Source organism: Schistocerca serialis, chromosome 2 (genome assembly GCF_023864345.2).
Source record: "Schistocerca serialis cubense isolate TAMUIC-IGC-003099 chromosome 2, iqSchSeri2.2, whole genome shotgun sequence".
Classification (NCBI taxonomy): domain Eukaryota; kingdom Metazoa; phylum Arthropoda; class Insecta; order Orthoptera; family Acrididae; genus Schistocerca; species Schistocerca serialis.
Genome location: NC_064639.1, coordinates 493,584,341 through 493,728,519, shown reverse-complemented (window position 1 = coordinate 493,728,519; position 144,179 = coordinate 493,584,341). Strand labels below are relative to the sequence as shown.

General features: G+C 40.7%; 2 protein-coding genes and 1 pseudogene across 2 annotated transcripts in view; all 3 read left to right on the top strand.

The window, feature by feature from the left end:
* Window positions 1-4,257, top strand: part of LOC126456130 (uncharacterized) — a 25,063-nt gene extending 20,806 nt beyond the window's left edge. Inside the window, exons 2-3 of the mRNA XM_050091883.1 lie at window positions 2,510-2,856; window positions 4,122-4,257. Coding sequence (XP_049947840.1) covers window positions 2,510-2,856; window positions 4,122-4,257 — 483 coding nt within the window. The remainder of the gene's footprint in view (window positions 1-2,509; window positions 2,857-4,121) is intronic.
* A 29,894-nt stretch (window positions 4,258-34,151) lies between these two features.
* LOC126457426 (uncharacterized) lies at window positions 34,152-91,924 on the top strand. The gene is made up of 3 exons (XM_050093695.1): window positions 34,152-34,288; window positions 76,555-77,444; window positions 91,252-91,924. The coding sequence occupies exons 2-3, from the start codon at window positions 76,581-76,583 to the stop codon at window positions 91,645-91,647; spliced, it is 1,260 nt and encodes a 419-aa protein (XP_049949652.1). The 5' UTR covers window positions 34,152-34,288; window positions 76,555-76,580; the 3' UTR covers window positions 91,648-91,924.
* A 38,645-nt stretch (window positions 91,925-130,569) lies between these two features.
* On the top strand, window positions 130,570-130,687 carry LOC126459531 (5S ribosomal RNA; annotated as a pseudogene).
* Window positions 130,688-144,179: the final 13,492 nt, after the last annotated feature.

Below are 144,179 nucleotides of genomic sequence, written 5' to 3'. Positions count from 1 at the left end.
GCTACAAAAAAATGGTGATGATTGAATGGGTAAGAAGAGTAATTAGTGAAGGGCTATTGAACGTAAATGGGGAGAAGACTTTATGGCACAACCTGACTAAAAGAAGGTCTAAGTTGTCAGGGTACATCCAGAGTAATCAAAGAATATTTAATTTTGTAATGGAAGGAAGATTGGGACACAAATTGCAGAGGCGGAACAAAGGTTGCCACAGTAAGAGGATTCAAATAATACAGTGATGAAGGGCTTACACAGAATAATCTGGCTTGTAGAGTTACATCAGACCTGCCTGCAGACTGAAAATCGTGGCCAGTACATAGTTCAACACGTCCTCTGAATTTGGATACAATGGACCTATCATTTATACGTGTGCAATTTGAACAGGAATATGTGAAAGTACACGTGGTTTGCATGTAGTAGACATTTGGCTTCAAAAATCTCCAAATTTCCGTTCCCCCTCCCCGCTACCTCTTCCACCAAGACAGAGTGAAAGATCTACACTGAAGTGACAGAAGTCACGGGATAGCGAGTTAGCCGGCCGTTGTGGCCGAGCGGTACTAGGCGCTATAGTCTTGAACCACGTGACCGCTACGGTCGCATGTTCGAATCCTGCCTCGGGCATGGATGTGTGTGATGTCCTTATGTCAGTGAGGTTTAAGCAGTTCTAAGTTCTAGGGGACTGATGACCTCAGATGTTAAGTCCTATAGTGCTCAGAGCCACTTGAACCATTTGATAGCGAGTTGCTCGTATACACATAACGGTAGGATCACGTAAAGAAGGTGCAAAAGGGTAGTGCATTGGCGGAGCTGTCATTTGTGGTCAGGTGATTCATGTACAAAAGCCTTCGGACGTGATTATGGCCGCACGACGGGAACAAACAGACTTTGAACGCGGAATGGTAGTTGGAGCTAGGAGCACGGGACAGTCTATTACTGAAATCATTAGAGAGTTCAATATTCCGCTATCCACAGTGTCAAGGTTGTGCCGAAAATACCAGATTTCAGGTATTGCCTCTTACCACGGACAATGCAGTGGCCGACGGCCTTCACTTAACGACCGAGAGAAGTGGCGTTTGCTGAGAGCTGTCAGTGCTAACAGACAAGCAACACAGCGTGAAATAACAGCAGAGATCAATGTGGTTCGTACCACGAACGTATCCGTTAGGACAGCACAGCGAAATTTGGCATTAATGGGCTGTAGCCGCAGACGACGGACACGAATGCCTTTGCTATAAGAAGCACAACTTCCCTTGCGACGACTCTACTGGGCTCGTGACCATATCAGTTCGACACTAGATGACTGCAAAACCGTGGTCTGGTGACGTGAGTCGTGATTTCAGTTGGTAAGAACCGATGGTAGAATTGGAGTGTGGAGGAGATCCTGTGAAGCCATGAACCCAAATTGTTAACGTGGCACTGTGCTGGCTGGTTGTATCTCCATAATGGCGCGGGCTGTGTTTACATGGAATAAGCTGGATCTTCTGGGTGTTGGGCTACTTGGAGACCATTTGCAGCCATTCATGGACGCCATGTTTCCAAACATCAATGGATTTTTTAAGGGATCCCATTGCGCCATGTCACCGGGTCAAAATTGTTCACGATGAAGAAGATTCTGGACAGTTCGAGCGAATGATTTGGCCACCCTGATCGTCCGACATAAATAAAATCGAACATTTACCGGAGGTAATCGAGAGGTCGGTAAGTGCACACTTTCACAGTTATGGACGGCTATACAGGGTGGTCAGAAAATGTGTGAAATGCTTGTATGGATGTTACAGGGCAGGTTGTACTGAGACATAAATGTTAAGAAAAAAATTCGATACGTTGCGCCGTTTCCGAGTTGTTTAGCATTGAAGTTAGCCAATCAGATCGTCGTGCGCGTAAATTCAAGTTTCAGCTAACCAGACAAAGCACTCGTTGGGCAACACCGCCCCTGGCAGGCCGCTTGAGTGTGAGCGTCCGACGCCCTGATTGGCTGAATTCTACGCTAAATAACTCGGAAACGGAGCAACGTATGGAATTTATTTCTTAACATTTACGTCTCAGTACAACCTGCCCTGTAACATCCCCACAAGAATTTCACACATTTTCTGACCACCCTGGAGAGGTAGCATGGCTCAATGCGTCTGACTTCCAATGACTTTTTGGGTCCACGCCACGTCAAGGTGCTGCACAACGCTAGGCAAAGGTCGTCGACACGACATTAGCAAGTTTCCCATTACTTTTTTTTACCTCATTGTACTCTCCCAACGCACATAATGCGGAGTTACTTAGCATTAGTGTATCAGGAGCGGAATGTGCAAATTCAAATGACTGCAGCCGAAAGTGAGCTCCCTCACCGCACTGTTACTCGTGAACATTCCTCCGGTACATTAGCTGCTCGAAATACGCAGTAGGAAAACTTGCTGATGAATCACCACTCCGTGATCGTTGTCTCCTCGTCATTGAAAATGTCAGCAACCACACCCCTTGCCTGTAACATTTCCTGCGCTCGCTTGTGGCTTTGTTGTAGGCAGCAAACGTGACCAGCCCGGCTACGGACCTGCAGTACTTCCTGTACTCGAACGCCAGTGAGGGGGACCACCTCCACCGTTTGGGCGACCTGTTGCGCCTCTACCACGACATGTTGGTGGGCCTGTTGCGTCGTCTGGGCATTGAGCAGGCCGCGCACGTGTACACCGTGGAGGAACTCCAGCGGGACATGGACCGCTGTTTGGCTGCAGCCGTTGTCCTCAGCGCCACGAGTGGCTTCGTTCTGACTTCGGAGAAGTACAGCGCAGAATACGCACGGGCTTTCAACGACGTAGAAAATTCAGAGCAGGCTCTTGCGAAGACCTTTGATAATCCATATTCTTTGTCGTATATGAAATACCTCTCACCTATTTTCGACAGTAAGGGAATTTTGTAACTGCCCAAATCACTTACATTTCTCTAATAAATGTACTTATTATTCTGTACTTCGTTTATTTATTCCTTCCAACCTGTGGTGATAACAGTGGACTATTAAATATGAAGTAACGTTTTTGCGAACTATTACGGTAATCCTTTTCTTTTGATTTTGAGCTAAAGATATATTGATAGAATGAAGGTTTTGAAGAGTGCATGGCATTGCTGCTGGTCGGCAAGACTTAACGGAAGACCAACACCTCTGAAGTTGTCCATCGCAGTTCTGGACGAAACATTAGGATCAGAAGAGTTTCGTGGACCACCTTAAAATTGAAAATGTGTTTATTGTATTACATTTATTAACTAAACAAATAGATATAGAACAATAAAAATACAGCTGTGATAATTATACATTGAACTAGAGCAGAAAATTCGTCGTCCTGAAAAGTTACAAAAAAGTGACTATCATCATTTTTGCCTTGTGCTCTTCAGTTGTATAGCTACAGCATGAGTGACATTTCTGAAGAAGATGCACGAAATAAGAGACAAAGATTGTTCAATAATGTCTGCCTTGTTGCAACATGGGGTGAATTACAATCACCGAAGAGAAATCTGCTGGGAAATGAGTTACGGCACAGCCAGAGTTAAAATTTCCCACTGAAAAAGTTATCGGATAATTATTCTGTATGCTGGATCTAATTTTAGTGTTGTTTGTGAGGGGAAAACTGGATTTAGATGTAATAAAGGCAGCAGATTCTGACATGAAATTACATTTAGTGTGTGGTTCACTAAAAATTTCTCACCATACCTTACACGGAATTCGGTCATTCTTACCGACAATGCTAGTTATCGTTCGGCTGGTACAGAGAAAACACCACGTAGAAACACCAGGAAAGTGGACATTGTGCTCTGGCTTAAAAATAAAAGTATTGCGCACTGTGTAAGCTAGACCCATGGCCGAACTCCTGCACCTCATTAGTTGAAACAAGTCACAGAACACATGAGGTTGATGTGGTCACACAGTGTGAAAGGTGGCTTTCATTTGTGACGTTCATTCCGCAGATTATTCTGCATGTTTGAAGTAAATAAACCCATATAATGGTTAATTAGTCTTATTAGGTGGATTAGAAAAAGAGACATGTGATGATTAAACACATGTCTGAAATAATACGGGCTTTGGAAATGATAATATTTAGTTGCATGCTGTAGGTGTAAGCAAAGTAAATTTGCCAGTGCAGGCGAGGAGTGGCAGGCACAGCCGGGGAGACGAGGGCCGGCGAGCGCCGGAAGAGCATTGTGCAGGGGCCGGGGGTCCCAGGGGATGGGGCCACTGACCGGCAAGCACCAAAAAGAACACCGCCGGGTGCCAGGTGAGAGAGAGAGGGGAAATTTCGAGCAGACAGAGAGCGTCCAATGTACGCGCTGGCGCCGTCCGGTCGCGCGCTGTTTTAGCAGCAAATGAGCTGAGCTCTGATTGGGCAGTTCATAAGAAAGTGCGGGAAACGCTGAGGGTCAGAGAAATTTTTGGATAGGTGGAGAAATTGTATCACTCCGCGAGGGAGATGTGGGACGCCTTTGCAGCGTCGGGATTGGCTGATTAGAGTTTGGCGGCAAGATTGTCGCAAGAGCATCAGGGAGAGCGAGGCAGAAAGGAGAGCAGCTTGTCCCGTGAAAGCGGACAGTCGCAAAGTTCGGTAACTCTGAGATAGGGACTTGGATTCTGAATACTGTGCTGTGTATGATGTAGAGTCTGCAGCTACAGTAGGACATCAGCATCCACGATAGGCATTGCATTGACTACTAGTGTAATTGCAGTTGATTCTGCCTTATAGACTGGCAGTCACCACTGAACGTAGTCAACCAGTGCAAAGAGCTATCATACTGGTATTGCACGTTAGTACAAGACACACTGGGCTGCACCTTAAAGGTTGTTCAACCAGTCTTGAAAGCGTCGTATACCATTTAGAGCAAATATAGGGCTTGTGGTATTAGTAGTTACTGAGCAGTTCATTCTGATCAAGATATTTGAGAGACTTATCTTAATTCAGCGACTTCGCAGCTCCAGTCTTCGCCCCAGCAGTATCGACGGAGCCAGCACGCTGGTACACGGTATTGTAAAACTTGCAGCAGTGGCAGTAAAGTTCAGAAATAGTTGTTGGATCGTGTTCTCGCCATCCACTGAGCATCAGTGCAGTTTTGCTTGTGATTCGTTCTTGGGTATTGGTCTTTTTGCATGTTGTTTGGTTTGTTTCTTGGTGATGGTGTCCGAAGTGCATATTATTTCAGACACTAAAGAGATTATAGGAATGCAGTCAGATCGCATTTACCATTTGCTTATCCAGGGACATAATTAAATTTAACTTCGCATCAACTTAACATTGGCCAACCGGAGTGGCCGTGCGGTTCTAGGCGCTACAGTCTGGAACCGAGCGACCGCTACGGTCGCTGGTTCGAATCCTGCCTCGGGCATGGATGTGTGTGATGTCCTTGGGTTAGTTAGGTTTAATTAGTTCTAAGTTCTAGGCGACTGATGACCTCACAAATTAAGTCGCATAGTGCTCAGAACCATTTGAACCACCTCAACATTGAGATTATAGGAACGCAGTCAGATCGCATTTACCATTTGCTTATCCAGGGACGTAATTAAATCTAACTTCGCATCAACTTAATATTAAGAGCTGAGAGCCAATCTTACCAGTGTAGTATATCTAAGAACAGTGTACAATTTGTTTTCATTCATGATTTGTTCAATATGATCTAATTTCTATTGTGAGATAATTTACAATAAATACAAGTTATTTACAATATCGCTTTTGATTCAGTAATGGGTGGTAGTTAATCACTGTCACATTAGTATATTTTATTCATGTTTAATGTCGGCCACTTTCCCAATAAGAAGTCCTCCAAGTGAAACGCTTAACATCATACTGCTGCCAGTATAATATCAGGAAATTTAGGCACATGTTTACTACTATGCAGCAGAAAAACATTAAAGACAGCGGACATTGAAACGCTTATACAAGAAGCAATAAAAAAACATCCCTTGAGAGTGAACAGAATGAATGCGGCACGGTGAAGAGGTTCAGGAACACGACTTCATTAGCAAGGCCAAAATGGATATAAACCATGAACGTTGAAAGGTGGCTACTCTGAGCCACAGCGCCAGAGATTGCGCCAAAGAGTATTATTCAGCCTCCTCCACTGGCAGTGCTTGTTGAGATGTGGTAGTGGAGAGTGCTTATTGAGAAGTAGCAGTAGGCAGTGCTTATTGAGATGTAGCAGTGGTGAGTTCTTGTTGAGAAGTCGTAGTAGGCAGTGCTTGTTGAGATGTAGCAGTGGTGAGTCGTTGTTGAGAGGTTCCCATGGAGAGTGCTTGTTGAGATGTTGTCATATTGTTTTGATGGGCTAGGCACCAGATGTTGTTGGATTAGGGATGCTGTAATGTGCTTTTCGTCAATATATCTACATCTACATCTATACTCCGCGAGCCACCTTACGGTGTGTGGCGGAGGGTACTTATTGTACCACTATCTGATCCCCCCCTCCCTGTTCCATTCACGAATTGTGCGTGGGAAGAACGACTGCTTGTAAGTCTCCGTATTTGCTCTAATTTCTCGGATCTTTTCGTTGTGATCATTACGCGAGATATATGTGGGCGGTAGTAATATGTTGCCCATCTCTTCCCGGAATGTGCTCTCTCGTAATTTCGATAATAAACCTCTCCGTATTGCGTAACGCCTTTCTTGAAGTGTCCGCCACTGGAGCTTGTTCAGCATCTCCGTAACGCTCTCGCGCTGACTAAATGTCCCCATGACGAATCGCGCTGCTTTTCGCTGGATCATGTCTATCTCTTCTATTAATCCAACCTGGTAAGGGTCCCATACTGATGGGCAATACTCAAGAATCGGACGAACAAGCGTTTTGTAAGCTACTTCTTTCGTCGATGAGTCACATTTTCTTAGAATTCTTCCTATGAATCTCAACCTGGCGCCTGCTTTTCCCACTATTTGTTTTATGTGATCATTCCACTTCAGATCGCTCCGGATAGTAACTCCTAAGTATTTTACGGTCGTTACCGCTTCCAATGATTTACCACCTATGGCATAATCGTACTGGAATGGATTTCTGCCCCTATGTATGCGCATTATATTACATTTATCTACGTTTAGGGAAAGCTGCCAGCTGTCGCACCATGCATTAATCCTCTGCAGGTCCTCCTGGAGTACGTACGAGTCTTCTGATGTTGCTACTTTCTTGTAGACAACCGTGTCATCTGCAAATAGCCTCACGGAGCTACCGATGTTGTCAACTAAGTCATTTATGTATATTGTAAACAATAAAGGTCCTATCATGCTTCCCTGCGGTACTCCCGAAATTACCTCTACATCTGCAGATTTTGAACCGTTAAGAATGACATGTTGTGTTCTTTCTTCTAGGAAATCCTGAATCCAATCACAAACCTGGTCCGATATTCCGTAAGCTCGTATTTTTTTTCACTAAACGTAAGTGCGGAACCGTATCAAATGCCTTCCTGAAGTCCAGGAATACGGCATCAATCTGCTCGCCAGTGTCTACGGCACTGTGAATTTCTTGGGCAAATAGGGCGAGCTGAGTTTCACATGATCTCTGTTTGCGGAATCCATGTTGGTTATGATGAAGGAGATTTGTATTATCTAAGAACGTCATAATACGAGAACACAAAACATGTTCCATTATTCTACAATAGATTGACGTAAGCGAAATAGGCCTATAATTATTCGCATCTGATTTATGACCCTTCTTGAAAATGGGAACGACCTGCGCTTTCTTCCAGTCGCTAGGTACTTTACGTTCTTCCAGCGATCTACGATAAATTGCTGATAGAAAGGGGGCAAGTTCTTTAGCATAATCACTGTAGAATCTTAAGGGTATCTCGTCTGGTCCGGATGCTTTTCCGCTACTAAGTGATAGCAGTTGTTTTTCAATTCCGATATCGTTTATTTCAATATTTTCCATTTTGGCGTCCGTGCGACGGCTGAAGTCAGGGACCGTGTTACGATTTTCCGCAGTGAAACAGTTTCGGAACACTGAATTCAGTATTTCTGCCTTTCTTCGGTCGTCCTCTGTTTCGGTGCCATCGTGGTCAACGAGTGACTGAATAGGGGATTTAGATCCGCTTACCGATTTTACATATGACCAAAACTTTTTAGGGTTCTTGTTTAGATTGTTTGCCAATGTTTTATGTTCGAATTCGTTGAATGCTTCTCTCATTGCTCTCTTTACGCTCTTTTTCGCTTCGTTCAGTTTTACCTTATCAGCTATGATTCGACTACTCTTAAACCTATGATGAAGCTTTCTTTGTTTCCGTAGTACCTTTCGTACATGATTGTTATACCACGGTGGATCTTTCCCCTCGCTTTGGACCTTAGTCGGTACGAACTTATCTAAGGCGTACTGAACGATGTTTCTGAATTTTTTTACATTTTTGTTCCACATCCTCTTCCTCAGAAATGAACGTTTGATGGTGGTCACTCAGATATTCTGCGATTTGTGCCCTATCACTCTTGTTAAGCAAATATATTTTCCTTCCTTTCTTGGCATTTCTTATTACACTTGTAGTCATTGATGCAACCACTGACTTATGATCACTGATACCCTCTTCTACATTCACGGAGTCGAAAAGTTCCGGTCTATTTGTTGCTATGAGGTCTAAAACGTTAGCTTCACGAGTTGGTTCTCTAACTATCTGCTCGAAGTAATTCTCGGACAAGGCAGTCAGGATAATGTCACAAGAGTCTCTGTCCCTGGCTCCAGTTCTGATTGTGTGACTATCCCATTCTATACCTGGTAGATTGAAGTCTCCCCCTATTACAATAGTATGATCACGAAACTTCTTCACGACGTTCTGCAGGTTCTCTCTGAGGCGCTCAACTACTACGGTTGCTGATGCAGGTGGTCTATAGAAGCATCCGACTATCATATCTGACCCACCTTTGATACTTAACTTAACCCAGATTATTTCACATTCGCATTCGCTAATAACTTCACTGGATATTATTGAATTCTTTACTGCTATAAATACTCCTCCACCATTGGCGTTTATCCTATCCTTGCGGTATATATTCCATTCTGTGTCTAGGATTTCGTTACTGTTCACTTCCGGTTTTAACCAACTTTCCGTTCCTAATACTATATGCGCACTATTTCCTTCAATAAGAGATACTAATTCAGGAACCTTGCCCTGGATACTCCTGCAGTTTACCAATATTACGTTAACTTTTCCTGTTTTTGGTCTCTGAGGACGGACGTTCTTTATCAACGATGATAATGTCCTCTCTGGTAAGCCGTCAGGTATTTTATCGTTTCGCCCAAGGGGGGGTCCCTCTAACCTAAAAAACCCCCGTGTGCACGCCACACGTACTCTGCTACCCTAGTAGCTGCTTCCGGTGTGTAGTGCACGCCTGACCTGTCTAGGGGGGCCCTACAGTTCTCCACCCAATAACGGAGGTCGATGAATTTGCAACCATTATAGTCGCAGAGTCGTCTGAGCCTCTGGTTTAGACCCTCCACACGGCTCCAAACCAGAGGACCGCGATCGACTCTGGGCACTATGCTGCAGATATTAAGCTCAGCTTGCACTCCGCGTGCGATGCTGGTTGTCTTCACCAAATCAGCCAGCCGCCGGAAGGAACCAAGGATGGCCTCAGAACCCAAGCGGCAGGCGTCATTCGTTCCGACATGTGCTACTATCTGCAGCCGGTCACACCCAGTGCGTTCAATAGCTGCCGGAAGGGCCTCCTCCACATTACGGACGAGACCCCCCGGCAAGCACACCGAGTGCACACTGGCATTCTTCCCCGACCTACCCGCTATTTTCCTGAGGGGCTCCATAACCCGCCTAACGTTGGAGCTCCCTATAACTAATAGGCCCGCCCTCTGTGACTGTCGGGACCTTGCCGGAGAATCGGCCACTGGCCCAACAGGCGAGGCATCCTGTGGTGGCTCGGAAACGATGTCATCACCACTAGGAAGCACCCCGTACCTGTTGGAAAGGGGTAAGGCAGCTGCCACGCGGCCAGATCCCACCTTCGCCTTTCGGCCAGGCACGCGCGAGCCCACCACTGTCCGCCATTCACCCTGGAGTGATGGCTGACCGGTAAGATGCTCACTGCCGGAAGACGCAGCGACATCAGGGGTTCCATGTGATTCCAAGGCCTCCGAAGTAGGCATAGGTCTCACCACAGTTGCCCCAACGCCACTACGAGCCGACGCCTGCGCCTCGAGCTCGATGAGCCTAACAGACAAAGCCTCCACCTGCCCCCGAAGAGTGGCCAATTCTCCTTGCGTCCGCTCACAACAACCACAGTCCCTACACATGACTATGTTTACCCTACTCTATACGGTGACAAATTCCCAAGATAATCTTCTCATGAGCTACTCTGATAATCAAGAAACACTCACTGAAATACGAGACGCGAAAACTACGCTAGGTTTTCCCAGAAAAACTATTTAAAAGCTAAGCGCAGCAAATAAGTACAAAAACGCTTTATACAAACAGTACTCGCTGCTGCTGGTGCTCTCGCTCTGGCTGTCACAAGACAACTGCTGATTCAAGTGACTAGTGGCTAACGGCCGCGAAACAAACAAAAGACGGTTTTAGGGCGCTTTCTGTTCTAAACGATCAAGAAAACACTAAGAAATCTAACACGAAAACTACGTAAAGTTTTATCAAGAACTGTTAGTTACTATGCAGAGCAGATAAACACAAATAGAATCCCTTCCTTAGTGGAAGGTCGTAAACAAAATGCAAAATAAACGCTTTATACAAACAGTACTCGCTGCTGCTGGTGCTCTCGCTCTGGCTGTCACAATATGAAGGTAAAAAAATTCCTTTTTTTTGGTATTATTTCAATGTCTTGAACAATGTCTTGAACAATGTCTTGAACAATAATGCCTATTGGTTACAGGTTCAGTCAACAAAGCATCTGGCTCGTGTTCTTGTATTAGACTGTATTTCTGGTTTCTATGTGCAATTATAGTATTTCTGTTTTTTTTTAAATTACTTCAGTATAAATGATGTTTAAAATATCTGGTCTTATTGAGGAAGAACCGTGCCAGATGTGTACATTGAATCACACTTCCACACACAGAACAGCTACACTTGTGTTTTGTTGTTTCGTAGGTTTTATAGTTGCTGGGGACTTAATTAATTATTTGTGTGGACGGAAGTTTTCTCTCATTCTTTGTTGTTATTCTATGCAGTCAGATTGCGTACTAATACTAGTCAGGGCCAACCGTTTACGAGACTTCGTAACCGGACAGACAGCGACAAGAAAAAAAAAAAAAAAAAAAAAAATTAAAAGTATTTGCATTTATTATTTGTATAATTAAGCCCCCATGCACGTGGCGACCGCTGCTTCGGATCGTCCCTTGAATTCTTCTGATAGTAAAAATAGCAGACAGTAGTATTGTTGAAGTAATTTGTAGTTTAGTAGTTGTAGTCTATAATGCATGTGTAGATTTTGTAACAGAACATTGGTAGTTGTCTTGTCATTCTTTTAATGGTATTTTGGCAGAATTTAATTTTTGATGTCTTGTATACGCGTTTGACAATTTTGTGCAATTATGAAGATTTCAATTGTTCGTTAATCGTGTTTGAGGGAAGCATTTCGTGTGAATGATATTTTTGGTGATAAAGTGTCATTGTGTGTAATTTTCGTATAGTGACGAGTTTTGTATATTTTGTAAATGATTACGCGATCGATGAAAAAGGTAAAAATGATAAATAGTGAGAATGACGAAATTGTTAACATGGCGAACTCGCCAACACAGGAGAACAGTATGATGAATAATGAAGTTGAAAACAATTTAATAAATCGGGAAAATAGTCCGGAACCAATTCAAAATTTTTCTCAATCAAAAAATTTTCAGAATCGAGATTAATGACAGAAGACTCTGGAATAGTATCGAACACAGATAGCTTTATGGCTATGCCGAAGGAAGTTAGTTTTGCGGGAAATGTTAGGGGCGAAAAGAATTTCGAACCAGTTAATATGGAGCAGTTGATGGGTGCTATATTAAATTTGGGATCACGAATGGAAACACGTTTAGACTCACAAATACGAACAATTAAAACTGAGATGGGAACAATGGAAACACGATTAGACTCACTGGGATCACAGTTACGATCTGAAATTAAAACAGAGATAGGAATAATTAAAACAGAGATGGAAACATTGGAAATACGGTTAGATTCACGAATAGGGACATGTTTCAAAAACATGAAAGATGAATTAAAGAAAGAAATTAGAGAAGAAGTACAACCGATTTTGAATGCTCACAATAATAGATTAATTTCAATAGAAATCAGACAAAGGGAACAGGATAGAGAACAGGAAGAAAGAGATCGCGTGATAGTACAAAAATTTTCAGAGTTAAATTTACAACGTGCACACGATAAGGAAGAAATATTTGAGAGAATGGAGGAATCCGTACCAAATGACAGAATAAATAACCTAACACAACAATATGAACAGTTAACTACTAAATGTGTCAATACTGAAACCCGAGTGGCGACACTTACATAAGACGTAAATAAACAGAAAGAACAAATAGGTGATTTATCGGAAAGAGTTGAGGAGATTTCAGATAAATTGACAAGTCTTAGTTTAAATGGGGACAGAGATTCGGATGATACAGCACCATTACCATTTGCAGAAACCGAAGAGTACCAGAACATAAATAAGCATGTTGAAAATCAGGGAAAATTTAATGAACGCGTTGAAAGGGAATTTGAGGCATTACAAAAGCAAGTGAAACAAATTGAAGGCGAAATTGTAGGAAAAGACAGTAAAAGAAATTTAGAATCACAGATAGCAGAGGGGTTTGAAGAAAGTAATTTGTTTCATTTACGGGATGCAACAAGAGAGGTCCAGGCGCGCGTACTTGACAATAATCGACACTCGGACTGGGACAGACGCGGTAGGTCTTTGTCGCCACGAGGCGAAAATTTTGAATATAAACACTTTTTGACTGTTCGGAAATTTAAGATCTTTCGCAATTCTAAGAATGACATGCATCCATGTTCATGGTTAGATCAATTTATGTACGCACTTCCACCAAATTGACCACTAAGTCACAAACTGGAATTTATGTGTGGATATTTAGAAAACGAACCGGCGACGCGGATCCGCGCACTTATTAGAGATTGTAATAATTTAAATGATTTTTATCACGCATTTCTATCGGCATATTGGTACGAAAACACGCAAGACAGAGTCAAACACAGTCTTATTATGCAGCGTAATTTTAAACAGTCTGAGTTCCGCACGCCGGCGGAATACTTTGAAGACATGATTCGAAAGAATCAGTTCCTGTCCAACGCTTATAGCCCGACTGAATTAATTCGCATTTGTTTAACTAAGCTGCCACAATCAATAAGACAAATTGCTTTAGCCGGAAGATGTAAAGACGACATTGAGACTTTTGCTACAAGAACTTGAGTATGACAACGACGACGGGACTTCTTGTAATTTTTTCAGTAACAGTAATTACAATAGATTTTCAGAGAAAAGGGATAGTGATCGGAACGGGCGTTATATGGGTAATTTTGAGAATGACAGACGAAACAGACAGGACAATAGATACCAGCCTTATGACAATAACAGACGTTCTAACAGAAATTACACAGACAATTATAATAACGGTAATTCCTAACGGAATGATCAATCACACGGAAACAGTAATCGGTATCATCAAGACAGAAATTATTCATGCAATAATAGAAATTCTTACTACAGAAATAACCAGGGTAGTAGATCTAACAGTAATTTCAGAAGTGACAGTCGAAATTACACAAGAAGTAGTCATGCAGACAGACAGGAAAATAGAAATTTTAATAACAGACACAACCAAGAATTTGCATCTAACAGACAGAAGGGACCTAATTGGCATCCTCCACGTGACAGAACTTCAGAGAGACAAGTGCAAATCGTAGAAATTGATCCGCGAAATGACGCGAATAATCAAAGACGTGACGCAAGCAATCGACAATGACTTGTAGCTTCGGCTTCTGGCAGCAATATAGACGGTTCAGAAAGTAATGACACTACGACTTTAGACTACGTACGCCTGGAAGACATGAGAGACATTTTGCTAGACGAAAAGGAAAATAATGTAGACGCATTTTTACATCCTGTTATTGAAGTATGTGTGGGTAAGAATAAGTTCACTGCGGTTTTAGATTCTGGGAGCCCATTGAATGTTATTAGTGAATCAGTTTTTCGTATATGTGTAAGAACTATTGCTTGTCCTGTGTTACCTGTTTCTAAAACTACAATTCGAGGCGCTATTTCTGAAAAAACTGTGGAAGTCAAACAACAGACCAACTTAAATTTCATTTGTCAAGGTTACGAATTTTCTGCTAATTTTATTATTGTTCCATTACTCAGTACACAAATTATATTAGGTAAGGAGTTTCTTAACACACATAAGGCAATTTTGAACTTTAAAGAAGGCAGTGTAAATTTGACTGTTGCCGGAATGCCGTAATGTTTGAAATTTTTCGAGTGTTTAACAAGATCTGAATCAGATACAAAATGTTTTCGTTGAGCATTGACGACAGTGTGTTTATTCATGACAATGACAACAGATACAGAGACGCGATGGATGATATAATTAATAGCGAAGAATTAATTAATGAAAAGGTTAAGAAAGGTGAAGTGCCAGATGACGTTGCAAGAGAAGAGCTGCACCAAATTTTGAATTCACATGCTACAGTATTTAGTCATCACACAGGAACTATAGAAGGCTTACAATATTTATTTAAAGTAAAAGAACACACACCATTTCGAGGGAAAACGTACGCTGTTCCTTTGGCTTACAGAGACAAGGTTAAGAGTGAACTTCAATACATGTTAGATCAAGGCATTATTGAGCCAGCAGTCCTTATACCAGCCCATTACATGTCGTTCTTAAAAAGGATGGGTCAATTCGTTTGGTTCTGGATTCCAGACAGATAAATAATATCATCATTCCTGAAACTGATCGCCCACAAAATTTAGATGAACTTCTTCAACATTTCCATGGAATTAAAGTTTTATCCACGATTGATATGCGCCCAAGTTTTTGGCAAATAGAACTCCACCCTGATTGTAGAAAATACACTGCCTTTTTAGCCTTTGGTAACTGTTATCAGTTTCGGAAATTACAGTTTGGACTTGCTGTATCTTCTGCAGCATTCATTCGTAGTTTAAACGAAATTTTACCTGTTTATCTTCGTGACAATATTACTTCATATGTTGACGATATTCTTATTGCCAAACGTTCTTGGAGTGAGCATAACAAAATTTTGGATTCATTATTACGTATTTTTGCAAGAGTTGCCTTTACAGTGAACTTGGAAAAATCTGAATTTGGTCGTTCTCAGGTGAAATTTCTTGGTCATATTATTTCTACAGGAGGTATTCTCCCTGATCCAGAGAAGCTAGACGCAATTCGTAATTATGCTGTTTCTACTACATAACGTGATGTTCGTAGTTTCCTTGGTGTCTGTAATTTTCTTAGACGCTTTGTTAAATTGGACGATTTGGCCACACCTCGTTTATGTGAACTATCTGGAAAGAATTCTAATTGGTGTTGGGATGAGGAAGCTCAATCAGAATTTGAACAACTTCGTGATGCTTTAGTTGCTGCTCCACTTCTTTCACACCCGGATTTATCTAAAGATTTTTGTTTGGCGACGGACTCATCATACAAAGGCCTAGGTGCACATTTATTTCAAGAGATAGAAGAAAACGGCGTTGTAATACAGAAAACTATTGCATTTGGAAGTCGTGTTCTCTCTAAATCAGAAAAGAATTATTCGATTACGGAACTTGAAGCCTTGGCTGTTGTATGGGCTTTCACAAAATTTCGCATATTTTTGTATGGCAGACATACTAAGGTTTACACCGATCATCGAGCGCTGGAATTTCTTATGTCAACAAAATTAAAACATGGCAGATTGTCACGATGGGCGCTGTACCTACAGGAATTTGACTTTAGTATTGTTTACATACAGGGTTCTTCAAATATTATTGCTGATGCTTTATCGCGTGCACGTATGGGTTTGAAACAAAGTGCTGAAGAGGACTGCAAAGAAAACAATTATTGTTTGATGTATATTCAAGGTGTTGCGTTTGAGAATTTTATTTCGTCTTCGCTCCAGGACATCGCTAAGGAGCAAAATAAGGATCCAATTGGGAAGGACATTAAGGAGAAGTGGAGGAGAAAGGAAAGCGTAGCGATTAGACAGTATTATTTACTTCACAATGATATTCTTTTTAAACGAAAATCGGTCGACAACTCTGTTTGGTTAGTTTGTATTCCTGATGAGTGGGTTAATAAGTTGATTTGGTATATACATTTCAGTTATGCGCACTTTGGTCCCAGAAAATGTTTTCATAAATTACGAGAAAATTGCTACTTCAGTAATATGGAAAAACGTATTCGATCTGTTCTTGCCAAATGCAAATTATGTCAAAAGGGTAAGCCGCCAACTATTTCTCACAGAGCACCGTTGTTTCCTATCATTCCAGCGAAATTAAAGGAGATGGCTGCAGTCGATTAATTCGGTCCAGTGGTTCGTTCTACTAATGGTTTTGCGTACATTTTCGTAGCAGTGGAACTGACATCAAAATATGTGTGTTTTACACCATTACGCAAAGCTCGTTCAGTATCTAACGCTTTCATCAAACATTTTCTTAAAGAAGTGGGTCATGTTGATAAAGTTATATCAGATAATGGATCACAGTTTCGCTCTAAAATTTGGATTCGTACTCTACGGCGTCGTAAGACTAAACCAATTTTCATTTCACTTTTTCACCCTCAATCTAACGCTTCAGAGAAATGGATGAAGGAAATCAATAAATTGTGTCGACTTTATTGTCATCAGAATCACAGAACGTGTGATCAATATTTTCATATTTTTCAAAACATTCTGAATGAACTCCCTAATGATTCAACTTCTTTACCGCCTATATTGATATTAAAAAATAAAGCACCGACAAATCGCATTTCTGAAATCGTTCCTTTTCCGCCTACACGGAAACTGCGGCATTCTGAAATTGTGAACCTGGCTCTGCAAAATATTGCATCTGCGGCTGCTAGATGAGAGAAATCAGCTAAACGCCCTGGTCGTTTAAAAACCTTGTCAGTTGGTCAAAAGGTGTTAATTAAATCTCATCGTTTGTCTCACAAAAGAAAAGGCTTGTGCTGCAAATTTTTTCTGCTTTGTAACGGTCCATATAGAGTTCGCAAAATTATTCATGATAACACTGTCTAAGTAGAACCTCTTAAATCTCGACGCTCTAAGGGAATACATCATATATCGAACGTTAAAATTTTTGTAGAATGACATACTTTCGAGAAACCAACAGTTATACGTAAACACACGGAGAATGCAAGGATACCGCGCCGTGTTCCGGCGGCGGCACATATTCAAAGCAACAGTCAAGTCTGCGCGGCGCACAAAAGTCTGCGCGGTGCACAAGGCAGTCGTTGACCGCAAACAATTACTTTCTACGTCAGGCGCCTACAGCTGATCGAGCGCTCAGTGCGAATGCACTGACAGCCGTAAACAAATACACAGTCTAATTTCTCCGAATAAATTCAGTATAAAGCTACAGTGACTTGATAAATTATGTTATTAACGTTCAGTATTTTTCAGGATACGGTTGTATAAAATATTTAAAAACTTCAGGTAAATTCTGTGTGTGTCCGACCTTAAGAGGACTTGCTATCGAGAAAATTTCAGGAAGAATGTAATTTCGAAGAAGAAACTAATAAACTAAATAGGTAACGATTAATTGTGTTAATTTTTCAGGTAACATATTTCCACTTAGGTACGTACTTTAGACGAAATATGCTGCTCGCAATTACGTGATTCATACTTTGTGCTAAATTTCATGTTCTATGAATTTACTTGCGAAGCGACGTGCTTGCGTACATTAACTGATTTTGACAATGATTGGTTAATGAACAGGGTTGTTACTTATGGATATTATGCATCGCTTGGCTGCACTGCTTTTTCACTGATGTTATATTTTTTTATTATGTGCCTGATGTGCTCATTTATTTAAATTATAATAGTCACCTTATTAGTTGTGCTGATATGGTTATGTATGTAGGTTTCACTTTGTGATTTATCTGCTTGCGCCTTCATGTTTACTTATTAAGATTACATATGAACATTTATTTGCTTATGCTGATATGATGCTAATGACCTGTTTATTATATAAGATATATATTTGCTGCTTTGCGTATGGATTGCATATTTACACATTTCTGTTTTGTGGTCATAACTACTCTTTAATTTGGTATATAGAAATGCTGATATACTGCGTACAAACACGGAGTTTAGGTCACACTATGGTGTTAATTATATATTGTTCGCTTGGCAGAGCCTCGTTGTAGGGATTGTGCTGCATCCACTTGTTGACATTCTGTTCTCTACTGGTATATTTACTCGCTATTGCATGTTTTGCTTACGCTCAGTGCCTTATATTTTTTTAAGATAAGAAAATGAACTGCTATAATTCGACGAACGACATTAGTACAAGAAACTTCATAGAAGTCACATGAGCTGTAGGTTTTATGAAAGCTGTATAAATTTATGGTAATAGGAAGGAAGCTAGCGACATGACATACCAACACTAGGTTTAGACCATTGACAGTTATTACACTGCATTCTTCGTGAGCAATTGAAATAGGAAGTGACACTTGACACAAGAAATACTTCACATGTTTGCTTCTGTTTTGCCATGATTCTTAAAGTGGTGTACACACTGTGAATTATTACGATCATTCACACTCCGTACTCGTACTTACTTACTGAAAGTTATTCAAACTAAAGGCTGTTAGAGGTCATGTACGCATTTCTTTTATTTAATCATGGACAAGGTAACCAAAATGTATTTTATGATTCATAATGAATAGGAGATATGGGTCAGATGGATTACGCAGAGGTTGTGTGTGGACATTGTGTCTTCGGATTGTATGGGATGATGAATTGAAGTTTGCACAAGGATTTTATCTGTACTTGTTCAAAAAGACTGACTAGAGGAAGGAGTTGTTATGGAAGTGAAAAGATATTGGTAATAAGGTTTATATGTATCGACGTATTGAAGAGGTATTATTGAGGTATTGAGATTGTGTGAAGTTGATGATTATTGGAGTTTTGGTGGACAAGAGGTAAGGTAAATGATATTGATGATAAGGTTTATATGTATTGACGTAAGAGGTATTATTGAAGTATTAAGATTATGTGATGATAATGATTATTGGAGTTTTGGTGGATAAGAGGTAAAGTAAGTGAGGAGCATATTTTTTTTTTTTTGTTGGTTTATATGGAACAAGGAGGATGAAGATAGCAGACTAGAACACTCAAGTGGAAAGATGATTGTCTACACACACACTTTGTTAAATCACTAAGCAGTACATACTTTTTTTGGAGAGAGGAAGTATTTGTATATCTTCGCACAGTGACAGTTGTTCAGCAACTGTACATTTGATTTGGCTTGGCAAACATTGCTCTTGACATGATGACTACGACTTTGACTAACTATTATTGACTGTTATACACTGCTGCCACTACTACTTGATACACATGCCGAACATTAAATCCTTAACAGAATTGCATTTACACAGTTAACACTATTCAATTACACAGTAGTACTTAATGTGGATGAAAGATGAGTGAGTGTGTTTTGTGTGTCTCCCCTTCCTAATCCCAAATAATTGGTACCGATCTATCTCCTAAATATTATTTTACATGCTTGTTGTGGCCTGAACTGACACCCATAAATATTATAGGTTTACTGATATCTGTGTATTGCAATAGTTAATATGACAATTATCTGATATCATTAGTGTGTTTGTTATAATTTGTATGTTTAGTGTAAGAGCATTGATAATGATTTTGTGAAAGCAATTGTGTGTGCATTCCAACTGTTGTTCGTGCTTGCACCTACTCAACATTGCTGGGTGCCACTGATGGAACTGCTACTACTGACATAATGTCACTTGTTGGTGTCTGCACCTGTTCAACAATGCTGGGTGCCACGGATAGAGTGCTTCTACTGAAATGATGTCACTTGTTGGTGTCTGCACCTGCTCAACATTACTGGATGCCACTGATGGACTGCTTTTACTGAAATGATGTCACTTGGTGGTGTCTGCACGTGTTCAACATTAGTGGGTACTACTGATGGACTGCTTCTACTGAAATGATGTCATTTGTTAGTGTCTGCACCTGTTCAACATAACTGGGAGCCATTGATGGACTGCTTCTACTGAAATGATGTCACCTACATTGCTAGGTGCCACTAATGGAACTGCTTCTACTGAAATAATGTCACTTGTTAGTGTCAGCACCTGTTCAACATTGCTGGGTGCCACTGATGGACTGCTTCTACTGAAATAGTGTCACTCATTGGTGTCTGCACCTGTTGACCATTGCTGGGTGCTACTGCTGGAACTGTCAACTACTTGTTTATTGAACTATGGAAAGCATTTTATGTGAATATTTGTATAAACTGATTTTTTTGTGTATTTACTGTTTGCGAAATGTTATGAGACCCTTACCTACACCTATTTGACATTGCTGGTGCCATTGATTGAATGGTACTTGTGTAAACTATTACGTAAAATCATATGTATGAAAGCATTTGTATTCCTTACTCTATTTTATATATTAGGTTATTGAAGGGTCAGTGGAAAGCCAAATTTTATTTAGTTATGTGATATTTATTATTAATATTTTATTTTTTTCTGTATTTTTTTTGGACGAATTTGGTGGTATTTTCACCATCAATGCTGGCAAAAATACCATCAAATTCTAGCCCGTGGAGGAGGGGCATATGAAAGGTGGCTACACTGAGCCACAGCGCCAGAGATTGCGCCAAAGAGTATTATTCAGCCGCCTCCACTGGCAGTGCTTGTTGAGATGTGGTAGTGGAGAGTGCTTATTGAGAAGTAGCAGTAGGCAGTGCTTGTTGAGATGTGGTAGTGGACAGTGCTTATTGAGAAGTAGCAGTAGGCAGTGCTTATTGAGATGTAGCAGTGGTGAGTTCTTGTCGAGAAGTCGTAGTAGGCAGTGCTTGTTGAGATGTAGCCGTGGTGAGTCGTCGTTGAGAGGTTCCCATGGAGAGTGCTTGTTCAGATGTTGTCATATTGTTTTGATGGGCTAGACACCAGATGTTGTTGGATGAGGTATGCTGTAATGTGCTTTTCGTCAATATATATATAAAGGAAAAAAAATCCTTTTTTTTTGTATTATTTCAATGTCTTGAACAATAATCAGCAGAAGCAGTCCATCAGTGGCACCTAGCAATGTTGAACAGGTGCAGATAACAGTCCATAACATTTACTATCACTAATCAGACAGTTCATCAGCAGTAATTAAACATTTCCAAGTGGCACCCATCATGTTGAGCAAGTGCAGGTAACAGTCCATAATATTCAATATCACTAATCAGACAGTTCATCAGCAGTAATTAAACATTTCCAAGTGGCACCCATAAATGATGATAGGTGCAAGCACGAACAACAGTTTGAATGCACACACAATTGCTTTTACAAAATTCGTTGTTGAGAGGTTCCCATGGAGAGAGCTTGTTCAGATGTTGTCATGATGTTGTTTTGATGGGCTAAACACCAGATGTTGTTGGGTTAGGGATGCTGTAATGTGCTTTTCGTCAATATATATATGAAGGTAAAAAAATTCCTTTTGTATTATTTCAATGTCTTGAACAATAATGCCTATTGGTTACAGGTTCAGTCAACAAAGCATCTGGCTCGTGTTCTTGTATTAGACTGTATTTCTGGTTTCTATGTGCAATTATAGTATTTCTGGTTTTTTTAAAATTACTTCAGTATAAATGATGTTTAAAATATCTGGTCTTATTGAGGAAGAACCGTGCCAGATGTGTACGTTGAATCACACTTCCACACACAGAACAGCTACACTTGTGTTTTGTTGTTTCGTAGGTTTTATAGTTGCTGGGGACTTAATTAATTAATTGTGTTAACGGAAGTTTTCTCTCATTCTTTGTTGTTATTCTATGCAGTCAGATTGCGTACTAATACTAATCAGGGCCAACCGTTTACGAGACTTCGTAACCGGACAGTTAGCTGCTAAAAATTAAAAAAATTATTTCGAGAAGTCGTAGTAGGCAGTGTTTCTTGAGATGTGGTAGTGGAGAGTTCTTGTCGAGAAGTCGTCGTGGAGAGAGCTTATTGAGAAGTGGGCAGTACGAGTTCTGATGTAGCCGTGACTAGTTGTGAGGACGTTGTATGCAGTTGTTCTGATGGGCTAGACAGCCGATGCTGTTCGTTTGCGGATGTTGTAATGATCAGAGTGTGTTTTTCGTCAATATATATGAAGGTAAAGAAAATCTTTTATTTTTTATTTCAAATATGCTAAATAACAATGCCTCTTGGTCACAGGTTCAGTCAACAAAGCATCTGGCTTGTGTTCATGTATTAGACTGTAATTCGGGTTTCTATGTGCAATTGTAGTATTTCAGACTTATTTAATAAATTCAATGTAAATGGTATTTAAAATACCTTGCCTTATTGAGGAAGAACCGTGCCAGATGTGTACGTTGAATCACACTTCCACACACAGAACAGTTACATTTGTGTTTTGTTGTTTCGTAGTTTTTATAGTTGCTGGGGACTTAATTAATTAATAGTGTTAACGGAAGTTTCGTTAATCGTGTTTGAGGGAAGCATTTCGTGTGAATGATATTGTTGGTGATAAAGTGTCATTGTGTGTAATTTTCGTATAGTGACGAGTTTTGTATATTTTGTTAATGATTACGTGATCGATGAAAAAGGCAAAAATGATAAATAGTGAGAATGACGAAATTGTTAACATGGCGAACTCGCCAACACAGGAGAACAGTATGATGAATAATGAAGTTGAAAACAATTTAACAAGTCGGGAAAATAGTCCGGAACCAATTCAAAAACAAGGCAGTCGTTGATTGCAAACAATTACTTCCTACGTCACGCGTACCTACAGCTGATCGAGCGCTCAGTGCGAATGCACTAACAGCCGTAAACAAATACACAGTCTAATTTCTCCGATTAAATTCAGTATAAAGCTATAGTGACTTGATAAATTATGTTATTAACGTTCAGTATTTTTCAGGATACGGTTGTATAAAATATTTAAGAACTTCAGGTTAATTCGGTGTGTGTCCGTCGTTAAGAGGACTTGCTATCGGAGTTTAGATCACACTATGGTGTTAATTATAGATTGTTTGCTTGGCAGAGCCACGTTGTAGGGATTGTGCTGCATCCACTTGTTGACATTCTGTTCTCTACAGGTATATTTACTCGCTATTGCATGTTTTGCTTACGCTCAGTGCCATATATTTTTAAGATAAGAAAATGAACTGCTATAATTCTACGAACGACGTTGCTACAAGAAACTTCATTGAAGTCACATGAGCTGTAGGTTTTATGGAAGCTGTATAAATTTATGTTACTAGGAAGGAAGCTAACGACATGACATACCAACACTAGGTTTAGACCATTGACAGTTATTACACTGCATTCTTAGTGAGCAATTGAAATAGCAAGTGACACTTGGCACAAGAAATACTCCACATGTTTGCTTCTGTTTTGCCGTGATTCTTGAAGTGGTGTACACACTGTGAAAAATTATGATCATACACACTCCGTACTCGTACTTACTTACTGAAAGTTATTCAAACTAAAGGCTGTTAGAGGTCATGTATGCATTTCTTTTATTTAATGATGGACGAGGTAACCAAAATGTAGTTTATGATTCATAATGAGTAGAAGATTTGGATCAGATGGATTACACAGAGGTTGTGTGTTGGCATTGTGTCTTCGGATTGTATGGGATGATGAAGTTTGCACTAGGATTTTATCTGTACTTGTTCAAGGAGACTGACTAGAGGAAAGAGTTGTTATGGAAGTGATATGGTATTGGTAATAAGGTTTATATGTATCGACGTATTGAAGAGGTACTATTGAGGTATTGAGATTGTGTGAAGTTGATGATTATTGGAGTTTTGGTGGACAAGAGGTAAGGTAAATGATATTGATGATAAGGTTTATATGTATCGACGTAAGAGGTATTATTGAAGTATTAAGATTATGTGATGCTGATGATTATTGGAGTTTTGGTGGATAAGAGGTAAAGTAAGTGAGGAGCAAATTTTTTTTTTTTTGTTGGTTTATATGGAACAAGGAGGATGAAGATGGCAGACTAGAACACTCGAGTAGAAGGAAGATCGTCTACACACACACTTTGTTAAATCACTAAGCAGTATATACTTTATTTTTGGAGAGAGGAAGTATTTGCATATCTTGGCACACTGACAGTTGTTCAGCAACCGTACATTTGATTTGGCTTGGCAAACATTGGTCTTGACATGATGACTACGACGTTGACTAACTATTATTGACTGTTATACATTGCTGCCAGTGCTACTTGATACACATGTTGAACATAAAATTTTGGACAGAATTGCATTTACACAGTTAACACTATTCAATTACACAGTAGTACTTAATGTGGATGAAAGATGAGTGAGTGTGTTTTGTGTGTTTTCCTTTCCTAATCCCAAATAATTGGTACCGACCTATCTTCTAAATATTATTTTACTTGTTTTTTGTGGCTCGCACTGACGCCCATAAATATTATATTTGTGTGTTTGTTACTATTTGTATGTTGAGTGTAAGAGCATTGATATAATTTTGTAAAAGCAATTGTGTGTACATTCAAACTGTTGTTCGTGCTTGCACCTATTCAACATTGCTGTGTGCCACCTGGAAATGTTTAATTTCTGCTGATAAACTCTGATGAACAGTGTGATTAGTGATAGTGAATATTATGGACTGCTATTTGCACCTGTTGACCATTGCTGGGTGCCACTGTTGGAACTGTTACTACTGACATAATGCCACTTGTTGGTGTCTGCACCTGTTCAACATTACTGGGTGCTACTGATGGACTGCTTCTACTGTGATATTGTCACTTGTTGGTGTCTGCACCTGCTCAACATTACTGTGTGCCACTGATGGACTGCTTCTACTGAAATGATGTCACTTGTTGCTGTCTGCACCTGTTCAACATTGCTAGGTGCCACTAACGGAACTGCTTCTACTGAAATAATGTCACTTGTTGGTGTCTACACCTGCTCAACATTACTGGGTGCCATTGATTGAATAATACTTATGTAAACAATTATGTAAAATCATATGTATGAAAGCATTTGTATTCCTTACTGTATTTTATATATTAGGTTATGGAATGGTCAGTGCAAAGCCAAAATTTATTTAGTTATGTGATATTTACTTATTGATATTACTTTTTAATTTTTGTCTCTAATTTTTGGATGAATTTGGTGGTATTTTCACCACCAATGCTGGCAAAAATACCATCAAATTCTGGCCCGTGGAGGAGGGGCATATTAAAGGTGGCTACAATGAGCCACAGCGCCAGAGATTGCGCCAAAGAGTATTATTCAGCCGCCTCCACTGGCAGTTCTTGTCGAGAAGTCGTGGTGGAGAGTGCTTATCGAGAAGTCGTAGTAGGCAGTGCTTATTGAGAAGTAGCAGGGGGCAGTTCTTGTCGAGAAGTCGTGGTGGAGAGTGCTTACTGTGAAGTAGCAGTAGGCAGTGCTTGTTGAGATGTAGCAGTGGTGAGTCGTTGTTGAGAAGTTGCGATAGTGAGTGTTTGTTCAGAATTTGTAGTATTGTTTTGATGGGCTAGACACCAGATGTTATTGGATTGGGAGAGTGTGCTTTTCGTCAATATATATGAAGGTAAAAAAATTCCTTTTTTTCATTATTTCAATGTCTTAAACAATAATGCCTCTTGGTCACAGGTTCAGTCAACAAAGCATCTGGCACGTGTTTTTGTATTAGACTGTATTTCTGGTTTCTATGTGCAATTATAGTATTTCTGTTAATTTTTTTTATTTACTTCAGTATAAATGGTGTTTAAAATTTCTGGTCTTATTATGGAGAACCGTGCCAGATGTGTACGTTGAATCACACTTCCACACACAGAACAGCTACACTTGTGTTTTGTTGTTTCGTAGGTTTTATAGTTGCTGGGGACTTAATTAATTAATTGTGTTAACGGAAGTTTTCTCTCATCTTTGTTGTTATTCTATGCAGTCAGATTGCGTACTAATACTAATCAGGGCCAACCGTTTACGAGACTTCGTAGCCGGAGATACAGCGACGAAAATTAATAATATTTGCATATTAAAATTTAATTAAGCCCCCTTGCAACGTATCATCCTACATTTATAGCCAGATGGTTCGGATACAGACTGTGACGACGGTATAATGATGTACCATCCGGAACAAAGCAAGGTAATAATACGCTGACGAAGAAAATGAAACACGAAGAAGGAGTAGTACGACATAAACGAAAGTTGTTAGACGTGTCTCCACATCTCAAAGATGCTGTCCCTTAAGATTTCTCGCCAGTCGCATAAGAGTGGCGTTAGAAGCATCACTATGAAGATGCAAATCCAGTTTGCTGTAAATAGTCGCTGTAGAGGTCATGATCGTTAGTTACCTTTGAGAGTGGGGGTTGTCACTTGATCTTAGCCAAGAAGGCCTCTAAGGCGACAAAGACGCTATTATCAGTACTTCACTGAGGTTCAACGAGGTCATGTAATACGGCCATGAGGAGTTGGATCTTTGTTCCACGACATTGCACAAACACTTGGCAGGAATTTAGCCACTGAATACGATTGCTGGCAGCGGTGGTTACGAAATCTACAGTCGAAGGAAGACTGTGCTCCGGACGACCACATGGCACTGCCGACAAGAAAGATCTTCGTGTTCGGCATACGGCCCATGTGCATCGCATTGCATTTGCAGCAGCATTCTGAGCAGCAGCTGACTCCACACTGTCACAAATAACTGTTACAAATTGGTTACTTCTAGGACAGCTTTGAGCTGGATGCCACATAGTGTGCATTCCATTGGCCCCAAACCACCACCATTTGCGATTTCATTGGGGTAAGGCGAGAACTGTCTGCGTGCTAGACACTCTGGACCTTCACATGGAGCTATGGTCTGGAGTGCGATTTCGTTTGACAGCAGAAACACTCTAGCGGCTGTTCTTGCAGCCTGTCTGCAAATTTGTACGTCAAAACTGGTGATTCGACCTGTCGTTCTGCCATTCACGAACAGCACTCCAGGGGGTATTTCCAACAGGATAACGCCAGGCCACATGCCGTTTTTGTAATCCAACATGCTCCACAGAGTGACGACATGTTGTCTTGGCCTTTTCGATCATCACATGTGTCTCCAATAGAACACTCCAGTGTCATCCAAAACCATTATTTACTGTTCTTGTATTCACCGACCAAGTGCAACAGACATGGAACTCCATCCCATAACTAACATTCAGCACCTGTATAACACAATGCATGCAAGTCTGCATGCTTTCATTCTACATTATGGCAGTTACACCGTTTGTTATGGTACCGGAAGTTCACATTTGGAATGACTTACTTCGTGCTTACATTAACATGTAATCTTGCAATGTTAATGACTTAAATATGTTACCTCGCCAATGTATTCACGATGTTTCATTACTCCGCAATAACCATTTTTGGTGTTACGCTTATTTTTCTGTCGGTTTAATTCCTGCTTTTCAAATCCTATAAGACCTCTTTATTTTTTGAAAAATGGTTGATTTCTCTGGGAGGATACACAATTGTGAAGTAGTTTTCGTAAGCCCTTTGTGATACGACAGATTCTAGAACCATTGGCAGTGGGTAGCGTTTTGATTCATAATCAAAACGTCTCCCGTCCCGGGTTCGAATTTCGCCGCTGCTAAAATTTTGATTAATAATTAGCATTGGCGGCTGAAGACTTCCGGCGTAAGAGGTCACCCTCATTCAGCCAACGACCTTGTCGAAGAGGGCGGAGGAGCGGACAGAGATTGAGGGAAAACTCTTGTCCTAGGGGTGGGAAGCTGCCCCTAAGGGTGGAAGAATCAGCAATGATCAACGGCATGAGGATGCAGAACGCAATAGAAACCACTGCATTAAAGACACTTGACGTGTATCCACAGGGCCTTTAATTGAACAACTGTCATGATGAGCTCTCCATTGGCAAAAGATTCCGGACTAGTACCCCATTCGGATCACCGGGAGGGGACTGCCAAGGAGGAGGTTACCATCAGAAAAAGATTGAATAACCAACGAAAGGATAACTTTCTACGAGTCGGGGCATAGAATGTCTGAAACTTGAACGTGGTAGGAAAACTAGAAAATTTGAAAAGGGAAATGCAAATGCTCAATCCAGATAAAGTAAGGGTCAGTGAAGTGAAGTGGAGAGAAGTCGAGGATTTCTGGTCAGATGAGTATAGGGTAATATCAACAGCAGCAGAAAATGGTATAACAGGCGTATGATTCGTTATGAATAGGAAGGTGGGACAGAGAGTATGTGACTGAGAACAGTTCAGTGACAGGGTTGTCCTTATCAGAATCGAAAGTTGACCATCACCGACAACGACAGATCACGTATACATGCCGACGTCGCAAGCTGAAGATAAAGACATAGCGGAAGTGTATGGGGATATTGAAAGAGTGGTACAGTATGTAAAGGGGATGAAACTCTAATAGTGATGGGGGAGTGGAATGCAGTTGTACGGGAAGGAGTAGAAGAAAAGATTACAGGAAAATATGGGCTTGAGACAAGGAATGAGAGAGGAGAAAGTCTAATTGAGTTCTGTAACAAGTTTCAGCTAGTAACTGCGAATACTTTGTTCAAGATTCACAAGAGGAGGAGGTATACTAGGAAAAGGCCGGGTGATACGGGAAGATTTCAGTTACATTACATCATCGTCAGACAGAGATTCCGAAATCAGTTGCTGGATTGTAAAGCGTACCCAGGAGCAGATATAGACTCAGGTCACAATATAGTAGTGATGAAGTTAAGGACATTAGTCAGGAAGAATCAATACGCAAAGAAGTGGGATACGGAAGTACTAAGGAATGACGAGATTCGGTTGAAGTTCTCTAAGCAATTAGGGATAGCTCAGCAGGCAGTAGATTTGAAGAGGAATGGACATCTCTAAAAAGGGCCATCACAGAAGTTGGGAAGAAAAACGTAAATACAAACAAGGTAACTGTGAAGGAACCATGGGTAACAAAAGAAAAACTTCATATGATCGACGAAAGGAGGAAGTACAAAAAAGTTCCGGCAAACTCAGGAATACAAAAATACAAGTGGCTGAGAAATGAAATAAATAGGAAGTGCAGGGAAGCTAAGACGGAATGGCTGCATGAAAAATGTGAAGACACCGAAAGAGAAATGATTGTCGGAAGGACGGACTCAGAATGCAGGAAAGTCAAAACAACCTTCGGTGACATTAAAAGCAACGGTGAAAACATTAAGATTTTAACGTGAATTCCACCGTTAAATGGAGAGGAGGGAGCGGATAGGTGCAAACTATACATTGAAAGCCTCTATGAGGGGAAGATTTGTCTGATGTGATAGAAGAAGAAACAGGTGTCGATTTAGAAGATATAGGGGATACAGTATGATCCTCAGAATTAAAAGAGCTTTGGAGGACTTAAGATCAAATAAAGCGGAAGAGATAGATACCATTCCATCAGAATTTCTAAAGTTAGTGGGGGGAGTGGCAACAAAACGACCATTCACGTTGGTGTGTAGAATGTATTAGTCTGGCCACATACCATCTGACTTTAGGAAAACCATCATCCACACAATTCCGAAGACGGTAAGAAATGACAAGCGCGAGAATTATCGCACAATTAACTTAACAGCTCGTTCATCCAAGATGCTTACAAGAATAATATACAGAAGAATGGAAAATAAAATTGACGATGTGCTAGATAACGATCAGTTTGGCTTTAGGAAAGGTAAAGGCACGAGAGAGGCAATTCTGACGTTGCGGTTAATAATGGAAGCAAGGCTAAAGAAAAATCAGGACACGTTCATAGGATTTGTCGACCAGGAAAAAGCTTTTGACAGTGTAAAATGTAGCAAGATGTTCAAAATTCTGAAAAATGTAGGGGTAAGCTATAGGGAGAGATGGGTCATATACAATACATATGTACAACAGCCAAGAAGGAGTAATAACAGTGGACGACAAAGAACGAAGTGATGGTATTAAAAGGGGTGTAAGACAAGGATGTAGCCTTTCGCCCCTACTGTTCAACTTGCGCATCGAGGAAGCAAGATGGAAATGAAAGAAAGATTCAGGACTGGAATTAAAATTCAAGGTGAAAGGATATCAATGGTACGATTCGCTGATGACATTGCTGCCGGCCGGAGTGGCCAAGCGGTTGTAGGCGCTACAGTCTGGAACCGCGCGACCGCTACGGTCGCAGGTTCGAATCCTGCCTCGGGCATGGACGTGTGTGATGTCCTTAGGTTAGTTAGGTTTAAGTAGTTCTAAGTTCTTGGGGACTGATGGCCACAGCAGTTCAGTCCCATAGTGCTCAGAGCCATTTGAACCATTTTTTTTTTATGACATTGCTATCTTGAGTGAAAGTGAAGAAGATTTACGTCATCCGCTGAACGGAATGAACAGTCTAATGAGTACAGAGTATGGATTCAGAGTAAATCGAAGAAAGACAAAGGTAATGAGAAGTAGTAGAAATGAGAATAGCGAGAAACTTAACATCAGGATTGATGCTTATGAAGTAGATGAAGTTAAGGAATTCTGCTACATGGGTAGTAAAATAACCAATGACGGACGGAGCAAGAAGGACATCAAAAACAGACTAGAAATGGCAAAAACGGCATTCCAGGGCAAGGAAGTCTACTAATATCAAATATCGTCCTTAATTTGAGGAAGAAATTTCTATGAATGTACGTCTGGAGTACAGCATTGTAAGGTAGTGAAACATGGGCTTTGGGAAAACCGGTATAGAAGGGAATCGAAACATTTGAGATGTGGTGCTACAGACGAATGTTGAAAATTAGGTGGGCTGATAAGGTAAGGAATGAGGAGGTTCTACGCAGAATCGGAGAGGAAAGAACTTGTGGAAAACATTGTTAAGGACAAGGGACAGGATGATACTACATCTGTTAAGACAAGAGGGAATGACTTCCATGGTACTAGAGGGAACTGTAGAGTGAAAAAACTGTAGAGGAAGACAGAGATTGGAATACATCCAGCAAGTAATTGAGGACGTAGGTTGCAAGTGCTACTCTGAATTGAAGAGGTTGGCACAGGAGAGGAATTCGTGGCGGGCCACATCAAACCAGTAAGAACACCGACGAAAAAAAAAAAAAGAAGAAGATCAAGCCTATGTCATATTTCAGTATACAACTTCCGTCTGAGGACCTACGACTACGTCATAAGTCAATCCAAAAGGAAATAAAACTTTATTCTAGTAGCGCAGGCCTACCTTACGGTGTACAACTACGCATCCTGGTCCGAGATGCCTACTTGGCAATGTTTGCACCCCAAGTGCCTTTTCGGGCTACCGTGCTCTCGCATTCTAGGAAATTCCTCGAATTCCTTTTGCGACGTTATTCAGGATCAGCATTAACAAACGCTGTATCAGTATAATAGTATTCTCAGCAACTATCGAATGCAGTCATAAAAGTATACACTTCCATTTAAAAAGACCTACGTTCTTCAATATCTCTGTTGATACCAGTGCTGGAAAAGCTAACCAAAAAAAAGAAAAGAATCTCTCGATGCTCTAACATTTGTCTAAAACCGCTTTTCGATATGGGTAACCGTTCACGTACTGAAAGTGGCGTTTCGTCTTACGTGATTCACCCTGAATGTATGTGGTGTCTGTTCTGTCGTACATGTTCGAAAGAATAGAGGCCATTTTGATCCAGCAGCCACTATGAAATAAGAGACAAAGTTATTACAGACATTGGCTGTTGGTGGCCGATGATCTAAATCAACAGGGAAAGTTGAAAATTTTTGCCGGACTGGGATTCGGGCCGAGTGTCCTTACGAGGCAGATGGTCTGACCACTAAGCCATCCGGACATAGCGATCATCGCAGCTGCACCCATAAACCAGTGGGGAAATTTGAAAATTTGTGCCGGACCGCGATTCGATTCAGTTGTGATGCCCACTGTGTCAGGTTGGCTTAGGGGAGAGAACATCTGCCTAGTAAGCAGGAGACACTGGTTCGAATCCTGGTCCGGCACAAGGTTTCAATTTATCCCGCTAATTTAGATCGACATCCACTCGCAGCCAATATCTGTGATTCCTTTTGTGTCTGGTTTCAATGACCTTGTCGTTAGAGAATCATTTTTTTAGAAGAAAGCTGAAGGACGCCTTCACAAAGCTGCGTCATCTACTCTCTCCTTCCGATACGACGCCGACAGTTCCGCAGTTCCGCACTGTCGCCTGATGAACAAAGTAAGAGCCTACGGAATATCAGACCAGCTGTGTGGCTGGATTGAAGAGTTTTTAGCAAACAGAACACAGCGTGTTGTTCTCAATGGAGAGACGTCTACAGACGTTACAGTAACCTCTGGCGTGCCACAGGGGAGTGTTATGGGACCATTGCTTTTCACAATATATATAAATGACCTAGTAGATAGTGTCGGAAGTTCCATGCGGCTTTTCGCGGATGATGCTGTGGTATACAGAGAAGTTGCAGCATCAGAAAATTGCAGCGAAATGCAGTAATGTCTGCAGCGGATGGGCACTTGGTGCAGGGAGTGGCAACTGACCCTTAAGATAGACAAGTGTAATGTATTGCGAATACATAGAAAGAAGGATCCTTTATTGTATGATTATATGATAGCGGAACAAACACTGGTAGCAGTTACTTCTGTAAAATATCTGGGAGTATGTGTACGGAACGATTTGAAGTGGAATGATCATATAAAATTAATTGTTGGTAAGGCGGGTGCCAGGTTGAGATTCATTGGGAGAGTCCTTAGAAAATGTAGTCCATCAACAAAAGATGTGGCTTACAAAACACTCGTTCGGCCTATACTTGAGTATTTCTCATCAGTGTGGGACCCGTGTGGTGTCACCGCCAGACATCACACTTGCTAGGTGGTAGCTTTAAATCGGCTGCGGTCCATTAGTACATGTCGGACCCGCGTGTCGCCACTGTCAGTGATCGCAGACCGAGCGCCACCACAAGGCAGGTCTCGAGATACGGACTAGCACTCGCCCCAGTTGTACGGACGACTTTGCTAGCGACTACACGGACGAAGACTCGCTCATTTGCAGAGCAGCTAGTTAGCATAGCCTTCAGCTAAGTCAATGGCTACGACCTAGCAAGGCGCCATTAGCATTATATTGCATTTATCTAGAGAGAGTCTCACTTGTATCATCAAGAACGCTGTATACAAATAATGGATTAAAGTTAAGTATTCCAGCAGCTACGTACTTTTCTTTATAGCATTCATTACGTATCCTGTTTCAGACCTCACGCCACCCTGCGTGAGTTAGCGCGTGCATCTTGGCCGCCTCTTTCTATTAGTGTACGTAGTGTTGGCAAGTCTGCCGACACTATACATAAACCCGTACCAGGTAGGGTTGACAGAGGAGATAGAGAAGATCCAAAGAAGAGCGGTGTGTTTCCTCACAGGGTTATTTGGTAAGCGTGATAGCGTTACGGAGAGGTTTAGCAAACTCAAGTGGCAGACTCTGCAAGAGAAGCGCTCTGCATCGCGGTGTAGCTTGCTGTCCAGGTTTCGAGAGGGTGCGTTTCTGAATGAGCTATCGAATATATTGCTACCCCTACTTATACCTCCCGAGGAGATCACGAATGTAAAATTAGAGAGATTCGTGCGCGCCCAGAGGCTTTCCGGCAGTCGTTCTTCCTGCGAACCATACGCGACTGGAACAGGAAAGGGAGGTAATGACAGTAGCACGTAAAGTGCCCTCCGCCACACACCGTTGGGTGGCTTGGGGAGTATAAATATAGATGTAGATGTAGATGTACTGCAGTGTAACAGCCGAAGCAGCGTCGTAACTTGTGAAGAAATATTTCTCTGTAGTAGACGAGCAATCGAAATCGATTACAACGTTTGTTATTCTCCTCACATATTTGAACGTATAGGACGATACCCAGTGGCCACATGAGCCTGACAGCCTTCGGCAGCACCACGACAACGACACCACAAGATGACTTGCCTCCTCTCGGCCTCGAACGCTTACGCAAGCCTCATCCCTTCCACAGTTCCCCATCGCTGCCCCACTCCCCCCCCCCCCCCCCCCCCCCCCCCCCTCACCATACAATGCGCTGGAGCTGACGTCCAGTGCCAAGAACACTTGTAAAGTGGAACGTCCTGTATCAGGGCATCAGACTACCACCAGAGTTCTCTAGCACTACATACCTCTTGGAGAAAAAGTTGCGAAAACTCTGAGACTCAAGTGTGATGCTGATATTACATACTTACATATAAAGGTAAGTGCTGTATTATAAAACACTTCTTAATTATGATATACACTGCAATGAAATGCAGCAGTTCGTTATGTGCATTTCATTTCTTACGGACTAGTGCGTGAATAAAGCGCTGGGAAAAAGTCCCATATGTGCTTAGTGAAACAACGTTTCAAAAAATGATTAGTACTTAGCCATAGATTTATCCTTGAACCCTTCGTTGAAATCGCGAGAGGCAAATAATTTTCATGCTGCTAATAATACGAAAATGAGAAGGCACTATGTGGGACAACTTGCGTTGCGCAATCGCTTATTAAGCTTTAACGGTATGTACACCATATCCTACACATTGTTTTAAATTTGTTTTGCAGTACAAGTGATCCACACATCACACACATGTTTTCTGAATTTTGAATGTATTTCTCATATTTAACTGCGACTTAAGCCAACATATTCCTTTTTATAACGCGTATCTCGTTTAAAATATTGAGTTTTAGATGCTTTACCTGCGAAAGTGTTAGAGTAGCATCTTTTCAACCAATGTTAAACTCGAAAATACTCTCGTAAACATGGGCTGGATAACGATTAAACTGTATGTGTTTACTTTTGCAATAAATATTAGAAAAATGAATTACGGGACCGGTGACCTCAGTACTTTGGTCTCTTAAGAATTCACACACATTAAAATGGATTACATTGTAATCATCACAATGTTTCACCAAGTTTTGACAGTTAACTCAGTGAGAAAAGTATTTCACAACAGTAATAAAGTGCTTGCTTTATTTAGCATCACAACTTGATTTACGTGAGCTTATTATGCCTAACAAAGGCACTGAACAGAGCATCTATTGGATTTAACAACTGTGAATGACTCACCGTGAAGGATTTTGGGGATTGGAAGTGTTCCTACATTATTCTCCTCATAGATTTGAACGTATAGAAAGATGTAACGTACCCAAAAGAAGCACTGTTAGGAATACGGATTTCGCTCCCTCATTCCTCCACTCTTACGCAAACCTCATCCCCTCCACGCTCTCCTATCACTCTCCATCTCTGCACGGAGGCACCTTCTAATGCGATAAGCAAGGCTTATACAGTAGAAAGTGCTTTATCTGCACATTGGAATCCCCCTGGCCTCCTCCAGTGGAACAGAGTTCCTGCAGAGCACAATGTACGAGAAATCTGCTGCTAAAGGTTAATAGCGTGCTGCAAAAACTTTCTTGAATATGTTATCCAACACAGTGAAATGTAGCATTTCTTTACGTGCATTTCGTTTGTTCTGGACTGTGACTAATACGACCAGAAAAAGTCCACACAAAGTATCACATTTTTCCACAGGAGGTAGCACTGCTCAAGACCAGGAGAAAACTTTCGGAAAATAAATGCCTAGAAACTAATACACGTTGCATTTTTAGCCAGTCTGTCTTCTCATTCCCTTCCGTCTGTTATGGAGATGTATACACTATAGGCAGTGCTGCGTTTGGTTACTACACATACTGACACATCCTATAGCCCTGCTTCCCAGTGAATCAAGCACTCTTTCAAATACACCTTGCTCCATTCGAATTGCGTCTCATCCATCGGTCACACGCTTCTGTAACGTTTACACGCTATCAATTGACTGGGCATATTCCGATGTCTTTAGATGTCTCGACAGCCGGAAAACCAATGAACTCATGTCTGATGAACGGGAAGGCCACACTACCAATCCATCGTCGTTGTGGAGCGGTACCGTAAAACGATCCATGGAAAATGGGGTGGTGTCCCGTCATAAAAAAACTATAGCCGTGGTCTTTCCACAAAGGTATATTGTTCAATAGCTCTAGTCACTCATCGCACGGATATCGATGATAGACAGCACCCGTTAATCTGCTTGGAAAGGTGTAAGGCCTTAACATTCTGTCATCAACCCTTTTTTCCCAAAAAATGACAATAATGCTTCACTTACATGATTGCTCGACGATTTGCAACTATTCCACACATGCGTAATTTGTAATGTGGTAATTTACTATGCCATTTCTTGTAATTCATGCCTCGTACAATACACTATTCGTCACAAGTAAAATGGCCCATATTTTGAATAAATAATTACCATATATGTAATTCCTTGTAGTAATTCCTTGTAGTTCTGACCAATACCATCTCCTGTAGGAACATGTGAAAAAAACTACTTACTTTTTTTAGCCATAGACTTACCATCGATGATTTCGTTGAAGGCACATTGAGAAAATAGTTTTCGTGCAACTGTTTATGCGTACATGTCCATGAACTTTGTGAGGGAACCTGTATTGTTCAATCGCTTAATAAACTTAAACTTTATCTACACAATATCCTACATGTCATTTTAGTTCTTTGCATTATAGATAAGTTATACATCAGGCACATATTCACTGAATGTGGTATGTATTTATCATATTTCACGAGGTATTAAGTCAACATATATCTTTTTATTACGCATATCTCGTCTAAAACGAATTATTTTTGAGGGCTGCGAAAGATTGCTCAATAACATTAAATATTCTTCATTGATCAAGTGTACAGTAACATCTTAGCTTTCATCGCTACACACGAAAATACGTCTATAAGTCGAACCTAAGCTGGATAATAATTATACTGTATGTATTTACTTTGCAATAAATCTTAGAAAAAATGGATTAGATTATAATGTTTTACGGAAATCTGACAGCGCAGGTAGGCATAAAGGTGCTACGTTATCTTTCTCCATGGAGACGCCAGATAAAAAGTTATCTGTATAATTGTCGTATCAAATTCAGATAAAATCCCAAGCTTCCGATGATTTCCTATTAATAGATACTCGTCAAGTGCTACGTCTGACAGTTGTAACCTGGCGAAACTCCCACGGTTATGCGCAGATGACGGCCTCTTATCGGCTGCATTACGTCACGGAGAGGCGCATATTGAGGTGGCGCCCGCTGCGCCCATTTCTCACGTCTACACATACTGCCCAGCGTCCTTTACAGCCTAGCCGCTTACATGAGGCTGTAAACTATGAGAAGTAATCCTCTGTGCTCTTTCTTTATCAAGTGCAAGCTTCCATGAATTGATAAGTGCATGACCAGTGTGTCTATTAAAGTTCTTCTCAAATAACTGCTTCCCTGATGACAAAGTTCAGATAATTTAATGCGTGATCAAGAATTTGGTTTGTTCAAACATAATCTTGTGATTTTGTGCTTATTTAACAGGCTGTGTTCAGCTACCGCTGATATTCGGCATATACTGAATAAAAAAAAAAAAAAAAATCACTGCTCCTAGTCACGACTACAGAACCTACAGGCACCTGAAACAGCGCCTCCTCTCCTTACTGGTAATTCTCGTCACACTTTATAATATAATCATTCGATCCACCTCTTCCTCAAACCTAACAAACCTACCAGCGACACATCCTCCAAAAATTCCATCAGCTACACCTCTGTCTTAGCAAGGTTTTTGTGCGTCTTATACTAACGCGTACGTAAACACCTACACCAACACCTACCAATTCCTGTCCAACAGTGTGGCTCCTCTGATAACGATCTCGTGTACCTTACTTATCTCCGATCCCACTAAATCAACAACTGCAAATCCGCCATATTTTTCTCTTTTGATCTCGATAAAGCATATGTGAGCCATGCTGCGGCTCGCGTTGGTTCTGTTGGAGGCCAAGATTGTATCCTTTAGTTGGCATGGTTGAGGTTGTTTGTCTTCTTCTCGTCTTGACTGGTGTCATTCGTTTCGAATGCGTTGCCTGTCCACTAGTGGCAGCAGCGGCGGTTATCGATATGTAGTAACTGCTGCCCTATCTTTGGGGCGACGTCGTTGTTTTTCCGTGTCGTGTGAGTGTTCCAGTTCGGCTTGGGACTCAGGAGGAGCCAGGTCTGCACAGTGCCAGAATATGCCAGGATCGGTGGCGGCGGCACGTATGGACTGCCGGATGGAAGGGCTGTGGTCACGAGGGTGCACGACCTCGTCGTAAACTGTATCCAGCAAGCTTAAGATGAGTGCATTGAAACGTCCCCTTTGAACAATTCTACACGAGACTGTGCTTAACCTGACACACAATACTTTGTTAGCGCAACGCAATCTGACTTTCAAAATTCCCTACAAAAGAATGGCCCTGACTAACATTAAACTATACCTTTCACAAATCACTTACCTCACAAAAATCTTCGCTGCTCAAGCTACTGCAATACAGCGAGCGCCACTACTGCCAGCTAAATAAAAGATTCAAACTATGGAAGGCACTAACTACTGATAGGGATAGTTAGCAAATGAAAGATATTAATAGAGAACAAACAATGTATTTACCTTGATATCATCATGTATAAATATAGCAGTTCATGACAAATTACAAATCTCCGCCATCTCTCTCCCCACATCCACCACTGCTGGCGGCTCACCTCCAACTGCGCAACGCTACGCGTTGTTCACAGCCAGCTGCCTAACACTACAATGGCGAGTATTACAACAATGCAAAGCAGCCACAGACTGCACACAGCACAGCCAGTGATTTTCATACAGAGGTGGCGTTGCCAATAAAAAAACCTAAACAGCCTACTTACATAGCCCCCATGCTCCCCACAAAAATTTTTTACAAATTGGTTTGGGCAGTGCCCAATACAGATTTGAAAAAATTTTTCATAATTACAATAACAAAGATATCAAATGCACACACTTATTGATACAACGTTGGTCAAAAGCTAAAATTTTGTCACAGTCCATAAAGACAGTCCTGATCATTCATTACGGTAAAATATAGTGTTTTTCTCAAAGTCTGAGCAGTAAAAGAAAATGCACACAGAAGTAGTGGATATCAATGCAGTCTTGAAGAAGTAGTGTTGTCCTTCCAACGGAAAGACAGTGCTGACTCTTGACATGCAGACAGGTAATGGGCCACAATGGAGCAAACCCAAAGCAGTGTCATTCGAAGTTTTGAAGAATATTGGTAGGTAGGTCATCACAGAGCAGACCCACTGGAGTCCTGGTAGAGATTGTGGTATTGGTGGGCCACCAGAGGTGCAGACCCACTGCAGTCCTTGTAGAAAGTGTGGACAGGCCCACTGTAGTCCTGGTAGAGATGACCAGCAGCCATCTGTTGCGATTGTGCAGGTGCACATTCACCATCGAAGAGTCTTGCGGAGAATATAGCAAGTCCATAAACCACCACTTGTGCACTCACAAAGTTTTTGGAATTGTCCTTAGAACCAGCAATGTTGTTATCCAGTCCCTTGCTGAATTATTAACACACGTGCAAACACTAACAGTCCCTACTTCTCACATATTGTCCATATACTATGACCAACAGAAACGTGTGCAGTGAAATGTAACTAACAAGTTAATAATATCATGAACTGGTGACAATTACAATTTTATAACAGAAGAATACAATAACAGAGGTACAAAATACATCATTAAAAACATAATAATACAGATAACGTTTGTAGTACAGGCTTTACTAAAGAATCGAACTAACATATACATCAGTGGTATTATGACATGAGTACATACATAAAAGATCACAATAACTTTTGAAACATCAACTTTACACATGAGCATTACAACAAAACAGAATTAATAATGTCTAACATCTTTACAAAGTAAATAACATATTATTAACGCAAATTATATTTGAGGATAACAGTATTCCTCATCATAGTTCATGTAGCTGAGTATGACAAAAAGTCTACAACAAAAGTCTGATGAGGTAAACATATAAAGACAGGAAGAACATATATACACAAGGGTACCCATACACATAGTGGGATAACACAAAAGGAAAGGACAGGGTTTGTTTCATTGCAGTATTTTGCAAACAAAACTTTCTTTGCTTCTTGGAGATCTCCCTTCATTCATCATTATTCCCAAAAGTCCTATCTAAGCCTGCCTTCTGTATTTCGTTCACATCCTCTGTCAAAAATAGTTTTTCTCTCTGCTTTCTGTATTCTGTTCACATCCTCTGTCAATAATAGTTTTTCTCCACTGTACAGTATCCTTTTTATTTTGCCAGACCATTTTCTGATAGCTTCTCAATGCATTTCTTATAAATTTATAATAGTTAGTTTCTTATATAGTCTCCTCTTAAGCTAACTTAAATCTACTGAGCTCAGATACTAAACTAAGGGACGAGGCAATGCAGCAGCACATAACAAATTAACACAAACAGCAATGCAAAAAAAAATGGAAAATTGCAAAGCAAGCTACAGTAAATACACTCCTGGAAATGGAAAAAAGAACACATTGACACCGGTGTGTCAGACCCACCATACTTGCTCCGGACAGTGCGAGAGGGCTGTACAAGCAATGATCACACGCACGGCACAGCGGACACACCAGGAACCGCGGTGTTGGCCGTCGAATGGCGCTAGCTGCGCAGCATTTGTGCACCGCCGCCGTCAGTGTCAGCCAGTTTGCCGTGGCATACGGAGCTCCATCGCAGTCTTTAACACTGGTAGCATGCCGCGACAGCGTGGACGTGAACCGTATGTGCAGTTGACGGACTTTGAGCGAGGGCATATAGTGGGCATGCGGGAGGCCGGGTGGACGTACCACCGAATTGCTCAACACGTGGGGCGTGAGGTCTCCACAGTACATCGATGTTGTCGCCAGTGGTCGGCGGAAGGTGCACGTGCCCGTCGACCTGGGACCGGACCGCAGCGACGCACGGATGCACGCCAAGACCGTAGGATCCTACGCAGTGCCGTAGGGGACCGCACCGCCACTTCCCAGCAAATTAGGGACACTGTTGCTCCTGGGGTATCGGCGAGGACCATTCACAACCGTCTCCATGAAGCTGGGCTACGGTCCCGCACACTGTTAGGCCGTCTTCCGCTCGCGCCCCAACATCGTGCAGCCCGCCTCCAGTGGTGTCGCGACAGGCGTGAATGGAGGGACGAATGGAGACGTGTCGTCTTCAGCGATGAGAGTCGCTTCTGCCTTGGTGCCAATGATGGTCGTATGCGTGTTTGGTGCCGTGCAGGTGAGCGCCACAATCAGGACTGCATACGACCGAGGCACACAGGGGCAACACCCGGCATCATGGTGTGGGGAGCGATCTCCTACACTGGCCGTACACCACTGGTGATCGTCGAGGGGACACTGAATAGTGCACGGTACATCCAAACCGTCATCGAACCCATCGTTCTACCATTCCTAGACCGGCAAGGGAACTTGCTGTTCCAACAGGACAATGCACGTCCGCATGTATCACGTGCCACCCAACGTGCTCTAGAAGGTGTAAGTCAACTACCCTGTCCAGCAAGATCTCCGGATCTGTCCCCCATTGAGCATGTTTGGGACTGGATGAAGCGTCGTCTCACGCGGTCTGCACGTCCAGCATGAACGCTGGTCCAACTGAGGCGCCAGGTGGAAATGGCATAGCAAGCCGTTCCACAGGACTACATCCAGCATCTCTACGATCGTCTCCATGGGAGAATAGCAGCCTGCATTGCTGCGAAAGGTGGATATACACTGTACTAGTGCCGACATTGTGCATGCTCTGTTGCCTGTGTCTATGTGCCTGTGGTTCTGTCAGTGTGATCATGTGATGTATCTGACCCCAGGAATGTGTCAATAAAGTTTCCCCTTCCTGGGACAATGAATTCACGGTGTTCTTATTTCAATTTCCAGGAGTGTATAAATTACCAAGCGATGCAACATTACAACTAATATGAGCCAATGTACAGTAGCAAGAAAAATAAGTCAGTAGTAAAATTAGCTTAACAGAGTAACACAATTTAAAATTCAGTAGCACTATGCCTGCAAACAGCAGCAGCAAATATAAAAAATATAAAAAATATAAAACTTATATCTATACATGACAAAGCTCAAGCAGAAAAAATATTACAGTAAAAACAACAATGTAGATAAGGGAAATGTATATTCACATCTTAATATCTATGTAATTAAAGTGGTGCACCACAAATTATTCTACAAAAGAAATTACCAAGTACTTGAAAAGAAAATTATAGATGCAGTTACTGGTATTAGTCCTTTCTTATTGTTCTCTCCATTCCAAGAGCTCCTTTTTCGAAGAATGTGGATCAGAAAATAATTATTTAATAAATCTGTTGACAGAAAGTGTTCACATTAGCAAATGCATTTAATTTTATTTTATGAAACCAATGCTGCAACACAGCTGGAAAACAGATGTCAAATGAAACAAGCAATTACGCAAACCAAAGCATAAAAACATCATTCAATAGCTATGTGGCATTTCGTAAGTCAGTAGCACTCAACTCTCGGAGAAAGACACTTGTCATAATCAGGTGTGCAGATGTACGAATATTTCCCATCAATTCATAAGCATTTCAGTAATTAGCACAAAGTGCGAGTAATCATACGTTTTCAAGTAACGAGGGTGTCGCATTAGCAATGAAAGGCACACCCTAATGGCTTGTTCTCCAGGTGTTTGACACAGCTTTGTGCCCACAACGCATTACAAAAATCATATGTTTTCAAGTAACGAGAGTGTCGCATTAGCGATGCCCTCTACAAAGGAATGTCAACAGCGAGTTTAATGGCCTCCCTTTTCTTATTTCTCCACCTCTGTCTCTGAAAGGCACTAATGGCTTGTTCTCCACGCGTTTGTCGCGCAGCTGGGTGCCCACGACGCATTATGTGCTGGTGGTCACTTAACTTTCGTACGGAAATATTTACGACAGCAGTTTCTGCTACCGTGGCAGTCTCATATAAAAATATTTCACAGGTCAAGAATTAGCGTTGCAAATCTGTAGAAACAAAATCCTATTGATATAACAGTGTCCAAAAAATTTTCGTCTGCATTGTAATACATTCACGCATATACACACACATTTCATAACTCTTAAAGTACGATTCTTGGTTTCCAACAACCTTTTCCACAAATCAGAGTCCCTAAACACTACTCCTTATTCCTTACCTTATTACACATATACATATTCATATTCATCAACACGTCTTCAATATTTCATCATAATAGCTACATAGCATAATCAGATTCCTCATATAGCATCAGCTTATTTATCATAAACATACCTCAACAGCATAGTACACATCGTCGTCGTAATAATAACATCATAACACTTCAGTCAAATATCAAAATCGTCGTAACTTCCTCCAATAATTTCAAAATGTAAAAAAAATTCTCTGCTCATTTCAATGGTGTCATCTACCTCAAACGTACTTTAAAAATCATGATCTCATACCAAATACATCATTCAAAGCTCTCATAGTATCACAATGGTTCCGAAAAATGTGAGCATTTCTCAAAGTACAGACAAAATACAATTTCGTAAGTGTGAAGTTATCCAACTGTGTAATTACGTAAACATCTGTCACTGACATAGTAAAATAAATGTTTGTCTCTCTCAGTTACATGATCAGATAGCTGTGTAATTTGTGTGTTAGAGAAATATGGTACCGATGTGTAAAGTTGTATAAGCAAATACCATATTAGCTAGGGTTCCTTGTGGTTGCCACACACATGGTACACAAAGTAGGCGTGTACCCCCCTGAGGATTAATGTAATTATACCCTCAGGTGTTACAGATTACAGCAATGAAATGAAATGTATCACTGAAAACCTTTGTATCATTGTACTTCAAATATCTTTAAAAATAAATGTTTTAAGTACAAAATTAATCACTCAAATGCGTGTCCTGTAGCGCTAAATGTGCGTCTTGCTGTAAGATAATTCTGTGGAAGTGTCGTAATTATCGTCCTCCGAAAGCTAAGTTCTGCAGAAGTCAATGTACTTACCCCATCAGAAACGAAAGTGAAATGCTTTGTGTATAGATATCATAATTATTATGTACATTACTGTGATCAAGAAAATACTATGCTGTAAGGTATTATTGTGCTAAGAAAAAGGCCCTCACATTGTAGCTTACAACTAAAACATGTTTTGCTTTCCAGAAGAATTCAGAAAAACTGTGCGGATATAAAACAGAAACACTGCAAAAGCAACATTGTAAATTGTCACTCATTAGTAGCGTCGTGATAAAATCGTGTAACTGTCACATAAACTAACACTGTGTCATCTGGTATCTCACAGAAAGTACTTTAAATCCAGAATATATTTTCAGGTCAACCAAAATGTTGCCTTAAAATCTCATTAGCAGTACTGGTAAATGTTCTAAGTATGTGAGCCTTATAGTCGTTACGTAATCGTGCAACAAACAAGCAAGAATGTACAAATACAACACTGTGTCGTCTGTTCACTATAACAATGCATTCGTAATTTCTGTTTAAAAATGTTCCCTAGGTTCTAGACTGGATATTGTACTTCAAACATTGTTGTATGTTAACAGTTTCTTAAGCATACTAGTAACGTGAAGTGAAACGTTTTATGGCAAAGACAAAGTTAAAAAGCAGATTATCTCTCAATAAATGGTTTTACATGTGAAATGTGGTGTAAACCTTTACTCTTCCTAGTACGCAGAGTTTCAACTTCAACGCAATTATCATGCGGTATTCGTCCGTAAAGAATACTGGAATTTTGCTCAAGGTTAGCGTCAATGTTATTTTTCTCTGAGCCAGCCGGCGCAAGCGGCTGCCTGCGGTGTGAGTCATTGTCTGTTTCTTTGTTGGCGCGCGTCGTTACTGGGATTAGGAGGTCTAACTTCCACAAATTCGCCTTGCCGAGAGGGCCCAGCTCTGTTTAAAGCTCGCCAGTTCTGATAGAATTCAGGTCTGTCGTTTTGTCGGTAGTTTACACAGTTTCTTTCGTGTCGGTCACGTGGTGGAGAATTTCTCCCTGAATCGTAACTGCGCGCTGAACTGTTGCGTCTGAAATTATTCTGTCTCTCTTGATAATAATAGTTCTGGTTACCATATTGTCTGTTTCTATGATTGTCTCTGTCATATTCATTACTACGGAAATGTGATCTTTCTTTGTAACTATTATTACTCTGCCAGTGGTTGTCATATGGGTGGTGTCTGTTTTGGTCACGATTTGCATTGTAAGAATAGCCTTGTCGTGTCCAGTTATTGTTTCTGTCATCGCGGAATTGTGACGTATGTGACCTGTAGTGTTTGTTTTCCTGTTTTCGCATCCCGCGACGGTCTGTGTCAATTTCCAGTTCTTGTAACAGTCCCTGAAATGCTTCAATGTCGTCTTTGCAACGTCCTGCTAAAATAATGTGTCGTAAATGTTCAGGCAATTTGAGTAAGCAAATGCGGATGAGTTCTGAGGGGCTGTATGGGTTTGACAGGTACTGATTCTTGTGCAACTTGTCTTCAAAATATTTCACAAGACTGGAGAATTCAGATTGTTCGAAATGTTTCATCATTATGATGCCATGTTTTACGCGGTCTTGTGTGGCTTGAGACCAATATGCTGAGAGGAAGGCATGATAAAATTCTCCTTCACTGTGACAATCGTGAATGACCGATCGCATTCTTACAGCTGGTTCATTCTCTAAGTAGCCACACATAAATTCTAATCTGTGTTCTAACGACCAGTTGGGAGGAAAACAATGAGAGAATTGATGGAGCCATGCTTGTGGATGAATGTCGTTGCCTGAATTCTTAAATGTTTTGAATTTACGTGTAGTAATGAACAGCTTATAGTCAAAATCATCATGTCGGCGAGTCGCATATCGGTCATTGTTAGGTCGTGTCGGCCGTTCCATCTCGAAATTCGGTGCACATTGCCAGTTTCTTTCATAACTTCCGAAATGCCCTGTGCTATTATTTTGCGTCTTTTCCGTATTTCTAAGTCGCTCTTCCCGTGTTGGGGCGCGAGTGTCCTCTGAAATACGTATTTCTTGTATTACCTGTGTCAGCTGATCTTGTACTTCCCGGATTTCTCTTTGGTGCTGCGTATTAATTTGATTCTGATTTTGTTTGAATTTCCTAATTTGTTCATACTCTTCTGTGTCAGTGAAGGCTACAGGTGTTGTGTCATTCAGATCATCATCTACCTTTGTAGATAAGTTAGTGAACTGATCTGAAAGTTCGGCTACTTTATCCGATAGTGTACTTATTTCCTCAGTGTGTTTTTCTGAACCAAGTTTCAGAGTATCTACTGTGTCCTTTAAGTTTTCCTGAGTTTTTGCAAGTTGCGTAACCGAATCGGTAGATGCAACTGAGTCAAATTTAGCTTGCAAGGTCTCATGATTTTCATGAACAATAGTTTGCAGTTCTTTTATGGCTGCTTCGTGATTCCGTAATGCATTTTCATGCCGCGAAAAAATAGGTTGAAAATGCTCACAAATTTGAGTTTTTACGTCATTACAGACCTTTTGATATTTCGATTCGATGTTATGTAACTCAGTGGTTAAATCTTCACGTGTTTGTTCAAGTGTAGTGTCTAACTTTTGAAGATTTCGTCCCATTGCGTCTAACTGTTGCTGTGTTTGTCTCTGGTGTTGTTCCATTGTGTCTAACTTTTGAAGATTTTGTTCCATTGTGTCTAACTTTTCAAGCTTTTGTCCCATTTGTTGCATTAACTGTAATAACAATGCACTGGTGTCTGAAACATGTTCCTCAGTGCTTTTCGGCGGTGAATTTGCACCGGCAACATTTACATTTTGACAAGCGGAAAATGTGTCTTGACTCATTTGAGAAAACGGTGAGGACGCAAAACCTGAATCTACAGTATTTGCAAAATTGTGTCCTGTCATTTCGGATTCCTGAGGCGAGCTGTTGCCGACCGATCGATCGATAATGCTTCCCTCTTCACTAATTGTTTCACTGTCCGTGCCATTGTTTGCCGCCCGCTCCATTTCCCTATGCACGATTACCAAATTACTACTTTGAACATCAGTTAATTCATTACTCGGTGGCGCTAACACACTGCTTTCATTTTCACTGTCATTTCTCAGTTTACTTTGGAGCCTAGTGTTACGTTTTTCACACGCCATTATTGTCACAGTATTTCACACGACAACACAGAAAAACACAATTTGAAGATCAAAAATAAGAGAACACATTAAAATAGCACTGAAAATAATATCTAGTTAATTGCAGCTGCGAAATACTTGGTGCAAATCTACATGCATGCCACAACTGTTTTACTGTACAACAATGAAAAACTACAACTACAAAGGAAATTCTCTCTATAATTACGCGCTAGCAATAAACAATAGCTACACTAATTACACAAACTACAAGAAAAAAATCAGAAGATTCCAGTGAGGTATCCTCGGCTAAGGGTCGCCATATGAAACGTCCCCTTTGAACAATTCTACACGAGACTGTGCTTAACCTGACACACAATACTTTGTTAGCGCAACGCAATCTGACTTTCAAAATTCCCTACAAAAGAATGGCCCTGACTAACATTAAACTATACCTTTCACAAATCACTTACCTCACAAAAATCTTCGCTGCTCAAGCTACTGCAATACAGCGAGCGCCACTACTGCCAGCTAAATAAAAGATTCAAACTATGGAAGGCACTAACTACTGATAGGGATAGTTAGCAAATGAAAGATATTAATAGAGAACAAACAATGTATTTACCTTGATATCATCATGTATAAATATAACAGTTCATGACAAATTACAAATCTCCGCCATCTCTCTCCCCACATCCACCACTGCTGGCGGCTCACCTCCAACTGCGCAACGCTACGCGTTGTTCACAGCCAGCTGCCTAACACTACAATGGCGAGTATTACAACAATGCAAAGCAGCCACAGACTGCACACAGCACAGCCAGTGATTTTCATACAGAGGTGGCGTTACCAATAAAAAAACCTAAACAGCCTACTTACAGCATTTCAATCCAAGTAGAGCGGAGTCAGTCACCCGTTTGGGTCTGGTAATACGTATGTGATGTTGTGACAGATGATCACCGCGCCGTCATGTGCAGTTTGGTGGATCTGCGTACCACTTAGTACTTGAAGTCCCGACTGTGTTAAAAGCACTTGGTTCAGTGATTAGACGGTGTGGTTACTCAACTGTGAATTAATAAAGCAGTGAAGAGATTTGTTTCATTTTGCCAACCGTTGTCAGAGTTGTCACAGTAAATTCAGTGTGCGTTTGTGTGCCTAATGAATTTGATGTCACTCATTTGGTACTTGGTTTTGGCTCACTTTGTGATTGTTTCCGCAATGACGTGTGGTTTGCTGATTCTGGCTGGTTACATTTCGGTTTTGCCTCGCACGCAGATCGAGTGGCGTTTTAGTTATTGTTAGTTTGTCTGGTGTTCTCTACTGTAATCTGTTTGTTCAGATTTTCGGGTTTGTGGAATCGGACGGAAACCTGGTATTGGTCCCTTTCTAGCTTCTGGGCGCTCTAAACACAGTATTCTGCGGACGTAGTGCTGGCCAGCGGTTCCAGCTTTGGCGTATTGTTTCATCATTGCATTTGGTTTATCGGACGTCAGGTAGCTTCAGCTGACTGCCTCTAGTCTGAGTAACCATCTTGTGAAGTGAATGCAACCCTTGGCTGCCTGCCTCAGCGCTCGCGAAAGCGTTCGTTGCCGGACCTTCTCAGAGGTCGATTCCAGGAGCACCGTCTGGATCAGATGTTTTTTTAATTAAGTTTTGTTATTGTATTTACTGTTTTACAGCAGGTTTCAATCTTTTTATATTATTTTCGTTCCTGGCGTGTAAGGCCTTCAGTAGTGATCATAGTGGCTTGTTTTTTTAACATTTTTTGTATATTTTATGGTGATTTGCTAAATTGTAACGCACTGAAAACATAATTATTTACACAGTTGTTTATTCCTTCATTAATAACAAGTGATATTTTTTATTTATTGTTGAGTCTGAAATTACTGTTTTAAAAATAAATGTGTATAACAGTAAAAGGCAACCAATAGTAACTGATTACGGTCTCCTCCACAATCGTAACCGAATCCTGCCGTCCCTTGACTACCCGGATTCAATATGACGATGTATGATATTCTGCCCTTCTCTTTAAACTGGAGATCTCTGTATTTCCCATTGATTAAATCTGCCTCATCGCATCATTTCTCCCTAATCGGCTTTCTTATGTCACCGTAAACAACACCAATTTCCATATCTTCTGTCCCACTGCAGTTGTGCTCCAAGGATATATCCTCTATCCTCTCCTGTATGTCCTCTATACCGCTAATATGCCAAAGCTACCTCCTCCAGTATGCCGATGACTCGGCCTTCCCATCCCTGTACCCAACCCTCCAGAAATCCCAACTAACCTTCCAGCTCCATATCAATTACTTCATCTTCTGACTCAAAAGAAATCATGCCAAAACCTAGGCAACAACCACCCACAACTTCCAAACCCACAACTTTTACCTTATCATTTACAACCATTCTACCCAATTAACTAACACACTTAAATACCTTGGACTAATAATTCATCGCCAACTAACATGAAAGCCCCATCTACTAACCACTCAACAGAAAGCCAGTTACAGACTAAAATTAGTAAAACTACTAACTAACCAAGCGTGGGGATTGCACCCTTCCATAATCCTCCATACCTATAAATCCCTGATCTGTCACATCCTCCCCTACACAAACGTTGCATGGATTTCCGCTCCTTTTTCATCACACCCAACACATCCTCGAACATCACGCACTCTGCTCAGGCCCAACAGATCCACTTACCCTCCCCTATACGAATCCTCTACCAAGTTATAAATTTCCCCATTTCCCCGTCTTGCTCTTCCATCTTGGACACCTCCGAATGTAGTGCGTTACCCGCAAACTATACACTAACCACCCGCTATTTTCCCTATTGCTCTCCATTCTTGATATGCTGCTACATCTCTAGCACCACATTCGCCAACACAACACCTCCACACTCTCCACGTCCTCTTCCAAAGGAACTTAAATCGCCTCACCTTACCTGTAAATGGAACCTGCCCTTCCTGCCTTGTCAAGGCTCCCTTCCTCCCAACTCCCTCCGCCCCCCCCCCCACTCCCCCAGCACCAACAACCTAAGGCTTGGTTCAGAACCACATTACCTCTTCAGTCTCTCCAAATTGTCCTCCAAGCATCCACCCACACAAACCTACTCCTATGCACCGGCCCAAATGCTAGCATTCCGTGATACTCCCATCCTTGGCAGCCTACATACACTCATCATTTTAATCAATCAACACATCAGCTTTTCTTTTCTAATTTATGTAACTGGCCATCTGTCTTTTATATTGTGTTCAACAAACAACGAATTAGAATTTTATCTTTTACTTACGCAACAGGCACGCTGCCTTTCTATTCCGTCAAACATTCCTTTCTGCTACCGCCATGTATATACCATTCATAGTCAATCTGCTGTGGCGCTTCACTGCCATGTCATTAAATTAAAACAGATCGTCAACATATCTGATGAAACATGGTGGATGGTGAGGGGCGCTATTTTATGTTCTTTGTTGACAACCCTCCATAAAAAATTAAGCTATGGTCGGTGACAGTGGTGAACCCATATTTGTTCCACTAGTCATGGGAGACATGGGTAGCTATTAGTCTTAATGTCTCTTTCATCAGTACTTTCGTGAAAACGGTACCACGTCGATGTTGACCACAATTTCACTTGGCCATATCATCATCTGCTTAATGACATCTAAAAATATTTGGGAATATTTAATGTGGTGTCTACAGTAGCCAGCTATACGTTCACAATAATTTAGATAAGTACTTTGTCACTCAGTATATATGAGAGCTGATAAAACTTATGACTGGAGCTATTGACCTCAATTTCTTCACAAGTTCGTCAGAGACTTATCTCTGATGAACTTGTGGAGAGTCCCAAGAAAACTGAGAAACTTTCAACCAAGAACATCAGTGAGGGAAACCATGTTCATGATCGGGAGATTAGATTCGAAACACTTTTTTCCGCTGCAGATCGATAGCAATGAACGTCCTCAAGGAAGTATAAAAGGAGTCATATAATAAGAGAGTAGCCTTTCACAACGTATATTCACAAAAAAGAGAGATATGCCTATGTCTGATCTACAGATTCTAAGTAAAAGGAATTCATGAATGTGCAATAAAACATAACAACTTAAACACGTATTCATTTAATAGCAAATAACAAACTCTTCACAAAATGTGCAAATCTACAGTTCACAGAGGTTTGTGTGATATTTTTTTGTTATTGGATCCAGGCATCATGAAAGTGAAAATAGGTATAGAACACTTATTTACAATGATCGCATTACTGTACTGAAGATGCGCGGAATTCAGATTTGACGTAGCGCTGAAATTGTTTGATTTTATTAATACGGCGGTTGGAACTTTAATAGTGGTAACTATTTATTTACAGCTCGTACAAAATAGATAAGTGTTTCAAAGTTTTACTGGTCTTCAATGCAGTCACCAGCATTGTGTATAACCCGTTGCCAGCGATGTGGAAGTCTTAGGATACTCTTAGCAGTTCCAGTTGTGTTGACAGGTCGAGCGGCGCGGTCTATTGCCCGACGAATTTGTAGCAGTTCTGAAGCGCATGCCGTGAAGTATTTTCGTCAGTTTAGAAATCGAGTTGAATTCACGAGGGCTTAAGTCAGGGGAATGTAGTAGGTGGTATAGAACTTTGCAGACCCATCAGTCAAACAAATCAGTAACAGCTTGCACTGTACGTGATTCAGCATTGTGCTGCAAAACGATGGTCAGATCCTGCAGAAAGTGTTATCGCTTCTGTCTCTATGCTGTTTATTTTTGGAACACAACCTACAACAAGCTTAGAGACAGAAGTGATGACGCTTACTGCAGGACCTGACCATCATTTTGCAGAACAATGCTCAAGCACGTACAGTGCAAGCTGTTACTGATTTGTTTGGCTGATGGGGCTGCTAAGTGCTATACCATCTACTGCACTCCCCTGACTTCAGCCCTCGTGAGTTCAACTCGATTTCTAAACTGAAGGAAACACTTCACGGCATTCACTTCACCACTGCTACAAATTCGTCGGGCAATAGACCACGCCGCTCGAACTGTCAACACAACCGGCACTGCTAAGTGTATCCTATGGCTTATGACTTCCACATCGCTGGCAACGGGTTATACACAATGCTCGTGACTGCTTCGCAGGGCCGGCCGGTGTGGCCGAGCGGTTCTAGGCTCTACAGTCTGGAACCGCGCGACCGCTGCGGTCGCAGGTTCGAATCCTGCCTCGGGTATAGGTGTGTATGATGTCCTTAGGTTAATAGGTTTAAATAGTTCTAAGATCTAGGGGACTGACGACCTCAGAAATTAAGCCCCGTAGTGCTCAGAGCCATTTGAACCATTCTTTGCTTTGGAGGTCAGTAAAACTGTGGAACACATATCTATTTTGTACGAGCTGTAAATAAATAGTTGCCACTATTAAAGTTCCAACCCTCGTGTATATCTATGGGTTCTACGGAGAAATTTTTAATGACGTCGAGGTACTTGGGCATAAACAAACCCCTTAGGCTGCTATTAAACTGAACTTCCTTGGCAGTTACACTTTTTGTGTTTTTTAGAAAGTTTTCGAAAATTTGTGTTTCTAAATGATGCACACCTTTGTGCGTCAAAGTAAGTGACTTTAAAGCTTTGTGAAGGCAATTTGTATTTCGAGTAGCAGTTTCATGAACTGAGTAGTTGGCTCAAAACAGAGGTATGCAGGGCAATTCAAAATGAATCGGAAAAAAGAAAGTATTCCTGTGAACACAGTAATAACTTTATTTCAGAAATGCAAATATAGACTGAAATGTTAGGTCTCACGCTTTAGGTTGGCAAGAATGAAACCGAAGAAAGTCACCGTAGTTGTCCATCGCTGGTGTTAGTATTCAAAATTGTAGTATCTACGCTAGAACAGGCGTGTTGTGTTACAAAATACGCAAAAACATCATCAATAATCGCTGCCCAAAGACTGTTTCGGACCAAGTCTGGTAAAGTGACACCACACCGTTACAACATACCTACACGGGGAAAGCAATTCGAGGAGATAGGATGTATATCTAAGAAGAAAACCCCAGGATGACTATCCGTCGAGAATGAAGTGCTAAACATTCGTAAGACGTACATAAGAAGTCCTAGAAAATACGCGTCGCCCCAGTGCAGAAGTTTTTTCTCTTTTTATTGCCTCAACTGACCTCAATTACACCAACGAGTTTTTTCTTTTGGCGTGTCTGAAGAACATGGTTTACGTACGCCCATTTCCGCAGCACTTAAATCAGCTAAGCTACCGCACAGTCGGCGCATTTAACGCCATTGATTGGCTGCGTTGGAAAGGGTCTGGCAGGAAATGCAATACCGGATAGATATATGATGTGTCACAAATGGAATCCATGTCGAACATCTTTGAATATCCGTTGTAACCGTGAGATATAACCTTTCAGCATGTATGTGTGCTTCGGTCATTTCTGTAGTCACAAGAATACTTGCTTTTTGTCTCATTCATTTTGAATCACCCAGGACAAATTTAATTAAGGGACAAAAATACTAGGAAGCTGTACTCTGTATCCCAGTTTCGTTAACAGGCTATGGAAGATGTTCTTGAGTTTCCATCAGAAATAATTCGTATTACGTGCTTTTCACTTCGGACAACTTTGCCTTCACTTGACGATTTGACGCAAATATGATCCCATATGACTTTACGGAATGAAACTAAACAAAGTGTGCTAGCGCTCTTATTTTTATGTCGTCTATATGCTTGGGGCAGCATTCACGTAACATTCTGCGTTACGAATCTGTGTACACACACACACACACACACACACACGCGTGCGTAAGTGTAAGACAGCAGTGCGTCCCATATAATCTACATATCAGATGTCGAAATAGTGTTCACATTAGAAATGGACATAAGGAAGTTTTAACGACGGGCTGTTATTCCACACATTTACGAAGCTGCTCAATTGACGCACGGCATTTTAATTTATAGTTGTAGTTATTTGCAAGTTCCTGCATGTACAGCATATATCTTATATTTGGACGCTTTTTGCACGATGGTGCACTTATGACAATTCGCAATGTGAGCAGCATGTTTAAAATACAATGACAATACCTTAAAGAGTTTATTGAACATTGCGTGTTGAAATACTGTATAAATATGTACTCAGATTTGAGCTGATGGAAGCTCACGCAAACATTTGCTGTGTTCGCCGGCCGGAGTGGCCGTGCGGTTCTAGGTGCTACAGTCTGGAGCCGAGCGACCGCTACGGTCGCAGGTTCGAATCCTGACTCGGGCATGGATGTGTGTGATGTCCTTAGGTTAGTTAGGTTTAAGTAGTTCTAAGTTCTAGGCGACTGATGACCTCAGAAGTTAAGTCGCATAGTGCTCAGAGCCATTTGAACCATTTTCCGTGTTCTCGTAAGTGTGTAACAGATGAGCAGCGTTTGCAAGTCTGATCTTTACAATGTGATTCTCCATGAGCATGTTCTCTAGCATAAGGAGGCCCCTGAACGACCTAGCTAACTCATAAACCGGATCTGTTTCCCCTGTCGAAGAATCGCGTTCGACAGTGACGCTTTTTGTCCGTCGAGGTCATCGGAAGCTCCTGATTACATTTTTGTCTTTGAGGAAGTTAACGAGGCTAATGAAGAAAATAACCGAAGTACCTATTTCCATTACGAGCAGCGCTACTGCTCTAATGCCAAGACGGTCTCAGAAGAGAACTTTTATCTATCTTCTTTAATAATTTAATATGTGAATTACTTAACATACATATTTTAGAAAACTGTGACTGAAACTACGTTTAATCTGAATAAAGTTTTGTTTTCCTGCAACCCTTTTAATGGAAATTTCATCACTTACATTAACTTGACAATTCGTTTTTTAGTAAGATGATCTGCGGCTGTGGCAACACTGCTACCAAAAACGTTACTATTCACTTTCTTCGTGATTCATTTTGTCGTTCAGATTTATAAAACTCCAATGTTTTAATAACCTATACAGCAGTGTAGTCTTTGGTATTAAAAAGATCTCATCGAAATATCACAGTCATGTAAATTTAAACCAATAATTGCTGCTTTTCTCTTCGTGGGGCAGGACTATGGGGGAGTTAGAGGGGAGAAGGAGTGTCTGGCGACAGAGGGAAATTTACTATGAAAATCTGCCTCCACTGCTAGAGAATTAAGAATCATTGAAGGTGCTGAAACGAAATGTTATTTAATATTGAGCACTCATCCATTGCTTGTGAGAGTTTCACAAAGTTTTTGCACAAATACAACATATGTCACTGGACTGCTGCAAACATTTATCATATGTTCGTACGTGATGTACTGCATGTATGGCATAATAAACAGTATTAACACATTTAACAATACATTTTTCACTTAGTTCATTAATAGAACAGGAAAAAGTTCAGATTCAATGAAGAAGTGGAAGGTGTGCTGGAATATTTGTTCACAAACATGTTTACGTCTGTTTCTTATGGCAACAGTTGTTGACAGACAATGTATGTGAAAGCTGTGTTTAATATACACTGGGTGCCTAGAAGGAATGCTCAGTATGCATGGGTATGACAGGAATGCTCCATTGAAGCGAAAGACTTTATGTGAACATAAGACCTATTCCGAATGGTTTAGAGATAGAACACATTTAATTTACATTTGCTTTTGGGATAACTGATGCGTTCAGTCACTTTGGAAGAGTGAACTAAACACCCTGAGGACTCTCCGCTGGCCACGTGGACCGCAATGTACTTCCAGTGTGATGGAGCCTCTTAACATTTTACTCAACCTGTAAGGGAACTTCTCAGCCGCACTTACCTTAATCGCTGTATCGACCGCAGTAGTACAATTAACTGGCCACCAAGATCGTCAGATACTACACCATTAGATTTTGTTTGTGGGTTGGAGGATATCTGAGGTTTACAAACGTAATGTGAATGTGTGAGATGGAATATGTGGTCAGATTATGGACGCTGCAGAAGGAACACAACACGTTTTCCTAAGGGTACACAAATGCGTTGAAGCTGACGATGGAGTAGTCAAACGTTTATTGTGAACTGTAGCATAACTGCTGTTGTGTGAGTGTGCTGTAATGCTACTATGCGAATGTGCGTGTTTTTCAATTAATAGTTTGTTAGAAGCACTTTGTAAAGTTTACTAACAGTTGTGCATGTATAAAGCTAACACTGTATTGAATAATACAGAAAATAAATATGAATTACATTAAATGTGTTCCATCTTGGAAACCATTCAGTATATGAAGGTTTTTGCTTCAAAAGATCGTGTCTGAACAGAACTCCACTAACAAACAGTCAGAGGTTGTTCATGGTTCCTTCTGTGAATTTTGGTGTAGGAGAGACAAGCGGTCTCTGGCTGCTCGTTACAGAGTTACTAAATTTCGATAGGTTTCTTACCCGACTTAGCTTTTGTCTTTGTATTGCACTAAAAATACTGTACAACAGTGCAAATTTCGGCGGTATGCGTTGTGTGTGTTGTCTCCATTCGCTCACGGTACGTGCTATTGATAACGGAAGTGTACTTATCTTGTTGCCCTCATGTCTACATCCAGTACTCCTCGATTCGATGTAGAGTTCTGTTTTCCGGCAGCGTTAACGGTGGTATTGTAGATAGGTTTATTGATGAAGAGGTGGACGATATGCACTCGTGGGTTTACTGAATGTAATGGAATAGCAGCACAGTGACGTTATACAAAGCCGTTTCCGTACCGACAGCAACCATATCACGGTAATATGGCATCTGTAGATACACGCCTACGAAATACGGGATCCTTCCGTACTGTAGTATGGAAAACACTGGCTGTATGAAGTGTGCTAAAACAGCCGAAATGGAAGAGCATGTATAACACACGATTGGTAACAATCGTGCCTATTGTAGTCGTTGCGTTGCACGAGCTCAGGACATAATCCGCCCAGTCACCTGGTTAGAGGTGAGTAACAGCTGCACCTCTGTCATCCACAGAATGTTGATTTATTGCTGAAAGTGGACTTCGCATTTTCAGAGAGGGGTTGCGAACTGGTTCCTGCAGCAATGCACCGAGTACTCCAGTTTTCCTGCTTTCGTCTTGTTTACAGACAAGGCCATGTTTACAAGAGACGACGAAAATCTACACGCTCTGGTGTGTCGATGCTATCAAATGAAGTTTGCTTTGAATGTAGGGCCTGGTATTATCACTGATTACGAAAAGTATGGATCTTACCTACTCCCTGATTCGCTGCACAGACGCGTGTAGAAAATGTTCCCTCCACATGACCTCCCACATTTCGTACGATATGTGCCACTGGGAGTTCACCAGCTTTGCACTCGATGTGCCGATAGCAGATTGGTCGTGGTGGACTTCTTCATGGCCAGTTCGATCACGAGACACCATACCAATTAACCTTTTCTCCTGGGGACATGTGGGGAGCCTCATTTACGAGTAGCTGGTTGATACTCACATGGTCCTGGCTGCTAGGATCATCGCAGCCACGGAACTTGTATGCCAAACACCTGGAATCCTTGAGCGTGTGTCGCTATACAGTGTGCCGTGATCATGATGACTTGCATTTTGAGCAATACCTATAAGGAAACAGTTGTGCGTTTGTATGTTCCGTACTGTATACTGACAGAACACGCTGAACACATTGTGATATAAAGAGTATGCGTTTTGTTCGAGGGTTGCTGCTTTATGCTGTGTTGCCTATTGTACACTTCAGTTATTTCATATTATAGGCTTCTTGTTGTGTACCAGGCGAGAGGTACGCAACAAAAACCTTGAGAGGCCGCCACCACATAGGCACAGCCATTCGCCTATGCCTCTCAGCTCCACGCAGCGTCCTCGAGATGGCGCTCACAAACACAGTGCATGGGGGTTTAATAAATATTTTTGAAAATAATTTTTAATTTTGGTGTCTGTCGGGTTACGCAAGTCTCGTAAACGGTTGGCCCTGACTAGTATTATTACGCTATCTGACTGCATAGAACAACAACAAAGATTGAAATGAAAATTTTCGTTAACCCAATTAATTAATTACGTCCCCAGCAACTATAAAACCTACAAAACCAAGGCACAAGTATAACTGTTCTGTGTGTGGAAGTATGACTCAACGTACACATCTGGCACGGTTCTTTTTCAATAAGACAAGAAATTTCAAATACCATTTATACTGAAGTGATAAAAAAATAGAAATACTATAATTGCTCAAGAAAACCAGGATTATACTCTAATACACGAACACACGCCAGATGCTTTGTTGACTGAACCTGTAATGACACATTATTTAGGACATTGAAATAATGAGAAAAAAAAAGTAGTTTGTTACCTTAATTTATATTGATGAAAAGCACTCTAGACATTACAATCTCTCCACACCGACTCGCTACTACCACATCTCAACCAGAACTCTCCAATATCACATCTCAGCAAGCACTGCCTACTAGCACATCTCAACAAACACTCCTCACTACAACATCTCAGCACAGATTACCCCGAGTCCTCGACAGGCACTCACGACTACGAGCTCTCCCCAAGCACTGTGTAAGCGGCTTAATAATACTCTTTGGCGCAATCTCTGGCGCATGTGTAGGCGGCTTAATAATACTCTTTGGCGCAATCTCTGGCGCAGTGGCTCAGTGTAGCCACCTTTCATATGCCCCTCCTCCACAGGCAAGAATTTGATGGTATTTTTGCCAGCATTGGTGGTGAAAATACCACCAAATTCGTCCAGAAAAATACAGACAAAAATAAAAGATAATATTAATACCTAGATATCACATAATTAGTTAAAATTTTGGCTTTGCACTGACCTTTCAATAGCCTAATATATGAAATACAGTCAGCAATACAACTTCTTTTCATACATGTGACTTTAGATAAGAGTTCACACAATACACAAAAAATCAGTTTATACAAATGTTCACATAAAATGCTTTCAATGATTAGTTTATACAAAAAAGACACCAACAGGTGACATCTTTTCAGTAGAAGCAGTCCATCAGTAGCACCCAGTAAAGTTGAGCAGGTACACCCAGCAACAAGTCACATTTCTCAGCAGAAGCAGTTCCATTAGTGGCACCCAGCAATGTTGAGCAGTTGCAGACAGCAACAAGTGACATTATTTCAGTAGAAGCAGTTCCATCTGTGGCACCCAGCAATTTTGAAGAGGTACACACAGCAACAAGTCACATTAGTTCAGTAGAAGCAATCCATCAGTGGCACCCAGCAATGTTAAGTAGGTGCAGACAGCAAGAAGCCCAGCAATGTTGAGTAGGTGCAGACACCGGCAAGTGACATCATTTCCATAGAAGTAGCTTCATCTGTGCACCCAGTAATGTTGAGCAGGTGCAGACACCAACAAGTGACTTCATTTCAGTAGAAGCAGTTCCATTACTGTCACCCAGCAATGTTGAGCAGGTGCAGACAGCCACAAGTGACATTATTTCAGAAGAAGCAGTTCCATCTGTGGCACCCAGCAATGTTGAAGAGGTACACACAGCAACAAGTGACATTATTTCAGTAGAATCAGTTCCATTAGTGGCACTCAGCAATGTTGAATAGGTCCAGAGAGCAGTCCATAATATTCATATTCACTATCACTGATCACACTGTTCATCAGAGTTTATAAGCAGAAATTAAACATGTCCTAGTGGCACCAATCATGTAGAAAAAGTACAAGTAACAGTCCATAATATTCACTATCACTGATCACACAGTTCATCAGCAGAAATTAAACGTTTCTAAGTGGCACCCATTATGTTGAAGAGGTGCAGGTAACAGTTCATAACATTCACCATCACTAATCAGACAGTTCAGGCATGAACAATAGTTTGAATACACATACAAATGCTTTTACACACTAGACATATAAATTCTAATAAACACACAAATGTTATCAGATAATTGTCATATTAACTATTACAAATACTCAAATATCAGTAAACCTATAATACGAGGGCTGTTCAGAAAGTAACCTCCGGTTGATTTAAAAAAATACACCAAGTTAAATAAAAATATTTTAATATATACATCTTACAACTACATCTTTGCACTATTTTTCTACATAGTCTCCATAGCGATTGAGGCACTTATCGTATCTCTTCACAAGCTTTGAAATTCCTTCTGCATAAAAATCACCCGCTTGTGCCTGGAACCAGCCTGTGACCGCATCTTTGAGCTCTTCGTCGTCATCAAACCGCTGTGACCCGAGCCATTTCTTCAAATGCATGAAGAGGTGATAATCACTTGGCGCCAGGTCTGGGCTGTAAGGTGGATGGTTGATAACGTCCCACTTGAAGGACTCAAGAAGGGCCGTTGTTCTGCGAGCAGAGTGAGGACGGGCGTTATCGTGCAAAAAAAGCCCGTCGTAACTTTTTTATTGTTTCACAGTACACGTCTTGATTAATGGTCGTACCACGTTCCATGAATTCAACCAACAACACCCCTTTGGCATCCTAAAACACTGTTGCCATCAGTTTTCTGGCAGAAAAATCTTGCGAGGCTTTTCTTGGTTTGGCAGGCGAATTTGAATGTGCCCACATCTTTGATTGTTCTTTTGTCTCAGGGTTCACGTACTTAATCCAGGTTTCGTCACCGGTCACGATTCTGTTTAACAATGGTTCTCCTTCGTCCTCATAACGTGACAGAAAGTCTAATGCAGAGGCCATTCTTTGAGTTTTGTGGTGGTCGGTAAGAATTTTGGGCACCCATCGTGCACAGAACTTACGGTAACCCAATCTTGCTGTCACTATCTCGTACAAGACAGTCTTAGAAATCTGTGGAAAACCAGTAGACAACTCCGACATTGAGAAACGTCGATTTTCACGAACTTTTGCATCAACTGTCTGAACGAGTTCGTCAGTCACCAATGATGGTCTACCACTCCTCTCTTCATCATGAACGTTTTCTCGTCCACTTTTAAATAAACGTACCCATTCACGGACAACTCCTTCACTCATAACTCTTGGTCCGTACACGGCACAAAGCTCACGATGAATAGCTGCTGCAGAATATCCTTTGGCTGTAAAAAACCTTATGACAGCACGCACTTCACATTTGGCGGGGTTTTCTATTGCAGCACAAATTTCAAACTGCCACAAAAACTAAACTAGCGCAGGTACGACGTTCACTCGACCACGGTTTGATGCCGACTGACCTGTTGAGTGCGTGAACGCACAGATGGCGTCGCTACTCCCCCCACAACCCGCACTGTGACCAATCGGAGGTTACTTTCTGAACCGCCCTCGTATTTATGGGTGTCAGTGCAAGCCACTACAAACAAATAAAATAATATTTAGGAGATAGGTGGGTAGGATTAGGAAAGGAAAACACACAAAACACACTCACTCATCTTTCATCCACATTAAGTACTACTGTGTAATTGAATAGTGTTAACTGTGTAAATGCAATTCTGTCAAAATTTGATGTTCATCTTGTGTATCAAGTAGTAGTGGCAGCAATGTATAACAGTCAATAATAGTTAAGTCAACGTCATAGTCATCATGTCAAGACCAATGTTTGCCAAGCCAGATCAAAATGTACTGTTGCTGAACAACTGTCAGTGTGCCAAGATATGCAAATACTTCCTCTCTTCAAAAAAAGTATGTACTGCTTATTGATTTAACAAAGTGTGTGTAGACAATCTTCCTTCCTCTTTGGTGTTCTAGTCTGCTATCTTCATCCTCCTTGTTCCATATAGACCAACAAAAAAAGTATGCTCCTCACATACTTTACCTCTTATACACCAAAACTCCAATAATCATCAGCATCACATAATCTCAATACTTCAATAATACCTCTTACGTCGATATATACAAATCTTATCATTAATAGCATTTACCTTGCCTCTTGTCCACAAAAACTCCAATAATCATCAACTTCATATAATCTCAATACCTCAATAATATCTCTTCAATACGTCGACACATATAAACCTTATCGCCAATATCATTTCACTTCCATAACAACTCTTTCCTCTAGTCAGTCTCCTCGAACAAGTACAGATAAAATCCTAATGCAAACCTCATCATCCCATACAATCCGAAGACACATTGTCAACACACAACCTCTGTGTAATCCATCTGACCCAAATTTTCTACTCATTATGAATTATAAACAAAAGAAATGCATACATGACCTCTAACAGTCTTTAGTTCGAATAACTCTCAGTAATTAAGTACGATTCCGGAGTGTGAATGATCATAATATTTCACAGTGTGTACACCACTTCAAGAATTATGGCAAACAGAAGCAAACATGTGGAGTATTTCTTGTGTCAAGTGTCACTTCCTATTTCAATTGCTCACGAAGAATGCAGTGTAATAACTGTCAATGGTCTAAACCTAGTTTCGGTATGTCATGTCGTTAGCTTTCTTCCTATTAGCATAAATTTATACAGCTTTCATAAAACCTCCAGCTCATGTGACTTCTATGAAGTTTCTTGTGCTAATGTCGTTCGTCGGATTATAGCAGTTCATTCTCTTATCTTAAAAATATAAGGCACTGAGCGTAAGCAAAACAAGCAATAGCGAGTAAATATACCAGTAGTGAACAGAATGTCAACAAGTGGATGCAGCACAATTCTTACAACGAGGCTCTGCCAAGCGAACAATCTGTAACCTATACCATAGTGTAACCTAAACTCTATGTTCATACACAGTATATCAGCATTTTTATACACCAAATTAAAGAGTAGTTGTGACGACAAACAGAAATGTATAAATATGCAATCCATATGCATAGCAGCAAACAGGTCATTAGCATCATATCAGCATAAGCAAGTAAATGTTCATATGTCATCTTAATAAGTAAACATGAATGCGCAAGCAGATAAATCACAAAGTATAACTTACATACATATCAGCACAACTAATCAGGTGACAATTATAATTTAAATAAATAAGCACAGCAGGCACATAATTAAAAAATATGACATCAGTGAAAAAGCAGCGCAGCCAAGCGATGCATAATATACACAAGTTACAACCCAGTTCATTAATAAAACATTGACAAAAATCAGCAAATGTACGCAAGCACGTCGCTTCACAAGTAAATTTATAGAACATGAAAATAGCACAAAGTATGAATCACGTGATTGCAAGCAGCAAATTACGTCTAAAGTACGTACCTAAGTGGAAATATGTTACCTGAAAAATAAACTGAATTAATAGTTACCTTTTTAGTTTATTAGTTTCTTCTTCGAAATTACATTCTTCCTGAAAATTTCTTAATAGCAAGTCGTCTTAACGTCGGACATACACAGAATTTACCTGAAGTTCTTAAATATTTTATAGAACCGTATCCTGAAAAATACTGAATGTTAATAACATACACTCCTGGAAATTGAAATAAGAACACCGTGAATTCATTGTCCCAGGAAGGGGAAACTTTATTGACACATTCCTGGGGTCAGATACATCACATGATCACACTGACAGAACCACAGGCACATAGACACAGGCAACAGAGCATGCACAATGTCGGCACTAGTACAGTGTATATCCACCTTTCGCAGCAATGCAGGCTGCTATTCTCCCATGGAGACGATCGTAGAGATGCTGGATGTAGTCCTGTGGAACGGCTTGCTATGCCATTTCCACCTGGCGCCTCAGTTGGACCAGCGTTCGTGCTGGACGTGCAGACCGCGTGAGACGACGCTTCATCCAGTCCCAAACATGCTCAATGGGGGACAGATCCGGAGATCTTGCTGGACAGGGTAGTTGACTTACACCTTCTAGAGCACGTTGGGTGGCACGTGATACATGCGGACGTGCATTGTCCTGTTGGAACAGCAAGTTCCCTTGCCGGTCTAGGAATGGTAGAACGATGGGTTCGATGACGGTTTGGATGTACCGTGCACTATTCAGTGTCCCCTCGACGATCACCAGTGGTGTACGGCCAGTGTAGGAGATCGCTCCCCACACCATGATGCCGGGTGTTGGCCCTGTGTGCCTCGGTCGTATGCAGTCCTGATTGTGGCGCTCACCTGCACGGCGCCAAACACGCATACGACCATCATTGGCACCAAGGCAGAAGCGACTCTCATCGCTGAAGACGACACGTCTCCATTCGTCCCTCCATTCACGCCTGTCGCGACACCACTGGAGGCGGGCTGCACGATGTTGGGGCGTGAGCGGAAGACGGCCTAACGGTGTGCGGGACCGTAGCCCAGCTTCATGGAGACGGTTGCGAATGGTCCTCGCCGATACCCCAGGAGCAACAGTGTCCCTAATTTGCTGGGAAGTGGCGGTGCGGTCCCCTACGGCACTGCGTAGGATCCTACGGTCTTGGCGTGCATCCGTGCGTCGCTGCGGTCCGGTCCCAGGTCGACGGGCACGTGCACCTTCCGCCGACCACTGGCGACAACATCGATGTACTGTGGAGACCTCACGCCCCACGTGTTGAGCAATTCAGCGGTACGTCCACCCGGCCTCCCGCATGCCCACTATACGCCCTCGCTCAAAGTCCGTCAACTGCACATACGGTTCACGTCCACGCTGTCGCGGCATGCTACCAGTGTTAAAGACTGCGATGGAGCTCCGTATGCCACGGCAAACTGGCTGACACTGACGGCGGCGGTGCACAAATGCTGCGCAGCTAGCGCCATTCGACGGCCAACACCGCGGTTGCTGGTGTGTCCGCTGTGCCGTGCGTGTGATCATTGCTTGTACAGCCCTCTCGCAGTGTCCGGAGCAAGTATGGTGGGTCTGACACACCGGTGTCAATGTGTTCTTTTTTCCATTTCCAGGAGTGTAATTCAACAAGTCACTATAGCTTTATACTGAATTTAATCGGAGAAATTAAACTGTGTATTTGTTTACGGCTGTCAGTGCATTCGCACTGAGCGCTCGATCAGCTGTAGGCGCGTAACGTAGGAAGCTATTGTTTGCGGTCAACGACTGCCTTGTGCGGCGCGCAGACTTGACTGTTGCTTTGAGTATGTGCCGCCGCCAAAACACAGCGCGGTATCCTTGTATTCTCTGCATGTTTACATGTAGCTGTTAGTTTCTCACAAGTATGTCATTCCACAAAAATTTTAGCGTTTGATATGTGGTGTATTCCCTTAGACCGTCGTGATTTAAGAGTTTCTACTTCGACAGCGTTATCATGAATAATTTTGCGAATTCTATATGGACCGTTATAAAGCAGAAAAAATTTGCGACACAAGCCTTTTCCTTTGTGAGACAAACTGTGGGAGTTAATTAACACCTTCTGACCAACTGACAAGATTTTTAAACGACCAGGCCGTTTAGCTGATCTCTATCTTCTAGCAGCCACAGATGCAATATTTCGTAGAGCCAGGTTGACCACTTCGGAATGCCGCAGTTTCCGTGAAGGCGGAAAAGGAACTATTTCAGAAATGCGATTTGTCGGTGCTTTATTTTTTAATGTCAATACAGGCGGTAAAGAAGTTGAATCATTAAGGAGTTCATTCAGAATGTTTTGAAAAATATGAAGATACTGATCCCACGTTCTGTGATTCTGATGACAATAAAGACGACACAATTTATTGATTTCCTTCATCCATCTCTCTGAAGCGTTAGATTGAGGGTGAAAAAGTGAAATGAAAATTGGTTTAATTTTATGACGCTGTAGAGTACGAAGCCAAATTTTAGAACGAAACTGTGATCCATTATCTGATATAACCTTATCAACATGACCCAGTTCTTTAAGAAAATTTTTGATGAAAGCATTAGATACTGAACGAGCTGTTGCTTTGCGTAACGGTGTAAAACACACATATTTTGATGTCAACTCCACTGCTACGAAAATGTACGCAAAACCATTAGTAGAACGAACCACTGGACCGAACAAATCAACTGCAGCCATCTCCTTTAATTTCGCTGGAATGATAGGAAACAACGGTGCTCTATGAGAAATTGTTGGCGGTTAGTCTTTTGACATAATTTGCATTTGGCAAGAACAGATCGAATACGTTTTTCCATATTACTGAAGTAGCAATTTTCTCGTAATTTATGAAAGCATTTTCTGGGACCAAAGTGTGCATAACTGAAATGCGTATACCAAATCAGCTTATTAACCCACTCATCAGGAATACAAACTAACCAAACAGAGTTGTCGACCGATTTTCGTTTAAAAAGAATGTCATTGCGGACTAAATAATGCTGTCTAATCGCTACGCTTTCCTTTCTCCTCCACTTCTCCTTAATGTCCTTCCAGATTGGATCCTTATTTTGCTCCTTAGCGATGTCCTGGAGCGAAGACGAAATAAAGTTCTCAAACGCAACACCTTGAATATACATCAAACAATAATTGTTTTCTATGCAGTCTTCTTCAGCACTTTGTTTCAAACCCATAGGTGCACGTGATAAAGCATCAGCAACAATATTTGAAGAACCCTGTATGTAAACAATACTAAAATCAAACTCCTGTAGGTACAACGCCCATCGTGACAATCTGCCGTGAGTTAATTTTGTTGACATAAGAAATTCCAGAGCTCGATGATCGGTATAAACCTTAGTATGTCTGCCAAACATAAATGTGCGAAATTTTGTGAAAGCCCAAACAACAGCCAAAGCTTCAAGTTCCGTAATCGAATAATTCTTTTCTGATTTAGAGAGAACGCGACTTCCAAATGCAATAGTCTTCTGTACAACAACGCCGTTTTCTTCTATCTCTTGAAATAAATGTGCACCTAGGCCCTTGTATGATGAGTCCGTCGCCAAACAAAAATCTTTAGATAAATCCGGATGTGAAAGAAGTGGAGCAGCAACTAAAGCATCAAGGTTAGGTTAGGTTAGTGTTGTTTTAACGTCCCGTCGACAACGAGGTCATTAGAGACGGAGCGCAAGCTCGGGTTAGGGAAGGATGGGGAAGGAAATCGGCCGTGCCCTTTCAAAGGAACCATCCCGGCATTTGCCTGAAACGATTTAGGGAAATCACGGAAAACCTAAATCAGGATGGCTGGAGACGGGATTGAACCGCCGTCCTCCCGAATGCGAGTCCAGTGTGCTAACCACTGCGCCACCTCGCTCGGTAAGCATCAAGAAGCTGTTCAAATTCTGACTGAGCTTCCTCATCCCAACACCAATTAGATTTCTTTCCAGATAGTTCACATAAACGAGGTGTGGCCAAATCGTCCAATTTAACAAAGCGTCTAAGAAAATTACAGACACCAAGAAAACTACGAACATCACGTTTTGTGGTAGGAACAGCATAGTTACGAATAGCGTCTAATTTTTCTGGATCAGGAAGAATACCTTCTGTAGAAATAATGTGACCGAGAAATTTCACCTGTGAACGACCAAATTCAGATTTTTCCAAGTTCACAGTAATGCCAACTCTTGCAAAGATACGTAATAATGAGTCCAAAATTTTGTTGTGTTCACTCCAAGAATGTTTAGCAATAAGAATGTCGTCAACATATGAAATAATATTTTTACGAAGATAAACAGGTAAAATTTCGTTTAAACTACAAATGAATGCTGCAGAAAATATAGTAAGTCCAAACGGTAAATTCCAAAGTCACTTTTGGGTAAATTAGTCATATCCGGTTATTGTTTACTTACTCACTAGATAGATTGATAGTCGAAGACTTGGTTTGACAGATGCAAAGAATAGTAACAGAGTAGGCAGCGGTGCAGAAAACTAAAAGAGAAATAGCACCACTACAGCTCGGGGCACTATGCTCGCTACGGCACATATTCACTTAGAGTAGTGAATCCCCTGAGGACTTTAATAGCCGCACATAATTTCCAGTATGTGACTTTGTGGCACATCAGGCGGAAGTGTGTACGTAAATTGATCTAACCATGAACATGGATGTATGTCATTCTTAGAATTGCGAAATATCTTAAACTTCCGAACAGTTAAGAAGTGTTTATAGTCAAAGTTTTCGCCTCGTGGCGACAAAGACCTACCGCGTCTGTCCCAGTCCCAATGACGATTATTGTCAAGTTCGCGCGCCTGGCGCTCTCTTGACGCATCCCGTAAATGAAACAAATTATTTTCTTCAAACCCCTCTGATATCTATGATTCCAAATTTCTTTTGCTGTCTTTTCCTACAATTTCGCCTTCGATCTGTTTGACTTGCTTTCGTAATGCCCCAACTTCCCTTTTAACGCGTTCATTAAATTTTCCCTGATTTTCAACATGTTTATTTATGTTCTGATACTCTTCGGTTTCTGCAAATGGCAATGGTGCTGTATCATCTGAATCTTTGTCCCCATTTAAACTAAGACTTGTCAATTTGTCTGAAATCTCCTCAACTCTTTCCGATAAGTCACCTATTTTTTCTTTCCGTTTATCTACGTCTTCCGTAAGTGTCGCAACTCGGGTTTCAGTACTGACACATTTGGTAGTTAACTGTTCATATTGTTGTGTTAGGTTATTTAATCTGTCATTTGGCACGGATTCCTCGATTCTCTCAAATATTTCCTCCTTATCGTGTGCACGTTGTAAATTTAACTCTGAAAATTTCTGTACTATCACGCGATCTCTTTCCTCCTGTTGTCTATCCTGTTCCCTTTGTCTAATCTCTACTGCAACTAATCTATTATTATGAGAATTCAAAATCGGTTGTACTTCTTCTCTGATTTCTTTCTTTAACTCATCTTTCATATTTTTGAAACATGTCCCTATTCGTGAGTCTAATCGTGTTTCCAGTGTTCCCATATCCGTTTTTAATTCAGATCCCAAAGTTCCCATCTCGGTTTTAACTGTTCCTATCTCTGTTTTCAATTCAGATCCAAACCGTGTTTCCATTGTTCCCATATCAGTTTTTAATTCAGATCGTAAAGTTCCCATCTCTGTTTTAATTGTTCCTATTTGTGATCCGTGTGTGTCTAACCGTGTTTTTAATTCAGATCCCAAATTTAATAATACACCCATCATCTGCTCCATATTAACTTGTTCGAAATTCTTTTCGCCCCTAACATTTCCCGCGAAACCAACTTCTTTCATCACAGCTGTAGAGCTATCTGTGTCCGATACTATTTCAGAATCTTCTATCGTTAATCTCGTATTCTGTGAATTTTCTAATTGAGAAAAATTTTGAAATGGTTCCGGACTATTTTCCCGACTTATTACATTGTTTTCCACTTCATTATCCATCATACTGTTTTCCCCTGTTGGCGAGTTCGCCATGTTAACAATTTCGTCATTCTCACTATTCATCATTTTTGCTTTTTCATCGATCGCGTAATCATTTACAAATATACAAAACTCGTCACTGTGCGAAAATTACACACAATGCCTCCTTATCTCCAACAATATCATTCACACGAAATGTTTCCCTCAAACACGAATAACGAACAATTGAAATAATTGCACTAAACTATCAAACCCGTAGACAAGACAACAAAAAAAAAATTTTGAAAAATACCATTAAAAGAATCTACACATGCAAAATAGACTACAATTACTAACTACAATTACTACAACAATACTACTGTCTACTATTTTTAGAATCAGAAGAATTCCAAGGGACGATTCGAAGCAGCGGTCGCCACGTGCATGGGGGCTTCATTAAATATGATTGAAAATATTTTTAGTATTTTGGTAGCTGTCTGTCCGATTACGCAAGTCTCGTAAATGGTTGGCCCTGACTAGTATTATTACGCTATCTGACTGCATAGAACAACAACAAAGAATGAAATGAAAATTTTCGTTAACACAATTAATTAATTAAGTCCCCAGCAACTATAAAACCTACAAAACCAAGGCACAAGTATAACTGTTCTGTGTGTGGAAGTATGACTCAACGTACACATCTGGCACGGTTCTTTTTCAATAAGACAAGAAATTTCAAATACCATTTATACTGAAGTGATAAAAAAATAGAAATACTACAATTGCTCAAGAAAACCAGGATTACACTCTAATAGATGAACACACGCCAGATGCTTTGTTGACTGAACCTGTAATGACACATTATTTAGGACACTGAAATAATGAGAAAAAAAAGTAGTTTGTTACCTTAATTTATATTGATGAAAAGCAGTCTAGACATTAAAATCTCTCCACACCGACTCGCTACTACCACATCTCAACCATAACTCTCCAGTATCACATCTCAGCAATCACTGCCTACTAGCACATCTCAACAAACACTCCTCACTACAACATCTCAGCACAGACTACCCCGAGTCCTCGACAGGCACTCACTACTACGAGCTCTCCCCAAGCACTGTGTAGGCGGCTTAATAATACTCTTTGGCGCAATCTCTGGCGCATGTGTAGGCGGCTTAATAATACTCTTTGGCGCAATCTCTGGCGCAGTGGCTCAGTGTAGCCACCTTTCAACAGACATTTTCTGTTTCTGAGTCACTTCCTCTGGTGCGTACGTCTGCTGATAGAGTGGGTACCAGCCAATAGGGAATGCTGTCAAACGTGGACTAACTCGCTTCCACCTTGTACAGGCAGACATGGATATTCTTCATCCGACAGACTCAAAACTCGACGCACTGTAGACACCTGTTCCGCACCAGCTATTGTTCACTTCCGCTCCAGCAAGTAGGCAGTTACTTTCAATGCCTGCAGTTAGCTCAGACAGTACTCTGAAGACTTCCTTCCAATGCAGCACTCGCTGTTTACAGAAAACTTCAATCAGAGTGTCGGCAAACATTACCCTCAGTGTTGCTTGGAATATCATAGATTGCCATGAGAAAGGAAAGTCAGCTAGATATCTTTGCATTAATTTTAGGACATGGAGGCATGAGTATCAAACTCTAACAATGTTAAACACCACTTGTAACACGCTCTTAATCAATGCTACTTGATGCAACTTACTGTGTTGCCACATTTTTATTAGAGCGTGTCCTGCCACAGTGGGAAGCGCCGAGTAGCGACGCGATCTGAGGCGCCTTGCCACAGTTTGCGCGGCTGGCCCCGTCGGAGATTCGAGTCCTCCATCGGGCATGCATGTCTGTGTTGTCCTTAGAGTAAGTTAGTTTAAATTACATTAAGTAGTGTATAAGCCTAGGAACCGATGACCTCAGCAGTTTGGTCCCATCGGAACTTACCATAAATTTCCAAAAAATGTCCTGCCACAGTATGTGTTTACTTATCATACGGATGAAATGTCAACCATTAAGGAATTATAATGGTGGAAACATATTTCTGCTACCTCGGGTGTTTGGGTTGAGTTAATGGTAGCATTTAGTTACGGTATTCACAGCAAATTTGGCGATATTGTGGAACTACGCACATCAAAAAAAGTTTTGCATCACCTCGGTTCCGAGAGTTCCGGAACCTGTACAGAAAATTGGAATAGATATCAATATAAACATCATCTCCGTCCTTTTTATTGCTCATGAAAACCACACATTGCATTTTCTACCACCATTCAGCAAAGACCTTCAGAGGTGATGGTCCAGATGGCTGTACACACCGGTGCCTCTAGTACCCAGTGACACGTCCTCTTGCACTTATACATGCCTGTATTCGTCGTGGCATACTGTCCACAAGTTCATGAAGGCACTGTTGGAGCAGATTGTCCCACCCCTCAACGGCGATTCGGCGTAGGTCCCTCAGAGTGGTTGGTGGGTCACGTCGTCCATAAACATCCCTTTTCAACCTATCTCAGGCATGTTCGATAATGGTTCATGTCTGGAGAACTTGCTGGCCACTCTAGTCGAGCGATGTCTTTATCCTCAAGGAAGTCATTCACAAGATGTGCATGATGGGGCCGCGAATCGTCGTCTATGAAGACGAATGCCTCTCCAATATGCTGCCGATATGGTTACACTGTCGGTCGGATGATAGCATTCATGTATCGTTCAGCCGTTACGACACCTTCAATGACCACCAGCGGCGTACGTCGGCCCCACATAATGCCACCCCAAAATAGCACTCGCTGGACAGTATGTTGCCTCCAAACACGTCCGACGATTGTCTGGTTGAAGGCATATGCTACAGTCATAGGTGAAGAGAACGTGATGCCAATCCCGAGCGGTCTATTCGGCACGTTGTTGGGCTCATAAGTACCGCGCTGCATGGTGTCATGGTTGCAAAGATGGCTCTCAGCACTATGGAACTCAACATCGGAGGTCATCAGTCCCCTAGAACTTAGAACTGCTTAAACCTAACTAACCTAAGGACATCACACACATCCATGCCCGATGCAGGATTCGAACCTGCGACCGTAGCGGTGACGCGGTTCCAAACTGAAGCGCCTAGAACCGCACGGTCACACCGGCCGGCCTAATTGCGCATCATGCAGCCTGTAGCGCACAGTTTAAGTCGTAACACGGCGTTCTGTGGCTGCACGAAAAGCATTATTCAACGTGGTGGCGTTGCTGTCATGGTTCCTCCGAGCCATAATCCGTAGGTAGCGGTCATCCACTGCAGTAGTAGCCCTTGGGCGGCCTGAGCGAGGCATGTCATCGACAGCTGCAGTCTCTCTGTATCTCATCAATGTCCGAACAACATCGCTTTGGTTCACTTGGAGATGCCTGGACACTTCCCTTGCGAGCCCTTCCTGGCGCAAAGTAACAGTGGGGACGCGATCGAACCGCGGTATTGACCGTCTAGGCATGGTTGAACTTCAGACAGCACGAGCCGTGTACCTCCTTCCTGATGGAATGACTGGAAATGATCGGTTGTTGGACTCCATCCGTCTATTAGGCGCTGCTCAAGCATGGTTGTTTACATCTTTGGGCGGGTTTAGTGACATCTCTGTACAGTCAAAGGGACTGTGTCTGTAATACAATATCCAGAGTCAGCGTCTATCTTCAGGAGTTCCAGGAACCGGGGTGATGCAGAACTTTTTTTGATGTGTGTATATAAGGTAGCTTCGATGTCTTGTAAAATCAACATCTTTCCCCTGTTATTGTCATATTTTTTAATTATTTGGACCTAGCTGCAAAGGTTCTAGATTTTTGCTTTGAACTATTATCAGTTACTAATGATTTGTTTCTAACATATAGCAAGTTGCCAGTTAACGGTATAACACAACTTCTCTCCTTTGTAGTTTCAACTTCCTCTCTTGTTTTTTTATAAGTTCAGAGTTTACTTCGATTCAGGTATAAGTTTTTTAAGATTTTTGGTCTTAAATTCTTTCGGCTCGTTTACAGCCTACCTCGCTCACGATGAAGTTTTTTAACTACGTACTGTCATAGTCTTGTTGGCCCATATTACGAATGAAAGTCATTGCTTGACTACGGCTAATGGTGATGTTTGCAAATCGTGGATGTGTGATTGCAATTTCTACTAACGCAGCTGGCCGTTTTTCCTTCTTCATTACCGTCATTTTGTGAGATTATGGCATGTTATTCATACTTTTTGTACCACGCTGTGCTTCGATGTTTTTTATCGTTATCCATTTACGTAGGATTTTTTTTGCTCACAGCATGGCACCAGGAGGAGGCGACCATGAGAAAAAGATTGAAGAACCGAGGAAATGATAACGTTCTACGAGTCAGGGCGTGGAGGAAGCTATAAAATCTGAAAAGGGAAATGCGAAGTTTGAATCTAGATATAGCAGGGGTCAGTGAAGTGAAATGGAAAGAAGGCAAGAATTTTTGGTCAGTTGAGGGGGGTAATACCAACAGCAGCAGAAAATGGTGAAACGGGACTAGGAATCTGTATAATTAGGAAGGTAAGGTAGGGAATGTGTTACTGTGAACAATTCAGTGATAGGGTTGTTCTCAGAATGAAATTTTCACTCTGCAGTGGAGTGTGCGCTAATATGAAGCTTCTTGGCAGGCTAAAACGATCCACACTCTGCAGTGGAGTGTGCGCTAATATGAAACTTCTTGGCAGGCTGAAACGTTTCCAAATATCATAAAACATTGCTCAAGTGAAATACAGTTAGTAGGAAAGTCCGACAAAACTGCAACAATGGATAGCTGGGCAAGTGGAAACGGAAAGAATGTAAAGCCAAAGTAATATGAATGAGACCTGCATCTTTAGCCGGACCGAGACTCGAACTCGGGACCTTTGCCCTTCGCGGGCAAGTGCTGACAGATGTTGCCCCGGCGACTGAACGCAAACGGATACTTGATCTTTTTACGAGAAATTCTGACAGAGTTTTTGTAACACGTTCCACTTAGCGAGCGATAGAGAATGTGGTACAACATGAGTTCACCTGCGCACTTCGCATATGCAGTGCGAATGCATTTGGATGAAACTTGTGCTGAGAACTGGATAGGTCGCGGTGGGCCGTTGTCATGGCCTGCACGTTCTACCGACTTCAAGCCCACTGATTACCTTTTCTGGGGCCACCTGAACTATGTTGTCTATTAAAAACGTATTGAGACTGATGAAAAGCTGATATCGCCTCTGATACAATTTCCACTTTTCCAGGAGTGTATGAAAGAGTGCGGTAGTCACCGAAGCTTCGTTGCATGGCGTGCATTCGAGCAGCGGAGTAATTTCGAGAACTTTTTGTAACTACTCTCAAATTATGGCTATGTAACTTCATTCTGACTTCTTATTTACCTTGAGGCCACAGATTCATTGTAAACGTTGACATACAAAACTGTTACAATGACGTCTCGGATGGCATATTATGTAACTACTCTCTAGGAGCGCGACGCTGTTCAATGACGCCAATCGCCATACGCTGAGGGATGCGGGTATGGTTTGCTATGTGAAATATGCTTGTTGTGACCGACTCTAGCGGCCCTCCCATTTTCTATATATTTTTCGATACGCCCTTTAGATCTGGCAGATACCTGCAATTTCGTTTTGCGATCTGCAGCAGGAGTCATAAAAAGAATAGAAAGAAATAAAAACGTCCATCACGTCTTTCATGCGACGTGCGATATCGACGGAAAGCGTCCAATGTTTCTCTCAAAATTTTTATGCAAAATTTCAACAGTCTTTAACCGATATTGAGCGACACAGGACTTGATTGTTTTCAATAGTGAGTAGTCTGGTGTGGTAAGGTCCAGACTTGGTGGTGGCCATTTGAGCCGGGTTAGATGTGCTGCTGAACCACACCGAATACAGTGGCCTCTAAATCGTTCACCACTGAACTCAGTCACATGAAAAGCAGCTCTGTTCTACTGTAACGACACGTTACATATGATTCCCTTGTTTCATGCTAACATGTTAAGCACGTCCTCAACGTATGTAAATAAGAATTTCCATTCACACACCTTTCGACAAACTATGGTCCGAACAGGTATTGTGATGACTTCCAGGCCCATATCAAAACATGGGCAGCGTGGAGGGTAAAAATCGTAGAGGGAGACCAAGAGATGAATACACTAAGCAGATTCAGAAGGATGTAGTTTGCAGTAGGTACTGGGAGATGAAAAAGCTTGCACAGGATAGAGTAGCATGGAGAGCTGCATCAAACCAGTCTCAGGACTGAAGACCACAACAACAACAACAACATCAAAACATGAGGCCGACTCCTTTCCCAACTCTTTCATACAATGAGCATTTTCCTTAGTCAAGAAAACATCTATGTGAACTGCCGTACGTCGCACAATTTTTAAGCACAACGGTCACAAGTGAGCCATGGCATTTAGAAACTGTCCCAACATGGCAGGAAGCGCCGAGTGAGGTAGCGCAATGGTTAGCATTCGGGACTCGCATTCGAGACTCGCCTCAAACCAACCAACCAACCAAGCAGGAAGCAAATCGCTGCTCCATGGCGTTGTCAGACAAGAAACTCACAAATGTCGATCCACTTCCTTCCGTTATCAAACATCTTGCGTTTTTCACAGCGGTACTTGAAGTTTAGCTGCTATTTTGTCACCAAATTTTACGTAATTCTTTAATTTGAATTAAATCCTGATATTTCATCAATAGCACATTTCAGTTCATTAATGGTTCATTATTCAGTCATCTGATAGATAATGTTAAAGTAACTTGTCATAGTGATTTCGTTTTTCATCACAAGATTACTTTCTAGATCTGTACACCATAAATCTTTGTGTCCAATTAAAACCGACACACCCATGCCACCAATTACTCCTCGCCAGTGTAATTGTATGCGCTGACATCAGCCATATCGTCACAACTGAATCAAAGCAATACTGAATCAGAACAATTCAGTACCGACAGTAATTCGTTTCACTAGCATCAAAGTACGGGTACGAATAAAGCAAACATGTAATTTCCTAATCGCACCAAGCGAGAAGGGATATAATGTGTGTGACGAAGGGATAATTTCTGTGGAGGTATGAGTGTGTATGTGTGTGTTGCGGCGGGGGGGGGGGGGGAGGGGGGGATGGGAGGGGATATGTATCTGAAAGAGAGTGAGAGCGAAAGAGAAAGAGATGGATGGTTAGAGAAGGTAGTTGGTTTGACTCACTGCCTTTGTTCACGTAATGCATATCTATAGAGCGTACAGCCGGCCGCTGTGACCGAACAGTTCTAGTCGTTTCAGTCCGGAACCGCGCTGTTGCTGAGGTCGCAGGTCAGGTTTGAATCCTGCCTCGGGCATGGATGTGTGTGGTGTCCTCAGGTTAGTTCGGTTTAAGTAGTTCTAAGTCTAGAGGACTGATGACCTCAGATGTTAAGTCCCGTAGTGCTTAGAGGCATTTGAACCATTTATTGGGTGTAGAGATCATAGCCTATGCACGTAATGATGCTGTGTTTTATCCTGTCCACAGATTTAGTTTCAAGACTAGCCAACAACATGGAATTATCAACTGATACGCGAGTTCCACCGCCTTCATGGATAAATCATGGTTTCATAGAATCTGCTTTGAAGACTGCAGAACGAAAGAAAATTACCGTCGATTCCATCAACGTCCAGTACGCAAATCCTGAAGGAGTTGGCTATGGAAGCTTGATGTTCAGACTCACTGCCAATATGAGATATGAAGGCAGTGAGCAGACAGAGAAGAAAACCATGATAGTGAAAACGGTTCTTGAGTCTGGTGAACTGCTCAAGGATCTCATAGAAAAATGTGATGCGTTCAAGATCGAGGGAGAGATGCTGCACAATGTGATGCCGCAAGTCCATGAGCAGTTGGCAGCACTGGAGAATGAGGAGTTCCGGCCGATAGCGGCCAAGTGCTGTCAATATGGCCGACAGCCCGCGCCCTTCTTAGTGCTGGAGGACCTGTCAGCAGCTGGATTCAGACTGGCTCAGGCTGGCCAGCCATTGGACCTCCAACACTGTGAAGTCGCACTGCGGGCGTATGCACGGCTGCACGCCGCCTCAGCGTACGTACTCTGCAAACAGCCCCACTACAAGGACACGTTCAGTTTCCACATATTCACAGACAAAAGCGCTCTACAGTTTGTAGGAACTATGGCCAAGAAGATTTTTGTAGGACTAGCCAATGAGTTTGACAAATGTCCTGGTTATGAGAAATATTCAGAAAAATACAGGGCTTTTGCTGACCGCTTCCTCGATTTATCATGTGAAAGAATGGAGCAAATCAAGAGGCAAACAAAGCTTCCGGTATTGACACATGGTGACTGCTGGAAGAACAACATGATGTTTAAGTATACGAATGGAGAAGTATCAGAAGTCCGTCTAGTTGATTTTCAGGTGAGATTGAGCTTTACTTGTTCGATAATATTTATGCCATCTTCCAATTATGCAATGGGATGTGGAATGAAAACAAGTTATATGGAAACACTGTAAGCAAACACATCCTTCCTACAGTCCTGATTTCTCTCTCCATGCCACTTCCATAGACATTCATGGTCGTCGGTTTCCTTTGAATGAAGAGCTGCACACCTGGGTACGACCATGGTTCCATCGGCAACGACAAACATTTTTTTCATCAACGCATTCGTGTTATTGTCTCACAATGAGAGAAATGTATTTACAATTACAGCGTGGCGTTTACTTTTGAAATAATAAACGGTTTACTTACTGTTTTTCCACCTGTCTCGTTTTCATTTGGCTGCCTCTTATATTTTGTAGTCTTTTCCTTTAGATGTCTGGGCAGAACGTAACATAAAATATGTGGTTTGAAGTTGTGGCAAAATTTTTTTATTCTTCTTAGTACATTGCTGGATATGCTGTGGTCTCCATGGGTAGAGTTAACTAAGTGGATTCAGTATTTCTAGATATTCGAAAAGATTCAGTTTTAATACAATACCGACTATTACTAAAGCAAATGTATATGTGAAAAAACTTCTCAATAGATAGAATCAGTACGTCATCTTGAGGTGATAATCACGTGCAGATACAGAAGTAATTTCAGGATTTTCCAAGAGGAGTATGCTTGAGACACTGTAGTACATATTACACACCAACAATTTAGCTGTTAGTGTCAGTCATATTCACGGACTGTTTACAAGTGATACTTTTATTTTTGAGCGAGTATGTATGGTAAAAGGTATTTAAATGTCCAGTCAGAGCACGAAAAATGAAAGGTATCTCTTCATCTGGAGTCTGCACTTCATAAATCGCAAAATTTTAGTGACTTGGTTTCTTAATTATTGAGAAACTCCCGATTACTCTTCGATAGCGAGTGTAAAAGGGTAATAATAAACAACCACCGATAATTACAGCTCGGACGGAGGCATGTAGCAAGGTGTAATCTGCAAGAGGTTCCCATTTACTGTACAGTAATGAATTGGCTACCAACGACACTGTTGAGCAATTGAATTACAGACATAGTCTTTTCACACCTTCTTTCGCCCTGATGACGCTTACAAAACACCGTAGTTCCAGCTAGACGGTGGGAACTCCTGGCTGTACCTGAGTGATGTGAGTGGGATCCCACATAGTTCGCTTGCAAGAAACTTCGCCGGGACTAACAAGACAAACTTCACTCAACGTAAACGTACACCAAACATTATTACCTTCACCATCTGAGTAAATGGTGCCCTGTTTGGAGGCGGTACGTTTTTCCACAATGCCTCATGTGACTTCCACAGAAACACTCTTACAGGCGGGCGCCAACATATATCACGCCTGATGAAAGCATTAGCGAGGGCTCGCTGCAATCTGAAATAACTAGTGTGAGGCACTGCAGAGAAGCTCCTTCCTTTTCAGTGTTGTTGACGATGATGATTTTTGGTTTATGGGGCGTTTAACTGCGCTATCATCAGTGCCGGTACAGATTCCCAATTGTTACACAGTCCAATACTTTACACGGTCCACTCGAGCCATTGTCACTAATGATCATGATGATGAGGACAACACAAACACCCAGTCCCCAAGTAGAGAAAATCCCCAACCCGGTTGGGAATCGAAACCGGCACCCCATGATCCAGAGGCAGCAACGTTAGGCACTAGACCAAGAGCTGCGGACGTTCACTGTACTCGTGCTGAGATCAGTATAGTATCAAGCATACAAGAGCTCTGCCCATTTCGTGACCTCATCTGAAGGAGCGATTTGTTATTCTAATGACCTAGTTCATTAGTAAATATTGAACATTGTACCTCAGGAGAATAGTACGTTACTTAATCCATCGAGTGATGCTTTCACAGTCAATAACAGTTCTAAAATATCCCGTAATCCTGTGGCAAGGAACTACGTCCAAGTTAAGTAAACCTTTTATTCATTTATGTAATGAACTGAACTAGTATTTCATGTGTTCTGGTTTGATAAGCCTTCTACCAGAACTACCAAGGAACCCATAGCTATTGCCAGTAGCTACTTCTAGTCACAATAATGCCTATTTTCCACTTTTGACCGTTCTACAGCGGCGTTCGTGCTCCCCAGCATATCAGCTGTGTAGGTGCTTGCTGTAACCTATTTGCCCCGTAGCTGGTACGTGGTTCCAGATAATTTGAGTGAGACCAGTGTGAGGAACGCTCCTTTCTCCTTTGGACGTCAAGGAGGTTGTCCAGCATCCCAAGTCACGTGGCTACCGGCACTATGTGATCAAAAGTATCCGAACACCTGGCGGAAAATGACTAATAAGTTCGTGGCGCCCGCCAATGCTGGAATTCAGTATGGTGTTTGTCCACCCTTAGCCTTGATGACAGCTTCCACTCTCGCAGGCATACGTTCAATCAGGTGTTGCAAGGTTTCTTGGGGAATGACAGCCCATTCTTCACGTAGTGTTGCACTGAGGAGAGGTGTCGATGTCGGTTGGTGAGGCCTGGCACGAAATCGGCATTCCCAAAACGTTCCAAAGGTGTTCTGTGGGATTCAGGTCAGGACTCCGTGCAGGCCAGTCCATTACAGGGATGATATTGTTGTGTAACTACTACGCCACAGGTCGTGCATTATGAACAGGTGCTCGATCGTGTTGAAAGATGCAATCGCCAACCGCGAGTTGATCTTCAACAGAGGGAAGCAAAAAGGTGCTTAAAACATCAATGTAGACCTGTACTGTGATAGTGCCACGCAAAACAACAAGGGATACAATTCCCCTCCATGAAAAATACGACCACACCATTACACGACCGCCTTCGAAATTTTACTGTTGGCACTACACACGCTGGCAAATGACGGTCACCGGGCATTCGCCATACCCACACCCTGCCATCGGATCGCTGCATTGTGTATCGTGATTCGTCACTCCACACTACGTTTCTCCACTGTTAAATCGTCCAATGTTTTCGCTCCTTAGACCAAGCGAGGCGCCGTTTGGCATTTACCGGCATGATGCGTGGCTACTGAGGAGCCGCTCAACCATGAAATTCAAGTTTTCTCACCTCCCGAGTAACTGTCATAGTCCTTGCAGTGGATCCTGATGCAATTTGGAATTCCTGTGTGATGGTCTGGATAGATGTGTGTTTATTACACATTACGACACTCTTCAACTGTCGGCGGTCTCTGCCGGCCGCGGTGGTCTCGCGGTTCTAGGCGCGCAGTCCGGAACCGCGCGACTGCTACGGTCGCAGGTTCGAATCCTGCCTCGGGCATGGATGTGTGTGATGTCCTTAGGTTAGTTAGGTTTAAGTAGTTCTAAGTTCTAGGGGACTGATGACCTCAGAAGTTAAGTCCCATAGTGCTCAGAGCCATTTGAATCATTTTTTTTTCGGCGGTCTCTGTTAGTCAACAGACAATGCACCTCTTTTGTGCTGTACGTATCCCTTCACGTTTCCTCTTCGTATCACATCGGAAGCAGTGGACCTAGTGATGTTTAGGAGTGTGGAACTCTCGCATACAGACGTGTGACACAAGTGACACACAATCACCTGACCACGTTCGAAGTCCGTGAGTTCCGCGGAGCCTCCCGTTCTGCTCTCTCACGATGTTTAATGGCCACTGAGGTCGCTGATATGGAGCACCTGGCAAAAGGTGGCAACACAATGCACCTAATATGAGAAACGTATGTTTTTGAGGGTGTACGGATACATTTGATCACATAGTGTATGTTTTCCTACATCACTAAAATGACGATACATTCGTGCTCTATAGCCTCTCTGCGCTATATTTGCCAGCGGTTCCTGTCTTCAGCAGTTGACGTAAGAGGACTGCGGGGTCCTTCGACAGGTACGTTCTTGACACAGTGGTTGCTGAAAATCCAAGTATTTGATTTATAAATAGAGCCTCCTTTTCTTGTTGCACTGTAATTTATTTCTCCCAGACGTGTTTCGCCTTTTTTACCGTGAGGCGTCTTCAATGGGTTCTAGAACGATACAATTTTGGTTTTGATATATATTATTTTTAGATTATCAAACAGTTCACGTCGCGTTTGTTGGCATCTGAATTTCCTCTTATGTGGTCTGGAGATCACTTCATTTCCGAAACATAAGTGCGCTTTTATATTACGAACGTTTTCTTCACACTGTTCATCATGTTTACCTTTATTTTTGTGATAGACTATTATTAATCTTACAATAACACATATCAATATCAAAACAAACTGTATCTTTCTAGATCCCATTGAAGGTGCCTTAGAGTTTAAAGAAATAAATAAAAATAAAGAAGGCGAAACAAATTACAGTACAGAAAGAAAAGGCTGTTTCATTTACAAAATAAATATTTCTGTGATTGCTTGCAGAAGAAGTTTTCCACTTCTAGTCAATCCACGATATGGTCGCAATGAAATGTACTCATAACTTGTGTCTTGCCCATCTAGCGTGTGCAAAATTACACGTGATATCACAGATATAGACGAAGTGGGCCAAAATGGTCATACCTATACTACTCAAATGGTATCTTCTGAGCATTTTCAGAAAATTTGAAAAATAGAATTATGGACATGAATGGATTTGCTTTCCGAAAATTTTGGAGCACAGAGCATAAAAATAAAATAATAGATTTTTCACTTATAATCAGACATAAGTGCCAAAGCAGCACCGGCAGCTGTGGTCGAGCGGTTCTAGGCGCTTCAGTCTGGAACCGCGTGACCGCTACGGTCGCAGGTTCGAATCCTGCCTTGGGCATGGATGTGTGCGATGTCCTTAGGTTACTTAGGTTTACGTAGTTCTAAGTCTAGGGGACTGATGACCTCAGATGTTAAGGCCCACAGTGCTTAGAGCCATTTGAAACATTTGAACCATCTTGCCATGTTTAGAAGTCTTGGTGCGACGTAAGAGTGATGACATTCGGTGTTTCGAAAGCCTGCTCACACAGATCTGTGTCTACAAGCTACAAAGTTGCCATTATCCGGCACAAGCGATGAGCGTTCTAAAGACCTTAATCTGCAGAGCTCATACCTTCTCTGGGGGGTGGTAGTCTTCAAACGAAACTGGACCACTTGCAAACTGTTTTACAGAACAACATGTATTCGTCCCAGCAAGTACAGAGAGTGCTGCATGCGCACAAACCCTAAGGCTAACAAGAGGATGAGGCCTTCAGAAGGACTACTTATTTACCATAAACTGGAAATATTTCGGCCAAAATAGGGAGAAAAGAAGACATAAAGGTAAAGCAGTTTTTCGTCCTACTTCAAAAACATCGGCGGTGTTGGGATCTGTTAAAGACGACTTAGAGTTGGGCAAGGCAGGCGTTTACAGAATTCCGAGCGAATGCGGCAAATCTTACATGGAGCAAACGACACGCACAGTACGGGAAGGCATCGTAGAACATCAGTGGCATATCTACCTCCTCCAAGCCAATAATTGCGCTGTCGCCCAACATTTTATTTCCAATGGTCATTTGATAAAATACGACCAAACTAAAATTTTGTCTCATACGTCAAACTTCTGGAGCTCCGTCATCAATAAATCAGTGGCAATACAACTGTTTGATATTCTGAAGGTAGGAGGGATTAAAATACAGGGAGCAAAAGCTATTTACAACTCTGCGCAGAAACCGGAAAGCAATTATAAGACTTGAGGGATATGAAATGGAGACATGGTTGCGAAGTGAGCGAGACAGGGTTGTAGCCTATTTATGATGTTATTCAATCTGTACGTTGAGCAAGCAACAAAGTAAACCAAAGAAAAATCTGGAGTAGGTATTAAAGTTTAGGGAGAAGAAATAAAAACTCCATGGCTTGCCAATGGCACTGTATTTCTATCAGAGTCTACAAAGGACTTGTAAGACCAATTGAACAGAGTGAACAGTTTTTTCAGAGGAGAATATGACATGAACATCAACAAAAGCAAAGGAAGAATAATGAAACATAGTCGAATTATATCATGTGATGCTGAGGGAATTAGTTTAGGAAGACAGACACTTACCGTAGTAGGTGAGTTTTGCTATTTTGGCAGCAAAATGACTGATATCCGGAGCAGAGGGGATATAAGATGTAGACCAGCAATGGCAAGAAAAGCGTTTCTACAGAAGAGAAATTTGGAACACCGAATATAAATTTAAGTTTTACGCAGTCTTTTCTGAAGACATTTGTCTGGAGTGTAGCCTTGCATGGAAGTGAAGCGGGGATGATGAACAGTTTCCACGAGAAGAGAACAGAAGCTTTTCGGATTTGGTGCTACAGAAGAATGTTGAAGATTAGATGGGCAGATCACAAAATTATTGAGGTATTGCACTGAATTGGAGGACAAAGACTTTGTGGCAGAACTTGACTAAAATTAGGGGTCGGTTGATTGGAAACGTTCTGAGACATCAAGGGATCACCAGTTTATTACTGAAGTAATCTAAAACCGAAAAAGTGTATGCTGTCGTAACATGAAATTTCATGCTCTACGACTCTACTTGAATTTTTTCATTTGGAGTAATGAAAAATGGGGCTGACTTTTTAGCCAAGTTGGTAAAAATGTGCGAACTTTGACAACTGATTGCGGCTAAATTGCTGCACCGATTTTGACGCAAAACTGAATATTCTTTAATTTTGGTATTGGTAACATTTTCAGGAGAGCGCATAATTTCCGAGTAATAGGTGGAAACCTGAAAAAAGTGCCAAAATTTCTTGGTTTTTTGCCACAAAAAGTTGTCCCGAGGATATTGAAGGATGAAAACTTGGATTAGAAATACTCTCACCTATATGCACAAGACAAAATGTAAAATCTTCTACCTCGCAAAAAGTACCCCGCTACTATTCGCGGTAAGAAGATAGGGGGAGAAACGGGATCTGTGCGAGAGGGTTGACTGATACTGGGTCATAGAGAGCCCAGGCCTAGAACAATAAGGCAAGTCGAAGTTGTGAAGCTAAAAATGCGACCCCCCTTTCCCTCAACTGTTTATCACAGTCCAGCCTGTGGACACTATGTCGCGTCCGAGGATGGTTAGAGAAACTCGCCGATGGTGTGAGAAAATTCAGAGAAGCTCTCTCCTGGGCATGCAGAAGTGAAGGATTTGACCACACGTAATATCTTCAGGAAGCGTACAAAAAACAATACGGAACTGTCACATTTTTGTGTGGTTATTGGCCCTCCAAACCAACGCTGAGAGAGTAGTTCATATTTATCCCTTTTTTTTCACGGTAGAGGCATCACGATGACGGGAATAAATAATAAATCGATTGGGAGAAGAGTTTTTACGGAGCCGTTGGAGGAAGTATGAAAGACATTACAAAATATGCCATTGGTCAATGTTGGCAACAAAATGGGATATAGGTTAGGAAACCTCAGGCGCTCTAAAAACTATCAGACATTCTTTCTCCTGCTGGATAGGATTCTTGCTTGTGTTTCCGTAAGAGAAGATTTGGACTCCAGCCTTGGAGTAGTAAAGATTAAGATTCGCCTTATGGCGTTCAAAACAGACACCCGAATTTGGAGACGCATTCCTGACCAGCAACGACGGAGGGGCCCCTCGAGTTACTTCGGTTCGACGGCGACCATCGAATCTCGAAGTAGCATTACATTGTAGCACCACCGTGACGGGGAATAATATGCAGAAAAACCACTTGATTGAGACAGAAGTGATGACCTCTCTAATCGTCGCTTCGGTCCAGCAGCTTATTTATATTCATTTGCTATCTCATTCACGATTTGCAATCACTGTGTACCGATCATACGACGTCATGATTCCTCAATGTCCGCTTCCGTAGCGCAGTGGTAGCGTTACCGCCTCCCACGCAAGGGGGTGAGGGTTCGATTCCCGTCAGAGGACTTGATGTTGTGTGTCCTTCATCATCACTGACACCCAAGTAGCAGAAGTGGCGTCAACTAAAAAGACTTGCAATACGGCGGCCGAACCCCGAAGGGGATATTCCACCCAATAAATGCCATATGATCATTTCATTTTTTTTTATGATTCCACATCATGATATTAAAAGTCATAACCAAATTAATACCTCGCCCATCTTCAAACGTGGCCAACAAGTAGTTGCAGTCACAAATCTACATCTACATCTGCATGAATACTCTGCAAATCACATTTAAGTGCCTGGCGGAGGGTACATCGAACCACCTTCATAATTCTCTATTATTTCAAGCTCGTATAGCGTGCAGAGCTTTGATTTCCTTTATTTTATCGTGGTGATCGTTCCTCTCTATGTAGGTCGGTGTCAACAAAATATTTTCGCATTCGGAGGAGAAAGTTGGTGATTGGAAATTCGTGAGAAGATTCCGTCGCAACGAAAAACGCCTTTCTTTTAATGATGTGGGACACTCTCTCCCATATTTCGCGATAATACAAAACGTGCTGCCCTTATTTGAACTTTTCCGATGTACTCCGCCAGTCCTATCTGCGCAGCAGTATTCTAAAAGAGGACGGACAAGCGTCGTGTAGGCAGTCTCCTTAGTAGGTCTGTTACATTTTCTAAGTGTCCTGCCAATAAAACGCAGTCTTTGGTTAGCCTTCTCCACAACATATTCTGTGTGTTCCTCCCAATTTAAGTTGTTCATAATTGAAATCCTAGGTATTTAGTTGAATTTACGGCTTTTAGATTAAACTGATTTACGTGTTTAACGAGTCCCTTTTAGCACTCATGTGGATGACCTCACACTTTTCGTTATTTAGGATCAACTGCCACTTTTCGCACCGTTACGATATTTCTTCTAAATCGCTTAGGAGTTTGTTTTGATGTCTGATGATATCATTAGTCGATAAACGACAGAGTCATAGGCAAACAGCCGAAGATGGCTGCTCAGAGTGTCTCCCAAATCGTTTATATAAATAAGGAACAGCAAAGGCTCTGTAACACTACCTCGGGGAACGCCAGAAATCACTTCTGTTTTACTCGATGACTTTCCGTCAATTACTACGAGCTGTGGCCTCTCTGACAGGAAATCACAGATCCAGTCACATAACTGAGACGATATTCCATAAGCACGCAATTTCACTACAAGCCGCTTGTGTGGTACAGTGTCAAAAGCCTTCCGGAAATCCAGAAATACTATGTGGCAAAGGCAGTGTGACTGTAAATAATGAATGTTATGTCGTTGGAAGTGTTAATATGTTGTTTGTGAGATAAATGCTGGATCTATAATATTCTACGATTCTACTTCCATAGTCAGTAAATCCCATCCCACAGAAAGCCGGCCGAAGTGGCCGCGCGGTTCTGGCGCTGCAGTCTGGAACCGCGAGACCGCTACGGTCGCAGGTTCGAATCCTGCCTCGGGCATGGATGTGTGTGATGTCCTTAGGTTAGTTAGGTTTAACTAGTTCTAAGTTCTAGGGGACTAATGACCTCAGCAGTTGAGTCCCATAGTGCTCAGAGCCATTTGAACCATTTGAACCCACAGAAGGAAGTAAGATAAAGTGCAATGAGAATCACTAAGGATTAAGTGTTTAGGGCCCTCTATACGAAATCACATTAATTAAATTTCATTGCATGACTTTATTACTCAGTACTTCCCACTGAGAAGGGATCTTCTGGCGTAATAAGACCAGTCAGACCAGGACGATGTAAAGCTGAAGTAGACTCGCAGTCCAGTCTGACTAAAATTAAATGCTAGTGAGAGCATGTAAACTGATAGAAATTTGCTAGTCCTTATTTTCAAACACTGTCCTGTTGCATCTTCTACTTTGAAGAAATGTTCTGGTACACATGCATTTAATCTGCCTCACGTAACCTTAAAGATGATGATGATCTCCACTAGATTATGTCGATCTTTTCTTGATGGAGAAATGTAGATAAATGATTACATGAAAATATGTTAGACTCACGGTTATTCCTTTTGACATATAGGACATTACTCCTATTTCTTTTGGCACCTACTGTTTTGGTACAACATAACCACTCAGTTAACTACATTATTTTATCATGTTCGCCATTCCGTTAAAATAAATAACTTTCGTATTCGGTAGTGACACCGATGTCATGCACACAGTAGTCTGTCTACAATTGTTAATTTTTGTCAATATTCCTACAGCACTCCCATATCATCTCCATCGTTCATTAGTAAGTCCAGCACTCTCGCCATCTGAGAACGCTCTCCCTCTGCATTGCGACACTACCTTGGCATACTTTCCAGCGGTTTGAGGTCCCTGCGTCGGATAATACGCCTTTCGTCGAATGCACCACGGGACTTATAATTTGACAATGACTTCAGTATTCTTTGTAATAGTTTCCACTTCCTACCGGTGCTTTTCTTATCAGACTTTTACATATAACTAAGGCTGAGTTCTCGGTTAATTTGACCATTCGTTTATCTATATAAATTTTTAAATATTTTCATTTAATAAAAGTATGTAGTGATGTCAAAAGTATCTGCATATATTATTACCTTACAATGAGAAACTCCCTGCTGTTAGCTTCTTTCCCAGTAGTGCGGGTCTGAAAGATGATTACTTGCACGCTATTATTCTCAATATTCTAAGTGCAATTTATTTCCTAGCGTTTTTGGGAAACATGAGAAAGGACTCACGAACGTTTGTAGACCCTGAACAGTAATCTCTTTTGGAACTGTGGGCCCAGATTTCGGTTAGACTGGAATTTGGCTGGGGTTTATCCGAGCATGGGCTCTTAACAATTGTAATTTGATGTTATTAACAGTCTGAACCATATAATTACCACAGCACACACATAAGACAAAAACCAATAACTCGCATTCTGTTTACCAAATGACTTCCAATCTAACATATCAGCATTAATATGCAACCGTGAAATATAATTATCGAATTGAAATACTTTGCACTACTGAGATTAGCTTAATAAAACGGGCACCAGTCAACAAGGTAGCACAAGGAAACACCACTGTGACTAACACCTTAAGCAAACATAGACAGACAACACAGAGAACACACACGGTCTAGAGTGAGGCAGTAACTAAACGTACAGCAGTAATAGGTACACATAGAAAGGGAGCTTGAATCACTACTCGTCAAGTAATTTACAACTTTACAATATTGAGGCTCCCCATGACCTCTCCGTGTTTCACCAAAATGCGTTTCAAATTAAGCGTCCAATAGTGGCCCCATCGTGTTTCATAAACTGAAAACCATTACAACACAAAATGCTACCACAGGCCATCACATCAAAATCGCACAATCACTCTTGCGCATAGTCTGCAAATCGTTATTATGGAAAGCTTTCTCCTGCAAACGCTTCCTGGCTCCAGGATGCCATGTTATCTGGACATATGCAGACAAACGATGTTTGATGCCCCCGCCTGGAGATGCTCTGTATTAACCGTAGGCCGAACCCACTGTCGATGGCCTGACTTCCTGCTTCGACGCTGTCTGCTTTGACTCCAGGGAGCACTGTTGAGCTTCCTCCTGGATGTATTCACTTTCACTGGCAGGTTACAACTCAGTTCCAGCACCTCATTAGTGGGCGACCGTACCCTGCCACAAGTAACTAAACCGATACAGTCACTTCCTGGGCAGACGCAGCTGGCATCAAAGACGCTCGGTTGTCGTGCCAATGCCTGGTCCCAGTGATGGATGCACTGCAGGCGAGTCTGCCACCATCCACGGTGACCTGCCAGAAGATGTGGGTCATTCCATCCCAGTCAGGCGTCCCACGTACACCAGTCTGCGTCACATTGACAACTCTGTATGCCACGCATGCCTATGTCAATACAAGCTTGGCCGGTGTGCAGTCCGAAACCGAGCGCCAAGCCAAGTCTTGTCAGCCGCTGCGCACTGTGACTTGGCGCAAGCTCCCAGTCCAAGATGCCGTTCCAGTTTCGTACTTCAGACTGCCCATAGCTCTCCTGCAGTGTCACAGAAAACGTCAGCGTGGCGCTGCATCTGCCAACTCGCTGATACGTGTTCCCTCTGGTGCGACTGGAGAATCTGACCTGCTCTGGCTCATGCTGCTCACTGAGGCAGGAATTCAAACGTGCCGTGAAATAACTATGTCATGGGTCAAAATATTAGAACTCGTGCTATGAGACTTTGAGTACTAAGCCCTGTTCACCATCGGAGCCTCAGCGCTCTGTATCCTACTCGTCTGGGATCTGATGATGTTCTGCCTGTGTGTCTTGGGTGTTAACATACGAGCAGAGTTGCACAGTGCTGCAGACTTTCACTCTGGAATCGGTGGATTCAGGAGGGTAATACGGAACGCCGTGCTGGATCCCAACGGCCTTGTATCACTAGCAGTCGAGATGACAGGCATCTTATCCGCATGAATGTAACGGATCGTGCAGCCACGTCTCGATCCCTGAGTCAACAGATGGGGACGTTTGCAAGACAACAATCATTTGCACGAACAGTTCGACGACGTTTGCAGCAGCCTGCACTATCAGCTCGGAGACCATGGCTGCGGTTACCCTTGACGCTGCGTCACAGACAGGAGCGCCTGCGATGGTGTACTCAACGACGAACCTTGGTGCACGAATGGCAAAACGTCATTTTTTCGTATGAATCCAGGTTCTGTTTACAGCATCATGATGGTCGCATCCGTGTTTGGCAACATCGCGGTGAACGCACATTGGAAGCGTGTATTCGTCATCGCCATACTGGCGTATCACCTGGCGTGATGGTATGTGGTGCCATTGGTTACACCTCTCGGTCACCTCTTGTTCGCATTGACAGCACTTTGAACAGTGGACGTTACATCTCAGATCTGTTACGATCCGTGGCTCCACCCTTTATTCGATCACTGTGAAACCCTACATTTCAGCAGGATAATGCACGACCGCATGTTGCAGGTCCTGTACGGGCCTTTCTGGATACAGAAAATGTTCGACTGCTGCCGTGGCCAGCACGTTCTCCAGATCTCTCACCAATTGAAAACGTCTGGTCAATGGTAGCCGAGCAACTGGCTCGTCATAATACGCCAGTCACTACTCTTGATGAACTGTGGTATCCTGTTGAAGCTACATGGGCAGCTGTACCTGTACACGCCATCCAAGCTTTGTTTGACTCAATGCCCAGGCGTATCAAGGCAGTTATTACGGCCAGAGGTGGTTGTTCTGGGTACTAATTTCTCAGGATCTATGCACCCAAATTGCGTGAAAATGTAATCACATGTAAGTTCTAGTATAATATATTTATCCAATGAATACCCGTTTATCATCTGCATTTCTTCTCGGTGTAGCAATTTTAATGGCCAGTAGTGTAGTTAGGATCGTGACAGAGGCACAGAATCTAGAGTCAGCGTTAGTTTTTCTTCTACCTCTCTGAAGCTAACATTTTGAGTTGCTGTATGGATAATTTATTTTAATTTCCTGGTGCGATTGAACGCTAGCTAGTTAATTAAGTTGATAAGCTCACTGTATGGGAATGGCGTGATACATGTTTCTAATCCAACAGAAAATTTAATTTACACCCAAGGGTGAACCCAGGATGTGAGTAGAGGAAGTGGGACGTAGATGAAGTCAATTTCGCCGTGCTTGGATAAATAGTTTTGAGATTTAGTGAGAAATGGCTGTGGGTACTTCACACTCCATTGGTACGTTTGACTGTCTGACTGGGCAGATCCCTGGATAAAACCTTCTTTACAGTTCAATGTAATTACCTCCAGTTCAATGTAATTACCTCTAGATTAGAACCGCAGTGTTCAGTTATCTTTCACAACTCTTCATCTCAACTCAGATTTCACCATTTGACATTAACTATTTACCAAAGACTAAGATGAAACCCAGTTCCAAGACAGTAATAAGATTTGAAAAAAGGTTATGCCCTTTTTACCTGTGAGAACGGACGTAATCTAGAGAAAGTTTTCTAATAAATGTCTCCTTGGTGGCCTTGTAGGGTGTATCAGCAACCAGCCCGGCCTCTGACCTGCTGTACTTCCTGTACTCGAGCGCCAGCGAAGACGTCCACCGGCACCACATGGAGGACCTGCTGCGCGAGTACCACAGCACGCTGGTGGGCCTGCTGCGGGGTCTGGGACTGGAACACCAGGCAGAGGCCTACACCTTCGAGGAGCTCAAGAAGGACATGGACTACTGCTTAGCCATCGGCGTTCATTTCAGCAGCGCTAGTGGATTTTTCCTCACTTCCGAGAAACATGCCAAAGAATATGTAAAAGCATTCAACGATCCAGAGAAGTTTGATGAGGTTATCGTTAAATCATTTAGGAATCCGTACACAATGCCATATATGAAATATCTCACGTCAATTTTTGACAAGAAAGGAATTTTATGATCGTATTTAATTTTTAAATGCACAGGACCTAGTTTTCGGCGCATCTGAAAAACGGGTTGTAAGGACTAATCGTCGAATCGTCGACACTTGCAAAAGGCGAATCTTAAATTCATGAGTGATTAATAGCTATACACAAAGTTTCGATTGTAGTTGTAATACCTTTCCGCTACTCTACCACACAAAGAAATGTGTGTGTTTTTATTCTCCGTGTATATTTACGGGACAGAACCTTTCCAATAATTCATGTTTGACCTGTGTCTGCCATTGTTCATATGATAATCGGACACTAGTAAATATTTTCATTGCTTTTTGTTACAACGCAATTAACACCAATAAACATTTAGTAATAGAAACAATTAGAGTCGTTTGTATTTACGAAACTATTACAAATGCTTGTGTCTTTTGTTCAGAATTGATGCGAGTTCACTTTTCAACATATTACCAGTAGAAATGAGTATATCAACAGGAAAATTAAACTTCATACGTGTATGTGAGTTCAACTAGCAAATGTTCATAGTTTTTTGACGGAGATTTACTGAGTAATATCGCGCTCAGATGTCGGAACATAAGAAGTAGCTAAGTTATTTGTATTGGGTAACAGTTTTATCATCACGCCAAAGGCAATATATTATCACAAAATTTCTCCACAATGAGACAATGGAGCTCGTAGGTCTCTGACGTCAAAGCAGCCAAACAACACACCCCAGTAAAAGATGCACGTTACTTTTTAATTAGATTTAACCTTATTTTAAACTTCGGCATTATTCCAAATACAGGGTAAACTATTCGTAATATTAGATGGAATTCGTAGAGTTATGTGCTTCTTATCAGGAGCAAACAGTGTCCCTTTATTGATATATTCTACTGACTGCAGTTGCGTCTGTAATTGTCAAGAGAATACAATGAGATTGGAGCCAACGATTGTAAAACACGTAACGGAATTCGGCTAATCGTCTTAAGTATCAGGGAATGAATTACACTGATGATTTAAAAAGACATTTCTCAAACAGGACAGATATTCTGGTCACATATCGCAGGAGGTGGAAAGGAGTGATGAAAGAACTTGTCCCATTAGAATAGCGAGCCATATTCCACGACAAAAGATGTTCATTAACACGAGTTTTACGGCTCTGAGCACTATGGGACTTAACATCTGTGGTCATCAGTCCCCTAGAACTTAGAACTACTTAAACCTAACTAACCTAAGGACATCACACACATCCATGCCCGAGGCAGGATTCGAACCTGCGACCGTAGCAGCCTCACGGTTTCGGACTGAGCGCCTAGAACCGCTAGACCACCGCGGCCGGCACGAGTTTTACCCTCCTCGACTTAAGCAATTATTTAACAAGCAACAGTCACCTGAAAATTATGGTTCCTTATGGTGGTTAATTTCTTAAATTTGCTTGGGAATCCAGTTGTTCATTTCATTGTGTAATGTAGCTAATGTGCGCGGTGGCTAAGTTCAGTTATCAAGGGATTTCGCATGTATAAATATTATCGGTATCAACTAATTTTTTGAAGGGTGACTTGTTTCCATTAGCCATCCCTGTTAGGATTTCTCCAATGTATTCTACCGACTGAGCAGAGTATATGGTCAAAAGGCAGGTATGGTGGTGTCCGCTCACATTTTGTCGGAATTATTGGTGAATTCATCTTCTAGTATCTTTCTTTCACTACTTTACTGAATGTCTGAGTTTTTAGTGTGTACACAGGATCAACCATGTCCGATCTTTCTGGCCATCCTTTGCTGATAGAATGATATCCATAGAATAATCGATATTGTTCTATCAGCAAAGGACAGTCCGAAATATGGGGCATGGTTGCTCTTGTGCACACACTAAAAAATTAGACATTCATTACAGCAGTGAAAGAAAGATATTAGAAGATAAATTCGCCAATAATTCCAACACATTGTGAGCGGACACCACCATACCTGCCTTTTGACCATATACTCTGCTCAGTCGGTAGAATACATTGGAGAAATCCTTACAGGGATAGCTAATGGAAGCAAGTTCCTGGGCACTCCAGTAGACACCCGTCAATGTATTCTTCTACTCTATGGCCCCAAAAGTTTACTAAACTCGTATTGGATGTAATTTTAGCTTAGTATATCAATTTCTCTGTTGTCATTATTAAAGGTGACATCGGAACTTGGTCTCGATACACCTCCAGGAATCGCATGGAAGTTAGCCGATTACATAGGGGCGTTGGGGCATGTTAAGTACAGAGGAAAAGCTGAAATGCCTCTGTATGGTGTTGGAAAGCGAGAAGGGATATGTTGCCGTATTTATCTTCCATGCTAACAACTTATGGCCGTCGAACCTCATACCCACCAGTTGGTATGGGAAAAATAACACATTTACTTAAAACAGCAATAGCGGCCGGTGACTTCTGGCCTTGTCAAAGAGGGCAGAGGAGCAGACATTGGTTCAGGACACTCTATTGCCCTTCACGTGGGAAACTCTCCCTAAAAAGCGGGAGATTCAGCAATGAGCAACGGCGGAGGATGTAGTAGGCAATGGTAACTACTGCATTTACGACTCATAATGTGAATTCACAGCACATGCGGCCTGGAATTGAAAAAGTGTCACTATGATCTCTAAATTTCCAAAAGATTCCGACCTAGGTACCATTCGTATAGTGGAGGGGGTGGCGGTGAAGTGAGGGATGACAATGAGAATAAGACTGAATAACAAAGGAGTGGGGTAACGTTCTACGAATAGAGGTGTGGAGAGACAAACATTTGAACGTGCTAGGTTCAAAAAATGGCTCTGAGCACTATGGGACTTAACATCTATGGTCATCAGTCCCCTAGAACTTAGAACTACTTAAACCTAACTAACCTAAGGACATCACACAACACCCAGTCATCACGAGGCAGGAAAATCCCTGACCCCACCGGCAATCGAACCCGGGAACCCGGGCGCGTGAAGCGAGAACGCTACCGCACGACCACGAGCTGCGGACAGAACGTGCTAGGGAAGCTAGAAAATCTAAAAAGGCAAATTCTAATGCTGAATCTAGAAGTGAAGTAAAATGGAAAGAAGACTAGCATTTCTGATCGAATGAGTATAGCGTGATATCAACAGCAGCAGAAAATGGTACAATGGGCATAGAAGACGTTATGAAGAAGGCAGACAGTGAATTACTGTGAACAGTAAAGTGTTAGGGATGTTCTCGTCAGAATCGACAGCAAAACACCTCCACAAGAATAGTTCAGGTATACATGGCAACGTCGGAAGGGAAGGTGAAGATATAGAGAAAGTGTATGACAATATTGAACAGATAATTCAGTATGTAAAGAGAAATGAAACTAAAAGTCATGAGGGATTGGAAGGCAGTTGTGGGGGAAGGAGTACAAGAAAGGGGATACTGGAGAATATGGGACTGGTAGTAGGAATAAGAGGAGAGAAAGACTAATTGAGTTCTGCAGTAAATTTCTGCTAGTGATAGCGAATACTGTGTTCAAGAATCACAACAGGATGAAGTATCCTTGGAAAAAGTCCAGTTAGATTGCATCATGGTCAGGCAAAGACTCCGAAAATCAGATATTGGATTGTAGCGTATATAGAGGAACAGACATTACATTCCAGCGGAAATCGTTGGGGAAAATGGCATCAAAAGAGCTATTGGCCTCTGCGTCAAGAATCTATGAGGCTATCTAGTTTGACTTTAGGGAAGGTAAATACACAGAGAGGCAGTTCTGACGCTGTGGTAGATAACACAAGTAAGACTGGAAAAATGTGAAGAAACGTTGATAAGATTTGTCTATCTGGAAAAGTGTTATACTATGTCAAAATGTGCAAACTGTTGAAAATTGTCAGAAAAATAGGGATAAGGAATAGGAAAAGTCTGGTAACATACAATCTGTACAAGAACCAACAACCAACAAAACGACTAGAAAACCAAGAACGATGTGCTCGGATTAAAAAGAGTGTAACGAATGGATGTAGTCCTCCACTGCCCCCCCCCCCTCCTGATTACGTTATACATGGCAGAAGCAATGACGGAAATGAAAGAAAGATTAAAGAGTGGCGTTACACCGAGGTGATAAAAGTGATGGGAGAGAGATATATACCGGGTGATCAAAAAATCAGTATAAATTTGAAAACTGAATAAATCACGGAATATTGTAGATAGAGGTACAAATTGACACGCGTGCTTGGAATGACATAGGATTTTATTAGAACCACAAAAATACAAAAGTTCAAAAAATGTCCGACAGATGGCGCTTCATCTGATCAGAATAGCAATAATTAGCATAACAAAGTAAGACAAAGCAAAGATGATGTTCTTTACAGGAAATGCTCAATATGTCCACCATAATTCCTCAGCAATAGCTGTAGTCCAGGAATAATGTTGTGAACAGCACTGTAAAGCATGTCCGGAGTTATGGTGAGGCATTGGCATCGGATGTTGTCTTTCAGCATCCCTAGAGATGCGACTTCAGGTAACCCCAAAGCCAATAATCGCACTGACTGAGGTCTGGGGACCTGAGAGGCCAAGCATGACGAAAGTGGCGGCTGAGCACACGATCATCACCAAACGACGCGCGCAATAGATCTTTCACGCGTCTAGCAATATGGGGTGGAGCGCCATCCTGCATAAACATCGTACGTTCCAGCAGGTGTTTATCAGCCAGGCTGGGGATGATGCGATTCTGTAACATATCGGCGTACCTCTCACACGTCACGGTAGCAGTCACTGAGATTTTGCTGTCCGGCGCCATCTATCGGACATTGTGAACTTTGTTTTCTTTTTAGGTTCTAATAAAACCCCATGTCATTCCAAGCATGTGTGTCAATTTTTACCTCTCTATCCACATCATTCCGTGGTTTATTAAGTTTTCAAATTTATACTGACTTTTTGATCACCCGGTACATACGCAGATGATAGTAGCACGGTGTACACAAGGCATAAAAGGGTAGTGCATTGGCGGAGCTGTCAGCTGAAAAGCTCGCCGACTAGATTACGTCCGCACAACGGGAGTTAACGGACTCTGAACGCGGAATGGTAGTTTGAGCTAGAGTCATGGCACATTCCATCCCGGAAATCTTTAGAAAATTCAATATTCCGAGATCCACAGTTTCAAGAGCGTGCGAAAATACCACATTAGAATCATTACCTCTCACCAGTTGCCGAAAGCCTTCACTTAACAACCGAGAGAAGCTTCGTTTGCGTGGAGTTGTCAGATAAACAGACAAAAACACTGCGCGAAATAACCGCACAAATCAAGGTGAGACGTGCGGCGAACGAATCCGTTAGGACGATGCGGCGAAATTTGGTGTTAACGTGTTATGACAGTAGATGACCGAAGCGAGTGCTAACAGCAAAACATTGCCCATAGTGCCTCTCCTGCGCTTGTGACCAAGTCGGCTGCACCCTAGACGTCTGGATAACGGTGGCCTGGTCAGATGGGTCCATATTTCAGTTGGTGGTGTAGCTGATAGTAGGATTCGAATATGGCGCAGACCCCAAAAAGCCATGGACCCAAGTTATCAACAAGGCACTGTGTAAGCTGGTGGTGGCTTCATAATGGTGTACCCTGTGTGCAAATGGAATGGACTAAGTGGTTTGGATGTTCAGCTAATAGGTGACCATTTGTGGTTGTTGTTGGACGTCAGATTTCCAAACAACCATGGAATTTTTGTGGATGACAGTGCCGCATATCAGCATGCCACAGTTGTCCTCGATTACTTTGAAGATCATTCTGGACAAATCGAGCTAGTGATGTGGCCGCCGAGATCGTCCTACATGAATCACATCGTACAAGTATGGGACATAATCGATAGGTCAGTTCGTGCACAAAATCCTGCACGGGAAACACTGTCGCTGCACTACACCTTGCTTAAAGAGGACAGACATATAATTAGGAAGTAACCTATGACTTTTGTCTCCTCATTGTAAAAATAGGTGAAAGAATGTCAATGATACTATTCGCTGATGACATTGCTATCCTTAGTGGAAATGAAGAATAATTACAGCATCTGTTGAATGGCAAGAACAGTCTAATGAGTACAGAATATGGATTGAGAGTGAATCGAAGAGAGACGAAACTAGTGAGAAGTAGTAAAAATGAGAACAGTGAGAAACGTTCAGAATGGGAAATCACGAAGTAGGCAAAGTTAAGGAATTCTGCTGCCTAGGCAGAAAAATAGCTCTTGATGGACGGAGCAAAGTCGGCCTTATGTGGCCGAACGGTTCTAGGCGCTTCAGTCCAGAACCGCGCTGCTGCTATGCTCGCAGGTTCGAATCCTGCCTCGGGCAAGAATGTGTGTGAAGTCGTTAGGTTAGTTAGGTTTAAGTAGTTCTAAGTCTATAGGACTGATGACATCAGATGTTAAGTCCCATTGTACTTAGAGCCATTTGGACTATTTGAATGGCGCTAGGAGGAAATAACAAGCAGCATTTCTGGCCAAGAGAACCTACTAGTTTCAAACATAGGCCTTAATCTGAGGAAGACATTTCTGAGAATGTATGTTTGGAGGATGGTATTGTATGGAGTGAAATATGGGCTGTATGAATACCGTAACAGAAGACAATCGAAGTATGTTAGATGTAGTGGTCCATACGAAAGTTGAGAATTAGGTGGACTGTTAAGGTAAGGAATTAAGAGGTTCTCAGTAGAATCTGCGAGGAAAGAAACACATGGAAAATACTGACAAAAAGAAAGGACAGAACGATAGTACACCTGTTATAGGGGAAACTATGGAGCTGCAGAGGAGAGAGGATTTGGAATACATCCAGCAGATAATTGAGGACAAAGGTTGAAATTGCAACTCTGAGACGAAAGGATTGGCACTGGAGCATAAATCATGGCACGCCGCATCAAACCTTTCAGAACGCTGAAGAGGAAGTAAAAAATGGAACACGGATTGATGAACGTATATTATGCAGACTCTCATATTGAAAAGTAATATGAATGCAGAAAGTAATATGAAATGAAAATAATAGTGTTGTAACACCGTGTAATCAGCTGTGCCTGAACTGTCCGGTGGCTGACACTGGTTGCCGTGGGAAAAAGTACTCCACATGAAGAGTACCCACTGGTTCCGACATCTAACAAACAGTCTCTTGAAGCAGTTGCCATCTTCTCCTGCGAGTATTATAGTGCTGATTTGTTTTTCAGTCAGCGACACGGAACGATAGCTACAGAATCCGTGTGAGTGTTACTATAATTAAAAATGGAAGTAACTGATGAAGCACCTTCGTGTCAAGAGCGTCACCAGGAAAAGAAAAATATTCGTGGTTGTAGCATCCTGATTTTAAATTTTGGATGAAGAGAACAGTGTTAAAATATGTTTAATAATGCATTACTACGCTTCATGACTTACGACCTTCCTGTAACCAATGAATCTGATGTATTCTCTCAGTTAAAATCACCACAGTTGTACACACTATCTGAGATGGTCGGAAGATGTTGCCATCTTTTCTGTTAATCTTGCCAAGAAAGAGAACGAGAGGCCTAGGTTTGATTTAAACAGCCTCATGTACTTGGATGCCATTAAAAAAAATTCGCCTAAATAACGAACATATTCATGTTGGACTGGAAGTACATGCGATGTGGAAGGTTGAAAGACAAAAGCGGTAACAGCAGTAATGAACAAATTTTATGAACGTTGCCAAGAACATGTGGAAATAATACGTCAGATACAACAGCGGTTCGACCTGCATGAGAAACGTTCCGATTTACTGGAATATGAAATTACCCAAGTAGCACGAAATCTGAAGAATCAATCTGTGAAAGATAAGTCTAGCCATTTTAATTTTTTTGGTTACAAAAGCATCAGGCAAAAAGCGGCTATCATCGAAGCCAAGAATTTTAGGGTTAAAGACGAGGAAATAAATAAAATAGCCAACTGAAATTTATTGGTAAAAAGAAAAAAACTTAAAAGGTCATCATTACAATTTTATTTAAGAAAACTTTGATGTGGTTATTCCAACTTTCCAATTTTCAGATACTGACTTAGTAAAATTACTTATTGTTTTTCAAAACTGTCAAAAATGAAAAAATAAATAGACTTAACAAAGAAGCCCTTATTGGATTGCTTCATACGAAACTGGTAATGTTAGCCATTAATTGCTCAGTCTTAGAACCCAAGAATACCATCCTAAATGCAGAGAAACAGTGTAAGAGTTTTGCTGTGCTATGGGTATTTTATGTTGTTATGTTTTATATGTGAAATAATACGTATTTCTTTGTTATAATTATAACCCTAAATCTGGGAATTTTTAAGATATTGGGGGTATTTTAGGGATAATTACGAAACAAGCGTAAAACCAAAATCGTAAGTGGAAACACTGCTTCTTAATCTCATTTCCACACTGTATTCCTTCCCGTTAAATGACAGAGCCGCTGCACAGATACAGTCATTTGGATGAATCTTTTGTAGAAATTTACTTGTCCCAGAAAGGCGTTGCGAACGTATCATTTAGTTTATGGTGCTGCGTAACTTCTAATACCTGTAGCTAACTGTGGGTCCGTCTGGTAACATCACATGACCAAAGAAATTGATTTCCGTACATGCCCAAAATATGATATAATAATGTTCATGGCTACCCAGTTGTCTTTGAATGCTTGCAGCGAACAGTCTGATCTCATACTATGCTGTTGCCATAATGTTTTCATGATTAGGAAATGGTCCACATTCAACATCATCTTCTTCCTTAGGTTTTCATAAATCACTGCGTTTTTTTCCACTGACTAAGATCATTCCACTCAAGTCTGACTTCTCTTATTTCCATCGCACCACATATCTTGCGTTCACGTCACATCAATGAAACCCACTGAACAGCCGTTTCTTTGAATTCTCTTTTCTATACAGTCCTCGAAGTGCAGCGTGAAACACTCTTCTCATTACCTGCCTATACAGGTTTCTGACCAAAATTTTTAATCATTTTATAGTAATTTATAGTGTCTAGGCCAAGGATATTACTAGTATCTTAACTTCCACTGATTTTCCACATTACTGTTCCTCTAACGCAATCTTCTGCTTCAGCAATTCAGACCTTGCTTTCAATCGCAGACAGTCCTCAACTAACGCCACTGCTTATCATGGACATCTGACCACTGGTTTCAAAAATACAATGAATTTCCTTATTGATAATTCACACTCTAACAACAGTAACCTAGTATTTACCTATCATCTCTTGACAGTCTTCGATTAACTCTACACTGCTAATGTGCAATGACACTAGTAGCTGTTAATTATTTACTTCAGTAGCTGGTACAGATTCCTCCAATCAATTTCTTGTGTTATTGGTTTCATTTGCATTTGTTTCATTATTTCTTGGGTTAGCCAGCTATACTTGCACAATTTCTAGTGTTGTCTCACACCTCTCTCCTATTTCATTTACATGTAAGTCAACTTATGCATGAAAGGATATCTCAGTGATCAGTTGCCTCTCCTGGGATCATAGTTCGATCTGTTATCATTGCTATAGTGAGTATTCCAACCTGTCTGCCCCTTCAAACGATAGTTTGAGATCGAATGATTTCCAGTTTGCTGTAATGGAAATCGCACCTCATTTCCATAGTCACAATCCAACTCTTGTAAGAGACAGTTAAATGCCCGTACATCGTTCAGGCACCTCCCAGCTATATTTCATAGTGGAGACTATGAGGCAACTTTGTCAAGCATTTCATTCGTTCCTCTGGATTATGCAGTGAACAATGGTATTGGTTCCACTTTATCATTTCCTTGAAATACTGTATTGAACTGCTATAATGTGGCTCCACCGTGTGGATACTCTTATTGGCCTGGTCCTGGGTTCTCTTGGACCGGCAATCAGATACACCTGAAATTTTGGTATTTTTTGTAATCTTAATCCATTAAATACACTGACATAATCCTCTCTTCTCGTAAGTATTGGCTTAGTTTAGTTATGTCATGTCCCGTAAATCATTTTTACGATTATTTTATCGATATGATGTGGAACAAGTCAGGTTACAAGATATATATATATATATATACACATGAATAGTGCTATTATTAATATTACTGAAATTTTTAATTCTACACATGCAACTGAATTTAGAGGTACAATTTTTTCTTACCAATTCTGAAACAGGAACTCGTCCATGGAATAGAAGGAACTGTCCAAAAGAAATGGTTTTAAGCTAGATTTAAAACTTGATCTGCTTACCTGCCAGACAGTGTATGTTGTTGGGCAAATGATCAAAGATTTTTGTTGCTGAGTAATATACTCTTTTTGAACAACTGACTGATTCAGTAATGGATAGAAAAGGTCATTTTTCCCTCTAGTGTTGTACATATGAACATAACTGTTCTTCGCTAATTGAGATGGATTATTTATAACGAACTTCATTAGCGAATATATGTACTCTGATGGTGCAGTTAAAATACCTAACTCCTTGAATAGGTGCCTACATGACGCCCTCGGGTGAACACCACTAATTAGTCTCACTGCTCTCTTTTGTGCAATCAACACTTTATGTCTAAATGGTGAGTTATCCCAGAAAACTATTCCCCAAGACATTATTGAGTGGAAATATGCAAAGACTAGCGATTATAGGATGAGCGACAGAAGTTGAACTTCATTGTTTGAGAAGCTGAGTGATATGCTTCTTCCAGTTCAAGTTGTCATCAATGTAAACACCAAAATTTTAGAGAAATCTACCCTGTTAACTGAGCACTGTTCATACGTTACATCAATTGTCAGTATGACTCTATTCAGTGTACAGAACTGGATATAGTGAGCTTTTTCAAAATTAAGGGAGACTCCATTTTCTGAGAATCACTTAATAATTCTTCGAAAGACATCCTTAACAACATCTTCAGCTGCGTTTTCTGGAATGGGATTTATTATAACACTCATGTCATCCGCAAAAATTACTAGTTCTGCTTGCTGAACATTAAGTTAGAGGTAATTCACATGAATATGGAACAGCAGAGGACAGAAAATGGAACCCTGTGGGACTCCCTTTGTGATAACTCCCCCACTAGAATTTACCACCCTCCCAACGTTATTTGTGTTATTCAGCACAACTTTTTGCTTTCTGTTTGTTAAATATGATTCAAATCAGCTTTGTGTATAGCCTGCAATTCCATAAAAGTTGAGTTTTTCTAAGAGTGTGACATGATCCACACAGTCAAATGCCTTGGAAAGGTCACAAAAAATACCAACTGGCGGTGATTTGTTATTTAGTGCTTGTACTATTTGATGGGTAAATGTGTAGATAGCATTCTCAGTCGAGTAACCCTTCTGGAATCCGAACTGTGACATGCTGAGTAAATTATTTTCTCTTACATGAGAGACTACTCTTGAATACATAACTTTTTTGAATATTTTAGAAAATGAAGTCAGCAATGAGACTAGTCTATAATTATTTAAGTAACGCTTGTCTCCCTACTTATGAAGAGATTTGACAATTGCGTATTTCAATCTTTCTTGAAAAATTTCCTGTACGAGCGAAGCATTACATATAACACTAAGGACGCCACTTATTGAATTAGACCAATACTTCAAAATTCTGTTAGAGACTCCATCTTCAGTAGAGGGGACCAACATATAGGCAATGCTTCGTCAAATTACTCAAACCTCACATGTGAGTTTTGTTCAGTTTTGGGATCACAGAACGAGGAATACTTCTGAAATGAGAGAAAATTGCATTAGACCTTGTCCTCTTGTAAATATATGAAAGTGTCCAGTTCATTTAGTTTTAATCTGCACGGGTGATTAGTTTTAATCTGCACAGGTGACCCATGAATTCACTGAGTACATCTGACTCACTGCACATTTTCATGTTTCTTTTACTGAATCCAGCATTTGCACTACAGCTCCCCGCATATTTGTTGTGGTCCTCAGTCCGCTGGGGCTCATGTAACGCTTTCTGTTTTCTTAACTCTGATTCTGCCTGAATTGTAGAACTGACAGGACTTAAGCACTGTCACCTACTGCGATGATACAAGCGAATCAGAATTACCATCCGTCGGGAGAAAAAGTCATTCAGTAACAGTATTTAGCAACTCCAGCTTGTCTGAAACGATTAATACATTCTCTCCTAGTTGTCTTACTACTTCTTCACGCTGCACAACATGCTGAAACAAGCCTGCTCCCTGGTAAGCTTGTGTCCGATCACACTAACCCAGTAATCATCTATCATGGCAGCTAACCTTAAATGTGGAAAAATGTAAGTTAATGTGGATGAGTAAGAAGAACAAACCTGTAATGTTTGGATACTCGTGTCCAGCTTGACACAGTCAAGTCGTGTAAATATCTGGGCATAACGTTGCAAAGCGATATGGGGTGGAAAAGCATGTGAAAATTGTGGTAGGGAAGATAAGTGATCGATTTTGGTTTATTGGGAAAATTTTCGGAAAGAGTGGTTTACCTGTAAAGACCGCGCACAGGACGCTGGTGCGGCTTATTCTTGAGAGCTGCTCGAATGTTTGGAATCCATACCAGGTCGGACTGAAAGAAGACATCGAAGCAATTCAGAGGCCATCTGCTAGATTTGTTACTGGTAGGTTCGAACAAAACTTAAGTGTTATGGAGGTGCTTCGGGAACTCAGGTGGGAATCCCTGATGGGAAGGTGGCGTTCTTTCCGGGAAACACCGTTAAGAAAATTTAGAGAACCGGCAATTGAAGCTGACCGCCGCACGATTCTGCTGCCGCCAACATACATTGGGCGAAAGGACTACGTATATAAGATACAAGAAATTAGGGCTCATACGGAGGCGTACAGACAGTCGTTTTTCCCTCGCTCTATTTGCGAGTGGAATAGGAGAGGAAACGGTAAATAGTGGCATAGGGTACCCTCCACCATGCACATTACGGTGTCTTCTGAAGTACCTAAGTAGATGTACATTTACTTTCGATAGAAACTGACGAAGCTCCTCTTTACAAAGCCAAGACTCCTCCCTAAATTCTAATACAATTTCTTACATTTTCTTTCTGTGGGTGTGATATACTATGCCTGTCTGAGCATCACATTGTGTCTGATATGGAAAAGGTAAATATCAGTGACTATAAACTAACTGCACATACGAGTAGAGAGAATAAGGTGAGAGGAGGTGTTGCCATATATGTCAAAAGTTATCACTGTGTAAAAAGCTTAGATACAAAAACGTTTTGTCTAGAAACAACATATAGAAGCATGTGCCTGTCAGCTTAAACTGAAAGAGGGCTCTTTTATAATTCTAACAGTATACAGGTCCCCTTCAGGAAACTTTCATTTGCTCCTGGAAAACTTTGATGTCTTGTTCTGCTATCTGTCAGACAGGGGAAAGCCAATTATTATTTGTGGGGATGTTTCACTGAAAGAGTGTAGTAGGAAGAATGACCTGGAAGTCTTGCTTGGTTCTTTCAATTTGACATCTGTCATTGATTTTCCTACTCGGGTAGTAAAGGACAGCAGCACATTGACAGATAACACTTTTATAGACTAAGATAAGTTTAAGAACATAAATTTCTGTTCTGTTGAGAATGGCGTTTCCGATCATGGTGCTCAGCTAGTTACAGTATATGACATAGCTCCACTCGGTAATTCAAAACTACCCTCCAAAGTTGTGTGTTGAATTAATAACTCAACAATTAGAAATTTCAGGGAAAATCTTCAGCAGTTAGACTGGGATGAGGTGCACAAGGAACCCAATGCTAATTTAAAATATAACTTATTTCATGATACACTTGTAAGAGAATTAAAAATCTGTTTCCCCCAGAAAACAGTTAAATCTAATTATAAGAAACCATTGCAGAAAACCTTTGCATACTAACGTAATAAAAATATCTTGTAACCACAAAAGGGAACTGTATCTAACAACAAGAAAGTGAATAACCCAGAAAGAGCCAAATATTACAAAAACTGCTATGCTACATTAATAAAGGTTATTGAAAAGTCCAGAAGCATGGGCATCATGTCGGAGATTAATACCTCTGATAACAAAATCAAAACAATTTCGAATATTATTACGAGGGAAACAGGGAAACCAAGAGTACACGATGATGGCATTGCCATCAAAGCGGATGGAAACTTGATAAACAACAAAACGGAAGTCGAAAAAATTTTGAATAATCATTTTTTAAATGTTGTAGAGAAAACAGGGTCTAAATGTTCATTAGAAGAAGCAAAACAGTTAATGGAAGAGGCCTTACCAATACAATTTGATACAATCGAAATTCCACCCACCACGCCTTCTGAAATTAGGAAGATAATAAACTCAAGAACAAAAGCTAACGTGGTATTGATGGTATTTCCAGCAGTACAATAAAAGCTTGTTCTCAAGAGATAAGTGGGATTCTTAGCCACATATGTAATAGCTCTATGAAGCAGGGTATTTTCCCAGACAGACTGAAGTATGCCATGGTTAAACCACTGCATAAAAAAAGGGGATAGGTCTAATGCCAACAACTACCACCCAATCTCTCTTCTGACTGCCTCATCCAAAATTCTTGAAAAAGTAATGTATTGTAGAGTAGCTTCACACCTTTGTAAAAATAAAGTTTTAACAAAATGTCAGTTTGGTTTCCAGAAAGGTTTTTCAACGGAAAATGCTATATATACTTTCACTAATGAAATATTAAATGGTCTGAGTAACCAGAAGACACCTGTTGGGATTTTTTGTGATTTCTCAAAGGCTTATATACTTCTAGATAAGCTCAAGTACGATGGTATGAATAGGACAGCACTCAGATGGTTTAAATCATACCTAACTGGAAGAGCGCAGAAAGTTGAAATCAGCAGTTCACATAATATGCAAAAAACTGCTGATTTCTCAAACTGGGGAACGATCAAGAATGGGGTGCTGCAAGGTCCAGTCTTGGGTGCTCTGCTGTTCTTAATACATATTAATGACTTGTGATTCTATGATCAGGAAGATGCAAAGCTGGTACCATTTGCCGATGGTACAAGTATAGCTAACATACTCAACAGACAAAAAACAACTGATGAAACTGTAAATGATGTTTTTCGGAAAATTATTAAGTGGTTCTCTGCAAATGGGCTCTTATTAAACTTTGACAAAACACAGTATATACAATTCCACACAGTAAATGGAATGACACCATCAATAAATATAAACTTCGATCAGAAATCGGTAGCTAAGGTATAATATTCAAAAATTTCTAGGTGTATGCATTGATGAGGGGTTGAACTGGAAAAACACACTGAAGATCTGCTGAAACGTTTGAATTCACCTACTTATGCTATTAAGGTCATTGCAAATTTTGGCGATATACATCTCAGTAAATTAGCTTACCAGGACTATTTTCATTCTCTGCTTTCTTATGGCATTATATTCTGGGGTAACTCATCACTCAGTAAAAGTGTTCATTGCGCAAAAGCGTGTAATCAGAATAATTGCTGGAGCTCATCCAAGATCATCCTGCAGACAGATGAGCTAGCGATCTTCACTGTAGCCTCATAATATAATGCATTCACTTACGAAACTTCCCCCCCTCCCCCCCCCCCCCCCCCCATGAACCATGTACCTTGCCATTGGTGGTGAGGCTTGCGTGCCTCAACGATGCAGATAGCCATAACGTAGGTGCAACCACAACTGAGGGGTATCTGTTGAGAGGCCAAACAAACGTGTGGTTCCTGAAGAGGGGCAGCAGCCTTTTCATTAGTTGCAGGGGCAACAGTCTGGATAATTGAATGATCTGGACTTGTAACACTAACCAAAACAGCCAAAACAGCCTTGCTGTTCTGGTAGCAAAGAGAAACTACGGCCGTAATTTTTCCCGAGGGCATGCAGCATTCCTGCATGATTAAAAGATGATGGCGTCCTCCTGGGTAAAGTATTCCGGAGGTAAAATAGTCCCCCATTCGGATCTCCAGGTGGGAAATACTCAAGAGGACGTTGTTATCAGGCGAAAGAAAACTGGCTTTCTACGGATCAGAGCGTGGAATGTCAGATCCCTTAATTGGGCAGGTAGGTTAGAAAATTTAAAAAGGGAAATGGATAAGTTAAAGTTAGATGTAGTGGGAATTAGTGAAGTTTGGTGGCAGGAGGAACATGTCTTTTGGTCAGGTGAATACAGGGTTATAAATACAAAATCAAATAGGTGTAATGCAGGAGTAGCTTTAATAATGAATAAAAAAAATAGGAGAACGGGTAAGCTACTACAAACAGCATAGTGAATGCATTATTGTGGCCAAGATAGACACGAAGCCCACACCTACTACAGTAGTACACGTTTATATGCAAACTAGCTCTGCAGATGACGAAGAAATTGATGAAATGTATGATGAGATAATAGAAATTAATCAGGTAGTGAAGGGAGACGAAAATTTAATAGTCATGGGTGACAGGAATTCGAGAGTAGGAAAAGGGAGAGAAGGAAACATAGTAAGTGAATATGGATTGGGGCTAAGAAATGAAAGAGGTAGCTGCCTGGTAGAATTTTGCACAGAGCATAACTTCATCATAGGTAACACTTGGTTTAAGAATCATGAAAGAAGGTTGTATACATGGAAGAACCCTGGAGATACTAAAAGGTATCAGATAGATTATATAATAGTAAGACAGAGATTTGGGAACCAGGTTTTAAACTTTAAGACATTTCCAGGGACAGATGTGGACTCTGACCACAATCTATTGGTTATGAACTGTAGATTAAAACTGAAGAAACTGCAAAAAAGTGGGAATTTAAGGAGATGGAACCTGGATAAACTGAAAGAACCAGAGGTTGTACAGAGTTTCAGCGAGAGCATAAGGGAACAATTGACAGAAATGAGGAAAATAAATGCAGTAGAAAAAGAATGGGTAGCTTTGGGGGATAAAATAGTGAAGGCAGCAGAGTATAGGGAAGCAGCATACTCACGCCGTATAAAATTCACATCAGTCTTTCCATTGTGTGCCAGGTAGTCCGCTGTAACTAGCTCTGACGTCATAAATGTTGCACAATACTTTAAAAATCAAGTAAATAATCTGAAACGTTTCTTGCATGTCAGGAGTAATACTAAAGCAATATGTGTTGAATATCAGTTCAATAACTTTAACCATTTTAGAAATTTGGACATTTTTCGGTAAAAATCATTGGCACAACAGAAAAGAGTTAGAAACCTAAAAATTTATATTTAGATTCCTTTTGCATAATAATTTAGTAGAAACAGTATTCTGGATCTCACAAATTAAAATTTTAGTTGAAATTCGTGATTTTCTGGTTTTTGTCTTAAAAATTAAGGAAGCAAGATAGATTAAGTAGGCGAATAAATAAAGCTAGGATGTTTAAATTTAAGTAGAAGGGAGATCCGCTATAATCATAAAGGTGTGAGAAGTTTCAACAGAACAACTATAAAACAAGTTCAGTGCTCGTCTACTGCATTAGTGCAATTAAATTAATTCTCTCGCCCAAAATATTTGACCTAGTCACATCAGACTTTTATTGTGATTACTTACCTGAGTGCTGATTGCACATTTAAATTGAGAGCTTCATCGGCCATCAGCAAAGGAAGCAATAATTTATTCAATAACTTAAAGTGGTGCATTACTAGCCCAGCAGCTAGTCGGGAGAGCGGATTTGATCAGGCGTTCCCTTAGCCGTCCGCACCGTGGCTTTATATGTAAGAATGCTGCGTGAGAGAGAAACCCCCCAGTTCTCTCCAGACGCTGATTAGTGCACCACCTGTGCCGGGAGTCGCGTCGCATCGATATCATTTCTATAAACAGCCTCAGATGCCGTAATAAGTTACTCGGGATACGCATAACCATGAAATTGTTTTCGAGTGAAGTGTTAATTCTGGGATGACTTTAATGAGCTATCTTCAGTTTGCGTGTGTCGTATTTTCACGTCCCGCCACGGGACAGACATTCTACTATTATTTAGCGTGGCGTTTGATGAACATTATGGTCAAATTATGGCGAGCATTCACTTAAACATTTAATTTGAACAGTCATAGTTGCATCAGCGCATTAGACTCTGAACTGCTCTGATAGTTGGATCGTGTGGATTCTTTTTGGTTTGTGACTTTCAGAATATCGTGAATATTTTAGAGAGAATCGTTTTTGATTATGAATCCCAGACGATCTCCTAATTCCTCAGAGCTATAAGCTGTAGCTATAAATGTATATCTCAGATAAAGTGGGCACTAGGAATTCTAATTACAGGCTTCACGTTTTGCTAATCAGTTTCTGGTTGCCAATATTATAGTTAGAGAGCCAGTGTTGAGAATGGCAAACAACAGCAATAAATAAATAATAGGAACATTTTATAACAATTATTCAACCCGTCGCCCCCACATATCGGCCAGGAAAGAAAGTGAGTAAAAGTGAAAGTGATTTTTACATATTCGGATTCAGGAGTGAAATGCGACACGCAACTGATTAATAGAACAGTGATAGTGTTATGTGTGCATGTGGATGATGCAATTGGATTAACAACGCATCTGGATTGACGGAGCTGGCACTGAGTCTAGCGGCGCTGCCGGCATCACGAGAAGCCAGTTTTGCCTCACCGCAGTCGTCCATCGGAGCAACTGGAGCCGCGCCTGCAGTTACGGGCCACACAGCAGCCACTGAAGTGCTGTCTGCAGTTCAACGCGCCATGTCGCAGCAGTAATCCTGGTACTCCGCGCCGGCAACGCCATACATCATGGAGAAGGAACTAATTTAAGCGAAAAGCTGTTACAATTTTTACTAATCTGCACTAAAAGACTGTCGGTGATTGAACCACCAGAAGAAACTGAGGTTAAACTTAAATCAGAACCTATGTCTGTTGAGGGAACTGTAAATCCAGACAACGGTTCAAGTGTAAATATGCATGAAAGTAGTAATGTTAAAGTGAAATATGAAGTAGTGTCTCCTGACAGTAGTGTGAAAAGGGGCAATGATTCAATAATATAGACCCCTGTAGTAAAGCAGAAATTAGAAATTGCTAATTTATTGGATGACAGTTTATCTGATGAGTTAAAAACGAAACAGTCATCAGAGGTGGTAGTGTTTAAAAAGGATAAGTTAGATATGACTGATCAATCAGAAGTTTCATTTAGTTTTGATGATTCTGGTATTGGAGCTAGTTTTTCGTCACCTGAGTGTGATAAAGAACCAGCTAGTGAACAACCCAAAGATACTGGGGCTATTGACTTAAATGTTATATTACAAGCAATAGCTGCCAGTAATGCAAAATTGTCAGCCAGTAATGCTAGAATGACAGCTGAATGAAAGTCTGAAATAACTGATGTCAAAAGCAGTAATGCAAAAATGTCAGCCAGTAATGCTAGAATGACAGCTGAGTTAAAATCTAGTATAATTGAGGTAAATAACAGGATTGTGGCCAGCCAAACCAATTTTAATAAACGGTTTGAGATAATAGACAATAAGTTAGAATCCAATAAAGCTGAATTAGAAACTTCCTTCAAGACTGGATGCATTAAGTTGAAAGAGGATCTGAACAGTTTAAATTATAAAATTGATTACAACCATGAGGATATTAAGAAAAAGGTTGTTCAACAGTTATCTGAGATGTATAATACAGTAAAATCCGAAGTTGCTGAGGTTCGCAAAGACTTCCAAATGCAAGATGCGAAGCTGGAGCACAAGTTAACAGAAAAGATCGGGACGGAATCTGACCTGTGCTCAGAAAGGTTTAAAGATGTTAATATAAAAGTAAACATATGTCAAGCAGAAGTAGACGCAATCAAAACTGATACTACTCATATTGTGCAAAGAGTTGTTGTTGTGGTCTTCAGTCCTGAGACTGGTATGATTCAGCTCTCAATGCTACTCTATCCTGTGCAAGCTTCTTCATCTCCCAGTACTTGCTGCAACCTACATCCTTCTGAATTTGCTTACTGTATTCATCTCTTGGTCGCCCTCTATGATTTTTACCCTCCACACTGCCCTCCAATGCTAAATTTGTGATCCCTTGATGCCTCAGAACATGTCCTACCAACCGGTCCCTTCTTCTGGTCAAGTTGTGCCACAAACTCCTCTTCTCCCCAATTCTATTCAATACCTACTCATTAGTTATGTGATCTACCCATCTGATCTTCAGCATTCTTCTGTAGCACCACATTTCGAAAGTTTCTATTCTCTTCTTGTCTGAACTGTTTATCGTCCATGTTTCACTTCCATACATGGCTACACTTCATACAAATACTTTCAGAAATGACTTCCTGACACTTAAATCTATACTCGATATTAACAAATTTCTCTTCTTCAGAAACGATTTTCTTGCCATTGCCAGTCTACCTTTTATATCCTCTCTACTTCGACCATCATCAGTTATTTTGCTCCCCAAATAGCAAAACTCCTTTACTACTTTAAGTGTCTCATTTCCTAATCTAATTACCTTAGCATACCAGGACTTAATTCGACTACATTCCATTATCCTCGTTTTGCCTTTGTTGATGTTCATCGTATATCCTCCTTTCAAGACACTATCCATTCCGTTCAACTGCTCTTCCAAGTCCTTTGCTGTCTCTGACAGAATTACAATGTCACTGGCGAACCTCATAGTTTTTAGTTCTTCTTCATGGATCTTAATACCTACTCCGAATTTTTCTTTTGTTTCCTTCACTGCTTGCTCAATATACAGATTGAATAACATCGGGGAAAGTCTGCAACCCTGTCTCACTCCCTTCCCAACCACTGCTTCCCTTTCATGTCCCTCGACTCTTATAACTGCCATCTGCTTTCTGTACAAATTGTAAATAGCCTTTCGCTCCCTGTATTTTACCCCTGCCAGCTTTAGAATTTGAAAGAGAGTATTCCAGTCAACATTGTCGAAAGCTTTCTCTAAGTCTACAAATGCTAGAAACGTAGGTTTGCCTTTCCTTATTCTTTCTTCTAAGATAAGTCTTAAGGTCAGTATTGCCTCACGTGTTCCAATATTTCTACGGAATCCAAACTGAACTTCCCCAAGGTTGGCTTTTACTAGTTTTTCCATTCGTCTGTAAAGAATTCGCGTTAGTATTTTGCAGCTGTGTCTTATTAAACTGATTGTTCGGCAATTTTCACATCTGTCAACACCTGCTTTCTTTGGGATTGCAATTATTATATTCTTCTTGACGTCTGAGGATATTTCGCCTGTCTCATACATCTTGCTCACCAGATGGTAGAGTTTTGTCAGGACTGGCTCTCCCAAGGCAGTCAGTAGTTCTAACGAAATGTTGTCTACTCCCGGGGCCTTGTTTCGACTCAGGTCTTTCAGTGCTCTGTCAAATTCTTCACGCAGTGATGTATCTCCCATTTCGTCTTCATCTACATTCTCCTCCATTTCCAGAATATTGTCCTCAAGCACGTCGCCCTTGTATAGACCCTCTATGTACTCCTTCCACCTTTCTGCTTTCCCTTCTTTACTTAGAACTGGGTTTCCATCTGAGCTCTTGATATTCATACAAGTGGTTCTATTTCTCCAGAGGTCTCTTTAATTTTCCTGTAGGCAGTATCTATCTTACCCCTAGTGAGATAAGTCTCTACATCCTTACACTTGTCCTCTAGCCATCCCTGCTTAGTCATTTTGCACTTCCAGTCAATCACATTTTTGAGACGTTTGTATTCCTGTTTGCCTGCTTCATTTACTGCATTTTTATATTTTCTCCTTTCATCAATTAAATTCAATATTTCTTCTGTTACCCAAGGAGTTCTACTAGCCCTCGTCTTTTTACCTACTTGAACCTCTGCTGCCTTCACGACTTCATCCCTCAAAGCTACCCATTCTCCTTCTACTGTATTTCTTTCCCCCATTTGTGACAATTGTTCCCTAATGCTCTCCCTGAAACGCTGTACAACCTCTGGTTCTTTCAGTTTATCCAGGTCCTATCTCCTTAAACTCCCACCTTTTTGCAGTTTCTTCAGTTTTAATGTACAGCTCAAAACTAATGGATTGTGGTCACAGTCCACATCTGCCACTGGAAATGTCTTACAATTTAATACCTGGTTCCTAAATCTCTGTCTTACCATTATATAATCTATCATATACCTCCTAGTATTCTCAGGATTCTTCCACGTGTACAACCTTCTTTTATGATTCTTGAACCAAGTGTTAGCTATGATTAAGTTGTGCTCTGTGGAAAATTCTACCAGACGGCTTCCTCTTTCATTTGTTTCCCCCAATCCGTATTCACCTACTACGTTTCCTTCTCTCCCTTTTCCTACTCTCGAATTCCAGTCACCCATGACTATTAAATTTTCGTCTCCCTTCACTACCTCAATAATTTCTTTATTTCACCGTACATTTCATCAATTTGTTCATCATCTGCAGAGCTAGTTGGCATATAAACTTGTACTATTGTGGTAGCTGTGGGCTTCGTGTCTATCTTGGCCACAATAATCCGTTCACTATGCTGTTTGTAGAGCTTACCCACACTCCTATTTTCCTATTCATTATTAAAGCTACTCCTGCATTACCCCTATTTGATTTTGTATTTATAACCCTGTATTCACCTGACCAAAAGTCTTGTTCCTCCTGCCACCGAACTTCACTAATTCCCACTATATCTAACTTTAACCTATTCATGTCCCTTTTTGAGTTTTCTAACCTACCTGCCCGATTAAGGGATCTGACGTTCCACGCTCCGATCCGCAGAACGCCAGTTTTCTTTCTCCTGATAATGACGTCCTCTTGAGTAGTCCCCGCCCTCCGGATAGGGGACTATTTTACCTCCAGAATATTTTACCCAAGAGGACGCCATCATCATTTAACCATACAGTAAAGCTGCATGCCCTCGGGAAAATTACGGCTGTAGTTTCCCCTTGCTTTCAGCCGTTCGCAGTACCAGCACAGCAAGGCCGTTTTTATTAATTTTACAATGCCAGATCAGTCAATCATCCAGACTGTTGCCCCTGCAACTACTGAAAAGGCTGCTGCCCCTCTTCAGGACCCACACGTTTGTCTGGTCTCTCAACAGATACCCCTCTGTTGTGGTTGCACCTACGGTACGACCATCTGTATCACTGAGGCACACAAGCCTCCCCACCAACGGCAAGGTCCATGGTTCATGGGCGGGTGGGGGGGGGGGGGGTGCAAAGAGTAGATAATGTTGAAATGAGAGTAGAAATATTAGTACTAACATTGCTAACATTGAGAGTAAAGTAGCTTCAGTAACTTCTGGTAATGGTAGTATACAACAAGTTGTAGCTGCAAACGCCGCTTTTATCGTGTGTCGGCAGTTCTTGCGGTTCGATCCATTTAAAAATATCCACCCGCTAGATTTATGGAATGATTTTGAAGATGTGATTCCACCAACTTGGTCTGAACGAGAGAAAAATCTCATTTATTAGAAGCCATTTAGCAGGTGACGCCATGCGTTGGTCTGCTGATGTGATGTTGAAGTGTAAAACATTAGCGGAATTTAAAACAGCTTTCATTAATGAGTATTGGTCTAGTAATAAGCAAAATGAAGTGTTGAGAGAATTTTGGAGTGGAAAAGCGCTTCAATGTAGGCAAGGAATCTATTAAAGAGTTTGCCAGGTCATGGATCTCACGTTTGTCACATTTGGCCGAAAAGCTAAAACCTGAAATGATAATACTAGGTCTTGAAGTCAAACTGCCATGGTATTGGCAAACTAGAATTATATCTGCCCCTAGAGACAATCTGGATCGTTTCATTGAATATTTGGAACGTGTAGAGCGTGTGGCTGCCAATGAGGAGCAAGCACGTAATAACAGAAATGGTAATAACACTAATAGTAATTTTAAGAACTAGCAGAATGGCAATGTAAACATCAGAACAGTAGACGTTCGCCATCGTACGAGAGGTAGGAATTTGAGAAATAATTATCAGAACCAACAATGGCATCCAAATGATAGTAATTTTGTTCTGAACAAAATTATGCAGGTAAACAACAGTGCGGAAAGCAATGCTGTGCCAGTTAACTATAATGCAAATAAAGGAAACAGTAGTAGGCCGAGGCAGGAAAACTAGTTCCCGTCTATGAGGACACTGGCGCTCACCAGGCGGTTACTTTTCCTGAGCCAGTAGTTACAGTAATTGGTAAGACAGATCAGAATACTCAGACTGAACATGTGGATGAGGGGTCGGTAGTATCTAAGGATACAGCAGAAATATTAGATCACTTACAGTATTTGATAGATACCGTGTTAGAGAGGTTTTCTAAGTGGGAAGAGAAAGAGAAGGCGCAGCTGTGTAACGGTAGAGAAGAGCTACAAAATATTGAATTGTCAGGTGAAGAAGCAGATGAAATTAATGCTTATATTTACGATGAGGATGATGTGCTCTTATCTAAAGAGCCTGTGCATGATGTTGATACTGTATTAATAGATTTAGGACAGGAGGTAAGTGAGAATGTAGAGGATAGCCTGTTAGGGGTCGATGAACCCAGTAGCTGTGACCAGTTGTCACTTGAGAAGGAACCCGACGATAATAGTGAAAGTGGTTTAGCTGTAACTAGTGTTATGCCCGGTCTGGCGGCGCAGAATCGCTCAGACTACAGTAATTTGGGTCATGTTCAGTAATGAAGTCGTGCGGTGTTTCGATTTGAAATTAATAGACCGACTGGAAAAGGCAGCTGAAAATATAATTCAGTAAACCCCTACACACTTTGACCTAAATGTAATGAAGACAGATGTCGATCACTTTAGTTGGAGACAAATCCAAAAGGAACTATTGGATGAGTTTGAGGAGCCACCTGTAGAAACTAGAATAAGTCACCCTATAATAATAGTGAATATGTTGGGTATCAATGTACGTTGTCTCTTAGACAGTGGTAGTGAGGTGAGTGCCATATTTCAGTCCTCCTTTGATGCATTACCTGGTAAAGACAAGCTTACAGTAATGAGGGTATCAGGACTAAGAATAATTGGTGCTACTGGCAAGGTGTCAAAAACGGTAAAACAAGAAGCTTTGCTGTCCTTTAACATTAATGGTAATTTAATTGATCATCCATGCTTAATTGTAAATAATCTCAGTATTGAGGTTTTAATTGGCATAGATTTCTTGTCAAAATATCAGAGTGTTGTTGACTTTGAAAGAAGCAAGTTAAAAATGGTCTTGCCGATAACCGGAGTAATTACGGTATCTTTTATTGATAAACATGTAGTACATGTAGTAACTAATGATGAAACTTGGGAGCTGCCTGTACGAATTCTGAAAAATAGGAGATGTTGGGACGAAGGTGTTAATCTTAGGAAAAGTAAGCTAAACAGAGAAGAAGAAGAAGCAATTATTTTGGACAAGATAGAAGCTAAATTGCAGGAAATCAATAAAATTTCAGCTAATCAGAAGGAAGAACTGAGACAGGTTTTAAAAATGCATGATGCAACTTGTTTTGCGCCTTTCGAATTGATGTTTGACCAACAACCACACAATGTGATTGCAGATATGGTAGAATTCCCTATTCTAACCCAAATATCCACAGACGAAAAGAAGTTAAGGACTAGGGCAAATATAAGGAAAAGAACGTTAGAAAGAAAGAAGCGTCATGACGCAAAAGCTGTACCCACCAGTTCTGAAATAGGTCAGTTAGTCCTTGTCAAAACCAAGGAAAAATCAAAGAAAATAAATGCAGAAACAAAGAAATTCATGTTCATATACCTAGGACCTTTCAGGATCTTAGGAAAACCACATGCCAATGCATATAGGCTAGAGTACCCTAAAAGTAAAAAGCTATTAGGTCTCAGGAACGTGATCGACCTAAAGAAGTTCATAGGTAGTGAATGAATTCTGTAGGGAGGAGGTTGTTCTGTAACCTCTACACAGTGTCGCAGCTGTGCAGTCCCAGCTGTGTGAGATCTTCTTTCTTTTTCAGGTCTCATTCATTCTTCATCTTTCCTATCCACCTAAAATTTCGACCTCTCCTTTCCAACACATTAAATTCTCGTTATTGTTATCAAACCAATAATAAACTAATTAATTCTATAGGGAGGAGGTTGTTCTGTAACCCCTACAAGCCATGAGTTCTGTATCCATTCTATCCACTGATTAGTGAAGAAAATACCTAATGTGACAAACCTATCAGTGACATAAACAACAGAGAAGTATGATGTAATTAAGATACAAATGTATTTGAGTAACAAGTATGTATAGATCCCTGGTAATATTATAAGTACAAAGTTGTTGTTTTATTGGAAATGTTCCACCAACAGTAATTTGAAAAGATATACAAATTCGTGTACAAGCAGGATCTGAAGTGGCACTCAAACCTATTGTATGCTGTAGTGCTAACTAATTAATAGTAACAGAGATTGCTTAGTATTATGAAAAATATGCAGATAAGTTGTAAAGATGAACTCACCTTGTGTAGTAAGGAATGGCAGTGTAATAGAATTGAAGAGGGTTTGTGGTTGAGACGTGAAGGACCCGTCCTTGAAATATTTATAAGGTTGGAGCTGGCTGTTATTTGGTGTAGTGGGTGACAGGACACACCTACACGTATTGAGGTTATGAGTTGGAGGCGTGAATGCGACCATAGGTACCCTTATGTTAGATGAGACAGAGCACCTCATGGTGTCCTATAGGTTTAAGGAATTTAGCATTACGCTCGTCCATAATTACTTAATGCACTTTAGTGGTAGGTCGAGAGAGACTACCTGAGGTTTCAGCGTCCGATTGAGTGGAAATGGATTGCCACGTGAGCAAACTGATCAGCTGCAATACACTACACATATGAAATAAATGTGCTATCCTATGCGTTAAATGTTAATAGAGTGAGTGTTAAATAAGTACATACACTAGCAACATAATTGAGTAACATAACGGCAAACGTGAAACATTATTTATAGCTCAGCATAAATACACTTCGATGAAGTAAGTACATAATTGCAGATGTGGAACTGACACAGCAGCAGAGGACCAATACGTGGATTTAGTAGTCAACTAAACGTAGTCTTGAACACTCAGAACTGTACTATTACCACAAGTTACTCACATGTACAAAGAGGCTGAGAAGACAACTGCTAATCAAATATACTCATACTATCTCTAAGAATAAGGTAATCGAAGATAAGTCAGTTAATTAAATAAAATACAGATTTCTCAGAAACGTACCAAGCATTGGTTCAGTGTTCCAGCCTAGAAATAATAAATTGAGATTAAATAGGATTCATGATGGTATGCCTTAACAATAAATTTTCTCTAGTACATAACTAACGGCGTTTTGAGCCATTTGTTTATCGATTTTATGACAATTAAGTAACCGCGAGAGTAAAATTGAAAAAGTTCTGTTAACTTTGTTCCAGTAACATATTGAAAGATAAAATGTATATATCCCCATTTCATTGTGATCCACCCTTAGATATTAAGCGAACAGAGTCTGAGGCACTCTTTTTGTTTGTTCTACAGGACAAACCAGATAATGGCAGCCTGGTAGCTGCGTGAAAGCGTGGAGTGACTTGGACACAACTCACAGTGACCCCTCCCCTATCCCCACGTAATTTAGAGTGAACATGAAGGACGCACACCATAGCAACTTCCCCTCCTCTACCCTTGTGAATGGAAGTGTACAACGCCAGCCAAAGCGGCTACAACCACGTGTGTAAAAATGAAATTGTCATGATTTGTGAAATTTTCTTTCAGGTTTAGAAAAGACTGCCAAGATATAATTATGTGTTTATGTAGCTTGAATAACTGTGTTATTTTCTTTGAATTTGTGTATGTAAAAATGCATTTAATGGATTTAAGATTTTCATAATTTTACATATTTTTATGCGTTTGTTTGTCTAAGGCAATATGTATGCCAAAGTGTTACATTGATTTTGCTTAAATTTTGAGTGATAATGTTGTTTAAGAGGCAGTGAACATTCGAACAATTTAAATAATTGAAGTAGGTAATCAGTTTTCTTTTAATATTTCTATATTTTTACATTTAAATTTTAATTTTTCCCTTTTTGTATTTAATTCTTTTTTTTCCATTTACATTCAAAAAGAAGTAGAGGGTGATGTAGGGAAGCAGCATACTCACGCCATATAAAATTCACACCAGTCTTTCCATTGTGTGCCAGGCAATCCGCTGTAACTAGCTCTGACGTCATAAATGTTGTGCAATACTTTAAAAATCAAGTAAATAACGTGAAACGTGTCTAGCATGTCAGGAGTAATACTAAAGCAATATGTGTTGAATATCAGTTCAATAACTTTAACCATTTCCGAACTTTTGGACTTTTTCTGTAAAAATCATTGGCGCAACCGAAAAGAGCTAGAAACTTAAAAATTTATATTTAGATTCCTTTTGCATAATAATTTAGTAGAAACAGTATTCTGGATCTCACAAATTAAAATTTTAGTTGAAATTCATGATTTTCTGGTTTTTGTCTTAAAAATTAAGGAAGCAAGATAGATTAAGTAGGCGAATAAATAAAGCTAGGATGTTTAATTTTATGTAGAAGGGAGATCCGCTATAATCATAAAGATGTGAGAAGTTTCAACAGAACAGCTATAAAACTATAGCTATAGCGTATCTCCAAAGAGCAAGTTCAGAGCTCGTCTACTGCATGCAGTGTAATTAAATTAATTCTCTCGCCAAAATATTTGACTTAGCCACGTCAGACCTTTATTATGATTACTTACCTGAGTGCTGATAGCACATTTAAATTGAGAGCTTCATCGGCCATCAGCAAAGGAAGCAATGATTTATTCAATAACTTAAAGTGGTGCATTACTAGCCCAGCGGCTAATCGGGAGAGCGTATTTGATCAGCTGTTCCCTTAGCCGTTCACACCGCAGCTTTATATATAAGAACACTGCATGAGAGAGAAAGGCCCCAGTTCTCTCCAGACGCTGATTAGCGCACCACCTGTGTCGGGAGTCGCGTCGCGTCGGTATTATTCCTATAAACAACCTCGGATGCCGTAATAAGTTACTCGGGATACGCATAACCATGAAATCGTTTTCGAGTGAAGTGTTAATTCTGGGATGACTTTAATGATCTATCTTCAGTTTGCGTGTGTCGTATTTTCACGTGCCGCGACGGGACAGACATTCTACTATTATTTAGCGTGGCGTTTGATGAACATTATGATCAAATTATGGCGAGCATTCACTTAAACATTTAATTTGAACAGTTATAGTTGCATCAGCGCATTAGACTCTGAACTGCTCTGGTAGTTGGATTGTGTGGATTCTTTTTGGTTTGTGACTTTCAGAATATCGTGAATATTTTAGAGAGAATCGTTTTTGATTATGAATCCCAGACAATCTCCTAATTCCTCAGAGCTATAAGCTGTAGCTATAAATGTATTCTCAGATGAAGTGGGCACTAGGAATTCTAATTACAGGCTTCACGTTTTGCTAATCACTTTCTGGTTGCCAATATTGTAGTTAGAGAGCCAGTGCTGAGAACGGCAAACAACAGCAGTAAATAAATAATAGGAACATTTTATAACAATTATTCAACCCGCCGCCCCACAAGAGGATCAAATAAGTAAAAAGACGAGGGCTAGTAGAAACCCTTGGGTAACAGAAGAAATATTGAATTTCACTGATGAGAGGAGAAAATATAAAAATGCAGTAAATGAAGCAGGCAAAAAGAAATACAAACATCTCAAAAATGATATCGAGAGGAAGTGCAAAATGGCTAAGCAGGAATGGCTAGAGGACAAATGTAAGGATGTAGAGTCTTATCTTACTAGGGGTAAGATAGATACTGCCTACAGGAAAATTAAAGAGACCTTTGGAGAAAGAAGAACCACTTAAATGAATATCAAGAGCTTTGATGGAAACCCAGTTCTAAGCAAAGGGGGGAAAGCAGAAAGGTGGAAGGAGTACATAGAGGGTCTATACAAGGGCGACGTGCTTGAGGACAATATTCTGGAAATGGAGGAGAATGTAGATGAAGACGAAATGGGAGATACATCACTGCGTGAAGAATTTGACAGAGCACTGAAAGACCTGAGTCGAAACAAGGCCCCGGGAGTAGACAACATTTCGTTAGAACTACTGACTGCCTTGGGAGAGCCAGTCCTGACAAAACTCTACCATCTGGTGAGCAAGATCTATGAGACAGGCGAAGACTTCAAGAAGAATATAATAATCCCAATCCCAAAGAAACCAGGTGTTGACAGATGTGAAAATTACCGAACAATCAGTTTAATAAGCCACAGCTGCAAAATACTAACGCGAATTCTTTACAGACGAATCGAAAAACTGATAGAAGGCAACCTTGGGGAAGATCAGTTTGGTTTCCGTAGAAATGTTGGAACACGTGAGGCAATACTGACCCTATGTCTTATCTTAGAAGAAAGATTATGGAAAGGCAAACCTACGTTTCTAGCATTTGTAGTCTTAGAGAAAGCTTTTGACAATGTTTATTGGAATACTCTCTTTCAAATTCTGAAGGTGGCAGGGGTAAAATACAGAGAGCGAAAGGCTATTTACAATTTGTACAGAAAGCAGATGGCAGTTATAAGAGTCAAGGGGTATGAAAGGGATGCAGTGGTTGGGAGGGAGTGAGACAGGGTTGTAGCCTATCCCCGATGTTATTCAATCTGTATATTGAGCAAGCAATAAAGGAAACAAAAGAAAAGTTTGGAGTAGGTATTAAACTCCATAGAGATGAAAGAAAAACTTTGAGGTTCGCCAGTGACACTGTAATTCTGTCAGAGACAGCAAAGTTCTTGGAAGAGCCGTTGAACGGGATGGACAGTGTCTTGAAAGGAGGCTATAACATGAACATCAACAAAAGCAAAACGAGGATAATGGAATGTAGTCGAATTAAGTCTGGTGATGCTGAGGGAATTAGCTTAGGAAGCGAGACACTTAAAGTGGTAAATTGATGATGGTCGAAGTAGAGAGGATAAAAAATTAAGACTGGCAATGGCATGGAAAGCGTTTCTGAAGAAGAAAAATTTGTTAACATCGAGTATGGATTTAAATGTCAGGAAGTCGTTTGTGAGAGTATTTGTATGGAGTGTAGCCATGTATGGAAGTGAAACGTGGACGATAAATAGCTTGGACAAGAAGAGAATAGAAGTTTTCGAAATGTGGTGCTACAGAAGAATGCTGAAGATTAGATGGGTAGATCACATAACTAATGTTGTGGCACAACTTGACCAGAAGAAGGGATCGGTTGGTAGGACATGTTCTGAGACATCGACAGATCACCAATTTAGTATTGGAGGGCAGCGTGGAGGGTAAAAATCGTAGAGAGAGACCAAGAGATGAATACACTAAGCAGATTCAGAAGGATGTAGGCTGCAGTAGGTACTGGGAGATGAAGAAGTTACACAGGATAGAGTGGCATGGAGAGCTGCATCAAACCAGTCTCATGACTGAAGTACACGACAACAACATACGAAATTTATTATTAACAATCCGAACGAATTCAAATGTAATAGCAGTGTACATTGCTACAACACAAGGAGAAAGGATGATCTTCACTGCTCAGGGTTAAATCTAACTTTGGCTAAGAAGGGGGGGGGGGGTAAAATTATGCAGCCAAAATGTCTTTGGTCACTTACCTAATAGCATCAAAAGTCTGACAGATAACCATATAGCATTTAAAAAGCAATTAAAAGAATTTCTGAATGGCAACTCCTTCTACTCATTAGATGAATTTTTGGATATAGTAAGTGGGTAATTTCCCCACCATCCACAAAGAAAATTAAAAATAATAAGTGTCATGTAATATTTTGTGTAATGTAATATCTTGTATAGACACCTTTTGTTAACCTGACAAGTTCCACATCATTACTAAGTGTTGTATTCTTGATCTATGGACTAAGTACTAATCTACCTAATCTAATCTATCCATCTGAGACTTCATTTCGATTGATGACAGTGCGTGACCGCTTCGAATAGTACCTTAGAAGAAGCTTTTGAAACGAGAGAATATTCAGCGAATGGATCGTCCTGCAAATGCCCGCATCGTAAATACTTTCAAGCACATGTGCAATGGGTTGGGAGAGGTAATGCATAATGCATCACGTCCAAATGCAACAACGACCATTCAGCAATTGTCAACTGCACTGGTGGCTAATGGAAAGCGCTGTCTCAAAAATTCCTTACTGATTTGATGACTAACATGGTATCACGTTGGAGGCCCTGTAACTCCATATGTGATGTTCACACTTTATGTTAAGAACCATGTCCCGCCATCATGAATCACCATGGTCTTAGTGTAATTATTGTCTTTGCATAAAAGTGTCATTTCTGTTCGTCTCATTACATATTTCCTTCAGGTACTTTCTCTACTATACTGTATCAGCTCTTTCTATGTATGGTGCTAGTTTCACCGAGCTATGTTACCTGGCAGAGATACATCATAGAAAGGTTACTTTTGCCCTTATGTTTTACTCACCATTGTACTATTGAAAGCTTGCACCAAAATTGTCAGAAGTTGCACAGCCATCAAGTATCTATGGGTAGCATAGCACGGAGAAGTGTTTGGTAGATTGAAAGAATTATTGACAAATGGGCTTGTATTGGTTTTTCTAATTTACAAGATGATTGTGCTCACATGTGACATAAGGAATTATGCAGTTGGATGTGTTTTGATTTGAGATGTGTAGTGGGCAGAACATCAAATTGCCTATACAGCACGACAATTGAGTAAAGTGGAACTAACTACTGTATGACCAAGAAGGAAATATTGTGTCTCATATGTGGTGTAACACAATTTCGGTGTTATTTAATTGGAAGAAAATTCAAAATTGTGGCAATCATGCAGCTCTGCAGTGGCTGTTAGGGTTAAAAGATCCAGCAAGTACTTTAATACTCTGGGCGGTAAAACAGTGAATTTCATTTTGAGGTGATTCAAAACCCTGGCAAGGATTTAATACTCTGGGTGCTAAAACTCAGTGAATTTGATTTTGAAGCAATTCAACACCTTAGCAAGGAACACAGGATTGTAGATGGCATCAGTCAAAAGTCTTGTGTGTTACAGAGGGTGAGCTTCACTACTGTAGGAGGGCAAAAGCCGCAACCTCTGGTTGACGATATCAAACTATTGGCTACTGAAGCATAATCCATTGTCCACGATAAGCTGTTGTGTAGGCAGTCAAAAACTCAGATCCCGTGTGGTAGAGACAGTTACACAGTGGGAGCAGATGCTGAGAAAGGCAGGTGATAGTTTATCAGTAATTTTTGGAGCCCACAGACCGATGTCTAGGGTAACACTATTGGAAACGAAGACCGAGACAGTAAAGAGAACAGTACTTAAAGAACTGTGTACTGTGTGTGCAACAAGCTGAAATAAGTTATAGGCATATTCTGTTTCAGGGACTGATAGGAATCAGAAAACGATTTAAATGATCAGAGCCAGCTGGAGTGGCCGAGCTGTTCTAGGCGCTACAGTCTGGAACTACGCGACCGCTGCGGTCGCAGGTTCGAAACCTGCCTCGGGCATGGATGTGTGTGATGTCCTTAGGTTAGTTAGGTTTAAGTAGTTCTAAGTTCTAGGGGACTGATGACCCCAGCAGTTAAGTCCCATAGTGCTCAGAGCCATTTGAACCATTTTTTAAAATGATCAGAAGGTATATCTAGGGTCCTTTTGGACAAACATCAGTGATAAACCGTTAGATATTAACAATAACAAATAATTTATGGTGCCCTGTGAGTACGATAGCTATCCCAAATCAGCATGTCAGTACAGTGGCACGAGCAATGGTCAATATTTGGTTGTTAAAAACCTGAACCCAAGACACAATTATAATAGCTCAAGGTGCAAACTTTATGTTGAATGTAAGAAAAGAATTGAGTTGTTTGTTTCGAAGTCATAAGTATTGGAAAAGTGTGTTACTGCCAAAGCAAGTGGCAGAACAGTATGAGTGCAGAGGACAATTGCAAAGTTTTTGGGTCACTATGTCAGCAGTCACTATAGCGAATGGATACGCTACTACCTTACGTTATTTGCCATGTACAATTCGAAAATCCATGATAGGATAGGTGTATTACCACACAAGGTGGTGTATCGTCGAAAAATATCGTCAGCATTCGAAGTATTAAAATACAGAGGACGGGGTGACGGTGCATGAGTACAAGAGTTTCCAAAAGTGTTATGGATCGTGTGGCACTAGATGTAGAAAGCTAATACGGCTTTGGAACGATAAGAGCAGATGGGGCAATAAATGTCAAGTTGCCAAAACATCTTGTGGAACAACAGATGATGTTGATAAGTCTTTACAGCTCGAAGAGAAACAATAAAATATTCTGCACTTGTTATTAGGCCCCTACGAAGTGGTGGGGATGACCTCACCAGTAAATGTGAAATTACAACTACCTACACAGACAACAATCGTCCATGTTGGGCATATTTGACAATTTCAGTACACACTGGTATTTTTTAAACCATTACTGCCATCAGTGCCAAAAAATTGGTACGAGAATAATGTACACTTATTGGGACTGGCACATAATTAATATTATTCTCATTACTAACTGTATCATCATCATTAAAAACATAATACATACATACTACACTTTGAATAGGATTATACACATTAATATTTGAAGAATGAACATCATCAACATTACTTCCACTCTTTATGATATTATTCAACACTGCACACCTACATATCAATTCCTTACCACTATTAACTTGATCGATAGTAATGAAATCGATCACAGTTCCATACCAGCAACCGCTTTCGCTTTTGGCAACACAACCTTGTCTCAGACATCTGATTCATTGTAATATAAGCCAAACCCTCCCTGTTTTAATTATGCTCTATTTCAAACTCATAACACAACTCCATAACACAATAATTAGAATAGTCAGTACTTTCATTATGATTCTAACATTTATCCTTTTTATTCTTCTAACACTTTGTTATAACTACTACAGCCTCCCAACATCTTTTCATTTCTGTTCCATCTCCTCAATTCCTGTCTCTTCTTGCCGTTTATTTCTCCAGTCTGTATCCTAACTACTCTGCCAATGTTTATTATATCTCCATCTCTTACTAGAATTGCTGTTATAATACTCATGCCAGCTATAAAATTATCTTTGGACGCTTCAAAGAAATTTTCAGCCTGATATATAGTTTCACCATTGAAGACTTTAGCACACAGGCCTTTCCCCATGGGATATTCCAGCGGCAAACCTGCAACTTTAGCTGCTCTTATATGGACTTCAGTACTCTCATTATTAGCTCTTATATCTGTTTTGCACTCGGATATGGGTACATTCATAGACATTAATTATACCTCCTAATTATGCCTCAGTTCATCCTCCAAGATTATTTTCCACAGCTATCTACTTTTTTAATAGTAACTTTTGTAGGTTATCAACAGTATTATTTATTCCTTCAAGCACTTTAACAACTTTTTTTTTCAATTTTATTTTCAGTTCCCTTGAATACATCCTGCAACTGTTGAATTTCTCACTTACTACAGTTACTTTCTCACTGAGCTACAAAGTTAGATTCCATTGTCTCAAAATTTACTTTTATCTCTCCAAATTTATTGGCAAATTTAGATTTCATTAAACCAAATTCTGATTTCATTTTCCCAAATGATGTTTCCTCACTCTCCATGAACCCATTCAATCAATTCAAAATTAACGACAGTGGATTTCCTACCTCCCATTGACTCTCCACATCTACTTCATCCCTTCCCACTTTAGTGCTACCTGAATCACTCCTTACACCCCCTGTGCCACAATCATTCAATGACTTTTTAACAATACTGGCCATGACTGATGTTCAGGGAAATACAAGTTACACAATACAACTGCTACCTATACTTATCTTAATCTGGATGACTGATACCATCTCTATTGCTCTGTGTCCAGTATAATGTGATGCCACTATCTACTACTGCTGCAGTGTGAAGCCATTGTCCGCAATGTGAAACTGTCAACTGTCCAGTGAATATGCTGTTTTCTGCATGAAGACAAGTGTTTATTCAAGCATTTCCTCAGTTGTGTTTAACTTTTGAAGATTTTGTTCCATTGTGTCTAACTCTTGTAGCTGTTGCTGTGTTCGCTCCTGACTTTGTTCCATTTGTTGCTCTGATCTTTTTGATTTTGTTCCATTGCGTCTAACTTTTGAAGCTGGTGCATAATTTGCAATAACAAAGTATTAGCGTCTGGGACTTCTTCCTTTGTGCCTATCGGCAGTGCATTTGCACCGGCAGCATTCGTATTTTGAAAAGCAGAAAATGTGTCATAATTGAGGAAAAGGTGAGGATGCAAAACCTGAATCTATAGCATTTGCAAAATTTTGTCCTGTCATTTCGGATTCCTGAGGCGAACTGTTGCCGACCGATCGATCGACAATGCTTCCCTGTTCACGAATTGTTTCAATTGTCTACACCATTATTTGCAAATGGTCCATTTCCTTATGCATAATTACCAAATTACTACTTAGAATGTTTGTTAATTCATTAGACAGTGATGCTGATAAGCTACGCTCGTCGTCACTATCATTTCTCAGTTTACTTTGGAGCCTAGTGTTACACCAGGATTGTCACGCATTTCACACGATAACACAGAAAAGCACAATTTGAAGAGCAAAAATAAGAAAACGCATTAACATAGCATTGAAAATAATATCTAATTAATTGCAAGTGCGGTTGTGAAATACTTGGTGCAAATCTACATGCATTTCACAACTGTTTTACAGTACTACAAGGAAAAACTACAAGTACAAAGGAAATTCTCTCTACAATTACGCGCTAGCAATAAAAAAATAACTACACTAATTACTCAAACTACAAGAAAAAAAAATCAGAAGATTCCAGCGAGGTGTCCTCGGCTAAGGGTCGTCATATGAAACGTCCCCATTGAAAAATTATGAATGACTGTGTTGGTAAACTTCTGAGCAAAACTCAGCGTACTCAAACAGTTTTCTCTTTATTTCTTCTGATCATCACTAAACTGACACACAATATTTTTAGCCCAATGCAATCTGACTTTCAATAATCTCTACAAAAGAATGGCCCTGACTAATAATCAACTATACCTTACATGAATCACTTACCTCACAAAAATCTTCACTGCTCGAACTACTGCAATACAGGGCTATTACAAATGATTGAAGCGATTTCATAAATTCACTTTAGCTCCATTCATTGACATACCGATCACGACACACTACAGATACGTAGAAAAACTCATAAAGTTTTGTTCGGCTGAAGCAGCACTTCAGGTTTCTGCCGTCAGAGCGCTCGAGAGGGCAGTGAGACAAAATGGCGACAGGAGCCGAGAAAGCGTATGTCGTGCTTGAAATGCACTCACATCAGTCAGTCATAACAGTGCAACGACACTTCAGGACGAAGTTCAACAAAGATCCACCAACTGCTAACTCCATTCGGCGATGGTATGCTCAGTTTAAAGCTTCTGGATGCCTCTGTAAGGGGAAATCAACGGGTCGGCCTGCAGTGAGCGAAGAAACGGTTGAACGCGTGCGGGGAAGTTTCACGCGTAGCCCGCGGAAGTCGACGAATAAAGCAAGCAGGGAGCTAAACGTACCACAGCCGACGGTTTGGAAAATCTTACGGAAAAGGCTAAAGCAGAAGCCTTACCGTTCACAATTGCTACAAGCCCTGACACCCGATGACAAAGTCAAACGCTTTGAATTTTCGGAGCGGTTGCAACAGCTCATGGAAGAGCATGCGTTCAGTGCGAAACTTGTTTTCAGTGATGAAGCAACATTTTTTCTTAATGGTGAAGTGAACAGACACAATGTGCGAATCTGGGCGGCAGAGAATCCTCACGCATTCGTGCAGCAAGTTCGCAATTCACCAAAAGTTAACGTGTTTTGTGCAATCTCACGGTTTAAGGTTTACGGCCCCTTTTTCTTCTGCGAAAAAAAACGTTACAGGATCTGGATATGCTGGAAAATTGGCTCATGCCACAACTGGAGACCGACAGCGCCGACTTCATCTTTCAACAGGATGGTGCTCCACCGCACTTCCATCATGATGTTCGGCATTTCTTAAACAGGAGATTCGAAAACCGATGGATCGGTCGTGGTGGAGATCATGATCAGCAATTCATGTCATGGCCTCCACGCTTTCCCGACTTAACCCCATGAGATTTCTTTCTGTGGGTTTATGTGAAAGATTCAGTGTTTAAACCTCCTCTACCAAGAAACGTGCCAGAACTGCGAGCTCACATCAACGATGCTTTCGAACTCATTGATGGGGACATGCTGCGCCGAGTGTGGGAGGAACTTGATTATCGGCTTGATGTCTGCCGAATCACTAAAGGGGCACATATCAAACATTTGTGAATGCCTAAAAAAACTTTTTGAGTTTTTGTATATGTGTGCAGAGCATTGTGAAAATACCTCAAATAATAAAGTTATTGTAGGGCAGTGAAATCGCTTCAATCATTTGTAATAACCCTGTACAACGAGCATCAATACTGCTAGCTAAATAAAAGATTTTAACCACTGAAGGCACTAAGTACTGAGAGGCATAGTTAGCAAATGAAAGATTTTGATAGAGAACAAACAATGTATTTATCTTAATAGCGTTCAAAAGTCATAATATATACATATCTATCAATTCATGACATCTATCTTTACAAATTTCCTTTTTCTGACGGACACACGTCCAGATCGTTCGCTTATAGTAACTTCTCAAAACTCTGGCATCTACCTCCCCACATCCACCACTGCCGGAGGCTCACCTCCAACTGCGCAACGCTACGTGCTGTTCACATCCAACTGCCCAGCACTACAACAGCGAATATTCCAACAATGCCAATCAGCCACAGACTGTATCGTTTTCTGCGGAGGTTGGATAAACTTCGCAGCGGTAGAATAAGGTTGGAATGTGCATTATCGTTTTTATTGAAGTGTCGAAATCATAGTGTGGTTCCAACGTTTGCTAACTATACGCCTATCAGTAGTTATTGCCTTTAATAGTTAGAATCTTTTATTTAGCTGGTAGTATTGGCGCTCGCTGTATCGAAGTAGTTCGAGTAACGAAGATTTTTGTGAGGTAAGTGATTCATGAAGGGTACAGGTTGTTAGGACTATACTTTTGTAGGGATTATTAAAAGTCATATTGCATTGCATTAAAAATATTGTGTGTCAACTTAGAAATGATCAGAATAAGTAAAGAGAAAACTGAGTACGTTCAGTTTTACTCAACTGTTTCGGTATCAATGGGCAACGGCCTTGCCGCAGTGGATACACCGGTTCCCGTGAGATCACCGAAGTTAAGCGCTGTCGGGCGTGGTCTGCACTTGGATGGGTGACCATGCAGGCCGCCATGCGCTGTTGCCATTTTTCGGAGTGCACTCAGCCTCGTGATGCCAATTGAGGAGCTGCTCGACCGAATAGTAGCGGCTTCGGTCAAGAATACCATCTTACGACCGGGAGAGCGGTGTGCTGACCCCGCGCCCCTCCTATCTGCATCCTCCACTAAAGATGACACGGCGGTTGGATGGTCCCGGTAGGCCACTCGTGGCATTACGAGGGAGTGTTTCGGTATCAAATAACATATAAGTTTACTAGCACAGTCGTTCTTTACATTCAAAGGGGAAAGTTTCATATGTCGACCCTTAGCCAAAGATACCTCACAGGAATCTTCTGATTTTTTCCTGTAGTTTGTGTAATTAGCGTAGTTATTGTTTATTGCTAGTGCTTAATTATAGAGACAATTTCCTTTGTAGTTGTAGTTTTTCATTGTTGTGCAGTAAAATAGTTGTGACATGCATCTAGATTTGCACCAAATATTTATCAGCCGCACTTGCAATTAATTAGATATTATTTTCAGAGCAATTTCAATGTGTTTTCTTATTTTGCTCTGGAAATTGTGCTTTTCTGAGTTATCGTGTGAAGTACGTGACAATCATGGTGCGTGAAAAGCGTATAAAGGCACATTTGCATGCCGAGCGTGAGTTTCCTCGGAAACGCGAAATCTTAATTAAATAATTAATCTGTGAGAAATAAATAAAGCCTATGGCACAGAACTGCAGCGCTGTGTCGCTGATAAAACAAAAACAGAATTACGTTAGTCGTATGTTTGATTAAGAAAGGGGGGAGCTCTCGTTGAAGTGGTGCGAGAAGCACGTATTTTAGTTTATTGTCTGGCACACCGCCATATTTCATGATATAGAAAATTACTGCGAGTTGCAATCATACTAGGCACTCGATACTGAAAAGAATTTATATTTATAAAAGTAAGTAGGATTATGAACTGTAGGCTTATTCATTGAATATATCTGATTTAACTAACTGTGTAATTTTTTGTTTAGTAGACAATCACCTCTGTACGACGTTTTGGCATGGCTGGCAAATTATTGTAATATTGAGATTTAGTTTATGAGTCCGCACCTACCGCAGCAGTCTTTGGAATCGATTTAATTACGAAGTCCGATTATTTCAGTTTTATTTCACGGTCAAGTACGAGTAACATTGCCTTTACGAAAAAGCCATTGTCAAGCGTCTGATACCGAATAATCAAAACCTGACGACTCATAGGAGAGCCAATCAGACAGATAAAAATAATTAATATAATATTTTATTTTATTTTATTTTATTTATTTTATATTGGCGACTGCGTGTCGGACTTGTTATTTTGTCATTTGTTACATTGTTCTCTTTGTTTCATGTGAAAAATCAACCTTCTGGTCCTGGACTTGACTATATGAGAAATAAAAAAAAAATCAGAAGATATTTGCCAATTATAAAATTTTGCGGGAAGACGCAAAGAAGCTTCCAGCAAAATAAGGTAAGACGCAGCATCTTTGCATTAGCAGGCTTGACCAGACGTATAATTCAGTGTATTAGCTTTTCAGTAAAATTCTGTAGTGTTTCTTTTCCGCATAACAGTTTCAGTGATAAATTCCATTCTCAGTATTTTTCCTTAAACAATAACGTATGCAACAATACCAATACACGAGTGTACAATATGGCCGACTTCTGTACGATATCATGTAACATGGCCAGCAGCCATTACCAATAATCTCAAATTCAGTTTATATTTTTAAATTAACAGACAGCCATTGTTGCTACGACCGATTCATGCTCAACTGCATTTTATTTTAAAACCAGTGTCAAACATTAATTTCTTGAAATATATATCACGTGTGGCATGGTAATAACTAGAAAACAATACGCAAAAATGGAACAGCAAAGACGTACTATTCAGACGCAATCCGACTCGGACGAGAGACAAATGTTAGAAAATGACTTTACGACAGCAACCGGTAGTGACGATACATCAAATATTGACGCAAGTGTCAACGGAAATTTTGACAATAGGCCGTCCACCACAAAAATTTCAAAGTCTCAGTCAGAGCCCATGTTAATACATGACGTCACGCCTAATGACGCGGCGGGGGCAGAGACCTTGCAAACAGTAAACATTGCCAACATGTTACAAATGCTAATGAAACAAAACGCAGAAAATATGGCAACCTTAAGGATGCAGAACGCGGAAAACATGGCAACCTTAAAGACACAAAATGACGAAATTAAATCTGACCTCATAGCAATCAAGGCATGTAATGACACTTTGTGTAAACGTGTGGAACTTATAGACGCCACACTGACCGAACAGATGACTGAACTCAGTACGAAATTTTCCAAGCTTAATACGAGACAAGAAAAGACTACAAATGACGTAGCACTTTTACAGACACAATTAAAAAACCTTAATGTCACGTGTGAAGCTCTTACTGAACAAATTCAAACATATCCTTCAGTACACGACAACCTTGAAAAACGAATTACTGACGTGCAGAATAAATTTGACGATGTTGAACAACACCTGACTGACATCTTACAATCTGATGCCACAGCTCATTTTCAAAATATTAATAAAGAATTTCATGATTGGGTAGAGAACAAAGACAAACATTTTGATAGATGCATACGTGAAAATTTACCAACAATTGTGCACGACTCCGTAGCGGAATACATCACTAATAACAAACAGCTGATTAGTGACGCAGTACAATCCGTCACTGCACCCATGAGACAATTCACCGATCAACCACAGTCTGAATGTAACGAAAATATCAGTCAAAATGTACAGTTCAGAAACCAATATACATTCGAGTATGACGCACACATACCGCACACCACAAACACACAAGAACAAAACACACCACGACTACAACACATACCACGACGTGCAACCACAAACACAAGCTATTATCATGGTAAACCACAGCAACATTATCGTAATTACTCGCCAGCTGAGCATTGCAGTAATTACAGTGGAACAAATCCATATCATAATGCAAAGGAAGAAGAAAGCTTAATAAAACACAGGCAATTTCAGATTTTTATCCCAGAAAAACGAACCATTCATCCGGTGATTTTTCTCAAATCTTTTAGTAACGCATTTCCACGCACTTGGAGTGACCGGAAAAAGATTTCATATATTGTCGGTTACATCCAAGGCGATGCAGCTGTCTGGGCATACAGTCAAGCTGACGTATGTACCACGTACAGTGAGTTTGAGCGTGCCTTTCTGAACAAATTCTGGTCGCAATCCGTCCAGGAGCGACTCAGGAGACAAATTTTAGAACCTGAAACTTTTAACAGTAAAAATGGTAACTTACGCAGATATTTTGAAAAATACTTGAACATGGGACATTTTTTAGACGAACCAGTCGCAACACGTGATATACTCCGAGCGTTGAAGGCCAAATTGCCTTTCAACATTAAGGAAAAACTTCTACATATCCCGGATGACGATTCAGATTATTTTTTAACAGCTTTAGATTCGGTTGACATGTTACTTGAAGATCAGCGCTTCGCGCGGCAAAACAGCAGCCACAATGTTTACACTAGTGGTATGCAAAACATGCAGGCTTGCCAACACAATTCTGGCGCGCCCACAGTTGGATACGCGGTACAACAAAAACAGCAAACTCACATGCCGTCTCAGTACGGAAATCAAAATCAACACGCGTATTCCAATACGAACAATAGTTACAACAGTAATAACATTTCATGCGGCAATCCATACAAAAGGCACCGCGGTAATAACTACAACGGTAACAACGGATACAAAGGTAATAACAAAAACACAAACAGAAATAGAAATAATAATAACTACGAGCCAAGACAGCATCAAGGCTGGACTCGTAGCGATCAATACTTTCATTCAAACACTGCTTTACCACAGCAGCCACCAGGACAAAATTGGAGCATACCTTACGACCGACAGGTAAGTTATAATGCGCAACAGCAACAACAACCGCAAAAGTTTGGAGATCATAATAGGCAATATCCGAATGTGAATATAATAGAAATGACACCTGATGCACAACCCCAATCTGTGTCAGTACCTAGTACAAATGATAATCCAACAAACTAGAAACAGTCACTACTTTGCCCCAGGTCGTGGCTGAAGAATTCTTGGGGGGCGGCTTCAATGTTAATCAGTTATTTGACACCACACTTGAACAACAGAATAATGATATGCCGAGTAATTCTAAACAAAAACTACCTGTTTTATTTATAAGATACAACCACAATAACAATATATCAGATGAACTTTTACAAGACAGTACACAATGTCGTTTAAACACAAATGAAATTGTTTTAGCATCCACTACTGGTGTAGTAGGTGGGATTCCAACTACTATTATCCTAGATACAGGTGCAGCTGTGAGCGTTTTATCTTTTAATTTTTATAAAAAGATGTGTGAATTGGAACCTGTGCCTGAGTTTCCTGCCCAAAACTGTAAAATAACTACTGCACTAGGTAATAAGTCATGTAGGGTTACGAAGCAAGTTTTTGTAAACGTTAAAATAGGTAATGGAACCGTACAATGGCCATTCCTGGTTGTACAAAACCTTGTGACTAATTGCATATTAGGAATAGATATTATGAGCGAGAAGGACTGCATTATAGACTTCTCCAAAGGTAAATGTATTTTAAATGATAAAAGCAGGGTAATTATTATTGATTTGGACAGGAGAACTCTAAAGCATGACAAACACTGTACAGGGTACAAGGTTCAGTTAGTACTTGACAAAGACATTCAAGACATGCAAACACACTCATCTGACACAGAGCTAATGGACTTGAAAACATTGCTTGATCATAAGATAAGTGAAGCTACAGCTCTCAGTGTACATGAACGTATAAAACTACAGGAAGTGTTATCCAAATATTTACAAGTTTTTACCAAACGATTAGGTGTTATCAACACGTATGTGTACAAGATTGAAGTTAAGCCTCACAAGATCTTCTACCATAAGACATATAACGTACCGTTATCTCAACGACCTGCTGTGTGGCAAGAATTAAAACAAATGTTAGACTGGAAGGTCATTGAACCATCCACCTCACCTTACTGTAGTCCTCTACTTGTTGTCAAAAAATCAAATGGAAGCATTAGGTTAGTTTTAGACGCACGAGCTATTAATGAAATAATTTTACCGGTTCACACAAAACCTGAAAATTTAGAAGAGCAATTACAGAAATTTCTAGATGCAAAATATTTTTCCACAATAGATCTCGCTAATTCGTTTTGGCAGGTGGGTATCACTCCTGATTCTCGGAAATATACTGCATTTATGTTCGGGGGGCGAACCTATCAGTTTTGTGTTCTACCCTTCGGACTGAATGTCAGCTCTGGGGTATTCATTACAGCCCTGGATACCGTGCTTGGCGACGATTTAGTTGAGACAGTCACACACTATGTAGATGATATACTGATAGCTACACAATCCTGGAATGAACACGTTGACACACTTCAAGGAATTTTAGAAAAATTTGCACAAGCTGGAGTCACAGCCAACCTAAGAAAATCAAAATTTGGTTGCAGTGAGATAAAGTATTTAGGACATATCATTAATTCACAGGGCATACGTCCGGATCCCAGTAAATTAGATGCTATCAGAAACTTTCCTAGCCCTCGAACTAAAAAGCAGTTAAAATCATTCCTTGGGCTATGTTCATTTTTCAGACGTTTTTTGCCACAACCACTTTTGAACAGTAAACATCTGCTAAATCTACTCAGAAGGAATCAAGTTTGGATCTGGTCGGAACAGTGCCAGAATGACTTTAATACAATTAAACATGCTTTAGTGAATGCTAACATTTTGAGCCATCCAGATTTCAATTTAGATTTTTGTATGACTTGTGATGCTTCACGTACTGGCTTGGGCTGTTGCTTATTTCAAGTTGTAAAGAATAAAGAGGAGGAACAGATAAGAATTATTGGGTTTGCGAGTCGCACTCTAACTGAATGTGAGCGTACATACTCCACTACTGAGTTAGAAACACTTTCCATAGTATGGGCATTCAAGAAATTCAATTATTATTTATTTGGAAAACATACGGTAATTTACACCGATCACCAGGCCCTGACATTTTTGTTAACTTGTAAACTTGTACATCCTAGACTATCACGATGGGCAGTTACACTTCAGAACTACTCTTTTGAAATTAAGTACATAAGAGGTAAGGACAACACCATTGCAGACACTTTGTCTAGACTTCCACAAGGTATGAATGATACCAACAGTGACTTAGAAAATATAAATGACTACAGGATTCTCTTAATGCAAGACAAGCAGTATCACCAATATTATATTGATATGTGCAGAAACATGGCTGAATTACAAAAATCTGATCCTCACTGGTATAAGATAATAACATTACTGGTAGAAAAACACAATCATCCTTTGACTAAGTATTACAAGTTACACAATGATGTGTTATTTTACCGCCGACATTCAAATGCTACTAACTGGTGTGTATGCATTCCCAAAGAGTCTGAACGTAATCTAATTTGGCACACACACTTAGTTTGGGGTCATTATGGGACGAAAAAGTGTTTGGCAAAGCTCAGTACATACTGTTATTTTAGCAATATGAGAAGAAAAATTTACAGGGAACTAAAAACATGTGTCATATGTCAAAAATCAAAACCTCAGAATTTATCCACAAAAACAGATTTACATTCTATTTTACCTAGTAAACCCCTGGAAATTCTGTGTACTGACATCAGTGGACCGCATCCAGCAAGCTCTGGAGGCGTCAAATATATCTTAGCTTTTTACGATATATTTTCTAAACATGTTAAACTTTATGCTTTAAAATCCGCCACTGCAAGTGCTATAATACGAAGATTCTCAAGTGATTACCTGACGCACGTGGGAAAACCTAAAGCAATTCTGTCAGATAATGCAGCATACTACTCTGGGTACAAATGGAGAAATTTCTTGAAGGACAATAACATTAAAAGTATATTTATTTCGAGGTTTAGTCCACAATGTAACGCGACTGAGAGACTTTTCCGAGAATTAAATCGATTCATGAGGACCTATATTTCATCAAAACATACTAATTGGGTGTCCTACCTAAGTCTTTTCGAAGACGTACACAATAACTTAAATATTTACAATACAAATTACACACCTAACGAGATCATGTTCAATTGCAAACAGAACGATCAGTGGATAGAACCATTACCTAAGTTGTCAGACAAAGAAATCACACCTGAACAGAAAATAAAAGAAGTATTGACTACGCTGACACATCACGCACAGATACGAAACAAACATCACAGAAACATAATAAAAAGAAAACAAAAATTCGAGGTAGGAATGCTTGTACTACTTCGTACTCATCATAAATCTGTTGCACTCAAACGACGCAACGCTAAGTGGCGTCTGCTATATGAAGGACCTTATATAATTGTTAACATACCGCACCCTGGTGCGTATCTGTTACAACATCGTAGAACTAACAAAATTATTGGGCTATACGCACACCGAGATCTTAGAGCATTTCATGCTGAATAATGTAAAAGTCAAACCCATCAAAATATTGCTAAGCAACTCGAAAAACTCTGTTGCTACAACACAGATAATAAGTAGTATAGAAATTTTCATTTCAGCGTTCCAGAGTCGCAGTTGAAGACAGAAGAACTTATCTTTCAACGCCGCGGCACCACCGAGAAGACTGAATATTAAAGTAAAATTTATGATTACGTAGCAGTGAATGATATATAAATTTTTCACGGAACATTTGTGACTGTAGGTACCACTGACTTGCTATGACACCTGACGAACCGACAGACGTCATCTGTGAAGCGATCTTTTACTTCGAGAAATAGATTAGACGCACATCTCTCAGCAAGAAAAGCATCTACCAGTAGTCAAGGCCACACAGACACACTACACACACGCACAAAACGCGAGGAATCGAACATTTTCTCTCTCTTACTATTTTGAATATTTATTGAGTAGTGAAAACGCCTGGTCTTGCCTACTGATGTAATGAATGTTGTGTCTAACCTATCTTAATTTCAGATGACATCACAAAAAACATCGATAATATCCCAGCAAAACCGCTAAAGAGGATGTAAATATCTGCAATTCATGTAATCAAATATGACACAATGTAATAACCTATAGCTATGTAATGATGATGTAAACATGTTTATGTGCAACTGTATTATGTTTATGCTAAGAAAATATGTGACGTGTGTATGTATTATTACTTATGTTTTTTTTTAAACTGATGTATAATGTAACTGTTACTGTGTGAAAATTTGAACGATAACGAGTGCCAAAATGTGAAAAACTTTAAAAAAAAAAAAAAAATGCGTAGTGAACCACTGTTCACGGACATTAACGTACATGACTAAGTCTGCAACTACGCAGAAACCTACGTGAAAGAAACTGTTAATGACATTCATGATGCATCGTACCTTTGAAAACGCGATGAACGAGATCTTCGATGAGTAACTACGAACATTTAGGTGAGCTATATTTAAAAAAAAAAAAAAAAAAAAAAAAAAAAACTGAATATGTGAAGTGAATAATTCGTGCATCGTCTAGTGACATTACTACAGTACCCAACTTCAAGATGTTAACTGGATTAAATGGACACATAGTGCCTGTCCAGAAAACAACACGACGGGTGGAAGAATTTTGGTTGGAACTTCAGGGAATGAAATGTTCTCGAAATGTGACGGACACGCTTACCTGGACTGTCCAAGGATCGACGCCAGCTATGTGCCGTCCGAGGTTCTGCAACCAAGCTTCCACGGAATATCGAAAACGAACTGCATATGGACTAATTACTCGACGGGTCACGTCTGATCTGTAATAAACAATGCTTTTTGTCACAACGAACTGCATCACAACGACTATAATGGAAATAGGAAATGGACATGCTTATGTATCAATCACGTTGTTATACAACGATGTTACTGTGATCAAAAAAACTTTACCACGACGATACTAACCTGTAAAAAATTATTGTGCAGCAGATGAATATGAACTGTGATAACGACACCATGTGTATAGGTCAACGCACCTGAAACAACAGACATTTTTCGTTGAAGCATTTCATTGCAATGCTATGTAACTAAGAACATTCAACAATCTAAAGTTGTAATGTATTATAACAAATATTGTAATTTTAAAACTAAGTTACCTGTCATAGAATGTAGTCTTCATATGTAATCTTGGTGGAATATTTTCTTTGTGCAACGACTAAGAAATGCGCGCGCACACGAACAATATGAACTGCAATACTGTGCCGCGTGATCTAAATTTACGAAATAACGGCAGTGCCGTAGTTACACAGACGCTTCTGCGCATGCGCGCACTCTGTTTTGCCAACATAAGAACTTTTTCGGCGCACGCGCGTCATTCAAATTTTGTATATAATATACAGTATAATGTAAGTCATGTAAATAGTTGTAGACAACTTAGATTTTCTTGTGCCTTTAGGTGAATTGCTCGCCTGCAGGTGTGTCCTTTCGCCTCGCAATTCAGGGGGCAATATAAAGGCACATTTGCATGCCGAGCGTGAGTTTCCTCGGAAACGCGAAATCTTAATTAAATAATTAATCTGTGAGAAATAAATAAAGCCTATGGCACAGAACTGCAGCGCTGTGTCGCTGATAAAACAAAAACAGAATTACGTTAGTCGTATGTTTGATTAAGAAAGGGGGGAGCTCTCGTTGAAGTGGTGCGAGAAGCACGTATTTTAGTTTATTGTCTGGCACACCGCCATATTTCATGATATAGAAAATTACTGCGAGTTGCAATCATACTAGGCACTCGATACTGAAAAGAATTTATATTTATAAAAGTAAGTAGGATTATGAACTGTAGGCTTATTCATTGAATATATCTGATTTAACTAACTGTGTAATTTTTTGTTTAGTAGACAATCACCTCTGTACGACGTTTTGGCATGGCTGGCAAATTATTGTAATATTGAGATTTAGTTTATGAGTCCGCACCTACCGCAGCAGTCTTTGGAATCGATTTAATTACGAAGTCCGATTATTTCAGTTTTATTTCACGGTCAAGTACGAGTAACATTGCCTTTACGAAAAAGCCATTGTCAAGCGTCTGATACCGAATAATCAAAACCTGACGACTCATAGGAGAGCCAATCAGACAGATAAAAATAATTAATATTTTATTTTATTTTATTTTATTTTATTTATTTTATAAGCGTAACACTAGGATGCAAAGTAAACTGAGAAATGATAGTGGCGACGAGTGTGCTTATCAGTACCACCGTGTGATGAAGTAACAGAGTTTCAAAATAGTAGTTTGGTAATTGTGCATTTTGAAATGGACCAGATCATAAATAACTATGTAGACAGTGAAACAGATAGTGAACAGGGTAGTATTGTCGATCGATCGGTCGGAAATAACTCGCCTCAGGAGTCCGAAATGACAGGACGAAATCTCGCAAATACTTTAGATTCAGGTTTTGCGCCATTACCATTTTCTCTGTCAAGTCAAGACAGATTTTCTGCTTTTCAAAATGCGATTGCTGTCGGTGCAAATGCACTGCTGAAAAGCAGACACTAATACATTGTTATTCATGCAACGAATGGAAAGACACACTGGAACGAAATCTGCAAAAGCAACAGACGTTAGACACAATTGAACAAAATCTTCAAAAGTTAGACACAACGCTTGAACAAACACGCGAAGATTTAACCGCTGAGTTACTTACAATCGCATCCAAATGTCAAAAAGCCTGTAATTACGTAAAAACACAAATTTGTGATCATTTTCAACCCATGAAAATGTATTACAGAATCATGAAGCAGCCATAAAAGAACTGAAAACTATTGTTCATGAAAATCACGGCATCTTGCAGGCTAAAACTGACTCAGTTCCGTATGCCCATTCGATTACGCAACTTGCAAAAACTCAGGAAAACTTAAAGGACACAGTAGATACGCTTTCAACACAAATGGACGCTTTGAAACTTGATTCAGAAAAACACACGGAGGAAATCAGTTCATTATCGGAGAAAGTAGTCGAACTTTTGGGATCAGTTCACTAACTTATCTACAAAGGTAGATGATGATCTGAATGACACAATACCGGTAGCCTTTACTGACACAGAAGACTATGAACAAATTAAGAAATTTAAAGAAAATCAGAATCAAATCAATGCACAGTACAAAAGAGAAATGCGGGAAGTACAAGATCAGTTGACACACGTAATGCAAGAATTATTATTTCGGAGGACACTCGCGATCTGACACGGGAAGAGGGATTCAGAAATACGGGAAAGTCACAAAGTAACAACACAGGGTATTTTGAATATTTCGAAAGAAATTCGCAAGGTGCACCATATTTTGTGATGGAACCGCTGACACGACGTAACAATGACCAATATGCTACTCGCCGTCATGATGACTTTGACTATAAGCTATTCATTACTACATGTAAATTCAAAACACTTAGGAATTCCGGCAACTACATTCATCCACAGGCATGGCTTCATCAAGTATCTCACTATTTTCCTCCCAACTAGTCATCAGAGCACAGATTACAATTTATGTGTGGATACTTAGAAAATGAACCAGCTGTAAGAATGCGATCAGTCATTCGCTATTGTCACAGTGAAGGAAAATTTTATCATGCCTTCCTCTCAGCATAGTGGTCTCAAGCTACTCAAGATCGAGTAAAACATAGCATTCCCGTCTGGTAAAATATTTTGAAGACATATTGCACAAAAATCAGTATTTGACAAATACATACAGTCCCTCGGAACTCATCCGTATTTGCTTAATTAAATTTCCTGAACATTTAAGACTTATTATTTTGGCAGGACAGTGCGAAGACGACATCGAAGCTTTTCAGGCACTTTTACAAGAATTGGAAATCGACACAGATTGTCGCGGGATCCGAAAACAGGAAAACAAAAATTAAAGATCACATCCATCCGAATTTCCTGATGACAGAAATAATAACTGGACACAACAAGGCTATTCTTACAACGCAAATCGTGATCAAATCAGACACCATCTGTATGACAACCATTGACAGAATAATTACAGGGAAAGATCACCTCTCCACAGAAATGACTATGACAGAGACAATCATAGAAACAGACAGTATGGGAAACAAAATAATTATTTTCAAGGGAGACAGAATAACTTCTAACGGTCCACCTCGCAGTTACGATCACGTTAGAAATTCTGCACCACATGACCGACAAAAAAGAAAATATGGAAACTACCGACAAGGTTACAGGTGATATAATCTTAACAATAGACCAGAATTTAACCAAAATTGGAGTGATTCAAACAGGGCAGGGCCCTCTCGACATGGTGAATATGTAGAAGTTAGATCTCCAAATCCCAGTAATTATGTGCGACAACAAAGAGGGAACAGACCATGACTCGCACTGCATTTGGACACGTGTGCTGGCTGAGCTTCAGAAAAATAACATAAGCTAACCTTAAGAAAAATTCCAGTATTCCTTACTGACGAATACCACATGATAATTGCATTGAACTTGAAACTCTTCATACTAGGAAAGGTAAAGGATTACACCACATTTCACATGTAAAACCGTTTATTGAGAGATAATCTGCTTTTTAACTTAGTCTTTGCCATAAAATTTTTCACTTCACGTTACTAGGATGCTTTGTCACACTTAGAAACTGTTAACATGCAACAATGTTTTGAAGTTAACTATCCAGTCAAGAACCTAGGGAACTTATTTAGAAAGTAATTACGAATGCATTTTTGTAGTGAACAGATGACACAGTGTTATTGTGTGTACATTCTTGCTTGTTCATTGCACGATTACATAACAACTATAAGGGTTACATACTTATAACATATACTGGTTCAAATGGCTCTGAGCACTATGGGACTTAACAGCTATGGTCATCAGTCCCCTAGAACTTAGAACTACTTAAACCTAACTAACCTAAGGACAGCACACAACACCCAGCCATCACGAGGCAGAGAAAATCCCTGACCCCGCCGGTAACATATACTGCTAATGACTTCTAATGCAACATTTTGATTTACTTGAAAAGACATTCTGGATTTAAAGTACTTTCTGAGAGATAACAGATGGTTAGTTCATTTGACAGCTGCATGATTATATCACATCGCTATTAGTGAGTAACACAATTTAGATTATTGCTTTTGCACTGTATCTGTATTATATCTGCACAGTTTTTCTACATTCTTCTGGAAAGTAAAATATGTTTTGTAGTAAGCTTTGTGGCATAGCTACAACGAGGCAGCATTTTTCCCAACACAAGACTGCGTTACAGTATAGTACTTTATTGGTCACGGTAATGCACGTAATAACTATGACATCTATATGCATGGCATTACACTTGTGTTTATGACAAGATAAGTACATTGACTTCTGGAGAACTTAGCTTACTGGCGACGATAACTACGACGCTTGGCACATTGAAGTAATGACAGAAATTATCTTATAGCAAGACAAAAAGCTTAGCACTACAGGACACGCATTTGAGTGATTAATTTTTGTACTTAA

What these genes read in the sequence shown, in the direction of transcription:
- LOC126457426 (XM_050093695.1), top strand. Translation starts at nt 76,581, where the DNA reads ATGGAATTATCAACTGATACGCGAGTTCCACCGCCTTCATGGATAAAT. An exon ending in TCCGTCTAGTTGATTTTCAG is followed by an intron (nt 77,445 to 91,251) that starts GTGAGATTGAGC and finishes GTGGCCTTGTAG; the next exon opens with GGTGTATCAGCAACCAGCCC.